This window comes from Crinia signifera, chromosome 12 (assembly GCF_055691185.1).
Source record: "Crinia signifera chromosome 12, ASM5569118v1, whole genome shotgun sequence".
NCBI lineage: Eukaryota > Metazoa > Chordata > Amphibia > Anura > Myobatrachidae > Crinia > Crinia signifera.
The window spans coordinates 29,525,620-29,632,011 of NC_139228.1; the positions used below are offsets into that span (position 1 = coordinate 29,525,620).

The 106,392-nt window shown below is 45.5% G+C and overlaps 2 protein-coding genes across 2 annotated transcripts; one reads left to right on the plus strand and one right to left on the minus strand.

The window, feature by feature from the left end:
* The first annotated feature begins 836 nt into the window (after positions 1–836).
* FNTB (farnesyltransferase, CAAX box, subunit beta) lies at positions 837–23,880 on the plus strand. Its single transcript, XM_083166684.1, has 12 exons — positions 837–1,004; positions 8,742–8,806; positions 9,126–9,198; positions 9,552–9,643; positions 9,915–10,061; positions 12,213–12,296; positions 13,386–13,472; positions 14,866–14,995; positions 19,171–19,303; positions 19,984–20,095; positions 20,178–20,292; positions 22,505–23,880. The coding sequence occupies exons 1-12, from the start codon at positions 870–872 to the stop codon at positions 22,598–22,600; spliced, it is 1,269 nt and encodes a 422-aa protein (XP_083022810.1). The 5' UTR covers positions 837–869; the 3' UTR covers positions 22,601–23,880.
* A 203-nt stretch (positions 23,881–24,083) lies between these two features.
* Positions 24,084–101,912, minus strand: EIF2AK4 (eukaryotic translation initiation factor 2 alpha kinase 4). The gene is made up of 39 exons (XM_083166683.1): positions 101,653–101,912; positions 90,949–91,052; positions 90,414–90,516; positions 88,435–88,608; positions 87,448–87,528; positions 87,186–87,337; positions 84,587–84,699; positions 83,387–83,544; positions 79,753–80,288; positions 77,474–77,583; positions 76,971–77,128; positions 75,268–75,686; positions 73,821–73,884; positions 72,373–72,456; positions 71,066–71,188; positions 70,084–70,188; positions 69,930–69,990; positions 66,944–67,023; positions 66,103–66,204; positions 62,439–62,489; positions 60,756–60,992; positions 60,332–60,407; positions 58,935–59,056; positions 58,078–58,127; positions 55,444–55,612; positions 47,980–48,096; positions 46,027–46,092; positions 44,976–45,152; positions 40,665–40,799; positions 39,147–39,257; positions 36,591–36,713; positions 36,394–36,480; positions 33,862–33,974; positions 32,340–32,398; positions 29,442–29,539; positions 27,777–27,845; positions 26,887–26,931; positions 25,617–25,732; positions 24,084–24,495 (listed from the first exon to the last, which is right to left on the minus strand). The coding sequence occupies exons 1-39, from the start codon at positions 101,836–101,838 to the stop codon at positions 24,438–24,440; spliced, it is 4,992 nt and encodes a 1,663-aa protein (XP_083022809.1). The 5' UTR covers positions 101,839–101,912; the 3' UTR covers positions 24,084–24,437.
* Positions 101,913–106,392: the final 4,480 nt, after the last annotated feature.

Below are 106,392 nucleotides of genomic sequence, written 5' to 3' on the forward strand. Positions count from 1 at the left end.
CTGGTTCTATTATGTTTGTGTATTTATTTATAATGATATGTTTAACCTTTTCCTGACCACTTATCTTATTTAAATGTTTGAAACAGCCTATACTATGGACCATCTGTACTGTTAAATATTAATACTGTATTCCATACAGTATCCAGTGTATAAAAAAGACAAAAAAACGTGCGTCCCCGGCCTCCCTGCTGAGCGCTGGTGCGTGCAGGGGTGTCCGTGCCGCCGGGGGAACCTGCGGCGCTGTTATTATGTGTAAGCTGGCCGCGGCCGGCGGGGTCCCTACAGTGAATAGAAAATAACTAGCGCTTCCCGCACGTTTTTTCACAGGTACCGTTCGCTTAATGCTGGGGGTGAGGGCGAACTGCCGCCCTCCAGGTGCCGTCGCCCTAGGCAAATGCCTAGAGCTGCCTAGTGGTGGCGCCGGCCCTGCGTAAGTAGGCTTTTAAATATATGTGACACCGCAAAGCCTCCTCGATTACTGTCTGTTGCCATAGGAACTAAGGGGGAGATTTATCAAGCCTTGGAGGGTTATAAAATGGAGAGATAAGTAGCAACCAATCAACGTCTGTCTTTTTTTTTTATTATTCAGTCTGCAACAGGGCAGTGAGGAACTGACTGGTTGCTACTTTATCTCTCTCCATGTTTGATACATCTCCCCCTATGTGCAACATAAACATGAGCACCATACGAGGCAGGATAACTATGTATTACACGTATTCTGTGACAGAGAAGATAACATTAAGTGACAGGCAGCGAGGGATTGAAGAATATATGTAATTATAGGCTCCCTACGCCCGGGCCTCTCCCTGCCGGGTGGGCGTGTCCCCGTTCGCGGAGTATGGCATAGTGAGCCCGCCGGGCCGCCGTAGATGGCAGCTCTGTCAGTGGGCGTGCTGCAGCCAGACATGGCGGAGGCTGGGGAAGTGCTGCGGTGTTCGCGAGAGGACCATGCCCGGGAGCGGCTACAGGATGACTCCATTCGCACGGAGACCTCAACAGAGCAGGTACCAGTCGCCAGCCTGACACGTCTCGGGCGGCAGCCGCGTTGTTGAGGGGGTTCTTTGTAACTTCCCCCTGACCCCACAACTTCTCAATGGAGGCGGTGGTGGGTTCCTGGCCATTCATTCCCTAGCTCAGTAGCCGGAGGCCGGCCCCGTGTACTTATGTACGTACAGAAAGTGTAATTCTTCCACTAAAAGTAACCACTACCTGCTGATCATGACTTCTGCTTTATAGTTTCTCATACCCGGTTCTCTGGACCCCAAAAAGCTAATGTTCCCAGGTATGCACAGAACCTGTGCACCTGCCAGGGGGTGAACTGACTAGTGTGTCAGTGAGCAACGACTACACTTGTGCTCCTGTCGGGGGTGAACTGACTAATGTGTCAGTGAGTAATGACTACACTTGTGCTCCTGTCAGGGGGGGGGGGACCTGACTAATGTGTCAGTGAGTAATGACTACACTTGTGCTCCTGTCAGGGGGGGGGGGGGCTGACTAATGTGTCAGTGAGCAATGACTACACTTGTGCTCCTGTCGGGGGGGACCTGACTAATGTGTCAGTGAGCAATGACTACACTTGTGCTCCTGTCAGGGGGGGGGGGGGGGGCTGACTAATGTGTCAGTGAGCAATGACTACACTTGTGCTCCTGTCGGGGGGTGAACTGACTAATGTGTCAGTGAGCAATGACTACACTTGTGCTCCTGTCGGGGGGGGGGGGGGAGACTGACTAATGTGTCAGTGAGCAATGACTACACTTGTGCTCCTGTCGGGGGGGGGGGGGGGGGAGACTGACTAATGTGTCAGTGAGCAATGACTACACTTGTGCTCCTGTCGGGGGGGGGGGGGGGACACTGACTAATGTGTCAGTGAGCAATGACTACACTTGTGCTCCTGTCGGGGGGACCTGACTAATGTGTCAGTGAGCAATGACTACACTTGTGCTCCTGTCAGGGGGGGGGGGGGGGGCTGACTAATGTGTCAGTGAGCAATGACTACACTTGTGCTCCTGTCGGGGGGGAACTGACTAATGTGTCAGTGAGCAATGACTACACTTGTGCTCCTGTCGGGGGGGAACTGACTAATGTGTCAGTGAGCAATGACTACACTTCTGCTCCTGTCGGGGGAGAACTGACTAATGTGTCAGTGAGCAATGACTACACTTGTGCTCCTGTCGGGGGGGAACTGACTAATGTGTCAGTGAGCAATGACTACACTTGTGCTCCTGTCGGGGGGGAACTGACTAATGTGTCAGTGAGCAATGACTACACTTGTGCTCCTGTCGGGGGGGAACTGACTAATGTGTCAGTGAGCAATGACTACACTTGTGCTCCTGTCGGGGGGGAACTGACTAATGTGTCAGTGAGCAATGACTACACTTGTGCTCCTGTCGGGGGGACGGGACACTGACTAATGTGTCAGTGAGCAATGACTACACTTGTGCTCCTGTCGGGGGGGGGGGGGGTGCTGACTAATGTGTCAGTGAGTAATGACTACACTTGTGCTCCTGTCAGGGGGGGGGGGTGCTGACTAATGTGTCAGTGAGCAATGACTACACTTGTGCTCCTGTCGGGGGGACGGGACACTGACTAATGTGTCCATGAATAATGACTACACTTGTGCTCCTGTTCGGGGGGGGTGGACCTGACCAATGTGTCCATGAGTAATAATTACACCTGTGTACCTGCTGGTGCACTTGGGCATGTGAAAACCATTGATACAAATTATACTGCTTTCACATTTTAAAATGCAGGGTCGCACCCATTCAGTCCCGGCAGGACCCTGCATTTTGGGATGTTAACATCCCCTCAGCGAACCAATCGTATTGCTGGTTCGCTGACTTCACCTGGGGGTGTGGCGGGGAGTCGGCGCATCATCGGGGGTGGGGGTGGAGGAGGAGGCAGCGCCTCCATAGTGTAAACAGGAAATGACCTGTATAACCTGTTCACACTGTGCAGCGACACGGCAACAAACTGGTAAGAACGCTGCTTTTTAAACCGGTTCTACAGTAATTGCCGTGTTGCTTTCCGTTTGCGGGGCATGGTAACCCCATTCACATCGCACTAATTACCGGGTCGAGCCGGCCAGAAACCAGCTTGTACCTGGTAATTAGTTGCGATGTGAAAGGGGTATTAGTTACTTGTGACACTTTTTGCCAGTCACAAGGTGGGGTTGTGCAAACTCTTCCCGCTAAACTTGCTCTGGGGTACTCTTCCATTAGGGTGGGTGGGCTAGGTATGGCCATTGATTTGAAATATTGATGGCATATGAGCAATAACAATTTTTTATTTTCATTGAGGGGGAGAACCAGATGGTTTCCTACCATAAATGATACAGCGCTACCAAATGTTTTTTACTTCGCCCCCTGGCAAGGGTGACAATCGATGGGTGAAACTATCAATGGTTCCCTTGCAGATGTTTCACACCATTGGGGTTAGCCATCAATGGTACCATCGATAGTGATGATCGATGGCTAACCCACCAATGGGTGGACTCCTGCTGCATATGATAGAGATAAGACAGGTCGTCATTGGTATAGGTCATAAAAGCAGCAGTTCCACATACAGGCCCTTATTCTGGTTGGTGCGGTAATATCCGCGTGCGTTCGTGCCGCCGATGTTTTGTGTCTGCGCATGTGCGAGCGGGGCGTACGGCCAAATCCCGCATGATATGTGAATACTCCAAACAGGGGGTGGAGAGGGGCGTGAAGGGCTGTTTGGGCTCATTACCATATGCATACGCCCCGCGTTTCATGGGCGTTCCCATGCAAACGCTGGGCGTATGTATGGTAATGCGGCCGTGACGCACGTGTAGGGGGTGGACATATGACATCGCCGGATGTCAGCTGCCCGCCCAGATCCTGCTTTTGCACGGAAAAATGTCCGTGTGGTCTGAGGTTGCGGGAGCTGGTGGACAACTCGGTCCTGCATTCGATGGTCTGCGACCATCGAATGATGGGGGAGGTTCCCTGAGATGGAGGAGGTGTATTCCACGAAAAATACACGTGCGGTCCGTTCGGCCAGCTTCTTACCGTGTACGGACGGAGTTGGCGATCCGTATGGAAGGCGGGGTTTCGCACGTACGGTCCTGGCCGCATATTCGGATCCGGCCGCACTGATCAGAATAAGGCCCACAATGTCAATAGCACATCCTGTATACTTTTTTTTATAGTATGCAACTGATAGTCATTGAAGTAGTCAGTTTGTAGCTTTGGGGGATGTGAAACCTGTTCTAATATTAGTTCATTTTTATTGTGGATGCATTTTAACATGATCTGAAAGCATCTTGTTTCATGTCAATAATAACCTAGTTAAAACTCTAAAACAAATCGGTTTTCGGCATGATGATGTCCGCATTCTTCCATTCACGTATAGTTGTCCCCAAAATTGAAATACTCTGTTTAAAATATACTGCTCATGTCTGCAAGTGTAAATCCCAAGCAAAGGCAGAAGGGGAGCGTGTCACAGGGAAAACACAGGTCTGATGTGCTTTTGAAAACCTCTGCTCGCTTAATAATGCCACTGTGGTTGCCATGGTAGTTGTATGATGCTGAAAAATCTTCAGAATTATGAATCAAATTAAGGAGAGAACAAACAAAAGCTTATTTTCCATGGTATTGCTGCTGTAAATTGTTTGTTTTTCTTGCAAGTTGATATAACTGCGGTTTCCCTGTTTTTAATTGAATTGAGCCCAATATGGATACGGTCCTTTGGTCTACAGTATGCTGGTTGACAAGCATTGGGTTGACGCCATTAGGTCGACATGGGTTCTAGGTGATTAGGTCGACAGTCAAAAGGTCGACTTGGGGTTTTTCACTGTTTTTTGAGCCGACAGGCAGTATTTCATGCCCGACCATCCACTAGGGGGTGGTGGGAGAATAAAACAGGGTGCCGATGCAGCGAGGCACCGTGCGCAAAGCATAGTGAGCGACGCGGTGCACTTCAAACTGTGTCCATGTCGACTGTGTCGACATTCGGGTACAAAAACAGTGAAAAACCCCATGTTCACCTAGACCCATGTCGGCCTAATGCTTGTCGACCAACATACTGTAGACCAGGCATGTCCAACGTTGGCCCTCCAGATGTTGTGAAACTACACATCCCAGCATGCTTTGCTGCAGTTTTGCTATTAGAGAATGCTAAAACTATTGCAAAGCATGCTGGGATGTGTAGTTTCACAACATCTGGAGGGCCAACGTTGGACATGCCTGCTGTAGACCAAACGATCCCAACCCGCCCAATATGGGATATGGCTGCATTCCAAAAAAATTCTTGTTTTTAACCCTTTGAGTGAATTTGTCAAAATTGGTGTGAAGATTGTTAAGCAAACATTTTTTTATTCATCATAATGACCTGTAATGTTTACCTTTTTATATATAGGAAATGTCATCTTTTTTTTTTTTTTTGTACACGTTTTTTTATTTGAATTTATATAACAAATGTGAGCAACGCTGCCATTTTTAACAGATATTTTGCACATCCCAGAGGTTTGCACTTAAAGGGTTAAATAGCTATATACGGGAGCAACATAATAAGAATGTGAAAGGGGCATAAGGGGATCATGTAGGGATGCCAATCCCAAAGCATTTTTTTCAGTCCTGGAATTCGGGTTTGAAAAATGCCCATTACCATGATCCCGGGATTGGCTTCCCTAATAAAAATAAAAAAGCCGCCCCGGCTGTCCCACATATGTACTTACATGTGCGGGTTGGCGATGGAGGCGGGCGATGTAGCCAGGGTGAGTGGGCGGGCTGTTGGAGAGGGGACGGCAGCACGCCCGGGATGTGGCGGGCTGTGCTGCTGTGTGGCCTGCGCTGTCATCACGCTGCACAGAGCCGCACTGCCCGAGAGGGGAGAAGCCGGGCAGCATCTGAGCACCCGCTCAGACGCTGCCCGTCATAATCCCGGGGTTGGTAACCCAGTTGGCCACCCTAGGCACATGGTGCTGTTCTGTAAAAACAATTAAATTCCTCACAACACAATTTATTTCCCCACATGCATGTTAGCTGCAGGACAGATTGCAAAAATAACTGAATCGCTGCAGGCATTGATCCCAACGCTTTAGAAGAGTGGTAAACATCGCTGGTGATTGAGACATCTCGCCCAGAATCTGCTAGCAAGGCGAAGATGTTGCTGAACACCAGAGGCATCTTACAGGGTATGGCCAATTAGATGCAAAGGGTCCGAGTTGCTGTCACCTTAGCTTCTTATTGTCAGCAAAAGTGATGTATCTTGCCCCCCACCCCCTTCACAGCCCGAATTCACTCCAAAGTACTCACTGCCACGAGTTATGTAACTCACACCCAATTGTAATGCCCCTTTTAGAGTAGGGAAAGTGTAGGGTATGGGTCTTTAATCAACAAGAGGAAGGTCGACATGCACCAATGTTGACACCTCTGAAGTTCGACATTGGGTTAGGTCGACATGGCCACTTTTTTTGTCCCGAATGTCGACATGTACACCGTAGCATTGCACCGTGTTCCCTCGCATAGCTCATAGCACTTTGGGCACGGTGCCTTAGCTACGCTTGGCACACTATTTTATTCTCCTGTCACCCCTTATGGATGGTAGGGCATGAAATATCGCCTGTCGGCACAAAACAAGCGAGTGCATGTGTCAACCTAATGACCCTGTCAACCTGCAGAGGTGTCAACCTTGGTGCATGTTGACCTTCGCTTGTCAACCTCCTATCAAAGTTATCAGCTTCTCATTCCCACAATCATCTGGTTATCATTCATTATCACCATACCACCGCACCACCCCATACCACCGCACCACCCCATACCACCGCACCACCCCATACCACCGCACCACCCCATACCACCGCACCACCCCATACCACCGCACCACCCCATACCACCACACCACACCATACTACCGTACCACACCATACTACCACACCATACTACCACACCACCCCATACTACCACACTATACTACCACACCACACCATACTACCACACCACCCCATACTACCACACCATACCACCAAACCACACCAGAAAGGAGCTTACACATTATTTTACTTGAGATACTATTCTCTTAATACAGGTTTATAGGTCACAGACAATGTCTAGGTAGACGGCCGATGGCAGACATGCACTAGGCCGACTATGACAAAGGCTCGGAATTAACAAAAGGGTGACATGCTCTAGGTCGATGCAAGCAATATGTCGACGTAAAAAAGATCTACATATGAAAAGGTTGATATAAGATTTTCAGGTTGTTTTTTTTTTTTGCCGTCCGTGTGGACACCAGAGCACGGGGGCCCCCAATTAGTGATGCACGTACCCTTCGTGGCTCGCCACTCGCCATGTTTCAGGCCAGGTTACTCCTTCTGCTGCTTTCAGCGCACTTCAGTATTCCCAGTCCATGCGTGATGGTAGAGCATGAACACTCATGTCGGCCATTGCTTGTGAGGACCTTTTGTCAATGGCGACCTGCTGCTTATCGTCCTATTGTCTGTCTAGACATATTCTGTGAGCTGTCCGAATACCAGCCCATGGCTCCCCGCAAGGTGGATGGATGCTCTGTTCACATGAGCCAACAACAAATGCTTCCTTAGCATCTGTATTACAGAAGCCCTGGCTGAAAGCCACACACCTGGCAAGCATTAAAGGGACACCAGCCATGTGTAAAGCCCCATACACATTGGGCAACCCTGGCCGCAGCTGATATAGGTTTATTATGATATTGGCCGCGGGTGGCCGATATTGAGTGCACACACTGAACGATAACAATGACGTTCAGTGACACCAAGGGGACCTGAACATACTATAGCCAAATTGACTTGCATGTTCAGTAGATGGGAGGGGCCCCCAACAATGCGTGGGATTGCACATCGTTAACGATATTCACGCTAGACAATAGTTTAAGCTCTCGATCAGACATTTCTGCTACTGTACAGACCTAGCTAGTGTCTGTTGCCTGCAGTACTGAGGGGATAATGCGCTGACCGTGCTTATATTGTATATGGTGACTTACCTGCTTCCAGCTTTATCAAGTGTCAACTTTGATGTCGGCATTATGAATATTGACATTGTCATTTTTGACTACATCCCCTCTTTCTTTGGGCCGTATATAATTGTCTTATCGCACACCACGCTTCGGGCTCGCTGCAGTCGCCACACTATCTAAAGTCAACTCCACGCCGGCATGGATAGTGGGGGTATTAAAAGGTCGGAGGACGCGTACCGCCGCCCCTCGCGGGCTCGCTGCGCTCACCACGCTTCGGGTTGGCGTTGGTACTGGGGGTGGCGTGGGTGTAATTTTAACATTGTAAGCACCCATTACAGGGCTTATATAATTAATAAGCACCCATTAGGGTGCTTATACAATTTAAAATCGTATACCATTGTATATGGCATACAATGCAATGTTATACAATTTAAAATCATATACCATCTGGTGCCATCGCGCAACATCGCATTGCATAATATTGTATGGCTTATGGTATGCGATGGGCGCCGTGCTAGGAAACAAGTACCGCAATTTGTTTCCGCGCTGGTCGAGCCCAGTAACGACTGGTTTAGCCGCACACAGCACAGGGTGTATATTGTATCGGTGCTCTCATCTTGCCTGTGTTCAGAAGGGAATTTTTTTATATTTGAATGTAGTATTTGTGTGCATTGTCCCAGTGTGTTCCATATCAGTGTCTTATTTGCCTCTGTGCGCACTACTTTATATGCATATTTGGCTGACTGCCGTCCTGTAATGATGATTTTTTTTTACTCCTCTGTTGACAGAAAAAAGTGGAGAGTTCTGTGGGCGCCATCTTCACTGCAGTCAGGAACAGCCGAGAAGTCATTGAGTGAGTGATGCTAAAGTGGGAGTAATTGTAGTCGTACCAAGGGGGGGGAACATCTGTATCTTGTATTGCTGTGCACGCATGTAGTGAGTAGGGAAACGCCTGTTCATTCATCAACCCCACATTGGGTTGAAATCTACTCTCCGATAGTTCTAAAAGTCACAGGGAAGTTATTTAAAAAAGAAAGCAATGACATTTTGTTTTACAATCTGAGTGAAGCCACATTTGTTGATGGTAGTGTGCCCACAGACCTGAACTGATAATGTTATTTAACTCTCTCTCGCTCTCAATATATATACACCATTATTTTTGTGGTTTCCAGACTCCGCCTGGAGAGGGAGCTCCACTCTCACTACCTACGGAAAGGACTACAGCAATTGTCTGATTCCTATGAGGTAATACATGCAATTTAATGGGAACAAAAAAGTAAGCGATGCAATTCTGTGGTTCACAATATTTAATGTTCTGTGTGGGCTGATGCAGTAACTGAATTGGATTCCAAAAACACTGGCGGAAAGTCAGGCTCAAGTCATCCGTTTTACCAGAAAGATAAGTATCTTATTAAAAATCATTCAGGTGATTTTTTGATCAGGGCACATTCAATATGTCGACCCTATTTAAATCGACCACTGAAGGTCGACACAAGCACCAGGAAGACAATGGGAAGGTCTGCATGAGGTTCTATTACAGTGGGAATATTGCGGCTTAAACGCACCAACTACATCCAACATGTTTTTGTTTTTTTAAGTGCCTAGATGCCAGCCGTCCCTGGCTATGCTATTGGATTGTACATAGTCTGACTTTACTAGATGAACCCATTCCTGAATCTGTGGCATCAAAGTGAGTATATTTTTTGTCACATTGTACAAGAGCCGATGTTAACTTGGACTTATTAAAGTGAATAGTGATAGCATATCGTTTACATATTGAATAGAAATCTAGTATTTCAATATAACAACTCCCCCATGTGCTGCTCTCAAGGTAGACACAGATCAACATGAATATCTGGAGTTTGTTTATGAAGTAACCACACAAGTTGTTTTTTTTTTTTTGTTGTTATATCTTGATTGGTTGGTTTTAAAGCCCAATCTCGTCTGTCTGTCCGCTATAGCATTTGCCAGTTTCTTGAACATTGCCAGACTTCTAGTGGGGGTTTTGCTGGTGGCCCCAGCCAGCAGGCTCATCTTGCACCCACGTATGCTGCTGTTAATGCTCTATGCACCATCGGGACAGAAGAAGCCTACAGCGTCATAAATAGGTATGTGTGTTGTATGGAAATGCGAGCGCCGGTTTTCGCACTGCTTCGATATTACTACGCGTAGTTATGGTTTGTGATAGCAAACTCCATCGCTTACAGTGTGTTATTATTGAAGGCAAATGCGACTGGAAGGTTTTTCGAGAAATCTGCAAATTGCACAGAAAGCTTCTTAGTAACTGCTTCCCATGGAATTGACATAAGGTTGTGTGGCTTGTTGAGCATAGTATTATTCTTTACATAGTGGGGTTAACTGTAGGCAGGGCTATTTTTGTGCAGGCTCTAGCAGGAACTGTGGCCCTTATTCTAGTTCACTCTTTCTGACAAAATATTTCTTAGATGGACAAAACCATGAGCACTGCAAGGGAGGCAGGTGTAAAACCCCACCCAAATCTAATTATCTCTGCACAAGTAACACCTGCCTCACCTGCAGTGCACATGGTTTTGTCCATCTAAGAAATATTTTGTCAGAGTAAACTAGAATAAGGGCCACAGTTCCTGCTAGAGCCTGCACAAAAATAGCCCTGACTGTAGGCGTGCCCAGCAGGCTAGGTGGTGACATTACAGGTGGTACCATTTGTTCATCAAAGTTAAAAATGCCATTTTCCTTATAGTAAATTAGTGATGCTGTCAGCAGTATATATTAGACAGGACCAGTTTTTTTTTTTTTTTTATTTAGAATGTAACTAGAAAACCTACACATTTGTTTATCAGTAATATATACAGGGCTGCATAGATGGGTAATGGGATGGCATTAAAATGCAGTTAATGCATCAGGTATTTACCTTGTTCTGTGACTTATAGAGGGCAATTTACTAAGCTGTGTATTCTACTTCACATGTGATGTTGCTATGGCCAACCAATCAGAATCTACTTATTTATTTAGCACCCTCTAGGGGATAGTAAACATGGTCTGATTGGTTTCCCATAGCAACATCACATGTGACGTAGAATACAAATCTTGGTAAATTTCCCCCATAGTCTGATTTCATCCTCTCACCTGCCTTAAGCTGATTACACACTGACAGATTTGTCCGTCCAATCTGTCTGGTGGGATCAAAATTCGGGAATGTATGACAATCAACCATTTGCTCCCAAATGCTGGAAAATGCACAAAAACGATTGTTTGGATAAATTTGTTAAATCAAATGGATTTAACGTATTAAGCTAGGTACACATATATACAATCGTCGGGCCGTTCTTCCAATCTGGGGGCAAACGGCCGTTCAATTGTATAGGTGTGTACGCTGTCCCAATTGCTGCTGTGCGATCGATAAACGGCCAAAAACGCTCTTGGTCGGTCGGTCGAAGGTTCTTTGCTGCTTAATATTTCATCCGACAGGACGGCTCCATATCGGAACAAAAGTGAAGTGTGTACGCATGTTCGATCGATATGCTTGACAGTTTGACAAAGCACGGTGGTATGCTGCATTATGAGAGACCCTGTAACCCTTTGCCTGCTGTTTTAACTAATGTGTGTTTAATGCCTCACTGCCCAACACTTTAGAGGCATCACTTTAAGACATTAATCAATGTTGAAGTTTTAATAGAGTGTGCTGGAAGCTCTTTGCAGGGCACCATAACACACTATTAAAACTTCAACATTGATTAATGTCTTAAAGTGATGCCTCTAAAGTGTTGGGCAGTGAGGCATTAAACACACATTAGTTAAAACAGCAGGCAAAGGGTTACAGGGTCTCTCATATACTTCTTCTTGCGATTGTTTGGACGGGAGTACATCGGACGTCGCAAGTAAAATTGTACATATGTGTACGCGCAGAACGGTCGTATGTTTTGGACGGCCGAACGTGTATTCGGTCGATCGAACGGTCGCAAGAAAAATGAAATTGTACATATGTGTACCCAGCTTTAGCCTGAATGGCCATTGTCTGCTTTCCACACATCACTAGATTTAGATTTTTGTTCCCACCAGACAGACTGAGCAGATAAATCTATAGGTGTGTACCCAGCTTAAGAGATCTTGACTACAATGATTTTCTGTGTCTCTGTGCAGCTCACTATATGGAATGTGGGGAGGGCATCACCTGATCCTTGAGCCATATGAGTGTGACCCCTAATGTCGCCCCCACCCCCTCCCCTTTCCGTCTTACAGTAATTTTTGCTCCTACAGAAACGTTGCTTTTGTTTTAACAGAGAAAAACTGCAGGAATTTCTCTACTCATTAAAAAAACCTGACGGCTCTTTCAACATGCACTTTGGTGGAGAAGTGGATGTCAGGTCAGATGTGATGCACTTTAAATTGCTTTATAAAAATAATTTTCTCTTGAACTAGAATGTTTGTGCGGAACGGACAGCCTTTGGGGGGGGGATTGAGCATGTTCTGCAGACTGACAGCTACCACCTCAGATGCTGCCGATTTTAAACACCTGTTGCTTCCTGTAAATGGTGACTTTCTGGATCCTCATTGTGGCTTTTCATTCAAGTAAAGGTCCATACACACTGGGCAATTATGCTCAGTGTGTATGGACAGTGATGACCGCCGCCATCGCTGAGGGGAAAGCCGCTCAGTGCATACACACTTTCCCCCTGCCCAACCTGGTCAGCGGGGGGGCTTTGCTAGTATTACCAGCAGATGAACGGCTTTCCCGGTGATGATGCGGGAGCGCGCAGCAGCGCTCATCGCTGGGGCATACACACTGGGCGGCTTTGAGCTGAAAGCCACTCACACCTGCTTTTTTGAGCGGCTTTCAGCTCAAAATCGCCCAGTGTGTATGGGCCTTAACAGTGTTCAATAATTTAACATTTTACATTATAAATGGCTAAATTGTATATAGACCACCTATCTTGATCTACGCTTTGAAAAATCTATATCCTTATAAAGGCACTATAATAAAACATATATATTTGATTACTTTTTTCTATTAAGTTAATAAATAGAAATCCATTCCAGTTCACCTTGGTGACCATTCTTAGCCATGTGGTTCTGCACAACCTGTCTCCTCTGTAACACTCGCCCCCTGCACATTCCTGGCCTGTGCACTGAGTAGCTCCTACACACGGCTTTAATCCCATAAAGGTTCTTTTCACTCGTCTGCAAGACCAAACCCTGCAGCGATCTTCTGCCAAGAAATCCGCTCAAAGCAGATTCCGTCTGTTTCTTCCACAATTGAATGGTTCCCAGCAATGTTAGACAGAGCTGATACTAGGCACCCAAGATGTTACTACACAGTGTTCCTGATGTAGTGTCTGGGCTCCTCTTGTATCTGTCCTGCTTCCAGCCAGTGTTGTGTGTGTCTGTTATTGATCACTTGATGTTTAATTTGATTGCTATTTGTTCTAATAGCCTGGTTTATATTTTTACTCTAGGAGTGCTTATTGTGCTGCCTCTGTGGCATCATTGACCAATATTATGACCCCCAGGCTGTTTGATGGCACTGCCGAATGGATTGCCAGGTATGGACATAGATTGTGTTTCCTTAAGATGCAGATAGATATATATATATATATATATATATATATCTATGTGATACTGGTTACAGTGTATGCATGTAATCAGGAGTCCTGTTATTATGCAGTTTATAATCCCCATATATACCAATGTACAGATCTAGTGCATTGAGGGTTAATTGATTAAACATGCAAAGACATCATTTAGAACGCACACACACTATATATTATTTTTGGTATGTCATAAACAGGGTAGTCTGTACTAATCTGTTGTGAAGGGAGACTGCATGCCCTGTCCAATAGGGTGATGTCACTTTTTATGTGATCCGTAACAATTTGTCAGAAATGTCGCATTGCGTGTCCTTTTCCTGTAATTGCGATGTGAGTCGCGTTCCAATGCGCATCGCAATCGCAGATATAACCGGCTGCATCAACAGGCTGTTCTATTGGTTCCTGCAGCCGTGACTCTCTCATGATACATCTAATAAATAAAGGCTGCATGCAATGTACCGGATGAGTTGGCAGGGTATCGTACGAGAGGTAATGCTTGGGATACCTTGCAGTAGTGCAGGGGTGGCCAAACTGGTCCTCGAGATCTACCAACGGTCCACGTTTTCCAAATCGCCTATCTGGTGCAGAGCTGTAGTCATTACTAACTGTCACATTTCCCAGATCCCCTAGCTGGTGCACAGCTGTAGTCATTACTAACTGTCACATTTTCAAACCAGCTGCATTCTTTCCTACTATAGATCCACAGGTTGCCTGGAAAACATGCACCGTTGGTAGATCTTGAGGACAGGTTTGACCACCCCTGCAGTAGTGGATGAGGTGCCTTAAGGGGGTATTGAATCTGTGCTGATGTTTCCGACAGTTGGGAACATCAGCACTTTTTGACAATTTTCGGTATATTTACATTAAAACTATTCAATTAAAGTGTTGACTTTTCAATTGTCAGAAAAATTGGCGTGGTTGGAAAGAAACGTGGATTGACTATTTACTCCGCGATCCACGGTTTTAGTTGAAAATGCGGCTGTTTGCAACTATTTACAGCAGATTTCATTGAAGTCAAATTTGTATCAGCAGAAAAGCCATCAGAAAATGGCCACATTGAATAGGCTTGTCCAGACTTTATAACTAGCTGGACAGGACTGACTACCTCCCTACTAATAATAATTCCTTCTCTGGGAGACTGCTGTCTTATGGGAAAGACTGTTAATTCCCACGTATCCTGGCAAACACTTCACAGGTGCTTCACATGGGTGTGATCGATGAGGTACTGGGAGGAGGTTTTGTGTTTGGGCCAGTGCTTACAATTACGTGTTTACACACACACTCACTTATATTTTAGTAACACATGCCCCTGCATCTCCACTAGATGTAACACAGATTGTTATTGCAGGTGCCAGCTTTGGGAAGGTGGCATTGGTGGCGTCCCAGGCATGGAAGCACACGGTGGCTATACGTTTTGTGGATTGGCAGCATTAGTCATTTTGAAGCGGATGCATCTATTAGATTTAAAGAGCTTGCTGGTGAGTGTTGGCTTTAGATCCAGCTATTTCCCTGATGCCCTGCATTAAAGGGTCTGAGTTCACCCATCTGTGCAGCATACATTATAAGCTTGGTCTATATTCTTGGGGGCTGGCAAACCTTTGGCACTCTAGCTGTTGTGAAACTACACATCCCAGCATGCATTGCCATAGTTTTGCGATTAGGGAATGCTACAACTATCAGGGCATGCTGGGATGTGTAGTTTTACAACAGCTGGACAGCAACAGGTTGCATTTGCCATGGTTCTTGGTATAAAGGTACGTCCATGTTTTTTTTACCGAATGTGGACTTGGACACCGTCTAAGTTTACCGCTGCGCTCGCAATGCTTCGGTCACGGTGCTTCGCTGTGCTCAGCACACTATTCTGTTCTCCCTCCATGCCCTAGTGCAGTGATTTTTAACCTCTTTACCTTGTGACACACTAAATAAGAATTTAAAATTGGCAAGGCACACCATTGGCCACTACAGGAAAAAAAAACTTATTGGCCCCCATATAAAAATGAGATTTATGTCTTACCTGTTAAATCTCTTTCTTCAAGGACGTCAGGGGCCACAGGGATTACAGTGGGTAGAGAGTGAGGTCACGACCTTTCCAGCACCAGAAATGATAAAACTTTGGTACTTGTTTCCTAGCATGGCCACCCCAATTTGCATCGGGGTGGTCGTGTCGGAAAAATTGCGTCGGTCGCATCGCATGCGATGCGACCGACCCGATTTTTACATTGAATCAAATGTGAATAGGGTCCCTGGGACCCTATTTTACATTGGATTCAATGTAAAATATTCCCCAGACCCCCAATTTTACCCCCTCAACGCCGCCACCCCACGATTGACGCCAACCCGAAGTGTGGCGAGCGCAGCCTGCCCGTCCTCCGACCTTTTCATACCCCTACTATCCACGTCGGCGTGGAGTTGAGAATATAAAGCGTGGCGAGCGCAGCGAGGGGGCGCGTATAACTTCACAGTATACGCGTACGCTCGCCACGCTTCGGGCTCTTTATATTCTCAACTCCACGCCGACGTGGATAGTAGGGGTATAAAAAGGTCAGAGGAAGCGCACCGCCGCCCCTCGCGGGCTCGCTGCGCTCGCCACGATTCGGGTTGGCGTCAATCGTGGGGTGACGACGGGGCCATATACAATGTGAAATGGGTCATATTGGCCCATTTCACATTGTTTCCTATGTGAGATGGACTTAATCAAGTCCATCTCATCTTGTGCCATTATAATGGCACAAGACCGACGCGATGCTCCCGATTTCAATGTTAAAAAATATTTTAACATTGAAGCCTATGGCAAAATCGCGGCCATCGCGTCGGGGGCCATGTTAATGGCCGCGACCGTCGCGATGCCCCCGATTTTGCCTTTTGACGGTAAAATGGACCTGATTTCAAAGGAAATCTGGTCAATCGCGGGCATCGTGTACTTTAACTTTAAGGTACACGATGCCCGCGATTGTGACTGTTCTAGGAAACAAATACCAAAACTTCTGACTGCCTAGAGACAATCACACTGGTCCCCACAGGTTAAAAAAAAAAAAACAAAAAAAAACAGGCATCCATTCATCTCCTCCCAGTCCCCGCTGCTGTCTGCAGTACTATGCAGGCTGTACGCGGGACGATGCGGTCCGGAGGCATGGGCTCCACTATTGGTGGAAAAGAGTCCCGGGGTCAGACAACCCAGGTTTCACATTTACAAGGCCCCTGACGTAGGGGATGCCCCATGTCCGACCCTGAGCATTTGCGTTTTTTTTTTGCCCCATTTACACCAAGCCCCGGCATGGTGTGGAGCAGTAATAACCCGTGTCGAGGCTCTGGTGTAAAAGGGGTAAGAAAGAGTTCTCTCTTTGCATTTCCCACCTTTTGAGTACATACTATTAAACTTTGGGGAACACCTGCAGCATTATTTACACTGTGTATCCTGATAACTGGATAATGGACTTCCATTACATTTACCTTTCCTATTTCTAACTGTATCAGCAGTGCTGCGGGAGTACTATATACACACTGACTGGTATCGTTCACCATGTCTGTCTGTCAGTTACATCATCCGCTCCATACATTATATTGTCTGATTGAGCTATATGTACAGATGACGGTAGCATTAACAAACCGCACGCATAGTTAATGATACTGTGCATACACACTGGCCGATGTTCTGCGATGCATTAGCAATATTAGTATTGTGTATTTTACTTATGTATTACCCAGTGTGTACAGCGTTAGTTATTTCTAGTACCACAAATGATTTCCAGAGTAATGGGCCTAGCGCCGCTGACCGCTGGTAAGATAATTCAAAAGAAAGGGGAAAGTCTGTATGGGGGACACAAATAACAGTAACTTTCAATGGGTTAGTTAATACAATGTTCTACTTACAGATGGAGCGCCTCTCGCTCAGTGCCAGGGCTCGACAAAGTTGGGGGGGAGATATGTCAATCGCACAGATAGGTATCTAAATTAATTTTCATAAGAGGACCCTCCTGATTACCAATAATTTTTACAGTAATTCATCCAGTAAATGAGGGTGTGCTACCTTAGGCATTAGGAATTACAAGAGTTAGAGGAAAGAAAAGAATGCCTCTTGCTGGTGCACCTAAGAATTTAACTCATAATATATACCGTTTATTGGGTATATGTTAAAAATTTATAGCGAAATAAAACCAAGACATACAAAAATCACAAACATTTAATAAAGAGGGGAAGTATTCCCCTGACTCAGTGTGACCCCCAAGTTCCCAGTATCCCCTGTGTATAGGTGTTTCTAAACAGTATGCAGCCGCGAAGAGAGTAAAGTGCTCTCAGGTGGAGAGAACTGATGATACAGACTTTCTCCTATTGTTTACTGTAACGGTGAGAGTGACAGTTTTCGTACTAAGAGGACTAGCGGTACAGTCGCTCTCGTGTAATAGACGGGACGAATACCCGTCCAGGGCCGTCCTCTAATGCTCGTACCGAGAGGATTAGCGGTATAGTCGCTCTCGCGTAGTGGATGAGGCGAACACCCGTCCAGGGCCGTCCTCTGGTGTTGCTGCCGTGCGGCTGCAGGCAGTCACTCTCACTTCTCAGGTTTGAGCGCTGGTGAACTACGTTAGAGGTGTGCAGACTAGCACTTGCCTCGTTCATCCAGACAGCTCAAGGAACGTCAAGTCTGGCGCCAGACTAACGTGTAGTCACGGTGTGGACCGGTGACTATAATCGCGCTGCGGTACAAATCAGAATATAAACATTGTATGTGGGGAGGGGAAGAGGGGGATTTAGAACACACTGAGTGTGTTAGTCGGTCAGCGTACGCTTCGCTGTAAAACGCTTCCACTACGCGAGAGCGACTATACCGCTAATCCTCTCGGTACGAGCATTAGAGGACGGCCCTGGACGGGTATTCGTCCCGTCTATTACACGAGAGCGACTGTACCGCTAGTCCTCTTAGTACGAAAACTGTCACTCTCACCGTTACAGTAAACAATAGGAGAAAGTCTGTATCATCAGTTCTCTCCACCTGAGAGCACTTTACTCTCTTCGCGGCTGCATACTGTTTAGAAACACCTATACACAGGGGATACTGGGAACTTGGGGGTCACACTGAGTCAGGGGAATACTTCCCCTCTTTATTAAATGTTTGTGATTTTTGTATGTCTTGGTTTTATTTCGCTATAAATTTTTAACATATACCCAATAAACGTTATATATTATGAGTTAAATTCTTAGGTGCACCAGCAAGAGGCATTCTTTTCTTTCCTCTAACTCCAGTGCCAGGGCTCACCAGACCGCTCCCTCTGGTGAGCCGGCGCTCCATCTGGCTGGGACGCGCATCCCAGTTAACGTGCAGGCTGAGGCGCGAACCATGCCAGTCTCCTCTGCTTCAGGGAGGAGGAGAGCTCTGGTTGAAGGAGATGCATGTGCGTCTCGTGCGCGCGGAACCCCTTCCGGCGGGGGCTGGCGAATGCGCCAGCCCCTGCCTGAATGGCAGAGGCTGCATCTGTACATGATGGAAATTGTTGCTATATTGCACTTACAATACAATATTTATACATAGATCTATTTATTTTTTGTTTGGCACAGGGAGTTGTGCTTGTAATGGATGTATATCTATACTATCAGTTTAGTATAGGATTTCTGTAGTGCTATCTTGGTTGCTGACATATTTTTATTTTTCTTTAAGCGATGGGTTGCATTTAGACAGATGAGATTTGAAGGTGGATTTCAAGGCCGCTGCAATAAGCTGGTGGATGGCTGCTATTCCTTTTGGCAAGCTGGTTTAATGCCTCTCCTTCATAGAACCTTGTATGCAGAAGGTAAGGACATGAGTTATCTCCGATAGCATTTACCACGATGCCTAACCACGGTAGTGAATAGGATAAGCTGTGTGAATGTGTAGAAGCCCTGAGCTATCTGCGGTTACTAAGGAACGGGTGGCCTATCCCCTCTGGCCGCGTAGGGTAACTGCTAGCCAATCAGGGGCAGCATTGAAAGACCTCCCACTCATGGTTACAGCAGCAGCTTGGCAGTTACACACAGGTTATGGGCCCTAAATGTAGGCCAATATTCTGGCATTTTCTGAGTGATTTTACTAAATCGCTCAGAAAATGCCTGTAAATCGCTGTGTGTGTGTGTAGATTACACATCGATTTAAATGCGTGGCCCCCCTGGTCTGAATCTGGTGGTGATAAATAACCTGCACCCAGGTTTTTATATGGTTGGGGCCAGTGTTCAATGGAGAACCCTGACACTTCGCTCAGCACACGGCGCTCTGCAGCATTGTGTGCTGAGAGAGACCGAGCGATCTGAACGAAGTAGCTGCGCTCAGAACGCTTGTAGGCCCATTACAATAGTGTTCACAATCAAAGGGGATCAGTAAAGAGCCCTGGGGTGGGAAATATTCCTAAATTGTAAAATAAAACTAATCTATGACCCTTGAAGGCGTAAGCGAATACATGCGGCTAATGTTTAGACTTTGACTCAATGACTTTTGCAGGGGATCCGGCTCTTAGCCATACAAACTGGATGTTTAACCAGGAAGCTCTGCAAGAATACATTCTCCTGTGCTGCCAGTGTCCTAGCGGTGGGTTATTAGATAAACCTGGAAAGTAAGTCATGCCAAGTTAACTAGATCTTATTCAGATGGACTTATTTCGCTATATTTATGTACTTTTTTTATGTTTATAAAAGGTCAAGAGACTTCTACCATACTTGTTACTGCCTGAGTGGGCTGTCTATAGCACAGCATTTCGGCAGTGGTGAAATCCTCCATGAAACCGTTATTGGAGTACCAGAGAATTTATTGGTGAGTTGTTATATCTATTAGGTTCTAGTCCATAGTAGTGTGGCTGCAAGTTCACATAGGTCAGGAAGACCGCTGCTTCTCTTTCCTTATACAGCCTGTGTATAGCCCATGGCATGGTCTTGCTTGGTATGATGTGATGTCAGCATGGCAGGTGACATGTTGGTACCAACCTAGCGCTATAGAAAAGTAATAGATTTGCTGCAACATGTTGTACTATAATGCTACTTGTATGTACAAAGACAGTATGTACAGCGGCATACTATGTGTTCTACTTCTTGTAAATGACCCCCCCTGCCCTGCCCCAGCCATATCGGGAGAACATTCCACAGTTCATTGGGTACTTGTGGACTTTCACGGCTCCCATCGTATGGCACATGTAGTGGCATGCGATTTTTGCCGTTTTTATGCATTTTTTTTTTTTTTTAAATAGCATGCAATCGCATGCGATTTTTAACAGAAATGCATTGAAATTAGTATCAAACATGTTCAATGGCCCCCAAATGTCATTTTTCAGGCTGTACCACACCCACTATCAATGCGAACCCGAAGCGTGGCGAGCGGCGGTGGCGGTACGCATCCTACGACCTTTTCATACCCCCACTATCCACGTCGGCATGGAGTTGAGAATAGAAAGTGTGGCGAGCGCAGCAAGCCACCGAGCCCGAAGCGTGGCGAGCCGCGCGGACACCTGTGAAGCCCGCGAGGACACGTATACCTGTGAAGGTATCAGTGTCCCCTCGCGGGGCTCGCCACGCTTCGGACTCAGTGGCTAGCTGCGCTCGCCACACTTTCTATTCTCAACTCCACGCCGACGTGGATAGTGGGGGAATGAAAAGGTTGTAGGACGTGTACTGCCGCCCCTTGCGGCCACGCTTCGGGTTTGCGTTGATAGTGGGGTTGGTACAGCCTGAAAAATGACAGTTGGGGGCCATTGAACATGTTTGATACTAATTTCAATGCATTTGGATGCATTTCTGTTAAAAATCGCATGCAATGCGATGGACATCGTGGGAGCCGTGATTGTCCACAAGTACCGTTCATTGAATTAGTCACCGAAGCACAGGAGAGGCAGCCATTTTGTTGATAGATAATATTTATGATTGGTTGGCTAAAAATTACTGATGTCACTAGTCATTTAGGAGTAAATATTGTATCATGACTTCAACCCGCAAAATGGCTGCTTTCAGTGTGTGAAAGTACACGGATATGTTTACATGCATTTTGTGTACTAGGTCTGTGTTTCCAAATGGCATTTCTTGGAGCACTTGCACTGGATGCCTGGGTTGGTGTGGTCAGAGATGAATTCAATTTATTGATGGTCAATGTAATAGGCAAAATCAGTCCTTGTGGCTTCCAGTCATAAAACATTTAGACGCTAAGGAGGCTAAACAATAAACTTAATACTTTTTTTTCTCCATAAAAAAAAAAATTGGCCTACAGATGCAGTGCAAAAAACTGATACTCTAGTGTGTTGTGATTTAAAAGATTTAGGGCACTTCTTGCACCAACATTTTGTATGTCTAGGCCTCATTGTAATGTCCTGCTTATACTGAAATATTACTGACGGTAGTGTCTGGTTACACTTCAGTTTTGTCAATTTTCCCATCATGCACTGGGTCCACGTATACCTGGACGGGGGGATATAAATCTGTGACTAGCGAAGCGAGCGTACAATGCAGCTAAAATAAAATTACCTACACCTACGTGAATTACAGATAAAATAAAAAACGTTGAGGACATCTAACAACTACCGCCCTCACCGTACATCACATCCCGTAAACAAAACCAAAGGTGATCTAGTCTCTACCCATTACAAATATTAGTTGATCTGCAGATATTTCTCCCAGCATGTACCCAGTCTAATAGGGCCTACACAAGGTGCTATGGCAGCTTTGTGCTGAGTGATCCAGTGATGTGTGCTTTGAAATATCCAGCCTGGTGATAGCGACATGCAGGGCATCGTAATCCCTAATGGTCCCACACACACACACACAGCAATTTTGTACTGAGCAATTTAGTCTAATTGCTTAGAAAATAGCCAAAAATCACATGTGTGTGTGTGTGTAGGACCCGTTACACTTCAAATAAGTAAGCCAGCTGCTGCTCATTAGCACAGGCCTGGGCTACAGGAGGGGGTGTAGTACAGTATATATTCACCCACATCTATTGGAAGAATTCTGAATTATCTAAACTTTTTTTTTCCCTCTGACAGAAACCTACACATCCAGTATATAACATTGGACCTGATAAAGTAGCCAGTGCCATCATGTATTTCATGCAGAAAGAGATTCCAGACATGACCAACTGAACGCTAGGAGACTGGCTGTAAGACTGATGACCCTGCACTTAGTGTATATGCCACCAGCCACTTCCTCCCGCTTGTGAAAGGGCTGTACAGTGACCTGGTATATTACTGCTTTTTCTGTCTGCAGAGAACCATCACAGCCAGTGTGATGGGGTTATTTATAACGGCAAGTTCATAGTCTCCCTAATCTAATCCACCCTTTTCTATTAATATGCATTAAACTGACAGTCTGACCCAGAACTTCTGTCGCACTATATGAGGGGATTGCGGATCAGAATACTCTTACTACAGCTATGGATGTAGTGCTCTGAACACCAAATATTCTAGCGTGGAACAGGATTGGTAATGTATAGGAGTGCTGTCTGATCGATATATGACTAAAGTATTTCCCTCTGATGTCATAGATGACCATTGTAATGGGGTGCCAGTCATTGTTATCCTAGTCTAACCATCTCCAGCACAGTGATCAGTAAACCTAAAGGGGCGCTTATTGTTTTTCTAACCGTTTCTGCTCCTTTTAAATATACTGGTGGGTGAACAGTTACCAATCTAAAACTAGAACGTACTGTTTAATGCACTCATGTATGTTCATGATATTGTTTGATGTCTAATTCTCTCTAAAGGTATTTATTATCCATCCTGGTAAAAGTTCAGCAGTGGTTACTATGCAAACTCATATGGTCCAACGTTCTGGCCAGGCACATGTGTTGTGTCATAAGTGTGATATAACTAGTCTGCCCAGGATGTTCCCCAAGCTTCATACATTTACCCCAGTGCTCAGAAGTGGGATCTACAGTATCCCCATAAAGAACATTCTATGCAAGGTGATTATGCTCCAGCAAATCAGCCACAGTCAATTTACATATTGGAGCTGATTGGCTGGAGCATTCTCACCTTGCATATAACGTTCTTTATGGGGATAGATCCATTTACCCCTCTGGGGCAGATTTATTAAGCACGGTGAAGTGATAAAGTGGCTGTTTTTTTTTATCACCGGCCAATCAGCTAGCTGTGGAGTTACAGGCTTGGTTTGAAAAACGACAGGTAGGAGCTGATTGGCTGGTGATAAAAACCACTTGTCACTTCACCGAGCTTAATAAATCTACCCCTGAGTTCTGTAACTCTCCTTAAGGAATATTTCATGTTTGAAACTTGGTTTTGCATTTTGCTTTCCTCCTTTAATAATTTAAATGTGTTCTATTTATTTTTCTAATGCTACTTCATCTGACTGCACTGCTCCTACAGGTCAGATTACAATATTCAAATAAACTAAATGAAAACTTTATTGCATCTGTTTCCTACTATATACAACCACACCTGCTACATTTTTGTTGTACTGCAGTTCTAGTGTATGACTGTGGTTTCCAGGCAACATCCAGTCTGGGCACGTGCATAAGAGTGCTGTAACATAGTGTAGATAGATAGCTAGCTCCCTGGGTTACACAGGTTATATACAAATTTCTAACAAAGCAGAAGAAGAGAACAATACTTTTTAAACAATTGTTTTATTCATTGCATATCCTAGAACCAACATTTAAATATGTCCTGGTCAAAGTCGATTATAATTGGTCCATATGTTTTGTGGCCGACATGATCCTGTTTGAGGTCATGGGAATGTATATAAAAAAATAGGTTTGTAAATAAAATAAAAATCATTTACACCCTGGTTTGGGAGGAAATGTTCACAGTTATAGGACTTGGAATCTGTCCTGTCCATTTGCTTGAGTCAACGAATACTGATGGCACCTCAGTTTTGCAATACAAACATTTGTTTCCTCACCCCCATAACGGCAGCATTTCTGTAGTTGAAGATAAGGTCTTCCTCAGCGGTAGGTATTTGCTAAAAAAGAATCCTGTAATAATCCTCCCGATAGCTGTACAGCACAAGCACTGGTATCCTAAAAACACAATAGTATAAAGACATTAATACCCATTTTAGACTTGCGGGGTGCAGCAAATTACCAGGTTAAAAATGTCAACCCGGTAATTTTGCTGAATTACAATGGATATTTCTTCAGTTTAAAAGTGTCGGCCCTTGTAAAACGCAGAGTTGACCTGTGATTAAAGACCCGGGTTGACCCCTTTACACTGAACAAATTACCGGGTAGAACCGCTTCACCCAGTAATTTTACTGTTCAGTGTAATACCTTATTTACACCAAAACAATAAGCCAAGTCAACCTGGGTCAATGCTTGGTGTAAATAAGGTTTAAAAAAAAACACACCAAGGTCATGTTACCCAGCAACTCAACCCAGGAAGTTTTCCGGATTGAACGCAGATGAGACCCAGGTTGAGGGGCAGTGTAAATGGGTAACCCAGTTCTTCCGACCAGGGACCCATTTCCACCACTGGGGGAGTCTGGGTCACAGCATCCTGCAGTCAGTCTAGAGGTTCGGCAAGGGGGCGCGTACAGCCGCTGCTGCTTTACTATTCGGACAGCACTGGAGGAGGAACATGGATGCCTGTATGTAGCATGGACTGAGATTGCCTAAAAGTTTCTAGCGTGTTAGTTGCATGGCATTGGTCCCGGCTGGAGGTTTTCCCAGTGTTTGGAGATTAACATCTCCAAGCACCAGCTCAGGACCTGCCCACATAAAAAGGGGTCAACCGCTGGGCATGGACCAAAGCAGTTATAGCAATCAAAAATATAAATACTACACAGCTATTTTGATAGCGAAATCAATCTTTGCAATTGGTTTAGTAAATAATAGAATCTCAAACTCTGTCCTCATGACCCCAAAGTGTATTTTTTTTCCAGGTCACTTATTTTAGACTCACAAGTGAAGTAATTAGCATCACCTGTGTCATTGAGTGATTACTACACCTGTGCACCTGCCAGGTGACCTGGGAAACATGAGCTGTCTAGGGTCATAGGAACCATTGGGGGTAGAGAATGTAAAATGTCTAAATATATTGTTCATAGTGCAATGTAAACAAGATTAAAATCTACATTAACGCTAGGTAACCACTGACTGACCACATCTCACACTAAATGCAGCATAGGACAGATAGAACTCACCGCTTTTCTATTTTGATTGTGAATATCTCACCCAGTATTATCTCTAGATACCTCTGTTTGGGCAGCCTTGTCATCAGCTGCTTCTCCGATGCATTGAATGTCTGTTTATCAGTACACTACAAAAGAAATAGGTTCAATTACCTGAGACCTTAATCACATGGAGGTTTGTATGACAGCAGAAACTGTTGCGTGGCTGTAGTAGGTTGCAGTAGTTTACCTCCCTGTAGTGTTCATATCATTTAATTTTGCCAATACACTCATACGTTACCCTCCTGCCACTGCTGCTCTGCCACATATATACGTGGCATCTTGTTCAGGAACAGCTTATAATGATATTCTAACAGAATGGTAACCGTTCATTGTAAAAACATCATAATTGACCATAGAGTATTTTCTACAGTGCATTGCTGTTATTACTATTGTCCACTGCAGTATAATTCAAATGGGTATGAATCATTATGTCGACATGGGTTAGACGGTCAAAAGGTCGGTTTTTCACATTTTTTTTGCCCCAAACGTCAACATGGACACTGAAATGTAGGACTGCTGCGCTCACCATGCTTCGGGCACACTATTTTATTCTACCACCATGCCCTAGTGGATGGTAGGGCATGCAATACCACCTGTCACCACAAAAAAAAAAAAGTGAAAAACCCCATGTCGACCAACATGCTAGTGACCCAACGACCGTATTCCATTCAAATGCAGACTGGATCCTGAATCCCAGGGGAGAGGATAAGTCCTACAATAGCCATTGTCTGCTAAAAGATATCAGATAATGCTCTTTTGCAACCCACAGCCGTACATAGGAACGTTGGTCCTGAGAAATACAGTAGCCCTATATCACTTGGCACTGAATACCACCTTACACAGCATTGTATTGAGAAATCCATAATCTATTGAGGGTCAGCTTTTATTTTCAAACCGTATTATTCTTTTGATAGGTAAATGCATATACTAGGAACTCTATCTGCTATTAGAGTACACTGTTCTAAAAGTGTTCCAACAATCCTAACTTTAACCATATCATGCTTAAGCACAGGTAACCTTCAGCACCTCCGTCACTTTGATTTAACCATGTAAGGACAAGCAGGGATATTATTAATACCTGGACTGCTAAGGAAACTTAAAATACAAAAAAAATAAACTTGCCAAGGAGATCATTTCCAAAGAGGCTCGTTATTCACCAGCACAATCCTTCCCTACCATTACTGATCGGGCGAGATTTGCTATCCCTTCCATGTAATTCCTTTTAAAAACAATGACTTACCTCTAATGTTAGTAAACTGTGTACGGTATCCTTTGGCAGATCTACCTAAAACAATAGAAGAAAAAAAAATTTACAAAATGCACATACCCTGTTCTGGAGCGGAACCAGCCCATAAATATGGCCATAACCAATAATAAGCATCTCTGCTCTAGATACAACCATCCCCTCCAAAGTCTCACACGTGTGGTGCATGGGGGTGCGACAGAAGAGCTGGCAGTGGTAGAACAGACGCTGACATCTTTCTATTCAGCTGGGAGGGGACTCTTTATTTCCCTCATCCTAGACACCTGCCTTCTCCTTTCCTATTCTGCAGGCTGGTTGTAAGATGAGGCTCTGAGCTGTGCAAGGAATTCTCATCGACCACTTTCTCTGCACTTTGAGCTACTGTGCACTGGGGCTATTTTTCACATCTATGATTTAAAATGGATCTACTCCTTTTCTGCAATTCCAACAGGGGACCCTGAAACTAGCATCGGGTATAGAGTGCAGGGCTCAAAGTACCCTTCAGCAAAAACTGGTGTCCACTTGTCACACAATTTAGAACTGGAGTCACCGGAGGACAGGTGTTTGCACATATACCAGGCTTATGTATTCGGGATGGGGGAACCGGCTTGGTTTAGCGTGAGTTTGCTTCATCAAAGAGCTGGTTAGCTTGTCAGAGAATAATAAAAATAAAAAAAATGGTCTACAGCCCCGAAGAACCATGTGGGTGTGTCTACTGATAACCGTAAACTCCACACCACGTCTCTAGTCCCAACTCATAGTGACAATAGCAGAGTAGCAAATGCGCTTCAAATAATGTGGTTCTATATATGAAGTATTACAGCAAAAAAAACTTAGTAAGTGATATAAAAACTTTAAAACTAAATAGTATAACAAAAATTACTTACTGCCAAAATTTCTATTTCTCTATTTTTTTGTTGGAAGTTTGTGATGAAGGTTTGAAGTTTAGAAAGTACCTGCAAATAAGAGAATCACTTTAATTAGCCAACTAAAATGAGGCACAAGGAGATTTTAGATTAGAAATCATTTCCCAAGCACAGCAAGGATTGTAATCGTCCCAGACCTTGGAACCGTTCTAACAATAGTTCCGGATTCTGGCTGCAATTTCCAAGGCTCGCTTACCATTGCAGACGTGTAGATATTAAATGAAGAAATCTACTGGTATAATAATGGTTTTCAGAATTTTGGTCTAGTGTGCTCTGATTTAAGAAAGTTTGGGAACCATTGGTATAGGCCAGTGATGGCTAACCTTGACACTCCAGCTGTTGTTGAACTACACATCCCAGCATGCTCTGCTACAGTTTTACTATTTGGCCATGCTAAAACTGATGCAGGGCATGCTGGGATGTGTAGTTCAACAACAGTTGGAGTGTCAAGGTTAGTCATCACTGGTATAGGCAAAAATATGGTTCCTCAGTGTGCTTTAACAGGAAAAAGCAGCCCTGGTCTTGCTGTTTAGAGTAATGCCATTTCAACATGGTAATCCGCTGCTACAGCTCCCATATAAAGTGGCAGGGAGCTATTCAATTGTGAATGCTGCAGATGCCCCTTATTTCAGCTTGCACCCTCCGAAGTTGGGGACCAGAAATCTGCCCATAGACATGCAGCTCGCCAGTAGTTTGCGTGTGTTTAGCCACTGAATGCAGCTAATCCTTTTGCATTTAGGCATGGCAAGAAATGAAAACCTGCTGCACTCTACACACCTAGCGGCACAAACAATTGAATATTTAAAACTTAAAAGCAGGACCTGCAGGTGCACAGAATCAATAGAATTTCCAAGAAGAAGTAGTATGGTCTGGGGCTCTTTTGCTGTTGGCAACTTGCACAGACTGCTGCGGCGATGCAAATACCAGTTGCAGCCTAGCTACGGTGATCCAGAGATCAGCTGCGGCAATGCAGATACCAGCTGAGGCCTAGCTACGGCCCTAGCTGCGGCAATGCAGACACCAGCTGCGGCCTAGCTACGGCAATGCAGATACCAGCTGCGGCGATGCAGATACCAGCTGAGGCCTAGCTGCGGCAATGCAGACACCAGCTGCGGCCTAGCTACGGCCCTAGCTGCGGCAATGCAGATACCAGCTGCGGCAATGCAGAGACCAGCTGCGGCCTAGCTACGGCGACGCAGAGACCATCTGCGGCCTAGCTACGGAGAGGCAGAGATCAGCTGCGGCCATGCTGTTGAGGAGGTCTGTAACCACCAGCACTTCACTTGCACTTGTTGGATGAGAACATGGCACATGTTCAGCATAAGTGCTGCAGCACAACTAGATAGCAGCACGCTCACTGCAACTATAAAGGAATCCTGTATCTCGTACGTTAGGGGACTGAAACCTACAGGTACTGTAGGAGGATGCATCTGATAGACATATACCTAACATAACATAAAGCGAAGCTATGCTACAAATGCACAACTATTTTATTCCCACCAAAAGTGGAAAACATATTGTCAGCTAACCCCACAGCCATGAACTAGTGATAACTGAGGAGTCCCCTCCGAGCAAAGGAGTAAATGAATTCAGGAAGACATTGTCCCCAGACAGAGCAAAGCTTACCTGGGCTTCATAGCGGCGTCTTAGGTTGGCAGATAACCTTTCTGGAGGAATGACGCTGACACTTGGGACTATGGTACTGCTGTGCTGCTCAAACTGACCTGTCACATAAAACACAATGTAAGCAGAGACTACACACAGCTAAAGGCAGCCCTGTCCTCGTCCAGTCACAGGCCTATTGATGGACAGCGCTCACACTCATCGTGTTCTGCATATACAGCTCTGTGATTACCAAATATATCCAAGATAAATCAAAGTTAAGGCTTGGTTTCCAATGTACACAAAAAAAGTGACGTTAGTGTATAGGGCAGTTAGGATCTGGAATACGCTGCCGGAATAGGTTGTGGTAGCAGACTGGTGGCCATACATCAGAACGACCCGCATATGACATGATCGTATTTAAATCGTAAGAGCACATACGATCTGCTCACAACCGCAAGGAAAGCCGATGGATCATGCGTGCAGCACGTATGATCTGTGGATCAACCTCGCGATCCGCCTGAGCAGGCATCATACCGATATTCCTCACGATGTGCACACAATCGCGCGACCGGTCTAAAGCTGGCCATACATCAGAAAGATCGATCTTAAGATCGATTGCGCTCATGATTGTGTACAATTTCCCTTGAAATCCCCGGCAGTCTTTGGTGGTTTTTGGACACACAATCTACACACAATCGATCATACAATCAATCATACAATCCATCTACTGCATGATTGTGTACACAAGATGTGCACACAATCTGCATACAATCCATCTTACAATCAGTCATACAATCCATCTGCTGATTGATTGTATGATTATGTACATAAGATGTGCACACAATCTGCATACAATCCATCTTACAATCAGTTGAGATTGTATGATTGGGTACAATATCTTTCTGATGTATGGCCACCTTTACTCGTGTGTCCGGACCCCAGATAGTTCTGATGTATGACCAACTTTAGTCGATATATGTAAGAAAGGGTTAGACACATTTTTTTCAGAACAAAAAATCCAGAGATAAAACTTTTAATTATATTATATCATTGTGGACCCGTATGGAACATAAGCCATTGAGAATTCTAGCTTCAAATCCTTGCTAAATACTGATCGCAAGAAACTCCAGCAGGGCCTCTCTAAACCTCATTAACTATGTTACTTCACTGCAGATTGACCACATTGAACATATGGGTGCAGGGTGAGAGGTAATGTTGGAGAGCAGTGTGCGGGAAGCCGGTGCAGGGTGAGGTGTATTGTAGGGGTGCAGATTGTGCGGGAAGGGGGTGCTGGGTGAGAGGTAGTGTAGGAAAGCAGTGTGTGGGAAGGGGATGAGGGGGAGTGCAGTGTGTGGGAAGGGGGTGAGGGGGAGTGCGGTGTGTGGGAAGGGGGTAGTGCAGGAACGCAATGTGTGGGAAGGGGTGCAGGATGTGGGGCAGTGTATGTGGATGGAGTACAGGGTGAAGGGTAGTGTAGGAGAGCAGTGTGTGGAGGGGTGAAGGGTAGAGCAGTGTGTGGAGCGGTGAAGGGTAGAGCAGTGTGTGGAAAGGGGGTGCAGGTGGAGGGGTAGTGCAGGAGTGCAGGGTGAGGGATAGTACCCCTGCCCACAGGCATGCAATATATGAAAGAGGTGGTGTGTGGGAACCCTGCTACCTGCAACACTGTTGGAAGTAGAAGAGAACTTCAGCAGGATGTTGGTGCAAGCGGAGGAGGAAGGCAGCGTTGCCAGAATAATAATTATTGGATGAATAGGGGGTGGTTCAAGGGGTTCCATGTCCTGACCATTTTTATTTCATGAAATCACAGCAACACATTTTCTCTCCTTCGACTGAATAGTAAAACCAATGTACAAATGAGCCCAGAAAACAAATGGTCATCTGTCCCAGGGGAAAAATAAATATAAATGCAGCGCTACAGTTTTATATTCATAGTATATGTGACTAATCATTCAGGACACAACAATGGACAATTGAAAGTAGCAACAGTATGAATAGTCCTCATTGTCTGGAACAGGGAACGATTGATTGCAGTAGGAGACGGCTGTCACCAGGAAGACTAATGTAATCACTAGAGACAGGATTATATGCATTTGCATATTTGCATATGCATTTGCATATTTTGCCCATTCTCACTGGTTATTGCATATTTTACCTATAATCTAGTGATGGTGCATATTTTATGCCCCGCCCCCTTTCCACCTGCGAGTCACAGCACTGCTTTCCCTGCTGCTGCTGGCCAAGTAGTGGTAGAGTGTGCAGACTGGGGCAATAAGTACGCAGTGTGGGGAACCTTGGATGTACGCTATGTCTGACACTGCTCTAGGCTGCCAATCCATGTGGATAAAAGTCAGTTCGGGCGGATGCCATTACGAAGCTCCTGAACCTTTGCCTGCCCCTGGCCTGGGACTTTACACCAAGAGACAGACTTCTGCAGCAGAGGAGGCAGGCAGAAGGGTTGTGACATCACGCGGCGCGGAGAAAATGCCGTGTCACAGTGAGTATGCGGCGCAGGGAGGAAGCCTTCCACTGCGCTGCCCTCACACGCTATGCTGACATTTGATCCATCAGCGCTGGAGATGAGGGTCCGTGTAGTTGATGCAAGAAGAGCCTAGGATGCTGCAGTCTGCTGTAGCAGCCAGGGAAAAAAATCCTGTGTACAGCACTAGACATCTGCAGATGCTGTGGGCCTATTTTTGAGGTTTATTTGCAAGTTAAAAAGTACTTTTTTATTATTTAATTTAGCATATTTTAACACTTTTCATGCATATTTTAAGTATTTTTTATGCATATTTGCATGCATATTTCAAGCTTTTTATGTTGCATATAATCCTGTCTCTAGTAATCACAGACCTGCCCACCGCACACGCTGCAGAAGAGCCGGCGGGATGTACACAAGCAGCGCAACACCTCTGTACTTACTCTGTGAGCTGGAGAACGATCTGTTCGTATTCTGCCCAGACAGTGTGTCCATCATCTCTCTAAACAAAACAGACCTCAGTTATGACACCACTGACATGACTACACAATTGATCTGATATCATCCTTCCAATACTGAATATTGGTGACACTTCAGCAGCCCATGTTCCTCTCCTCTGGTTGCAGATGGCACTTATGCTGGCTATACATCAGGACCTGTATGCAGGTCATGGAGCAGTCGAATGAGCGATCGTATGTGCCTTAAAAAGCAGATACGATCTGCTTACAACCACAATGAAAGCCGACGAATCAGACGTGCAGCATGTCTCATTTGAGGGCCGACCCGAGGGACCGCGCATCGTAACAACAGTACGCACGATGTGCAAATTACCCGCTACGTTCAAGCCCAATGCCATTCAGGGCCTTTGCAATCAGATACATCCCTCCTTTTGACCACATCCCTTTTACCTGTTTATCTAGGACAGTCATACCGCTTTCAGACCGCACTCTAGACCCGGGTTATTGCCGTGTTCTTGCGGCCCCAACACGGGTCAAGGTGCGGTCTGAAAAGGTCACCACGGGTCGAGCAACATGGGTGTTCAACCCTGGTTTTGACCAGGGTTGAACACGGCTATGACCCGTGTCAAGTGCAGTGTGAACGGGTGCCTGGGTCGAGCGACCCGTGTCCCGTTCACAGTATGGAGGAGGCAGCACTGTCAGCTCCAAGTACTGCCTCCTCCCGAGCCCCCGATGACGCGCCGCCGCCCAGCTCCGCCCCATGTGACGTCACCGACTCGGCAATATGCCGTGTTGGTGTCGGAACTTTCAGACCGCAATGCCGTGTTGCTCTGGGGATGGGACCCGTGTCCTAATCCCGTGTGCAACACGGCATTTGCGGTCTGAAAGTAGTATCAGAGAATCTGTGGGGGTTGGGGGGTATTCAATCCTGGATTCAGACTATTGGGATGTCCCAACAGTCGTAATCTGAGCCGATTTTGTTCCTTCCCACATGAACTCGACAGTCGGTATTCAATATACTGACTGTTGAGTGTCGCAAAGTCCGAAATCGGCGAATATGTGTCAATTTGACAATCTGCGTCTGTTTCCGTCAAAATAGATCCAACTTGTTTTAAAGTAGGATCTGTTTGATCGGAAACTGCCTTCAATGCTGCAGCAAGGGCCGCTATTTCCACTGCCGGTAAGATACCCCCCATGTATCTTACAATTCCCTAATTCCCCTTACACCATGTGACCTCAGAAAAATCAAAACTGGAACTCCAAATCTTGTCTAAATTTAAAAACAGACCCAGATGTAATGCTAAGAGTAACGTTTTACGATCTATAAAAAATAGATCTTCTCTCCCCCTCCTTCAGAATGTAAGCTCTCAGAAGCAGGGCCCTCTGCCCTTGTGTGCTTCCTCCACACCATCTTCTGCTCCATACAAGTGCGCCTAAGCCCCTGTTTCTGCCACACTGATGCTCATTTCAGTGTCACATGTATATATATATATATATTTCCTCCCACCTGTTATTTCTTTCATCCAGCCCTTTGATTCGCAGCTTTTGCAGAAGGTGATCTACAAGATCGGACTCCAATATCCGTTTCTCGCTCTGCCTTTCCTTCTCAAATGCTTTCAGCTGTTTAAACCGGAAAAAAGACAGTGTGTCAATAATAATCCCATGTGCTGTATTTAGGGCAGCTTGCAGGACAACAGAACTGCTGTATCGCTCGTGTAAAGCAAAAGCATTTTCACAGTAACTTGAATATACCCATAACAATACAACCACCTGCCTAATACTGTATACGCCCCCCTCATGCCACCATAAACAGCTCTGACCTCTCCAGACAGGTATGGATCATTAGGTCTACAACATGATGGCCGACACCATAAGGTCTACAACATGATGGCCGACAAGCATTAGGCCAACAAGCATTAGGTTGACATTCTGAAAGGTTGACATGGGTGTAGGTAGACAGGTCAAAAGGTCGACACAAAAATTAGGTTGACGTGGGCAAGGTCAACAGTGAAAAGGTTGACATGATGTTTTCACTGTTTTCTTCATCCAAATGTCGACACAGTCGACATGGACACTGAAACGTAGCACCGCATCACCTCACTACGCTGGCCATGCTTCACGCATGGCGCATCGATACGCTCGGCACACTATTTTATTCTCGCTCCACACCCTAGAGGATGGTAGGGCATGAAATTCCACCTGTCGGCACTTGTCGTGTCGACATGGACAGTCAAACGTAGCACCGCGTCCCCTCGCCATGCTTCGGGCACAATATTTTATTCTCCCTCCACGCGCTAGTGAATGGTAGGGCATGAAATACCGCCTGTCGGCTTCAAAAACAGTAAAAAACCCTATGTCTACCTTTTGACTGTCAACTTTGCCCGTGTTGACCTAATTACCTGTCAACCTAGACCCATGTCAACCTAGACCCATGTCAACCTAGACCCATGTCAACCTAGACCCATGTCAACCTAGACCCATGTCAACCTAGACCCATGTCAACCTAGACCCATGTCAACCTAGACCCATGTCAACCTAGACCCATGTCAACCATCATTAAGTCAACCAAACGACCGTATTCCCTCCAGACAGACTCCACAAGACCACTGGAGATTTTGGCAGCAGATCCTTTAAATCATGTAAAGTTGTTGGGGTCTCCATGGCTCGGACTTCTTTTTTCAACACGTCCCACAGATGCTCAATTGAATATATGCAAGGAGTACAGTATGTCATTTTAATGGTACTTGTTTCCTAGCACGGCCACAATCGTATTGATCTTGTGCCCTTAATAGTGGTATGCGATGGCCCCCGACGCGATGGACCCGATTTCCCATTGAAATGCATTGAAAAGTTAAAAAATCGCGTCGGTCGCGTCGCATGCGGCTAAATAAGCATTAAATGGTCCCGACACGATGCCCCCGATTTCCCATAGGGAACAATGTTAAATGGCTCAATTGACCCAAATCAACAGGGAACAATGTTAAATGGTCCAGAAACCCCCCAAAACACCACTGAACAGTGAAATGGCCCCACAAAATTAGTTAACGCCACCCCACGATCAACGTGAACCCGAAGCGTGGCGAGCGCAGCGGTACGCGTCCTCTGACCTTTTCATACCCCCACTATCCACGTCGGCGTGGAGTTGAGAATAGAATAGTGTGGCGCGCGCAGCGAGCCACCGAGCCCGAAGCGTGGCGAGCCCCGAGAGGGGACGCGGATCCCTTCACAGGTAAACGCGTCCCCTCGCGGGCTTCACAGGTGTCCGCGTCGCCACGGACACCTGTGAAGCCCGCGAGGGGACGCGTATAACTGTAAAGGTATCCGCGTGCGCTCGCCACGCTTCGGGCTCGGTGGCTCGCTGCGCTCGCCACACTATTCTATTCTCAACTCCACGCCGACGTGGATAGTGGGGGTATGAAAAGGTCAGAGGACGCGTACCGCTGCCCCTCGCGGGCTCGCTGCGCTCGCCACGCTTCGGGTTCACGTTGATCGCGGGGTGGCGTTAACTAATTTTGGGGGGCCATTTCACTGTTCTGGGGTGTTTTTGGGGGTTTCTGGACCATTTAACATTCTTCCCTGTTCATTTGGGTAAATTGAGGCATTTAACATTGTTCCCTATGGAAAATCGGGGGCATCGCGTCGGGACCATCGCATGCGATTTTTTAGCACGCATGCGATGCGACCGATCAGATTTTTTTACCTGCGATGCCCCCGATTAGAATTGGTGTGGCCGTGCTAGGAAACAAGTACCATTTTAATAAGCAGAAGCTGCTTGTGCATCCTATCTGCTCCATTTTACAAATAACATGCTATTTAAAACAGGAAAAGATGCAAATAAAGATGCTTAGCGCTACAGGGTGAGATGTATCTTATTCATTTGATTTTGTGCAAAATAAAACAAAAAACCTGCCTGTCATGTGTGTGAAGTCAATTGCCTTGTGCATCCCATAAAAAACATGTGGGACTTTAGAATTATTAAGACGGAGATGCTTATCATTACCGGGCCCTAAGGGGACTATTCGTCATCGCTCCGATTTACCTTGACGTGATTTCCTTCTTTATCAGAGACAATAGCAGCTAGTGTGATACCAGACACTCTGCAATATTCCTGCAGATCATCTTGTGACTAAAAAAATAACAGTGGTATGATTACAAACTTTTACACACACAAGTTCATGCTCTCACAGGTTTGCAAACATTACCTAATATTGCTGTAACAAAATGGCCGACCCTTACCTCTGACCAATCATACATGATCTCGGCTGTTATGCCCGCAGCCCACAACTTCTGAATAATACCAATGGCCCTGCTCACAGACATTTGGCCGGCACTTACAACAAGGAGGTCGCAGCTGCTGACCTGGAATTAAGAAAATATTAACTATAGGTTTTAGGTTTGTGACAGAGAAGTAATGTACCGTCTCACAGAAAAGTTCCTCAACACATTTTTTAAGAACCAGTCATTTTAGGTATTAATGTGTTTTGAACACATAATTATTGGAGCAAAACATAAAGATTTTCGGACTTGTACATTATGGGGATAGGATTTGGTGAAGTTTTGTCTTTAAGGGCAGAATTCAATGCCGGGGGCGAGCTATGACAGCAAGCAGGGTCAGTATTCAACAGACACCCCTGCATGCGCCGTTTCCCCCTCGCTCCGTTTTTGGAGCGAGGGGGAAACTACTTATTCGGCCGCTAAAACAGCGAGACTCGTGGCTAAATGCAGCGGGCTCCCTTCATTAGCCGTGAGCCTCGCTGTTTGGGGGAATCCTTCCCCCAGAACGTTGAATAGGGTGACCAGCCAGCGCGTCCGCATTGAATACATCCCTAAAACTGGATTGGGATTATGCGAGTATCCAGAAAATAATCTCCACCTTTTCCTAGAATCACCTCGGTTCCTGCTGTCAGACATGAAACTCATCGCACTGTCTGCCCTTCACACTGCTATCGTTCCAGACAACTGTGTATCTGCACAGATCTTGAAATATATAGAAGCTGTATTGGTGCCACAGTAAATGTGGGGTTTCCAAACCCTAACAAAAGTTTACGACAATTATTCCCAAACTCATTCCCAAGGCAGCTCAACAATCCAGGTTTTAAGGCTATAGAAGATTTAATTTGTATCTCAATAAATGTGATTATACCATCTGTGCACAACGTGGACTGTCAGGGTGCCTTGAGGACAGAGGGCCTTGATCCTGGTTTGATTGGACAAGGCCGAATTTCCAAGTTTCCGATGGTCCTGGGTCTGCGTATGCGGGTATGTGCAGACCCCCTGTGCGAACGCCGTCAGCGAGGGAGGGAAGGGGGCGGGCAGATGACATCACATGATGCCAGCGTCTGCCCTGAGTTGGGAGCATGTGATGGGATGTGTAAGCGTACACATCCTATTCATGCGGTGGGGGGAGGAGTTTATCTGTTCGCTAGGTTGTGAACATACACAGCCTAGCAAACCGGTCTGAATTAGACCCAGGGTTTCGGAAACACTGGTTTACGATATTCACATAATATAAATTTCAGGTAGAACAAAAAAAGTGTGTGGTATAGAGTCCTAATGGTGGATTAACTATGACAGGTGAGATTTGCTGGTGCCGCAGAGTATCAACACCGGCATCCGCACCCATTAGATTCGCGGGCAGTACAAATAATATGTGCAGCACATACTTTTTGTACTATGCGATGTCCGCTGGAGCACACATCGCGTCGCATTGCATGCTGTTTATCGCAGCGTTTATGGGCACCTTTACACTACTTGTTTTTGTACTTATTTCAGTTGTATTGCTTTTTGCATTGTTTTATTCTAGATCATTGTTCTTACTTGTCTACTCTATTGGTACAATACTGCGTTTTAAAAAATGAGACTTTCACTTTAATACTGGCTGGTACTTACTGAAGGCATAAGCACTGAATTAGCAATCTAGGACTAACTCCTCCCACCATTCCGTCACTTCGTTCTGCACCTTGAATTAATACTGTTCGTATATTTTAGCCCTTACTTCTTGTAGCCAGACATCTGAGAAAGGTGTACAGGGCTTGCAGGCGAGTTCACATTACTTTGCCGATAATTGGATCCTCCCCTTAGTTGTACACAGATGCGATTTTTGAGAGGGCATGCAAATATATGCTAATGTACCGGGCACCAGGATTGCCCGACGGAAAATTCACAGGTGCCTGCAACTATGTAAACCAGTGGCATAAAACTCATGGCCCTCCAGCTGTTGTGGAACTACATGTCCCAGCATGCCCTGCCACAGATTTTATATAATGGATTGATAAAACTGTGGCAGGGCATGCTGCGACGTGTAGTTCCACAACAGCTGGAGGGCCATGAGTTAGACACCACTGATGTAAACATTTACAGATCAGGCAAACATCGAACTCCAGAGTGAGTCTCTGGCCGCTCACAACGTCCACTGTAACAAGATCTAAAGTAAACCGATCGGCCCCCCGGAAAACAATCCACATTTTTGCATCCAGTGTTACCGCCCACAAAAACGGCTTCTTCTTTTGTTAATAAATCCGCACTGCAGGAACATCAGAATAGCGTACAACTGTGAATCAGGCACATTGTGTCCAACACCTTAAATATTAGCTTAGTTTTCCATCCAAAAAGGTATCAAAAGTGAATTTGCAAATCTTATAAATATCTGAAAATTTGGGGTAAAATACATAAAATTAAAGTGTAGATGAATGCAATGTGAGTATATCATATCATGTTTTACAGCATTTGTGGTCAATCTACATCTATTATAAAAGATGAAATATTCCGTTCTACTATATTTACAAGACTTACATTGTCCTCAGCACTGGAGAGCGCAGCAGAGATCTTATCTATAGCGATACTAGCTCCAACGGCACAGGGCAGGATACCGGATCCCGTCTGAGGGCCTCTAAACACTGAAATCTAAGCACAAAACAAGGCACGCTCATACGATGGTACATGTCTCGACTGTTCAATTGCCAGACAGTCGGGATCCCGTCCAACAGGGGCTATTCTCCTGCGTGGCAAGCGCAGCGAGCCCACAAGGGGCTTTTTTGCGCACCCCTACTGTTGGAGTACCGGCAGACGTGATTCCAATGTCGGTATAGTGACCATCAAGATCCCGACCGTCGGCTAGTTATACCACACCTATTTCTAAGTGCAGTATACTCGGATACAATGATAAACATACTGTACTACCCTGAGTTCACCATGAGCACTGTAGTCAGGAAACACCCATAGAAGACCATGACTAAAGCCTGCTCAGCAGGACATTTGCGGCCTCAATAACCACCCAACATGTGATCCGTCTGCTCAGAGCAACTGGTTTAATGCATTCAATGCTACCCAACAAGCAGGTGCTGGGAACGGAATCCTACAGCCAGTATTGCTGCGGCAATGCCACCTGGAACGCCCTGGGGCAGTAGAGGCCGGCAGTGAGGGATTAGGGGGATTTGGGGGGGACACTAGTAATACCCCTTTCACACCAGAAATGCAGAGACAAACCCAGGAATTAAATTCCAGGGACAAGCAGGGACATTCCCGGGTTGGGACCCATTCACACATGCTTTTGAAGCAGGGACAACCTGGGTCGGCACCTTTCACACTGAACCAGGGATGACCCTGCATTTCTGCATTTTTTAGGCTCACATTAGATTATTGATTATTAATAATTAAGACACAAAACATTTGTAGTGTTTTAGCCTTTGTTTACTTGTATAAAACAAATTAAAAGGCATATGAAAGCATCTTCCCCTCTAATGATTAATTAGCTCTCTCACCACCTTTCAGGGGTTAAAATGCACTTCTGGAGTCTGTGGTGCCACAGAACATGCACATTGTCTCCCTGCACGCTGTATGCTGCCTCTGGGCGTGTCTGTGAGTGTCCACCACAACAGGAAGTTGCCCTGCTAGCAAATCAGCACTAGCAGAGGCAACATGGGAAGCAGGGACATGTCCCTGCACCTTTCACACCAGCCAGTAACCCTGGAATTTGTCCCTGGAACCTTTCACACCAGAGCGAGCTAGTCCCTGGTTGTTCCCGGACCCAACCCGGGAATTTAGGCTGGTGTGAAAGGTGTATAAATTGAAAACAGAATTTCTGCAAACATTGTCCTGTTACACGATAACAATCTGTTGACATTTTGTCCTGTTTCCTACAGCACCTGTTTACTCGAGTTAGTAATTAATTGAGGGGGTAAAGAACGGATGATAATAACCGCATGTTCTCATGTCTTCTGCGCCGCTCCGTATAAGACAAGTGACTATTTGCTCAGCAGCTGTACTCATTGTCCGAGCCTGCTGTAATCACTCTATTACACCATGACTTACCAGATGGTCATATCGTCCGCCAGCTGCCAGGATGTCAGGGACGGTTCTCTGCCGCCGTTTGATGAAGGCAACAAACTGAAAAACAATCCCATTGTGCTGCTGCATCTTGTACACAAGGCCGAAGTTCACAACCACCTAATTAACGAAACACATGCTATTATGAGACCAGAAAACATGCATTCAAATATTCATCACTGGAGGAGATACACTTTATAGAGACCAGAATTATGAACAAGTGGAATGTTAAGAGAAACATTTAGTTAAATACATCATTTGAAGGCATATTTAATGAACTACAGGTTGAGTATCCCGTATCCGGGCATCCCTTATCCGAATTATTCCAAAAACCGTGGTTTTTGGAATCATTAAAAAAAATTTTTTTTAACCCCCTAACCCTCTTTTCATACTTACCAAGTCCCAGGGCGTCCACAGCAGGCCTCCGGCATCTTCTCCAGGGTCTCCAGCGGTCCCAGGAATGCATTGCGCGAGTGTGCGCGCGCGCCGGTGACGTCACCAGTGCGCGTGCACATTCGCGCAATGCATTCCTGTGACCGCTGGAGACCCAGAGAAGATGCCGGAGGCCTGCTGTGGACGCAGAGGGACCACCGGACAGGTAAGTATGGCTAAATAAAATTATTCCAAAAAACGAAAAATTCCCCTATCCGGAATGCTCGTGGTCCCGAGCATTTCGTATAGGGGATACTCAACCTGTACTATTATAAGCTCTGTACATTTTTGTTGGTGCTTTGCATCTTTTGTTGGTGTGTAAAAGGACTTCAATAAAAAAAAAGTAAAAATGGGAAAAAAAAATACTTTACAGTTGCAAAAGCTAATGTGTGCGTGTCAATGCAAATCTAATGCGTCGGTCCAAAAAATGTTCCTAACTGGCGACCGTCACTGCTCCATCCAAGTCATTTGCCACAGACACTTACGCATACAGTTAAACTTTTCCCTCCGATTCCAGTATGGAGGATTGTAAAGCAGGACACCGCTGCATAAGCGTAATGGTGTGCTCCTGCAACAGACCCGTGTTCCCAAAGGTGCCCATACACAGTACAATGGTGCTGTGTGATGCGATGCACGCTCCCAGGGGCATTCCATTGCACAGCACATAAAGTCTGTGCAGCCCGTGCTTTTAGTACTAGATCACATCGTATCTAGTACAAAATGCATCACACCGTGTATGGGCACCTTTAGGTATAAAACTGATAGAGGGGCACCGATTACTGATCAAATCATTTGCTAATGAAATGGGTTGCCGGAAGGAGCTACCGGGTTTGAAAAAGGATCATCGTATGGTGCTCAACCGGCGGTAATGAGTGTGAGAAGCATTGCGGATGTTAGGAAGGTCCCTATACCCACTGTGTCTCTTGTCATTAATGCACGGAAGTAGAACGGTCAATGCAGGAAGGCACCTCAGCCTGGAAGACCCCTGAAACTGCAACCCAGGGACTGGAGAGTGAGAACCACGGAGCTGCTAAAGAACATGGGTCGTTCCATGTTTAGCATAGGAGATGAAAATGGCACTAATGTGACTGTGTCGACCATGATACTTCCAAAAAGAAGGGAAAAGGAAAGGGGAAAGGCTGAGGGCACTGGGCTATAATGACGGAGGGTGAGAAGGCTACTCCAATCAATGTGGTGAACTTTAAGTTATATAATAAACTTGCGGAGGTGCTCCCAGGGAGTAGGGTAATTGTAGTCAAAGGTTTAGATATCCAAGGAAGGATATCAGAAAAAGACTCCCGGGTGGGGCACTGCCTTCTAATACAATTGAATTTACTGTTAATACAAACTTTATTAGTTAAAAATGGCCCTAATTTAGGGTCAAGTGAAAATAAGAAATAAAAAGAGGAAAAACAGAGAGCACTAACGGACAAAGTACATGAAAAATGGGTGAAATATTATTCAAATTATATCTGTCTAGGGATTCGATGGAAAAAATGTTCCAATCAGTAGCAGTATGTATATATACATGTGTGGAATCCTAAAAGACAATAAGGAGCCTCAAGTACCAATAAATATTGAGAATAAGTATCAAAAATAGATAATTGATGGTTAAGTAGCCATATTTCCTGTGTATGACAGAATCATCTTAGCTTGTAGATAAAATTGGAAGCAGTTTTGTGAAAAATGGGGTCAACAGCAGCACAGTTGAGAATGTGAAAGTCTGTAATAGTATAGACAGCCCTTGAATTTAGGTAGAACTGTGGGAGATGGTTGCCACAAGTTCTCTCAATATAATGTCCAGCGATCTTTTGCTAATTATGCCAATTCCTCACGCTGTATATTAGTATTAGTTGCACTGTACAGTATTGGCATACAATCAGCATAAGGTATAGATAGCTGTAGGTGGTGTTAATTGCACTGTACATCGTACACCACCTACAGCTATCTATACCTTATGCTGATTGTATGCCAATACTGTACAGTGCAACTAATACTAATATACAGCGTGAGGAATTGGCATAATTAGCAAAAGATCGCTGGACATTATATTGAGAGAACTTGTGGCAACCATCTCCCACAGTTCTACCTAAATTCAAGGGCTGTCTATACTATTACAGACTTTCACATTCTCAACTGTGCTGCTGTTGACCCCATTTTTCACAAAACTGCTTCCAATTTTATCTACAAGCTAAGATGATTCTGTCATACACAGGAAATATGGCTACTTAACCATCAATTATCTATTTTTGATACTTATTCTCAATATTTATTGGTACTTGAGGCTCCTTATTGTCTTTTAGGATTCCACACATGTATATATACATACTGCTACTGATTGGAACATTTTTTCCATCGAATCCCTAGACAGATATAATTTGAATAATATTTCACCCATTTTTCATGTACTTTGTCCGTTAGTGCTCTCTGTTTTTCCTCTTTTTATTTCTTATTTTCACTTGACCCTAAATTAGGGCCATTTTTAACTAATAAAGTTTGTATTAACAGTAAATTCAATTGTATTAGAAGGCAGTGCCCCACCCGGGAGTCTTTTTCTGATATCCTTCCTTGGATATCTAAACCTTTGACCATGATACTTCGTAAGGAGGCCTATGTACTTTGATATTATGGGCGAGCAAATGCTCCTAAGCATCCAATCACAAAAAAGAATGCTACCCATAGCTTACGATAGCCTAATGAGCGCAAAAACAGAACAGAGGAAAAATGGCGGCAAGTGTCATGGAGTGATGAATCATGATTGATACTTTGCAGACCAGGCGGACGTGTTTGAGTTTGGCCATTGCCAGGAGATTGTCTGATGCAAGAGCACCTACATTACAGCATGGAGGTGATAGAAACTTTCAAATATATCAATGGCTTTACCAAGGTACAGGTGGGAGACATTCTTCACAGGAAGAGGAGCAACAGAACACGAGGACACGGACTGAAACTAGGGAGGAAGATTCAGGGGAAATGTGAGGAAGAATTACTTCACAGAAAGGGTAGTGGATAAGTGGAATAGCCTCCCATCAGAGGTGGTAGACGCAAATACAGTAGTACAATTTGAACATGCTTGGGATAGGCATATTGATATCCTTACAAAAAAATAAGGATCAAATATGGTTTGAGGTAACATGTTTATAAAAGGGGCAGACTAGATGAGCCAAGTGGTTCTGATCTGCCATCAAATTCTAGGTTTCTATGGCTGTTGCAGCTGGTTTGGCATGGGTCCATCAGTTGTAATGCATGGTCACATTAACTCAGAGAAGAATAGAGATGTCCTGGATAACTCTGTGCTCCTTATATTGTGGTGATTCTACAGAAACCACAAATGTTTTTTATCAGGATGACAATGCCACCTGTCACTTTTCCAGGCTGAATAACCTGGATGGACTGGCCAGCCCAGACTCCAGATGTTAACCCCATTAAGAACCTCTAGGAGAATTGGTGCCTTAGGTGCGTTCTAGGCCAACTAATTTCTACAGGGTCACAGTTGGTCGCTGTACTTAAGACGAAACGGCAAAACACAGCGCCTGCTGTTGTCCAGTAACCTGTGGACAGTTCGCCAAGAAAGGCGTCTGCAGGAATAACTGTAGACCTACAACGTACTGATGTCAATAAAATCTCATTTATCTATTTGCTGTCAGTGTCCAATCACTTTTATCTATATATGGTTTCCATCTAAGCATACAGATAAGGGACTGAAGCACAGCAAGATGCAATCACCACAGGTGTGTAAGTGTTATGTCCCCTGCTTACATTAAGTAATCAGTTGTGTACAATGGCCATGGAACCCTGCATCAGATGCTAGGTCTCATAGAAATAAAAGGATTTTTAAAGGGTCATTAAACACTAAATTCTAACCTGAAGTTTTACGCTCATTCTCTTGACTAGTCCAATCACTTCCTCCAAGTCTTTCAGGCCTTGCTTGGCCAACACGCCAACTCCTGACTTCTGCTTGGTCAGTAAGACCATCATTGGTTCCAGTTCCTGGAGGTCTCCTTTCTGCTCAATAAACTTATAAAGGCGGTTCAACTGAAACTGAAAGCAGAACAGTAAAAGACAGTAAAAGATAACAAATCCGTCAATGAGGAACCATAATGACCCTAAAGCAGTGGTCCTTAACTGTAGTCCTCAAGACACACCACCAAGTTTCATGGCTATCCATGCTTAGGAACAGGTGACTTCACTTGCATCTCAGTCAGCTTCATTATACCATCTGTGAATAATTATGGAAAGCCATAAAACCTGGACTGCTGGTGTGTCTTAGACCGCTGTTGAGTACCACTGCCCTAAAGCTAAACGAGTCAGGAAAACTGATGCAAGCACACAGGAAAAGTACAAACTCCACACAGTTAGAGCCGTGGCAGGAATTAAACTCATGACCTGAATGCTATGAGGCAGTAATGCTAACCATTGTGCTACCCAATATTAATAATTAAAGGCTGATGCTACTTCTCACCTCTATTGGGGGGGATTGAAGGGTTTTGCGTGCCCTTGGCTATTAGATGGCGCAAGGTGGAGCAATTGTAGTATTGCTCTGTTCAGGCGCTCACATGCGCTAACACTGTGGTGCCGTTCCATCATGTTGACGGGATGTAACTAGTACACTATAATATTACAATTACAACACACAGAATTATAGATGTTAGTGTCTAATGCATTATTACCAGCTTACAGCCAGGACAACTTGCAGTTAGTGTTGCAACAGGGCTAACAGGTAATGAATGTAAATGTGCGTGTATCATGAGACCAAACTGAAAAGGGTGAGTAAATCTTTTTGGGTAGAGAAATCCTTGGCATCAGGCATGTCATGCCGACATGGAGGGCTGAAAACAATGTCTGGTGCTTGGAAATGGTTAAAATCTGTAACATTGGCGAGGATGTTTGCCCCTTAATATTCAGATGTACTTACATTGTTCTCCGAAAGGGAGAGGTTGCAAAATTTGGCTTCCACTTCTCTTTTAGTAAGTTTTTCAATCTAACAGTAAAAAAAACAAAAACACGCGCCACGTTAAGTGTAGGGTTGTCCACCTTCACGCGACTTTTACCATGCACTCACAATGTGGGTTTTTACACTTCTCTTTTCAACGTCATTTTTTTGCTTTTCACTTTTGCATTTAGATCATCAGAAGGTTTATTTTTGTGTTGCCATAGGATACGGCAGAGCTGTGCAGTAGACACAATTGTACTCTGTGACATATCTCAGGGCTACGATACAGAACACAGCTGTCTGATGGTATAAAAGCATGGACCAGGGGCCTAATTCAGAGATGTTAGCGAGGCTGCAATTTTTGCATATGGGTAAAACAATGCTGCACTGCAGGTGGGGCAGATGTAACATGTGCAGAGAGAGAGAGAGTTAGATTTGGAGGAGTTATTTGGTTTCTGTGCAGGGTAAATGTTGGCTGCAACTTAGATTTTGGGGAGGTGTGTTCCAACTGAAATCTAACTCTCTACACATATTACATCTGCCCCACCTGCAGTGCAGCATGCTTTTATCCATTTGCTAATAGGCCCCAGGTGTAGAGCGGGAAGCCAGAAAGTAAAAGCAATGGTTTTATAAAGTGTTACAAAATGGCAACTACAAATCCAATTAGTATTACTATGTATAGACAGACAGGGGTCTATTTACTAAGATTGCAGTTCTATTGAAGATGTGATGTTGCCCATAGCAACCAATCAGAATCATATTCGGATTTATTTAGCACCTTCTAGAATAGATAGAATATGATTGGTTGCCAATAGCAATATCCAAACTTCAACAGAACTCCCATCTCAGTAAATAAACCCCAAAGTGTTTAGTTAGAAAATGTTGACAGTGTTTATGGTTCATAAAGTAAAAAAAAAAAAAAAAAAAAGTTTGCAGTGCAGATGGACAAAACCATGCTGCACTGCAGGTGGGGCAGATGTAACATGTGCAGAGAGTTAGATTTGGGTGAGGTGTGTTCAAACTGAAATCTAAATTGCAGGGGAAGAATAAAGCAGCCAATATTGACCCTGCACAGAAACAAAATAACTCCCCAAATCTAACTCTCTCTGCACATTTTACATCTGCCCCAACTGCAGTGCAGCATGGTTTTGTCAATCTGCAAAAATTGCAGACTTGCTATGGTCTGAATCAGGCCCTATAGTCTATACAGGCACAAATTAGTCGCTACCAAGTAAAAAATGACAAAGTACAAAAACACAAACCAGCAATGGTGAACAAATACAGCGATTGAGGGGGAGGTTTCTGAAAGGTTGCAGAGAGATAAAGAGGGTTATTCAGAATTGATTGCTGATGTTCGAATTTGCACAGCGGCCGGTTATTGTTAGACCCTATGATCGTACTGCACATGCGCAGAGTTTAACAGCAACAAAATCAATCATCTTTTTTTCAATCGCTAGCAATAAGCCAGTATATTAACCGGAGGCCGGTATTTGTGGGTGTCACCCGCCTGTTTTCTGGGAGTGTCAGCAAAAATCCAGTATTTTCAGGGAGGCTGTGTGACGTCAGCTCTGGCTCCGATCGCACTGGAAGATTCGGTTCTGGGTTACGCACAGACTGGCAAAATGATTCAATGGTGAGCGAGTTGCGAATGGATTTGTGACTATCTGCCAATCGGCCATCTTTTCACCAGCCATTTGCAGACTTGCACGGGCCAGGTTTTCACTCTGTCTGGGTGGTGGCTATGTGATCGCAGGGCTCTGCAACAGCAGTGATCAGGTCTGAATAACCCCCAAAGCACTAACCAATCAGCTCCTTATGTTACGGATTGGTTAGTACTTTACCTTTCTGCAAGCTTCGGTAAAGCTACCTCTTAGAATAACTAACAGCAGTGATTCATAGGTAACCCTGTAATGCCAATCAATGGAAAACCCTTACCATAGCATCATAAAGGATATTGTACACTTGGATGAGTTTATCCTCTGGAACACCGCAGTGCAGCAAAATGGCTTTCAATAAAGATGTGTGGTTTAAATAAATACTGTAATTCCTTTCCTATTAAACAGAAACCTCATGGTTAGAATCAGCAGACAGAGCAACAAGAAATGCAGTTACATAGTAGTCGTGCAATGGTCACGTAAACAATGCAGATGCAACAATATTCAGGACGATTCAGCCAATCAACTCACTGGGGTCTAGTGACGCCTGTGTGTCTTAAGCTGGGTACACACCTGGCCGACCAAATGATTGGTCAGTGCATATGCACTTACCAATAGTCCTCCTGATGTGCCATGTCTGTCGTCACAAGTAGGTGGGCATTTAAATGTTGAACGCTTATTGGGGGGGGAGACCAAAAAAAAAGATTTTTTGCGTTGTTTTTTTTAAACTTATAATTTTATTAGTTTATTGAGGGGAAAAAGAAAAGAAGGCACTGTCCTGTGTGCTCTTTTTACATATAGGATTACACAGGATGACCTCTTTCTGCTGCTTGTGAAATTTTTTTTAAAGAACCACGACATTCATAAACATACACATATAGGCCCTTATTCTGATCTGATTGCAGTACAAATTTGTTTGGAACTTTCCTTAAGCTTGACGTCAATAATGATAGATCCTATAGTGCTCTGCCTAGGATCTGCAATCAGATTATATACCGTGCTCTATTGTTATATTGTTGTATGTTGTGTATTTATTTTTACACTGGTCTCACATGGGTTATAGTACCCTCGGTACTTATGTATTATCTGGGCTCCCATGTTAAATGCACCCCATTTTTTCATACCCCTACTATCCAACTACGCATGGAGTTGATTTTATATAGTGTGGCGAGCGCAGCGAGCCACCGTGCCCGAAGCGTGGCGAGCCCCGCGTGGGGACGCGGTCTCATAAGAAAAACGGGAGCCCAGATATTACATAAGTACCGTACCCTCTTTTCTGACAATATTCAGAGAGTATTATCTGAATGAGAGAGTGGAGTCAGAATTTCTCCCTTGATTCGGATCTCATTTTAGATCACAATAAATTATGTCAGAAATGATGTTTATCTTAATCTGAGTGTTTTTTAATTTGTCAACAATGTGATTTCCTTTGTTGTGCCTTAATTGGCAGCAACCAGGTTATTCCTGAAGCAACAGGGTATATTACTTTAGGTAGTTTCACCGCGGCAGTTACGTCGTCAGCGTAGCATCCCTGTCAGAATCAGCGTAGTGTTCCCGCGGCCAGCGTAGTCAGTCAGAAGTATCGTTGTCAGACTTATCTGACAGTGAGTACCAGCAATAAAAAAACATTACTGTTACTCCCTCTGACACGGGAACAAGCAATCAAAAAAGTGTTTGTTTGTTTGTTTAATTCATTGGTTGTGCTGCACAGTTATATAGGGGGGTATTCAATTTGGGATTCCGACTGACAGAACTTCTGCCAGTCAGAATCCGCGCCATTTTCAGTTGGTCTGACAGTAACTCGACAGCCGGAATTCAAAGTTCCGGCTGTCGAGTGGTTTAAAGTCCGCAGATTGGCGTAAATAGCCATGGAACGTCGAAAAACGGCCATGAATTCGACAATCTGCGGTCGTTTCCGACATAACAGATCCGACAAAAATAAAAGATGCTCCTGTGACATGACGTCATATGAATAAATTCCTGTAGAGTGATCAGTTTAGATCACTGTGCCTGGACTTTGCAAGTACCGGTCTGTCCATTACTCCTCACACAGCCTCTATCATTGCATTCTCCACAACTAGATGCAGTCATAAAACCAAAGTACATATAGAACGCATTGCAAAGCAGTCGCTGTCTACTGGGACTGTTCCGTTGACGTCAATGAGAGACCGCCAGGAACTGAACTAATCCCGGAGAGTATTTCTGCTTTATGGATTGCAATCAATTTGCATAGAACATCCAGCCTAGAAAGTGGATATATTATTATATGGGAGCCGTGAAGATAATCACTAAGAGTTTTTAAAAGCAAAAAATATATACTGATTTTTTGGTACTTGTGTATTATCACGGCGCCACGATATTGAGTCGCACGACTTTTCATCGCATGCCATACACCCGATGCACACTGATGCAATTTTAAATTGTATAAGCACCCTAATGGGTGCTGGCTATGTTAAATGCACCCCCATGCCACCCCCAGTATGAACGCCAACCCGAAGCGTGGCGAGCGCAGCGGTACATGTCCTCCGACCTTTTCATACCTCCACTATCCACATCGGCGTGGAGTTGATTATATATAGTGTGGCGAGCGCAGTGAGCCACCGAGCCCGAAGCGTGGCGAGCGCAGCGAGCCCCGCGAGGGGCCGCATATTACTTTACATGTATTCCGCGTCCCCTGGCAGGGCTCGCTGCGCTTGCCACGCTTCGGGCTCCATGGCCCGCTGCGCTCGCCACACTATATAAAATCAACTCCACGCCGACGTGGATAGTGGGGGTATGAAAAGGTCGGAGGACGCGTTCCGCCGCCCCTCGCCACGCTTCGGGTTCACGTTCATAGTGGGGGTGGCGTGGGGGTCCATTTAACATTGTAAGCCCCCATTAGGGTGCTTATAGAATTTATAATCGCATCGCATTGTATGCCATATACAATGCCATTCAATTTTAACATTGTATGACATCGAGGGACATCGCATCGCATGCCTTATGGTCTGCGATGCGATGGGCGCCGTGATAGTACACAAGTACCGATTTTTTATTAGGACATGTACCAATTTTTCATTGGGAATAAGTATAAATAAAAAAAAAAAAAAAAAGGATGTAAAATACAATCCTTATAGTGACCATAGAGATTCCCGGAGGATGTCAGGATAATGTTACCGGCCTAACTGCAATATGCCAACTGAAGTTTTTGGAGAAGGGATCATGGTATTGGGGCTGTTTTTCAGGGTTTGGTCTAGACCCCTATCTCCAGTGAAGGGCAATGTTAATGCTTCAGCATACAAAGACATATGTGTATATATACACACTGAAAACCATACATTCCATAAAGTGAAAAAATATATATTTTCTTGCTAAAATCACTACTGACAAGATGTGCAACTGGCACTACTGGGGACAAGATGTGCAACTGGCACTACTGGGGACAAGATGTGCAACTGGCACTACTGGGGACAAGATGTGCAACTGGCACTACTGGGGACAAGATGTGCAACTGGCACTACTGGGGACAAGATGTGCAACTGGCACTACTGGGGACAAGATGTGCAACTGGCACTACTGGGGACAAGATGTGCAACTGGCACTACTGGGGACAAGATGTGCAACTGGCACTACTGGGGACAAGATGTGCAACTGGCACTACTGGGGACAAGATGTGCAACTGGCACTACTGGGGACAAGATGTGCAACTGGCACTACTGGGGACAAGATGTGCAACTGGCACTACTGGGGACAAGATGTGCAACTGGCACTACTGGGGACAAGATGTGCAACTGGCACTACTGGGGACAAGATATGCAACTGGCACTACTGGGGACAAGATATGCAACTGGCACTACTGGGGACAAGATATGCAACTGGCACTACTGGGGACAAGATATGCAACTGGCACCACTGGGGACAAGATATGCAACTGACACCACTGGGGACAAGATATGCAACTGGCACCACTGGGGACAAGATATGCAACTGGCACCACTGGGGACAAGATATGCAACTGGCACCACTGGGGACAAGATATGTAACTGGCACTACTGGGGACAAGATATGTAACTGGCACTACTGGGGACAAGATATGTAACTGGCACTACTGGGGACAAGATATGTAACTGGCACTACTGGGGACAAGATATGTAACTGGCACTACTGGGGACAAGATATGTAACTGGCACTACTGGGGACATGATATGCAACTGGCACTACTAGGGACATGATATGCAACTGGCACTACTGGGGACATGATATGCAACTGGCACTACTGGGGACATGATATGTAACTGGCACTACTGGGGACATGATATGCAACTGGCACTACTGGGGACAAGATATGTAACTGGCACTACTGGGGACAGGATATGTAACTGGCACTACTGGGGACATCAGAACTGTAGTGGGAATATTTGATAATGTGATACAATAGAATAAAAATGTATGAGGCACACCAAGCACAATGAGTAGAGGACACGCTGTAAATGAATGTAAAAAACTCTTTATATATATAGACAAAAATTAAATATAAGAATAAGGTGGGTAATAAACTAAAATTGGAATATAATTAACATTTATACACATACATATAGGACCACAGCTTGAAAAAGTCTCCAGTGTTTGGGAGACGAAACGCGTTGCCCCACTTCCGCCAGTTTACTCAGCAGACTTGTGACGGACTTCCGCCCTCATCCTCAGTCCCAGGATCCCTTCCCGTGATCACACCCGGCTGGAGGCTTCTGCCGCTTCTTCAAACACACAGCCCGGCGTACAGCTTTACACAGAAACCGGCTTCTGGCGCGCACCTACTCGACAGGCCATCTACAAACAGCCCGCTGAGGCACTACCTCCCTCAAGACGCAGTGAGTGTTTCCATACCCGCAATTCAGAGCGCAACTCACAACTCCTGCTGTTTGGGCTTATTACTAACTGTGCCTGCTACGCTATACTAACATATAGACGCCTGCTTATTTGTCCTGCCTACCAGCACCTGCATGAACTCTTGTGCGTGTTAGCTTACATGCTAATTCAGGTCAACTTGGCTCTATAACCCTTTGCTGCTATAAGCTTTCCACTGTGTATATTCCAAAAACGGCAATCCTCTGAGGGGACATTCCTATTTTTATTATTCAATACCACTCTACCATTCCTGCTAGGACGCCAGCTTACTGTGGTTTATGAAATTGACCAAGTCTGCTATTTTTATCCTCATCATACTGGTCCAGATATTAGTAATTTTTACTGTGTATTAACATATGTAATTGTGTCCATTATACTCCAATTTTAGTTGATTACCCACCTCCAATCTTAGCAGATTATTTGTGGTCCTATATGTATGTGTATAAATGTTAATTATATTCCAATTTTAGTTTATTACCCACCTCCAATCTTAGCAAATTATTTGTGGTCCTATATGTAAGTGTATAAATGTTAATTATATTCCAATTTTAGTTTATTACCCACCTCCAATCTTAGCAAATTATTTGTGGTCCTATATGTAAGTGTATAAATGTTAATTATATTCCAATTTTAGTTTATTACCCACCTTATTCTTATATTTAATTTTTGTCTATATATATAAAGAATTTTTTACATTCATTTACAGCGTGTCCTCTACTCATTGTGCCTCATACATTTTCATTCTATTGTATCACATTATCAAATATTCCCACTACAGTTCTGATTGACAGCGCAGTGTGTATCCTTTTACATACAATTGTTGTGTGAAGGAAAACTAGCTTTTTTCTTCCATCTTTTGAAGTCTGGCAGACTTCTCACTTCTGCAGCAGCCAATCAGAACACCTTTTTTCTAAATTTACTTATTAAGAGTTTTTTATTAATTGCAGACCCTTTACCAATTAGCGCCGGGGCTCTTAGGAGATTGGGTTGTCCCCTTTCTCTTAGGAATACAAACCTCCACTACTGGGGACATGATATGCAACTGGCACTACCGGGGACATGATATGCAACTGGCACTACTGGGGACAGGATATGTAACTGGCACTAAACATGTGCAAGAAAATAATAGATTAGCAATAAATTCTGTGTCTCAGATAGAACACAAACTTCATGTTTTGAAACCTTGTTTTATGCACAAATAAAATATATATTGTGTATTGTATGGGCTTGATGTGTTTATACAACATAAATGCAAGAACCCTCAAGCTACATCATTGAAATATAAAAATATTCTGACATATGGAATAATCCATTATCCAAAATTCTCCTGGTACCGAGCACATTGGATAAGGAACACTCAACCTGTATAAGGAATCTCAGTGCCCTTTATCCAAATGCATTATTTCAAAAAGAGCGCCAGAGTGAGTCGCATTATACTAACTGAGGGCTGAGGTGACGCAATGAGAGAGTGGCCCAGTACAGAATAGGGGTAGGATGGCGCAGAGTGGCGGGCAGGAGTAGTGAGGGAATGTGACTCTGGGTGAGCCAGCACATGTCAGGTTCCTTTACTAGTAGTTATAGTGAGAGACAGCGCGTGCCACATTTCCCACAATCCTCTCTGTTTAGCGTAAGCGTGCAATGATCGAACTAGTGAGGAAGAACGCAGCTGTACTCCCCACAGGCAGTGATGTGCAGTCTATATGGATGAGATAATCCTCGTTACGAGATCATCATGTAAGGAAATCTTTCGGGTATATTCAATTAGTGTTGAAACTGCCGTCTTGCCGAAAAGACGGCAGTTTTTCGACATGAAAACATCGGAAGGGGTTCCGATGTATTCAATTTTAGCTTTTTTCCCCCCGGCATTTCGGAATGTTTCGACATGCTGAAAAGCAGGTGGATTGACGGAAGAGCCGCCAAAACTGCTGTGTTTCCATCATTCTCAATCCGGCATAACAAGATGTCGGATTGAGGCAGGGAGGATGGCGCCGGGTGAGCAGCAGCTTACACAGCACCGTCCTCCTGTCCGCTGCTGCCCGCACCCTCTCGCCACCGCCCGCACCCTCCCGTACATACCCGGCGCCGAGCAGCTCACCCGGTCCATCTAGGCTCCCCTGTCGTCCTCCGCCGTCTCCCGCACTCACCCGTTTCGAGCGCCAGCCGGGTGAGTGTCAATCATCGGCCAAATCCGACATTAGGATTTGGCCGATGAATTGAATAATGGATGCCGGATCCATTCCGGCAAAATGGATCCGGCATCAATTGAATATATCTATTCATCTGTTACCTTACTATAACATGCGCTTAGAGCTTTGCGCCCAACTGTCAGAGTACCAGTGGGCGGGACTCCGATGTCTGTATACGGACTGTCAGAATTCCGACTGTCGGGACGGCATACCACACCAGTCGCTTGTGATGCCCCAAACACTACAGGACTGACATACAGCTGGGATTTTAGAGGAGGTGATGGGGAGCATTGCACATGAGGAGGTAAAGCGCAAGAAACTGCAAATAATAAATAAATGTCTGCCCTGTTTTCTGGATGTGTAAAAGCCAGTGACGCTTCATTGTGATTTACCCAGACATCCTAAATAACCAGGGGGGGGGTGAACGTGTCTCTGAGTGATCCGATGATGCGTCTTTGGAAGCAGCAGCAGATCGGAGAGACCAGCAGTGGCCATTATCTTCGCAAGATGACTCCTGTACTTTTTTGCATATTTGCACACTCACCGCAGCGCGCAATCAGCACCCACCTCTAAATGGGCCACCATATTCTCAGAGAACACACTCACTTTAGAGTCCTCCACATGTCAATATCGGGCCAAGTATTCAATCGCTTTTTATAGAAACCAGTTAGTACCTGTAGAACCGGAAATTCCTGGATCATCTCATAAATAGTGTAGATGGTCTCTGCAGTGGGCAAGTAGCTGCTCCCGGATGAGGTAATGACATCAAACGCACATTCCGTAAGTTCCTTCGGGTGACACCGATTCAGCTTCCGAGGCCTAAATACTCGCTCAATACAGTATCTGTTATAGAATAAAAAACGATTTTCAGAATCAAATGTTCTAGGCTAGATGTACAAATGTGTCCTTTGTTGACGCGACAACAGCCCCTCTCAGTATGCCAGGTCCTGTCAGACTCTGGTAGTGTTGGGAGTCTTTTTCCCCCCAAAATCTTCATCATCTAGGACAGTTCATGTTTTCCAGGTCACCCGGCAGGTGGACAGATTATTTACGGACACATTTTAAAAGATCCACAGGTGGGGCTAATTACTTCACTTGTGATTCTGTGTGGAGACCTGGAAAATGTGAACTGTTGGGGGGGTCCTGAGGACCGAGGTTGAGAACCACTGATCTAGGACACACGAGGAGACTGCGCTGGTAATTTGATATGCGACACTTGTATATCTGTGTGCGACTCCTCTCGCACATTGCCCGCGACATTCTCAGTTGTCAGCACCAGCAGTACAATGGAGGACTTCGCAAGTGAGGGTCAGAATGCAGTCTGGCTCCCACTCTGTCGCTGCTGGCATCGGCGAGTGTATATGCTGGCTCCCCCTGCCAGGTCCCATCCGCTGCGATGTCAGTGGACAAACATTGCGTAGTGTGCACCCAACATTAAAGATACCGTTTCAATTCTAGCTAAATATCTGTTAAAGGGCCAGATTATCTAAAGGCCCCCATACACTATGCGATTTTCGGCCGATTTCATCCGATTTCGGCCCTTTGGGCCGATAAATCGGGTGAAATCGGACCAAAATCGCATGTGTTTGACATCTGATCTGATGCGCGGTCCCGCGCGCATCGGATCGGATCACGGCGTCGGACCTGCAGAACATAAGATATATCGGAATCTGAGCCATCATGGGTGCTTTTTAGCACCCACGATGTTCAGATCCAATATATCTTTATAGCAGCGCCCCCCGTCCCCCGCATTGACGGCTCCCGGCAGAGGTAGTGCAGGCGGGGACCGCAGGCGTCGCAGAGCAGAGACCGTCGGCGCGGCGGGAGAATAGAAAGAAATCCTATTCAAAAGACCGGACGGCTGCTGATTGGCTGAGCTCAGCGGCCGCCCGGTCTTTTGAATAAGATTTCTTTCTATTCTCCCGCCGCGCCGACAGGCTCTGCGATGCCTGCGGTCCCCGTCTGCACTACCTCCGCAGAGAGCCGTCAATGCGGGGGGGGGGGTGGGGGGGGGGGTGGGGGGCGCTGCTAGTAAGACAGGGGGGTGCTGCGGGGGACACAGAGTTAGCAGTACAAGAGCCGGGCAGGAAAAGCTGTCAGCGCTGGAAAAAAAAAAGCCCCTACAATGAATGGGCAGCCTGTGATTGGCTGAGCGCTCTCTCAGCCAGTCAGCAATTGGCTGAGAGAGCGCTCAGCCAATCACAGGCTGCCCATTCATTGTATGGGCTTTTTTTTCCAGCACTGACAGCTCCCGCCTCCCCCTGCCCGGCTCTGTCACTGTCCCCCGCAGCATCCCCTGCACGCTGCCTTAGCAGCGCCCCCCACCAGCAGCCCTGTTCTGCAGCCCCCCCCCTGCTCCCCGGGTTTACATGTGATAAATCGAGACGATTTATCACATGTAAAAAATGGCACATCAAGTGCCAATCTTATCAAGCTCCCCCGGGGAGCTGCCGAGGAAGCTCAGGGGCGACTTGTCCTCAGGACAAGTCGCCCTAGTGTATGGGGGCCTTAAGCTTCAAAAGTGATAAAATGGAGAGCTATAAACAGCCAGCCAATCAGCTCCTGCCTGACATTTTTCAAACACAGTCTGTGACATAGCAGGTAGGAGCTGATTGGCCGGCTGCTTATCACTCTCCATTGTATCACTTTTGAAGCTTAGAGAATCTGGCCCACAATCTTTATGAAAGTATTATTTTTCAAAAAATACAACAACTGCACACATACAAATATTTATTCCAAAAGAACGTGGATGACCCAAAATAACAGTATAGAGATTCTGTTCAGCAATGTGCCACCTGCATCACATACATTTGGCAAATAATTCTAAAGGCCTACTCTAGTCCGATTTGGCCACTTTTCACCTGATTCCGACGTATCGGGCAGGGAAATCAGTGAAAAAGTGTCCAAATCAGATGTTTGCTGCACATCCGGCCTCCGAATGGGTCACATGCGTTATATCACATACAATATATCGCATGAGATCCTGCTGCCCGGGAGGCTCAATGGCTCTTGGCTGCAACTTCTCCTGGGGAGAAGTCGCAGTAATGTATAGGGGAACTTAACATTTTAGAATTGAGCCTGCCTAGGTTTGATATGGTAACACAGTATTAATAAAACCTATTGTACTAGTAAAACACAAAAGATGTGGGAAGTACTGTATATCACTAAAATATGCATTTGTTTTCATTCTATTTTACCCATTTTTGTTCTACATGTGTGAGAACCGGACCATAATCCTCTGCTACAGTAGTTACCTCATTTTTATCCGAATCAGTTAAAAAAAAAACAACAAAAAAAACGTTGATTACCTTTTTAAATTGGTTACATTATTTCTTGCAACAAATCGTGCAAAAGGGATCTACAAAAGATAGCAAAAGATGATCGTTAGCTTACAGTTCTACAAATCTATTCTAGGTGTGATTGTTCAGCAACAAATCTCTGAATAAGGGAATGGGGCAGATGTATTAAGCCTTAACAAGAGATAAATGCAAGGGTGATAAAGAGAGATAAACGTTCAGCCAATCACATCCCAACTGCCATGTTCCAGGCTGTGTTTGAAAAAAAGTCAGTAAGGAGCTGATTGGCTGGACGTTTATCTCTCTTTACCACCCTTGCATTTATCTCTTGTTAAGGCTTAATACATCTGCCCCATAGTGTAGTAGACATTGTCTCCTGTAGCTTACACAGCCTACCCTCATGTCTAACTTGTTCAGACTCCCTCTAAAATACTGAAGTGGAGGATTTCATATAAACAGTGATGTGTCTCAGGGGAGTCCAACACTGACACGCACTGTAATCAGGGGTTCTCAAACTCGGCCTTTAGGACCCCACACAGTTCACGTTCACAGTTCAGTTCACAGTTCACGTGCATTTATTACTCATTAACACATTTTAAAAGAGTCACAGGTGGAGCTAATTATTTCACTTGTGATTCTGTGAGGAGACCTGGAAAACATGCACCATGTGGGGTCCTGAGGACCGAGTTTGAGAGCCTGTGCTATAAAGGGATGTATCTGTTGCTGCAGATAACTGTAGACTAGGTTCCGGTTGGGTGAGAAGGGTTGGGCTGGGATTTATAAACTACAGGCATTATAGGATTTCACAATGGGACTGTCAAGTCTGGATCCTACCTAGAGCAATGCTGCACTGCCGACACACAACCTACCCTGAGATTGTAAGGTAGGGTCACTAGCATGCCACTATGGTCCATAAAACATGCAGAGTCGCCACTCTCAGACGCCATCTTACTCCGAGGCATTAACAGCGGTGTATGTAACTTCACAGCTCCTAAACCACAGCAACAGAGGGAAAACAGACATAGGCTGTAACACAGGACTGGTATCTAGAATAGTCACATGTAACACTATCTGTAATCTGCACACAATCTACTTCCCAATGTGACCGAGAGGCCATGGAATATACTGATGCTCATTACCAGCAGCATAATTCCATCAGTAATGCAGGGAACATGCCATTGGTATTTCACATTACTTACCTCTCCGGGGAGGTCCAGCGATGCCCCTCTCCTCTGCCAGCAGGGGGCTGTTGTGTCATGATTTGCAGATAGAGTAATGGACATGATGTAGACCAGGGGTTCTCAAACTCGGTCCTCAGGACCCCACACGGTTCACATTTTTCCAGGTCACACGGCAGGTGCACAGGTGCACTCATTACTCACCGACACATTTTAAAAGAGCCACAGGTGGAGCTAATTATTTCACTTGTGATTCTGCGAGGAGACCTGCAAACCATGCACTGTGTGGGGTCCTGAGGAACGAGTTTGAGAACCTGTGATGTAGACAATAACTCGGCGGGGACTTCAATGAAGCCAGAAACGCCATTGTGTGTGACATAATGAGGGGAGGACGGAACCAGTTTTAGAAGTGACAAAAGGTACTAGTGGGGGAAGTTGGGGGACGTTTACTAAGATGGGAGTTCTATTTCACATGGGATGTGCAACCAATCAGATACTATCTATTATCGCCTAGAAGGGGCTAAATAAATAAATAAGAAGTAGGTTCTGATTGGTATAGAACTCCCCATCTTAGTAAATTTCCCAACGTAGATCTAATCACGGGCAGTACGGACGGTGTAATGGTTATCATTACTGCCTCACAGCGCTGAGGTCATGGGTTTGATTCCCACCATGGCTCTAACTGTGTGGAGTTTGTATATTCTCCCCGTACTTGTTTGGGTTTCCTCCGGGTACTCCGGTTTACTCCCACAATCGAAAAATATACTGGTAGGTTAATTGGCTCCCAACAAAATTAACCCCATAATGTCTGTGTGTGCGTGTACATGTGGTAGGGAATATAGATTGTAAGCTCCACTGGGGCAGTGATGTGAATGTTCAACTATACTCCGTAAAGCGCTGCGGAATATGTGTGCGCTATATAAGAAACTGTTAATTAATAAATAAATAATCAATCACTGGATATTACAACCGCAAGGAGCGTGCCAGCGTTGGATATTGAATTTTACATGTAAAGTTCTTGTACCTGTGCGGTTACTTATTAAACATCTCACGAGACCCCTGAGAACATCAGATTGTCCTGAACTTACCGTGTCTTTTAAACACCCGACAGACCGTCTCGCACACGTGGTGATGAATTCTAGATGACCGAGCAGAGAAACTTCCCTGTAAAATAATAAAAACAGTTGTGAATCTTCAAATCTCTGTTTGCCCTGTATCAGGAACTTGACATTGGGGACAAACAAAATGTGAAACTCAACATAGTCGTCATGGACACGGTCAAAGTGTACCGCTGCACACTATTCTATTCTCCCTCCATGCCCTAGTGTATGCTAGAGCATGAAATACCGCCTGTCAACACATGTCGACTCATGACCACCTTTTGACTGTCGACCTTGCCATTGTTGACGACTTTCAAACCCTGTCAACCGAAGCCATGTCAACCTTCAGCGGTCAACTTTATGCATGTCGACGTAATATGGGTCGATGGAATGATAAGAGAACAAACTGTACCTTAAATATATCACTATCGTAGGTGTAGTCCATGGCCGGTGATATGCGCTGTGAGAAGATCTGGTTGATCATGGTGCGATAAGCCTTCCCATCTATATTGGCTAGGGTATGGTGTAGGACTTCATGGAGTTCAGACTCTTCCATCTGTGGTGGGGGCAGGAGGTCACATTTCAGCAGCTCCATGGCGGTGGGCCGGGACGTGGGGTCATGATTCAGGAGCCAAGTGATAACTTTTCTCTGCAAAATAATATTTAGCTAAATGTCACTGTACATTGTATAACAGGAGAAGGGCAGATTGGGAGAGACATCTGTACAGGGACTAATAGGGCCTACACACGGGGTGATTTCATGACATTTTCTAAGAGATCTCACCGGATCACTTAGAAAATGCCCCTACACCGCTCTGAGTAGGCGCCATAGTGGTGCGCGGCCCCGCACGGTCAGGGCCAGTGTTCTCACCGGAGAACGCTGGCCCTGACAGATCGCTCAGCGCACAGCGCTGACACATTGCTGTGTTCTGAGCAATCTAGCATCGCTCAGCAAATATCCCGGTATGTAGGCCCCTTAACAAATGGAATACACACATTTTTGTATCAATAGTATGGGGCAGCACGGACAGTGTAGTGGTTAGCATAGCGGCTGCACACAGGGCCAGATTAAAAATGGGGCGGATGGAGCTGCAGTTTCCACATAGAAATAGGCCCATCTTCACGAGAGCATGATGGTAACCAGCTGGCCACACGGATGGTCATAAATCCTAAGTATTACAATGTATTTCTTTTATTCACCCCAAAACCGTGCAATATTTTTACTTTTATTAGAGGATAGTGTACGGGGTCTACATGTGTACATGGCACTGGCCACGCCCACAAAGCACCGGTCATTATGATTCTCAAAATACGCCCTTGGACATTTTTAGCCCCCAGGCCGGTGAGGACCTTAATTCAGCCCTGGTCTTACAGCACTGAGGTCATGAGTTTGATTCTCACCATGGCCATAATTTTGTGGAGTTTGTATATTCTCCCCATACTTGCGTGGGTTTCCTCTGGGTACTCCGGTTTCCTCCCACAACCAAAAAAATCTACTGGTGGGTTCCTAACAAAATTAACACTGTGGACCAAATGTAATAGCCTCGGAGTTTTGTCTTGTAAATAATCGCCCCTTTAAAGTAAAAGAAAAAGTTCGTCCGGTATCCCGCACGTACCCGGCGGAGTTGACCCTAACCCCTGCGATTGCAATTAGATCTTTAACATGCTGGGTGGCCCTCAGCATGCGATTGATAGCTGTAGAAGACTCTGCTATTTATTTACCTGACTAAGGCCCTATAAAAAAAAGGAGATTGCATTGAATAACCGTCCATCTCACACAGAGATATGGAGCAGACAGCGGCTGAAGATTGAGCAGGATCAGAAGGGTGAGAGTCTGAGGTGTATAATTACGGACAAGGTACTGGTGTGGCATTAAGAACGGGGGATGGAAACTCATTGGCCTTGTGTCAATGTTTACCTTTTGGGGTTGACCTACTGACGGCCTACCTAGACATGGTCTTTGCGCCATTTGGATACCCTCACTGAGACGGTATTTTGCAAAGTACTCTGTATTTAAAGAGGGAAGTCGTGGAGCTGAAACCTCAGACCACCTTCAACAAAATTTCAGTTCTACAACGACGCTTAAATATTTTACCTGTTTTTCGGTTTCTGGTTTCTCAAAGTCGTTTGGAAAAACTATGGAAGGCTATAGGAGAAAAGAAAATGCATGACAAAAATATTTAGCACTTTATTATACATGTATCAGTGTATATACACATTCCAAGGGAAATGGGTACTTGTGTATTATAACGGCGCCCGTGAAATCGGCCGCAAATCGGCCACAAAAATCGGATGTGATTTAGCGGATGATTTGTGCACACCTCCACTATCCAAGTCAGCCCGTAGCGTGGCGAGCGGACGCGGTACGCCTCCTCCCGACCTGTTTATACCCCCACTATCCACATCGCCGTGGAGTTGACTTTATAAAGCACGGCGAGCCCGAAGCGTGGCGAGCGGACGCGGAAAATGATCACGAAGCGTGGCAAGCACAGTGAGCCCCGCGAGGGGACACTGATTACTTAACGTGTATTCCGCGTCCCCTTGCGGGGCTCGTCACGCTTCGGGATCGGTGGCTCGTTGCGCTCGCCACGCTTTATAAAATCAACTCCATGCCGACGTGGATAGTGGGGGTATGAACAGGTCAGGAGGACGCATTCCGCCACCGCTCGCCACGCTTCGGGCAGACTTGGATAGGCAGGAAATCGCGGTAAATCGGCAGAAAATCGGCCGCTAAATCGCATCGTGGATCGAATCGGCCGCAATTCATTCTATTACACATGGGATTTTGCTATGGGCAACCAATCAGAATCTTCTTCTTATTTATTTAGCACCTTCTAGAAGATAATAGATAGTATCTGATTGGTTGCCTATATAGCAACATCCCATGTGAAACAGAACTCCCATCTTAGTAAGTTTCCGCCTCTGGCTTATGGGATGTCACAAGTAAAGAGCTTATTCATATTGTCTACACAAGTACTCATAAGGAAATGTTTAAAAAGCTTGCTTCCATACAGGTGTTTGTATAAGTGTGTGGTGTTTTACCATCTGGGCACTATTAACAACTAAACTTGCTATTTACTTACATGGGAGTGTTGAAAAAAAGGAGAAAGGAAGAGTCTGTTTATGGCGCAATGAACAGACTCTTCGTTTCTCCTTTTTGTCAATATTTCCAGTTCACCAATAAGAGGTTGCACCCCCTGAAAAATAATAGGGGACACTCGTGAACGATATAGTAAACCAGTCCTTGTGCGGTTGTCTTTTTTGCATCTCTACTTACTAGAAAAGATCAGGGCCCAAATGTAATCCGGTGCCAGACTTGGAAATTGCAGAGACTTCAGCACACTCAGATTTAGGGGGACATTTACTAAGAATACGAATGCAAAAAGTTGCATTCATATTCTTAATACGAATGAATACGACTGCATACCTCATATGCTTTGTCGTGTTCCGGAGGGGGATTTAAAAAGCAGTCAAATACGACTGCTTTGTAACCCTCCGATGTCATATTAATTCGCATTAACGGCCGTATATACGGCCGCTAATAAGAATTAGTGGAGGCAGCCTGCACGGATCTGACTGATCCGTGCAGACTGCCTCCACTAATTCTGCACGGATCAGTCAGATCCGTGCAGGCTGCAAGGTGTAAAAAAAACAACAGCAACAGATCTTTCATCTTCTGCGCCTCTCATCAGAATGATTCTATTGGCTGCTCAGCGGCCAATCAGAAGCGCCGCTGAGCGGCCAATAGAATCATTCTGATGAGAGGCGCGGAAGATGAAAGATCTCTGCGCCTCTCAGCCTGCTGCGGGGAGCTGCCGGAATCGCCGTCAGCTTGAAGAACCTGTAAGAAGCCCTGGACTACGGCGGATCAAGACTGAAGAACTTCCATGGAGGACCTGGGCGAGTAGGATTTCCTTCCACAGATCCACCATGGATTTCTTCGGACCGGACACCGACCCCCGACCCCGGAGCCAGGGACCTACAGACGGGATCAAGATAGGTAAGTATCAGTATGTGTGTGTTATGTATGTATTAAAGTTTTATTTTTCTGGTGTGTCAGTGTGTGTTTATTTAACTATTTTTTTAACAGTGGAACTACAAGACCCAGCGGGCCCTTTAATGCCCTGCAGGCTGGAACTTGTGGTTCTCCAAGTCCCAGCTTGCATGGTAGGCTTGCTGGGACTCATAGTTCCACAGTTAAAAACAATAGTTTGTTCTATTTTTTTTACACACAATCAGCTCGATGCCCACCGCCCAGGGGCATCGAGGACAGCACCAGGCTTCAGCCTGGTCAGGTAAGTCCTGGAGGGGAGGGGGACCCCTTTATTGGGGGGTCCCCACTCCCCCAGGGCACCTGGCCAGGCTGACTGGTCAGAGGGTTAATGCTTTGGCGTCTCCCCCCGGCTGTGGCATTACCCTGCTGGCTGGTTGAGCCTGGGGCTGGTTCTTAAAATACGGGGGTCCCCTAGTCATTTTGTCCCCCGTTGGGAACCAGCCTTGGACCTGGAGCCTGGGGCTGGTTGTTAAAAATCAGGGAACCCCTATTTGTCGGGTTCCCTGATTTTTAATTACCGGCCCCGGCTCTTTCAGCCTGGTGCTGGTTACAGCTGTGGGGGGGACCCCACGCTGGATAGTGGGGGTATGAAAAGGTCGTAGGACGCGTACCGCCGCCCCTCGTGGGCTCGCTGCGCTCGCCACGCTTTGGGTTGACGTTGATCGTGGGGTGGCGTTAACAATTGTGGGGGCCATTTCACACTTCAAGGTGCCTATTTGGCCTCTGTGGGCCATTTAACATTGTTTCCTATGGAAAAATCGGGTCAATTGAGGCATTGAACAGGAAAATCGGGTCAATTGAGACATTTAACATTGTTCCCTATGGGAAATCGCAGGCATCGAGTCGGTAGCGTCGCACCGGATTTTTTAGTGCATTCAATGCCCGCGATGGGCGCCGTGCTAAGTAAAGAGTACCGTGACAATTCTTAACAATGCAAAACAAAGTTGTTTTGCATAGTAAAATATTGCCGTTTTAAATGTTGCTGCAATATCACAGAAATTGTGACACTGAAAACGTCGTGGACTGAAATGGGCTGAGGACTATTGGGTTTATTCTAGTTGATTCGATCAGGCACGAATTTGCATGCTTGCGCGTCAACCAGAACCCGCCCTGTGAATGGTGGTATGCCGGCCCACCATTCGCATGGTCGGGTACGTTCATATGGCATGCAAATGGAAGATTTACATATACACCCATTCGCATGACAGTGGGATCCTCCCACATCTTTCGATGGTCACCGACCACCATTTCACCATATCTTTTAGGATGCACATCAAGCAAAATTCTCCTGCACACTATTTTGCATTTATTCCAATCCACCCGATGTGTTTGAAAGGTCAATTAAACATCAGAAGTGATGACTCTTGACTCCTAGATATTTCTGTAGTTACTAAACTAATTAACACAGAAGTCATCTATAATAATAATAATAATAATAATAATAATAATAATAATGGTTGTCCCTTATTCAATTAAACCAATCATGGGTGTAATATCACACGTATCGACTAAAATACAATGGAAGGGTGATATAGAGAGATAAATGTCCAGCCAATCAGCACCTTACTGACTTTTTTCAAACACAGCCTGTAACATGGCAGTTAGCAGGTGATTGGCTGGATGTTTATCTCTCTTTATCACCCTTGCATTTATCTCTTGTTAAGGCTTAATACATCTGCCCCAATGTGAGCCTTATGAAGCGTACCTGTCTAAGCATGCTGAGCACGGTTATCCTTTCAGAACTTGTATCCATAGGTCTGTAGGACATCTCGAACAACATGATCCCCAGGCTGAAGAGGTCCACTTTCTACACAGAGGGCAGGAACGTGCATCCATAGATTAAAATGACATTCACAAATACTTCAGCTCACTGAATGGCATTAGTGAACACGGTACTTGTGTATTATCTGGGCGCCCGATTTTTTCATTGCATGCCACTACTAAAGGCATGCGATGCGATTTTTCATTGTAAAGACCCGATTTTTTTTATTGTATAGTCAACCATGGGTGATTTCATACCCCCACTATCCAACTACGCATGGAGTTGATTTTATATAGTGTGGCGAGCGCAGCGAGCCACCGAACCAGAAGCGTGGCGAGCGCATCGAGCCCCGCGAGGGGACGCGGATTACTTTACATGTATTCTGCGTCCCCTCGCTGCGCTCGCCACACTATATAAAATCAACTCCATGCGTAGTTGGATAGTGGGGGTATGAAATCACCCATGGGTGACTATACAATAAAAAAAAATCGGGTCTTTACAATGAAAAATCGCATTGCATGAATTGTATGCCACTATATTGCATGCGATGCAAAAAAAAATCGGGCGCCCAGATATTACATAAGTACCGTGAACACTACATGATAATAGAATTCAGAGATACTGGTTACATATATTTGTGCAAATGTATGATTTAAGCCCCCAAGCCGCCGTCAAGGCTTCTTTGTATATTGGGGGTCCCAAGCGCTATATCTAGTCCTTGTCCTGAATTTTATTATCACGAAAGTTATGTGGATATAAACAAACAGTTTCACATACTCATTACCTGGTTATAGGAGGCTTTAGTGTTCCCCTGGACCTCTGGACTAACGTATAAGGCTGTGCCCACCATGCCAGTGAGTTTTCCTGGGGATGAAAGTTCATTCAATGCAACTGTGGCAAAGGGCTATGGGCCAGATTCTCTAAGCTTCAAAAGTGATAAAATGGAGAGTGATAAACAGCCAGCCAATCAGCTCCTACCTGCCATGTCACAGACTGTGTTTGAAAAATGTCAGACAGGAGCTGATTGGCTGGCTGTTTATCACTTTCCATTTTATCACTTTTGAAGCTTAGAGAATCTGGCCCTATGTCCTTTAAGAGCTATGGCTAGAACAGTATAAGGGACAGAGCTGCTGCACATGCCCAATGGTGGCAAATGGCCTGCTGTATGTGTGGATCTGAGCACTTAGCCACATGACAAGATAGCAGCTGTCAGCAAAAGGAGACAGGAATCTTATAATGAGGTGGCAGAATGTGTGTGCAGAAAGACCAGGCCTGTCTTCCGGTTTATACTATAATGTATATTATGGGATATTTATCCTTTCCCTGACCTAGTATGGTTAATGATACAAGATAGATTTAATGTGTTTTAGATTCCCCCTACAGTCTATACTATAGAGCAGTGGTACTTGAACCTCAAATTTTCCCAACAGGTCATGTATTGAGGACATCAGTCTGTGGATGCAGGGGAGTAATTACTGACCCAGCAAAACTGATTAACTTACCTGTGCATGAATAAGGACATCCACAAAGCATGACCTGTTGGGGCTAGACATGAATGGCTGTCATTAGTGTCTAGGGGTGGCGGGGCACATCACTGCCATTAGTGTCTAGGGGTGGCGGGGCACATCGCTGTCATTAGTGTCTAGGGGTGGCGGGGCACATCGCTGTCATTAGTGTCTAGGGGTGGCGGGGCACATCGCTGCCATCAGTGTCTAGGGGTGGCGGGGCACATCGCTGTCATCAGTGTCTAGGGGTGGCGGGGCACATCGCTGTCATTAGTGTCTAGGGGTGGCGGGGCACATCGCTGTCATTAGTGTCTAGGGGTGGCGGGGCACATCGCTGTCATTAGTGTCTAGGGGTGGCGGGGCACATCGCTGCCATCAGTGTCTAGGGGTGGCGGGGCACATCGCTGTCATCAGTGTCTAGGGGTGGAGGGGCACATCGCTGTCATCAGTGTCTAGGGGTGGCGGGGCACATCGCTGTCATTAGTGTCTAGGGGTGGCGGGGCACATCGCTGTCATTAGTGTCTAGGGGTGGCGGGGCACATCGCTGCCATCAGTGTCTAGGGGTGGCGGGGCACATCGCTGCCATCAGTGTCTAGGGGTGGCGGGGCACATCGCTGTCATCAGTGTCTAGGGGTGGCGGGGCACATCGCTGCCATCAGTGTCTAGGGGTGGCGGGGCACATCGCTGCCATCAGTGTCTAGGGGTGGCGGGGCACATCGCTGCCATCAGTGTCTAGGGGTGGCGGGGCACATCGCTGCCATCAGTGTCTAGGGGTGGCGGGGCACATCGCTGCCATCAGTGTCTAGGGGTGGCGGGGCACATCGCTGTCATCAGTGTCTAGGGGTGGCGGGGCACATCGCTGTCATTAGTGTCTAGGGGTGGCGGGGCACATCGCTGTCATCAGTGTCTAGGGGTGGAGGGGCACATCGCTGTCATCAGTGTCTAGGGGTGGCGGGGCACATCACTGCCATTAGTGTCTAGGGGTGGCGGTGCACATCACTGTCATTAGTGTCTAGGGGTGGCGGGGCACATCGCTGTCATTAGTGTCTAGGGGTGGCGGGGCACATCACTGCCATTAGTGTCTAGGGGTGGCGGGGCACATCACTGCCATTAGTGTCTAGGGGTGCCGGGGCACATCACTCATTAGTGTCTAGGGGTGGCGGGGCACATCACTCATTAGTGTCTAGGGTGGCGGGGCACATCACTGTCATTAGTGTATAGGGTGGCAGGGCACATCACTGTCATTAGTGTCTAGGCACATCACTGTCATTAGTGTCTAGGGGTGGCGGGGCACATCACTGTCAGTGTCTAGGGGTGCCGGGGCACATCACTCATTAGTGTCTAGGGGTGGCGGGGCACATCACTCATTAGTGTCTAGGGTGGCGGGGCACATCACTGTCATTAGTGTATAGGGTGGCAGGGCACATCACTGTCATTAGTGTCTAGGCACATCACTGTCATTAGTGTCTAGGGGTGGCGGGGCACATCACTGTCAGTGTCTAGGGGTGCCGGGGCACATCACTCATTAGTGTCTAGGGGTGGCGGGGCACATCACTCATTAGTGTCTAGGGTGGCGGGGCACATCACTGTCATTAGTGTATAGGGTGGCAGGGCACATCACTGTCATTAGTGTCTAGGGGTGGCGAGGCACATCACTGTCATTAGTGTCTAGGGGTGGCGGGGCACATCACTCATTAGTGTCTAGGGTGGCGGGGCACATCACTGTCATTAGTGTATAGGGTGGCAGGGCACATCACTGTCATTAGTGTATAGGGTGGCAGGGCACATCACTGTCATTAGTGTCTAGGGTCGTGGGGCACATCACTCCTAATTGTGTCTTTAGTATGGTAGGTCAGACCATTTCCCATTTGTTCCTAACGTTACAAGGAGCTAGAACATTGCAGAGTCGCTGGCACCCCTGTGAATGACCTGATCAAATAAAAAGAGAATGGCAGCTTATTATAAGGTTCCCCTGGTTGGTGAAATAACAGCCACAATATTATTCTATGTCTGAGTACAATATAGAATAAGGGCATACTGAAGATGTGGTACAGGGGAGAATGGAGGAGATGTACCGAACCAAAACTGGTCTTGGGTACGTGAGTGAAACCAAATGTAATTCCACATCGCCAAGACACAATGAAGTATAGGGAAGTGCATGGTGTCATTCATTCTAAATCACGCAGAGAAGATACACTGGAACTAGGGAAAGATACAGTCACATGTTTATTAGGGACCAATACAAAAGCAAATACAACACATTACCTTCAGGATCAACTTTGATTAAGTCAGTGCGACCTTGGTCCTCTTCTTCTGTGGATTCTGTCTGCAAAACAAGATCAAAGGGAAACCATTACATACATATACTATATATAACTATACATACATACACATTTAATTTTTTACATGATGCACTCACTACATAGGCTGGGTGATCCGTCGCCAGACCAAAATCTCCTATTTTCACATGATCATCTGAATCTAAGAAGATATTGACAGGCTTTAAATCTCTGTGAATCATCCCCTGTAAGGCAGAAGGAAAAAATATTCACTCTTCAACCAATAGAACCATTAAAAAAATAACAGATCATAGAATGAAAATATGGATAATACTAGGCTTCAAAACAGCCTTAAACCATGTGACATTGTGGAGTCATTGATCGGATTATTGTATAACAGCTGTTCTTCTGCAGTGTGTAGCATATGATGAAAATACCTGTGTCCAATCCATAGGAGCCAACGCAAAATGCCGGAAACAGTGTTTTTATGAGGGTGGCACAGGGCAAAGCAAATGACCCAAAGCCGTTTACGGTCATTTTAAAATAACCACAAAATTAGTATTATTGTTTCATTGACTCAACTTCAACAAAAGCTGATGACAAATACATTTAAAGGCGCGATAAACCAGAATTCATCAGAACATTAACCCTTTGAGTGCAAACATTGGTGTGCGCGATCCTCAAAATATCCGCTAAAAATGCCAGCATTGCTCACAGCGACTGTTCTTCTAGTATAAATACATACAAATACGGCCGAGTCAATTCATTGAAGTTTAGTTAAATATTGCACCCAAAAATAAACAGTCGCTGTCATTCAAATCATCTGGATGCATCACAACCTGAGCGCATTGTTAAGCACTGCACATATATAAGGCATATGGCAGATGCACCTGACCGTTTACGAAGAGATTATGTAACCATAATACCAGTTTGCTTCAATTGTATGGATAAAATAGTCCACCAGAGGACTGATGGAGGAAGATTGTGCCCTGGAATGCAAGTGAGATTATTTGGGTCTAGTTATTGCTTGGTGCGGAAGTCCCAGCAGAACCTAAGAGACACAATAAAACTGGTACGTTATAAAGCACGGATATAACGGGGGACCTCAATCACTGCACTTGCCTGCTCATGAATGTAGGCCAGTCCATCCAGAATCTCCCGGAACAGCCTCCAAAGGCGACTGTTGTCCAGATATAATCCTTGATCTATAGTATCCCGTAAGGTGCTTTTCTCACAATACTCCATCTTAAAAATAAAGATAAAACTATTTTATATGATCGATAAATGATTTAATGAAGACCAGATATAAACCCTGGCCCTTATTCAGATCTGATCACAGTACAAATTTGTTGTTAAATGGGAAAAACCATGTGCACTGCAGGTGGGGCAGATGTAACATGTGCAGAGAGAGTTAAATTTGGGTGGGATGTGTTGAAACTGAAATCTAAATTGCAGTGTAAAAATAATGCAGCCTGTATTTACCCTGCACAGAAACACAATAACTCACACAAATCTAACTCTCTCTGCACATGTTACATCTGCCCCACCTGCAGTGCACATGGTTTTGCCCATTTTGAGAATAAATGAGATCTGAATAAGGGCCCCTGTCTGCAACCTTTAAGGGCCCCACCAACTAGTGCAATTTGGTGCCTTTTCATCCGAATCAGAGTAATTGGGCCGAGAAACCAAATCGCATGTGTTTAACCTCCAATTCCTATCGCACATCGGAACATAGCTGGGGATCGACATTGCTGCACCAAGGATTAAATCGGATACCATGGTGGGGAATGGGACCGCATGCAAAATACCCTGCCACTCGGGACCGTCCTGGACAGCTCCAAGGGTTTTGGTGGTGACTTCTCCCCTCTGAGAAGTTCCTACGCAACGCATCCAATCCCGAAGTCCCCATCTAATCCATGTCTAGCCTCTGTGGCTTCTGTATGCATGAATGTTTATCCAGTATCATCCAGCACAGGCTCGGCACCATGATCTGGGTAAGTGCCCATTCAGCTCTGAGGTCACAACATTTCCCAGCTCTATGGGAGAAGATAACACCTCTATAGAGTAATACTCTGCAGCGTTTTACAGTTGGAGCAGTATTAGAGTATTATAGAGTTGGATATCTTGTCTGCTAGGCAGAAAGTGTATAATTCTGTGATGGACAGGACACAATTGTTATGAAACAATGAGATGGAGTATTATTATTGATAAATACCCAAGTTCCCCATCTATTATAGTATGAAGTCAGAGACACTATTGATCAGCTCGGAGGGGGTAGAAGAATGCAATTTAATGAAACAAACCATTGTTACAGAAAGAGTGAAGGGTGAAGTTCCCATTCTGGCCACAGAGGGCGCGGTAGAGCTGTATTTACATAATAATGAACTATCACTTTACCAATAATTCCCATTAGAACAGCGCTACCCTACCTGAATGTACAGGAAATGCACAGCCTGAACGGACACTTCGGAGAGGGATTGTTTGGCTACTCCTGCTTTGTTCTCATCGTCCTCCTGCAAAGCGATAAACAGTCAGTACGTGTAGGGCAGGCCCAAATGCTTGGTCTGGTGTAGGTGTATATACACTTCATATATGAATATATGAAGTAGACAGCATCTAGACAGACAGTCAATAAGTCGATAACAAATGGTTAAAATGCAAAAAGTTGACATGGCAATAGTCGACAAATAATACCCCTTTCACACTTGCAAAAATATCCTGGGCTTTTGCACATGAACGCGCATCAACCCGGGATTTAGCTCAGTGTGAAAGGGTCTTGTCACTGCATCCTGTGTTCAGCATTCCGGGATTTCTACCCGGGTCCTGACCCGGGTAGATTACGGAATAGACACGGGATGCGGTGAGCGTGAACGGGTATTCCGGGTCAGCGTGACCCAGATCCCGTTCACTGCAGTGAAAATGCACCGCTGGGAGGTGCTGACATCTCCCAGCGCCGCCCCGGCCAAGCCTCCAGATGACGCCACCCGCCCGACTTCATTCCGGGTCGGGTGGCCAGTGTGAAAGCACTTGCAAGCCGGGTCGCACCTGGAACTTAGAACCCAGCTTGCAAGTGTGAAAGGGGTATAAAAAGGTCAAAATAAATTTTTTGGGGGGGATTTTTTATACTTTATAATCCACATGACTCCGATTGGGAAGGGTAAAGTGTCCAGAATGCAGCGGGACACTAAAGGCCCCCATACACTAGTATGATTTGGCTGCTATTCCCTGATTCCCACATATTGGGCCGAGAAACCAGGTGAAAAGTTTCCAAATCGGATCGGTTTGACATCCAATCCAATGCACGGTCCTGTGCGCATCTGAGTCGGAGATAGGACCTGCTGCATTTTTCAACCTCTGACTCGAACAAAATCCCGGTGGCGGGGAACGGGGTTGCATGAGATACATCACATGTCAAATGACTACATGCAGTCCCGGGCGGCTCAAGGGGGATTGTCTGGCCCTACACCGCTGCGAGAGGTCCCAGTAGTGTATTACCACCCTAATTTGTGTAGTCGGGACCATAAATATAGAACAAGATAAACCTTACATGTCACTGTACCTAAAGATCACATCTGATATATCACTGAAAACACTGATGCCCTCTACTACACCCCAGATGGCAGCAAGCAGACTGTGCAGGATATACTGTCACAGTCCTGGGGCGGTTGCTTAGAAGGAAGTGATGCTAATAGGATAGTTAAATGGAGAGGTGATGTCTGCAGTTTGTCACTGTGAAATGTCTGTAACTGCAGCACATCCACATGTAAATCACATTTGTGGTGTTAGATGTGGAGGGTGGTTTAAGAGAACAAAGTACCAAAGGCAAACAAATAAAAATAACACTTTGTAATACGTATGTATGTATATATGTAGTCACCTGATCAGGACTGTTCCCATCTTCGTTTTCAAAAATAATCTCGCTATCAGAGTCTGTTCCTGGCCTGCGTGAATAAGAGAAATGAATGAAATTGGAATTTCAGGGAACAAGAGAAGATGAACACACACAGAGCTCAGCAGTGGTCATGTTCTGATTGATTATTTATATATAACAAAAAAAATGTTTATTTGCAATCATAATTGTACACAAGCAATGAAAGCAATTTAAGGGAGAACATTTTTTAATTGGTCTTAAATAAAATAAAAAAAAAAGATACAAAAAAGATGGTGGGGAGGGTCTGGACTAGAACAGGAAGGAAAGTAGTGGGAGGAGTCAGAATAAAATGGGTATATAAGCAATAGCGGGTGTCAGTTTGGTTGTTGGTAAGAGGGTGGAGAAGTGGTGCAATGGCTCTGCCCTAGATCGCTCCAGTTCTACAACCAAGCCTGATAATAAGCGGATTCTTTGTACTCTAGTCTGGTACCGATCCTAACTACAAAGTAAAATACCCTCTATGTCCAGGTCTATAGTCTGAGTTTCTATAGACCCCATACACTTATGCAACTTCTCTGTGGGGAGAAATCACATACAATATCCTTTGTATTCCTCGGAGGGCAGAATTGCATATGATACACCAGGCAAAGTCCTTTTGTATACAATGTATCGTATGCAATCCCAGCCAAGGCTGCTATATCCGATAAATCTATAAGGCAACCCTAAGCACTCAGTGTCCTCGCCAGTTCCAGGTAGGACTAATGAGTTAAACACCAATATAAAATATCTAATTTAAAGATTTAGGGCCAGATGTATCAAGCTTCAAAAAGTGATAAAATGTAGAGTGATAAGCAAGTAGCCAATCAGCTCCTACCTGTCGTTTTTCAAACCCAGCCTGTGACATGGCAGTTACAAGCTAACTGACTGGTTGTTTATTACTCTCCACTTTATCACTTTTGAAGCTTGATACATCTGGCCCTTAGATGTTCACAGAATGAAAAACACACAGTCATATATATATATATTTCCACTAAAATTCCATCCAGAAAGATATTTTGTTCACAAACATAAGAGAAAATGAGCGGTTATGGGAGACTAGCGTACTCTATAGGGAACCCGGGAAAGCATAACACCCGCCCAAAGATAAAGTGCCTGTTGGTCTGATAGCAACCAATCAGATTCCACCTATTATCTTCTAGAAGGTGCTTGTTAAATAAATAAGTAGAATCTGATTGCTTGTTATGGGTAACATCCCATGTTTAAAAGAACTCCCTTCTTAATTTATCCTCGCCCGTGTAATCACGCAGCTCCGTAGATCAACACGTTTCGCTCAATAAGCTAGTATTGTCATTTAAACGTCAAGAGATGAAACGACTGCTACGCCAGAAAGGAAAGATAACACCACCACATACATAAATCATGGTCACCGCTATGATTTTCTTAATCAACTTACAAAAATGAAGGTGAAAACACCCCCTCTTCATCCTCCTCGTCATCATCATCATCACTTGAGTCAGAACTTTTACAGTGTGCACTTGAGGACCTTTCACAAGACGTGCTCCACTCAACGGAACTGGCCACGATTGGGGCTGGAGCGTTGGCCTCCACCTCATCCAGCAACCCCAGCTCGTTCTTCACAACCTGCTCGGGCTTCACTGCCACCTTCTTCTCTCCAGGGGTCCCAGGTTTGGGGGTGGAAGGAGATGGAAGTTCATGTTTTTCGATCCAGGCGTTGTAATAGCGCACAATGTTTTCATGGTTTAGTCGAGACAGCAACGTGACTTCACCTTTAATTCTCCTGAACTGCTTGCTGGCGGGATTAATGTGCACTCGCTTTACTGCATAATAGCAGCCGTCCAACTTGTTCTGGACCTAAAACAAAAAAACACAAAGCCTGTGAATTGCGTATGATTTTGAAAACTAAAAACAGTCCAAATAAGACAAGTTATGTGCTATAAAAACTATATTTTGGCAACACAATTCTTCGAAGACTTTCACAACGCCACCAATTTTTTAGTGTGGTACTTCCTATATAAAATGCAATGGTTTTATATACAATGTTATTGCCATTTTAAACTCACCCCCAAAAATATGTAGAAGCGCACTCGGTTTAAAAAATTACGGTTTACAGCCTTATTCTGGCATTTGTTGGCCCGCGTGCGTTTGCACGGGGCCGATGTTTGTGCATTTCTGCGCATGTGCGCACCCACGGTGAACAAACTTCACTGGGTGAATGTGCCCATCCTTGCAGGCGGAGGGCGGCGGACTTGCCCATTAGAATATGAGAACGCCCAGTGTTTCATGGGCGTTCTCATGCCAATGCCGCCGTGATGGACATGCTGGGGGCGGGCAGCTGACATCACCGGAGCTGCCTGCCCACTTCTCCCTGAGCGTACACGCATATGTAAGTTGCTTAGAGCAACCTTACTTATGCGTGCACCTTCCGATGGTCGGCGACCATCGAAATATGTGGGAGGGTCCCAGTGGCATGCGAATGGATGTTAATGTAAAACATCCAATCGCACCCATTGCGAACGTATGCACCTTGCGAATGGTGGGCCGGCGTACCACCAGTCGCAAGGTGGTATCTGGTTCACTCGCAAGGCTGCAAATTTGCATCTGAGCGAATGAACCAGAATAACCAGCCCCCTTTCTATCTCCTCCTACCTCCAATCTCCTCAGCTCCCTCTCCATATGGCATATGGTCTAATGATTTAGATAAGTCTGCCCAAGTGTGCATAACTCTGACCCTTCCACAACTCTGTGACAGACGGTCAGATCTAGGCCGGAGCTGGCCTTCCTCCCTGAAACCGCCTGGGCACACCTGCATTTTTCTGACACTCCCAGAAAACTACCAGTTACCGCCCCCCAAACACTGGCTTCCGCTCGGTCAGGTTGCAAGGAGATTGTGATCAGATTTGTCACTGATTTTTCCACTGTTTGGCCTCGCGCACGCCCACTACGACCCACACACAGTCATTCGATAATCGATAAACTTGCAAATTTGCTAAACAGCAATCAACTCTGAATAACCGCCAGAATACCAATGCACTATCATAAACCAAAAGAGGTGCAAGCTGGGTAATGCAAGTTCACCAAACTGAAGGTATCTGTGAACAAAAAGGCGCACAATTTATATGGATTTTTAAGGATTACCTTAATAACGGCTCCAAATGCACCTCTGCCGAGCATCTGTAACTCCTCAAACTCATGGAAGTAGCGGGAAAACTGCCTTTGTGATTCTATATGGAATGTGGCGTTGGATAAGGAAGTGCGGGGTATGACCGTCTCCGTGCAGTCCACGCCTGTGTAATCTGGAAATAGCAAAATACCATTTACTCCATGAAAACTGCCTGTAAGAGAATTCAGCATTCTCACCTATTTACTATTGTACCATTTACATTGATAGGGTATTTTGTGCTTTAATGGACTATACTGTTTGTGTTTCTCTTATTTACATATGCTGAAATAGAATTGCTGATGAGAATACATGGGATTAGGAAGCACAGAGGGAGATAGATGCTGTCCATTCGCTACACAAAGACAGGATCTGACCAATCAGCTCCAGACACAGACACTGCAGTCCTAACATTAGGTGTCAATCATAACTTTAATAATACAGATTGCAGGGTTGACCCCATAATGCTTCCAGTCCTTACCATCTGGACTTTCCTCACTCTCTGGACATTTCTGCGGCGGAGGATTGATGAAGCTGTGAGTCAGCAACTGCTGGGCACTCCATCGTTCCTGGTCTTCCAAGCAGACACACCTGACCCAGGACACAAGCTAACATCAGATCATACATAAAGGTATAACACAAACTAATCTATTGGCCAACGCCCTTTTACTATAATAACCGCAAGGCCAATCTGGATAGGGAGGAGGAGTTTATTTAAACCAGCATATTACATAGCCATGATGTACTCTCCATATTGAAGAATCAAGCCGGTGCACATGGAACGAAATCGTAACCCCCATCAACCAGATCATGGAATAGTTAAAGCAAATTTCCTATACAGTGAGTGCGGCCTTGGTTGTATTGAGGGGAGATTCCCCTGAGGAGGGCACTTATCAGTGATACAGGGGTGCCAGGAAGGACTATGGGGGGTATTCAATATGTGAAAAAATTTCCTGACGGGGGAAATATCAGTCTTCACCTATTCAATGCTGTTATTAATGACGGCATTGAAGAGTGTCCAATCTGACTTTTTTAAAGTCAGATCTGTTTTGTTGGAAACGGCCGCGGGCTGTCGAATTCACGGCCGTTTTTGCCGATCCATGGACTTTGACACCCGACAGCCGAAACAGTGAATTCCTACTGTCGGATCAGATGAAACACTGGTCGGGATGTTCTGACAGCACAGTCGAAATCCCATATTGAATGCCCCCCATTGTGTGTGTGTGTGTGAGGAGAATATATATATATATATATATATATATATATATATATATATATATATATATATATATATATATATATATATATATATATATATAGAGGGAGAATCAGCCTGGCACTCCCGATGCTTGTCATGCAACTGCCGCGGGTGCTCGGAGGAAACCAAATTTTAGCAAACGATTCAAACAGGCTCTGTCACTCCAGCGGTCTTTCAGTGAAAAAAAGTTTTAATGTGATCCGACGTTTCGGGGCTACAACAACGCCCCTTCTTCAAGGTGTACAAAACCTTTGTACACCTTGAAGAAGGGGCGTTGTTGTAGCCCCGAAACGTCGGATCACATTAAAACTTTTTTTCACTGAAAGACCGCTGGAGTGACAGAGCCTGTTTGAATCGATATATATATATATATATATATATATATATATATATATATATATATATATATATATATATATATATATATATATATATATATATATATATATATATATATATATATATATATATATATATATATATATATATGTTCAAAAAAGAATAAAGGAGGAGCGCTCCATAGTGTAAAACAGTACGATTTATTGAGCAATAATAGCAAGATACCGAGGCATATGACAAGACTCGTACCAAGGATAAAACGGCAGTGGACTGGTTACCACGTGATATATATCAAATAGCCTGGCAAACTCCTACCGCCGTCCGGGGCTCTGAGGTGGACACACGATCTCCCGCTGCAGACGCAGCGTGTCGGACCCACAAGCAGGAACAGACGCAGGATGGAGAGGCACAGGTGAGCAGCGGCAACAGCGTCACCAAAGCACGCCCTAACGCGTTTCGTCAGGAGACTTCGTCAGAGGGCGGCCCTCTGACGAAGTCTCCTGACGAAACGCGTGCTCACCTGTGCTCACCTGTGCCTCTCCATCCTGCGTCTGTTCCTGCTTGTGGGTCCGACACGCTGCGTCTGCAGCGGGAGATCGTGTGTCCACCTCAGAGCCCCGGACGGCGGTAGGAGTTTGCCAGGCTATTTGATATATATCACGTGGTAACCAGTCCACTGCCGTTTTATCCTTGGTACGAGTCTTGTCATATGCCTCGGTATCTTGCTATTATTGCTCAATAAATCGTACTGTTTTACACTATGGAGCGCTCCTCCTTTATTCTTTTTTGAACAGATCTCCCCTATCCCCCATGAGTCCGGGGTTTCATTAAAGAAGGAGCTGCAGTCCCGAGAATTGGACTTTGGTGTACTTGTCCCTATGAGCGCTGCCTCACTGGACCTTTCACTGGTGTTTTATAAGTATCCATTTCAGCGCTGATTTGATTCACAGACTTTTTGTTTCTATATATATATATATATATATATATATATATATATATATATATATATATATATATATATATATGTATGTATGTATGTATGTATGTATGTATGTATGTATGTATGTATGTATGTATGTATGTATGTAATATATATATATATATATATATATATATATATATATATCCTCTTACTTACAAAACTGCTAAATGTACACACTCACTTGTTCAAGAAATCCTGGAAATCTGCTGGCAGCCCGCTGGGTACTTTGACAGGATACTCCTTTGTTACCCTCCCCTGGCTAAGTGACAGCAGCAAGAGACCAAGGTTCCATATATCGCCCTTCTTGCCTGTCTTGCTTGGGAGAGCATCCTCACTGAACCGGACCTTGGTCTGCTCAAAGATGTCCTCCCGACAGATGTCTGCAAGCCGCTTGGACAAGCTATAGTCTGATAGTTTGACTTTCCCGTCGCTAGTTACCAATACAACAGAAGCACATAACACTTTATGCACCACTGAATTACTGTGCAAATAATCCAGGGCAGACAGGAGTTGAGACGCATATTGTCGAAGCTGGTCCACGGCGACAGGAAGCTCCTGCTCGAGGAACTTGGAAAGCTTAGAACCGTTCACATGTTCTACTACGATTCCGACAGAAGTGGAATCTTTGTTCTCTTTTACTCGCATGGCGAGATAGCGCACAATATTCGGGTGGCTTAGTTTGATGAGGGAATTAAATTCAGTTTCCGTACCTTGGATCTGTTGGGGAAAAAAAAAAAAAAAGGGATTAAGGAACCGAAAATGACTTCAGGAATTAACTTCTAATCCTCTGCCCTCAAAGATTCCAGTGGGGCCCTGAAAGCAGGTACCATAGTGGAGATCAGAACACAAAGCGGAAGGTCCATGAAACGTAGCAATATTTCATGTGTATAAATAAAAAAAAGGATTTGGTACTCACTGTAAAATCCCTTCCTCATAATCCATCTGGGGGACACTGGCAATGATGTTGGGATTGAAGGCTGGAAGAGTTCAGGCACTAAAACGTGTTAGGATCATCCCCATATAACCCCTCCCACCGCCACCGCACCTAACAAAGCCACATGGAGGTATTAGCACTATGAACCAACAAGAACTACGCAACAAAAATAACAAGTAGAATAATCAGGGAGAGCAGCGCCCACAGATAAATTACGAAGAAGGGACTGTATGGTTATTACTTGTGTATTCCTGCTCGAGAGCACTGCCAATGATGTTGGGAATTTGCACTGCAAGCCTGAGGAGGAGGGACACCATGCGGCAGAGCTGCATGTAATACCGATCAACCAAAGCTAGCATCAAGGGAACTGACGACCTGGAACTGGTACAGCTTTGTAAACACATAGATGTTGACACGCTCATCATGTTGAACACCACCTAGTTACAGCCACAAGGAGTGCGTCTATATCTGTATGCACAAAGGACCTCTGCACAGATTTTAACAGTCAAAGGGCCTTATTTTGGTTCACTCTTTCTGACAAAATACTTCTTAGATGGACAAAACCATGTGCACTGCAGGGGGGCAGATGTAACATGTGCAGAGAGAATTAGATTTGGGTGAGTAATTTTGTTTCTGTGCAGGGAAAATACTGGCTGCTTTATTTTTACACTTCAATATAGATCTCACTTTGAAGTAAAACCCCACCCAAATCTAACTCTCTTTGCACATTTTGCATATGCTCCCCTGCAGTGCACATGGTTTTGTCCATCTAAGAAGAATTTTGTCAGAAAGAGTGAACCAAAATAAGGCCCAAAGAGACCTCGACTACATGAGTAGAATAAGCCGGAAGAGAAGGCGTTCCATAAAACTGGAGGGTGGGAGCAGTAATGCACCTGGCAATGGAACCCTTGGAGGCTAGGCAACCCCTCTAAATACTGCAATGCCGGATCCGGGATCTTGACCCCAGGTCCGGCACTTTCACATTTAGCCCGGTAACCCGTTATATCCATGTCAATTTGCCGGGTTGGTCCACTTTGGTTATTAGGTTTGGTGTTTACACTGCACCTCGAGCCGGGTTGACAAGGCAGCAACCCAGGTTTTCAGTGCGATCTGAAAGGGGTATTAGAGGTATCAATCAAGACAAAGAGGGAATCCATACAGTAGGGGAAATCTGTACAGCCCTAATCACATAAGAGCCCTAAGAATACAGCGCTAGAAAAGCCAATCATTTATCCCGTCACATTACTGGATATTCTTGTTGTAATCCCCAGAGAATAACCACCATACACTGCCCTCTAAAACTGCCTGTTACCTGTGTCTAGGAGCCAAAAAAATAACATTTAGAGAAATATCAGGAAAATGTTTCTTTCCAATATTTCTTTGTAGTTAATTGGATACCCCCATAATGCTCGGTGGTTGTCAAACTCGGTCCTCAGAACCCCACACAGTTCACGTTTTCCAGGTTACCCGACAGTTCACTCATTACGGACTGACACTTTTTAAAAGTTTTATTTCACTTGTGATTCTGTGAGGAGACCTGCACAACGTGCACTGTGTGGGGTCCTAAGGAGCAACTTTGAGAACCTGTGCTTGAGATGGTTACCACTACAGCTGCTCCAAGTGGCTGTCACAGCCCTTCTGCATTCAGATGCATCTGTACACCAGAGGAAGGGCTGGTGCTGGCATTACAATAAAACCATAGTGCAACTACAATAAGAGACTTTAACGCGGTTCTAGCAATGTTCCACAGCACAGGATCAAATGTCTCAGGCTCCTATATTCGGATACATACTCCACTGTCACAAGTAGTAAGGGATATGTATTACACAAGGCAAATCATACTTTCATTGCCTCCAAGATAATACAGAACAATTGCTATAAAATCCAGGAATACATCGATGAACTTGCTTTTTGGACACTGAAGAACCAGCACTTATCAGGAGTGGTCATTTTTTACCCGGATACAAACTATCTAAGGACAAGTGATTATCCATCCTTTGGAGGATAGACTGAGGGTTTATCCTCTATAGCAGTGGTTCCCAACCCTGGTCCTCAAGTACCCCCAACAGTGCATGTTTTCCATGTCACCCGGCAGGTGCACTTATTATTCAGGCACATTTGAAAAGATCCACAGGTGGAGCTAATTATAGCACTTGTGATTCTGTGTGGAGACCTGCAAAACATGCACTGTTGGGGGTACTTGAGGACCAGGGTTGGGAACCACTGCTCTATAGTGCTTAATCTCTTTGGATTCCCTTATTTGCGGAGCAACATTGGCAAAGTAGTGATATCATAGCCCAAGTGGGAAGGGTACTTACCATGTACCAGCTTAAAGATGAATGAGAAATTACTAAAAGTAATTTCGAAAAAATAGATTGTGACTATAAGGTCTTCTATTACAGGGTTCCACCCAATTGTTTGAATACTCATTGTTAAGTGGATTATCTGTTGAACCTTGACGGATATTAGAGCAAATTAAGAAGGTCGATCCAGTAGAATCCTTATAAACACTGTTAAAGATTTATATAACAAAAAAATCACACCCCTGATGAAGTCTCGAAATGAGACGAAACGCGTCGGTGACAGGTTTTCATCCATAATCTGAGAAAACCACTCCTATGACAAGGAATTGCCATGAAATGCTTGTTTTAATGTTTGTATTTTAATAAATATTTTACATATAAGAAAAAAATAATTGTTTATGGAGATATGAAGTAAGGAAAGACAGGAATTACCAGTAACCATTTGAATTCGGGCGCTGTAGAACACTATTGTGGTGGTATTTGGATTGTGGAGGCCAAGTGTTACTAGCGACCACCTTTCAATTAAGAACTTGCGCAATTCAAAGGAATTTTGTGTATTGTACATCGATGAACTGTACCTGTTTTTTACACTTGTCAACCTTTTCTTTTTCCTGAGTAGTAAGGAACTGGCCCATCTTCTTCTGCCACTGAAGACCCCATTCGTAAATGATCACAAATTGTCCAGAAGCAATTTCTAAGCCATTGTAAATGGATTTACCCAGCTGCTCAACCTTTTCTGAAAATAATGGATAAAGAATATAACGTCAAACTCGTGACTGAAGCATTGACCTTAAATGAGTTATAGGAGGTATTCTTTCATAGTCTATCGTGGCTGCTTGCAGATCAACGTCAACTTCCATCAGTAACCACAGAAAATCGTATTTTGCTAAACAATCCATTGGTTTCTCTATAACCATAGACCGTAAAGCACAATACTTTCCAGTAGGGCAGACATGTCCAAACTGTGGCCCCCCAGCTGTTGTGAAACTACAAATCCCAGCATGCCTTGCCATTGCTTTAGCATTCCCTAATAGGAAAACTGTGGCAAGGCATGATGGGACTTGTAGTTTCACAACAGCTGGAGGGCCATAGTTTGGACATGCCAGCAGTAGGGCCTAAAGTTACAGACTGATTACCTTTTAATTAATTAAGCAAACTAAGGTTTTAAAAATAAACATGAATTATCTCTTTGCTCATTGGGGCTAATTCAGATGTGGTTGGACTAGCTATCGCTGCCGTTTCCTGTATGTAAATTCAGCTATCGGATCACTGCAATACCATTGGACGATCCCCAATACCCAAGATGCCCATCGCAGATCCTTGAATCCAAGAAATCTACGTCAAATGACCAAGATACTGGCCTCTTCCCTTCAATGGCGGTGGCACACAATGCGTAGATGTTTTTGCTAATGTGCATATGCGGGGATGTGATGTCGCGAGCCGTGCCCCAACTCTGCAGCATGATTGATGTTACATTGGTTTCAGGACATCGTGAGTTACTGCATCCGCAGGTGCATTGCAACAGCCCCAGCGGTGCGATTCAGGTATCCTAGGTAACCAGTGAGCAGCGCGGATGTTCCGACAGGCACCCAGTTGATCTGATTGCTGTGTCTCTGGACGCAGCAGCAGATTAAAGAAGCCTGCCTCCCGCACCTTTAGTATAATTTCATACAGCTGCTCCATGCAGAGATGCAGCAGCTGTGCTATCGCGCCCACCTTCGAATCAGCCCCAGTATGCACAGAAAACGTCCAACCTGCTGTGATTTATCCTCACTCACCCAGACACTTTCCTCTGTGCACAACCAACTGGCCGTTGCAACCAATGTCAAACGTCAACACTTCAAAAGCCGACGCACTGTCGTCACTGCACGAGGAATACTGCCGGTCTCGCCTAAAAACATAAATTGGGTTAATGGTCATTATAAAACACAGTGCAAATGACACTAATGGTGTGTACACACGGTCAACATGCCGTGCGATGCGAGTCCCGATGCGATCTGATCGCATCGGGACTCGCATTGCACGGCATGAAGGAGAGAAGAGAGGACAGTACCGATACCTGTCACCATCCTGCAGGTGCAGGGCAGGGGCACAGATGGCAGCGTGGGGCCGCGGCACAGCAACAGCTTCCCCCTGCCGCCCCCCCCATGCATACATCAGAGGCCACACCCCCCACCCTCCTCTATACGGCGGACTTCCGGGTCACTGCGCATCAGCCCTGCAGCCCCAGGAGAAGCCCCTCTGGCCGCCGGAGCTATGTGAGTATGTGGCACAAAGACTATATAGTGCAGATCTGCACTATATAGTCTTGCCTGCCCTCACTATGTCACTGCCGATTTGCGCTCACACGGGAGCGCGCATCGGCAGCGCATCGGGCTCGCAAGCCCTAAAAAGTACACAATCAGCATGCGATATGGCTTCCGATGTGCACTATATCCGCAACATCGGAAGCCATATCGCACCATGTTTACACACCATAACTTAGATGAAGAATTGCAGCAGATGTAGAACTCTAGATGTAAACTTTGGCATGAAGAAGTGGTAAACACGCACGCTGTAGGAAATATCGACCAACGTCTTGGAAGGTAGATACTGATAATACAAGTAAGCTAACACAGATTGCACCAGCTTGCAAAGTAATAGAGCCTACACACAGGGAGATTCGCTAATGCTAGATCGCTCAGCAAGATCCCACAGAGACAGCGATGTGTCAGCGCTGTGTGCCGAGAAATATTTCAGGGCACAGTGTTCGCCTGTGAGAACACAGGCCCTGACACGCAGAGAAGCGCAGCACATCGCTATCACTATGGCGCCTACACACGTAGCGATGTAGGGGCATTTTCTAAGCAATAAAAATGCCCCTAAATCGTTACGTGTGTAGGACCCATAACTTAACAGATTTAATAAACTTAAGTAGAAATTTATAGATTGGTCAAGGAAAGTTGTAACAACACATTAAAAAGAGTAGACAAATTACCTTGTCTACAAAAGGGATACAAAATCCATCAAATCTTAGACAAATTGTAGCCACTATAAAAACAAGAACAGCAACACGATAAAGGATGGATGTTTGTGGAAGATATTAAAAAAAATTAAATATATATTCATGTGCTGCAAGCAAATGAATAAAAATAGCATACCCCTTCACGGAATAAAAAATCAGATTTTTTGACACCCTAAAAAAAAAAATGGTACTTATGAGTTATCTGGGCGCCCGATTTTTTGATTGTATGCCTTAAGTTAAGGCATACAATCAGATGCGATGCGATGCGATATCGCATCGCATCGCATCGCATGCGACCATCGGATGCGATGACCCGATTTTTCCATAGGAATCAATGTTAAAATGGACAGAGTCCATTTTAACATGGAATTCAATGGGAAAAAGGGGTCCTTTTCATACCCCTACTATCCAAGTGGGCATGGAGTTGGATAAAAACCTGTGGCGAGCGTAGCGAGCCACCGAGCCCGAAGCGTGGCGAGCGAAGCGAGCCCCGCGAGGGGACGGTATTCTATGTCCGCTCGCCACCCTTCGGGCTCGGTGGCTCGCTACGCTCGCCACAGGTTTATATCCAACTCCATGCCCACTTGGATAGTAGGGGTATGAAAAGGACCCCTTTTTCCCATTGAATTCCATGTTAAAATGGACTCTGTCCATTTTAACATTGATTCCTATGGAAAAATCGGGTCATCGCATCGCATCGCATGCGATGCGATGCGATGTGCCCGATCCGACCCGATTTAGAAATCGGGCGCCCGGATAACTCATAAGTACCAAAAAAATATATATTTTAAAAAGATCACATTCCAGTTCACCTAAAAAAGATGACGAATGCAAAACGGTGAAACATGGCGAAAATCCCTGGAGAAAGCAGTTCTCCATTTGAGCATTGAATATACTCTCTGCGAGTTCCACTAAAAATCCCATTGAAAACCACTGGCGAATCACATACGGCGAATCGCCAGACATTCGCTGGTCATTGGCAGCGAATTGTCTCCATTGAATAGGGCGAATTGTTTTTATTGAGAGAAAATTCGTCGTTACACCGGCGAATTGCCAGATTCGCTGTAAAAGATGGCGAATCAGAGGCATTGAATACTGGCCTTAGTCTACCATCAAGAGAAGATATCCCAGATAGCAAATGCAAAGCGATCAACAGAAAATGCTAAGGATTTACAGTATAAACCTCAAAAATAGAAAGGTTCATATTAGACTTTTTTTAAAATAAGTTTGAAAAAATAGCCAGTAGATTTCTAGACCAGCATTCTTTTGATAGATGACACTAATCATATTCTTGTGCAAAGAAAAAAAAAAAAGTTTGGAAGGGCTCATGATCCAAAGCTGCCATGAAAATGCTTTTTCCTGTGTGTTCTTACTTTGATCTGCCAGCAGAAGTTGTGCGAGGTCTGTTGGAATTTCCTCCATGATCAGTAAAACCTTCATTCGTGGCCGACACCTTAGAACTTGTGCTACTACTTAATTTGATGGAATTTTCCTGACAGGTTAGATTGGCACTTTCAAGACGTTCCTTAAACACAAAAGAATCAAACAATAGAGAAATCCACTCAAATCCATAGTATAGATTAAGGTGTTGATCCGCTCACTGATTTTTAAAAGAGTTTAAATATAAAAAGTTACCAGTTTTTCCATTTCTTTCCTCTTTTTCTCCTCTTTTTTCTCTTCCTCCCTCCGTTCGATTTCAGCTAGGATTTCCCGCCTCTGACAAACGAGACACAAGATACAAAATTGTAATAGCTGCATTTCCGATGAAATGACAATGGCGCATGGATATACTATAGAACACTCCCAAAGCATTTCCAGAAAACACTGGGCCTACCCATGCACCATCCCCCTGACCGCTGTGGTGTAACTATACCTCCGCAGACCCCGTGGTGGCTTGGAGACGCAGAGCAAGATTGGGCGCCGCGGAGTCTGCAGAAGGTATTGTTACGGCCGCTGCGTCTGGTGGTGCCGTTCAGGGACCAGCAGATCCTCCTGTCTGCTGCAGTCCCGGCACTTCTCCTGATAGAAAGTCACTTGCAAATGGCCGCCCCCCCTCAAAGCAGACAGTTACAAAGGATGCAAGAGTAGGCAGCATCCTCCTCTTGCATCCTAAATAATGCATACCTCCCAACAGTCCCTATTTTAGCGGGACAGTCCCGATTATTAGGGCCTGTCCCGCTGTCCCACCCGCGGGCGGCAGTGTCCAGCGGTGAGGGGGGGCTGTTGGGAGTCCCCCCTGTCGGCTGCTAAGCAGCGGGGAATAAACGCTGTGCGCAACCAGGGGGCTGGGGGCATGGCTAGAGGCTCACAGAGCCTCTGGGTCATGCCCCCATAGCGGCAAAATAGGGGCGTGGCCTCACGGGAGAGCTGCGAGTATAGGCCACCCCCCCCCCCCCCCCGGCCGTGGATTGTCGAATTCACAGCCGTTTTCCAACAATCCACGGCCATTTTTGCTGACACGCCCACTTTACGACACTCGGAACATTGAATTCGACAGTTGAAATCTCGGATTGAATACCCCTCTTATTGTCTTAGCCCTGCCCAGTATAGTCCTTTGCAGATGGATTCTGATTACAATAGGTGGCAGGAGAAGAGTTGCACCACCTCTGTGAGCTGGCTTACCATCTGCTCTTCTCTCATCTTCAGCTCTAGAATCCTCTTCTCCTCTTCCAGAGCCATTTTTTCCTGCTGTTTCTGCAGATTCTTCAACATCTCTTCATGAAATGACTTGGGAGGTGGGTGATTATGCTCTGTTAGGAAACACTGTACATGGTCTGCGAGCTGATATATCATCACCTGTCCAGGACAGAGGAGGAGGAGTCACTGATGACATGCAGAACACAAACGCTGCATAGGAGACCTTGCACACAGAATATAGAGCACCAACTGCAGAGACAGGAATGTCTCAGATCCACAAATACTACTGGGCATAATTACATGGGCTGGTCAAAATTCCGCCAATCCCCTTCTAAGCTTGATCAGACTCTTCCACGTGCTGCATTTTTTTTAAAACACCAAGTTCCCTCAAAAAAAAAAAAAAAAAATAAACTGTCCCATCCTCTACTGTAAGCTATATGTGCTGCTCTTGTATCACATATGCTATTTTTCAATTAGAATGTAAGCTCCCGTGACCAGGGCCTACCCTATGTTTCATTATTTACATGTATTTATTCTACCTTTGATGGGGTGTGGTATATTTGCCCGACAGTCGGGATTACGACAGTAATTAGTCAGACGTCAGAATCCCGACTGCACAGCGGGGGGAGCGCAATGAAGCCCCTTGCGCAGCTCGCCACCTATTTTATTCTCCCTCTATGGGGGTCGTGGACCCCCATGAGGGAGCAGTCGGGATTCCGACATCGGAGTAATGACTGTCGGAATCCCGACTGCTTTGATGTCCCTGTTTTACAAAGCCATGTCCTATCGTCAACAGTAAGGCCTTCCCCTAGATTTTAGTCACGTCTGGAACAACTTGATGACAGACGCTTCCATGATGATTGTGAAGACCAGATGCAAGGTACTGTAGTGCCAGTGCTTAGAGTAGCGTTTTTCCACCACTGTGTGTGCCCCCAAGTGTGCCACCAGATCTAGAGATGTCCACATCAGTTTACAGCCGACAGCCCCACCACCAGTTAAACTGTTAATTACCGGACTCTTGTTTTCATGTGAGGGCCAATGTATTTGATTTGATTTACCTGTGGGGACCAAAATGATAGTATGATTCATATGGGGGCTAATAGTTTTATTTTTTATTTATATTTTATTTTTCCCTGTGGGGATCTGATGGTTTGCCTTGGCAATTTTTAAATCTTGTTTGGTGTGCCGCGTGTTGAAAAAGGAATAAATCAACAAAACTCTATATGGCAATTGTGACAAAATATTGATTATTGAAGTCAATGAATGTCTCCGATTCTAGGAGGTGGGGGATCGAGATCGGGACTTTGGCTCAGAAACACCGAATTTTCCGAGATTGGTGCCTCCAATTCTGAGATTTCTGGGATTACGGTGCTCATACTTGCGTGGTCTACATGCTATTTGGCTACTATTGAGGCTGGGCTTACAGTACGGATGGCGTCTAGCATTTCGCCTTCTCCTCCAGGACCTGCGCCACACGCTCACTCAAGTTGCAGAGGGAGAGTATTAGTTTTGCCCTGGCCACTTAGACCTGAATTAATCTTGTAGCTGGGCCTCCGGCTTGCAGCAAAGAGGCATCCTCATTCATCCTGCATGGGTCCTCTGGCATGCCGAGTGGTGCCTATAGGCAGTACAGTACATGTGCCAGCACGCGCGCACAGCTAGAGGGAACACTGCCGCCAAGTCTTCCTAAGCATTCCCAAGAAGACTGCGCAGAAGAGAATACAGAGGCTACTACAGTCCCTAATAGCCCTAACTTAATTCACTAAATAAATGACTTGGCCCAGGTAGGTCGCTGGAGAGAAGTGTCCAAAACACCCAGGATTTCTCCTGAATTTTAGAAATACCAAGTCTGTTGTTTGTCGCAGCTGGGGATCATTATGGAACAATTGCATACCCTTACTGCTGATGAAAGAATGCAACTGCATTTTTGTGAGAAGGGGAAGATCACGCGGTAATAGCATTACCTCTCCGCAGAGCTGTTTGGCGAGTTCCTCCAAACTACACGTCAGAGCATTCACATTTTCATTGGACAAACCCTTCACATTCTTCAGCTTTATTTCAGGTGGACTGTTAAAACACAAACACGTACAGATTGAGACGGACAATCTAAATACTGTAGACTGGATAGCTGCAAGAAAAGAATTTCAGCAATAAAACGCATTATCCTCTATATACAGTATATGTCTAGTGTCTGTGTGTCCGAGAAACACCGCCATCTGTTGGCAGGGAGTGAAACTACATGTCTTTCTCTCTCACACATTCACAAACACAGAGGCAGCCACAAGGCAGCACACTACAGAAGGAGCGTCCCTCTTCCTTGCAGGGGCTGGCGGTAGATTCACCAGCCCACGGCAGCCGCTGGAAGGGGACACGCGCACGAGATGCACGTGCACCCCCTTACAATGGAGTATGGAGAGAGGGAGCTGTGGAGATAGACATTGGCAGTAGGAGCAGTAGTACATAAATAAGTGCCAGTAGACAAATGTGGCAGATACTCACACATCGGGGTATGTTTGTGGACATTTTACCCAAAGGTCCAACTTGACATGAACCTCATTACCCTGAGGGGATAAAGCGAGGGTGACTTCTGGGGGCTGCTGGACCTGAATGATAGAAGACAGAAGTTATAAACTTGCATTGTGCATTACCATATAGCTGCAGATACATTCTGCCATGAGAATCAATAGACCTGTTACTGTGCATGGACGCTTCAGTTTGTGTTCTAAGCATGTTCTATGTGACCAGGATGACATCTGGATGCGGTCACACAGGTTGTGCGCTCACGGAGTGGTGACCATGACCCCTGCTTCAAATGAAAAGGTATTGCGTGATAGCACCGAATTATCCATTTGGACCTTTAAATATATATTTTAAATACTTTACACTTTGTGGGGATATTTGGAATGTTAAGCCATGTGCACGATTCTGTTATATTACAGGTTGAGTATCCCGTATCCGAATATTCATTATCCCGAAAACCATACATTCCAGAAAGTGAACAAAAACATTTTTTTTTTTGCTAAAAACTTACTGGGGACATCTGTAACAGCACTACTGAGGGAATGATATGTAACTGGCACTACTGGGGACATCTGTAACAGCACTACTGAGGGAATGATATGTAACTGGCACTACTGGGGACATCTGCAACAGCACTACTGAGGGAATGATATGTAACTGCCACTACTGGGGACATCTGTAACAGCACTACTGAGGGAATGATATGTAACTGGCACTACTGGGGACATCTGTAACAGCACTACTGGGGGAATGATATGTAACTGGCACTACTGGGGACATCTGTAACAGCACTACTGAGGGAATGATATGTAACTGGCACTACTGGGGACATCTGCAACAGCACTACTGAGGGAATGATATGTAACTGCCACTACTAGGGACATCTGCAACAGCACTACTGAGGGAATGATATGTAACTGCCACTACTAGGGACATCTGCAACAGCACTACTGAGGACATGATATGTAACTGGCACTACTGGGGACATCTGCAACAGCACTACTGAGGACATGATATGTAACTGGCACTACTGGGGACATCTGTAACAGCACTACTGAGGACATGATATGTAACTGGCACTACTGGTGACATCTGAAACAGCACTACTGAGGGAATGATATGTAACTGGCACTACTGGGGACATCTGTAACAGCACTACTGAGGGTATGATATGTAACTGGCACTACTGGGGAGATCTGTAACAGCACTACTGAGGACATGATATGTAACTGGCACTACTGGGGACATCTGTAACAGCACTACTGAGGACATGATATGTAACTAGCACTACTGGGGACATCTGTAACAGCACTACTGAGGGAATGATATGTAACTGGCACTACTGGTGACATCTGCAACAGCACTACTGAGGGAATGATATGTAACTGCCACTACTAGGGTTATCTGCAACAGCACTACTGAGGACATGATATGTAACTGGCACTACTGGGGACATCTGCAACAGCACTACTGAGGACATGATATGTAACTGGCACTACTGGGGACATCTGTAACAGCACTACTGAGGACATGATATGTAACTGGCACTACTGGTGACATCTGTAACAGCACTACTGAGGGAATGATATGTAACTGGTACTACTGGGGACATCTGTAACAGCACTACTGAGGGAATGATATGTAACTGGTACTACTGGGGACATCTGTAACAGCACTACTGAGGGAATGATATGTAACTGGCACTACTGGGGACATCTGTAACAGCACTACTGAGGGAATGATATGTAACTGGCACTACTGGGGACATCTGTAACAGCACTACTGAGGGAATGATATGTAACTGGCACTACTGGGGACATCTGTAACAGCACTACTGAGGGAATGATATGTAACTGGCACTACTGAGGACATCTGTAACAGCACTACTGAGGGAATGATATGTAACTGGCACTACTGGGGACATCTGTAACAGCACTACTGAGGGAATGATATGTAACTGGCACTACTGGGGACATCTGTAACAGCACTACTGAGGGAATGATATGTAACTGGCACTACTGGGGAGATCTGTAACAGCACTACTGAGGACATGATATGTAACTGGCACTACTGGGGACATCTGTAACAGCACTACTGAGGGAATGATATGTAACTGGCACTACTGGGGACATCTGTAACAGCACTACTGAGGACATGATATGTAACTAGCACTACTGGGGACATCTGTAACAGCACTACTGAGGGAATGATATGTAACTGGCACACTGGTGACATCTGCAACAGCACTACTGAGGGAATGATATGTAACTGCCACTACTAGGGACATCTGCAACAGCACTACTGAGGACATGATATGTAACTGGCACTACTGGGGACATCTGCAACAGCACTACTGAGGACATGATATGTAACTGGCACTACTGGGGACATCTGTAACAGCACTACTGAGGACATGATATGTAACTGGCACTACTGGTAACATCTGTAACAGCACTACTGAGGGAATGATATGTAACTGGCACTACTGGGGACATCTGTAACAGCACTACTGAGGGAATGATATGTAACTGGTACTACTGGGGACATCTGTAACAGCACTACTGAGGGAATGATATGTAACTGGCACTACTGGGGACATCTGTAACAGCACTACTGAGGGAATGATATGTAACTGCCACTACTAGGGACATCTGCAACAGCACTACTGAGGGAATGATATGTAACTGCCACTACTAGGGACATCTGCAACAGCACTACTGAGGGAATGATATGTAACTGCCACTACTGGGGACATCTGCAACAGCACTACTGAGGGAATGATATGTAACTGGCACTACTGAGGACATCTGTAACAGCACTACTGAGGGAATGATATGTAACTGGCACTACTGGGGACATCTGTAACAGCACTACTGAGGACATCTGTAACAGCACTACTGAGGACATGATATGTAACTGGCACTACTGGGGACATCTGTAACAGCACTACTGAGAACATGATGTGTAACTGGCACTACTGGGGACATCTGTAACAGCACTACTGTGGACATGATATGTAACTGCCACTACTGGGGACACCTGTAACAGCACTACTGAGGGAATGATATGTAACTGGCACTACTGGTGACATCTGTAACAGCACTACTGAGGACATGATATGTAACTGGCACTACTGGGGACATCTGTAACAGCACTACTGGGGACATCTGTAACAGCACTACTGAGGACATGATGTGTAACTGGCACTACTGGGGACATCTGTAACAGCACTACTGGGGACATCTGTAACAGCACTACTGAGGACATGATGTGTAACTGGCACTACTGGTGACATGATATGTAACTGGCACTACTGGTGACATGATATGTAACTGGCACTACTGAGGACATGATATGTAACTGGCACTACTGGTGACATCTGTAACAGCACTACTGAGGGAATGATATGTAACTGGCACTACTGGGGACATCTGTAACAGCACTACTGAGGACGTGATATGTAACTGGCACTATATATGTGCAAGACATTGATTGCTTTGCTTGGCATTCACATTCAGTGCCTGAGATTGTACACAAACTTTGTTTCAGGTTTTGAAACCTTGTTTTATGCACAGATAAAATATATTTGTGTTTATTTCATGTGTTTGATGTATATGTACAACATAAATGCAAGATACATCATTGAAATATTAAAATATTCCGAAATACGGAATAATCCGTTATCCAAAATTCTCCTGGTTCCGAGCATTTTGGATAAGGGATACTCAACCTGCAGGGGCGGATCCAGGATAAAATGACAGGGGGGGCCCCATGATAAAAAAGGGTTTGGGTAGGGGAGGGGCGGTGTTAGTGGTGCCAGTGTACATGCTAAGAGAGCGGCAGGAGAGGGTGGGAATGGAATTAAAAATAGGCCCTGGCATTTAAAGTATGCAGGCTCACCATGGCGACAAAAGGCGCGCTCCGGAAAAGGGTGTGTGGCCACTCAACAGGGGGCGTGTCAACACCATATACAACTTCTACACATTATGCAACAAAATACTAGACCCCATTATACTTGCCCCTTACACATGATGCCAAATGGAATGAGCCAAAATCGACATAATGCCACATGGATTGAGACAAAATTCAAATAATGCCACATGGATTGTGTCAAAATTCACATAATGCCACATGGATTGAGCCAAAATTTACATAATAACACACACGGATTAAGCCAAAATTCACATAATGCCAAATGGATTGTGCCAAAATTCCCATAATGCCACATGGATTGAGCCAAAATTCACATAATGCCGCACGGATTGAGCCAAATGCATAAAATGCCATATGGATTGAGCCAAAATTCACATAATGCCACATGGATTGAGCCAAAATTCAAATAATGCCACATGGATTGGGAAAAAATTCGGTACTTATGTATTATCTGGGCTCCCATGTTAAATGCACTCAATTTTTTCATACCCCTACTATCCAACTACGCATGGAGTTGATCTTATATAGTGTGGCGAGCCACCGTGCCCGAAGCGTGGCGAGGGGACGCGGGCTCATAAGAAAAACGGGAGCCCAGATATTACATAAGTACCAAAAATTCACATAATGCCACACGGACTGAGCCAAAATTCCCATAATGCCACATGGATTGAGCCAAAATTTAAATAATGCCACACAGATTAAGCCAAAATTCACAATACACTTCATAAACAGGGACATTGTCCACCAAAGCCTCGCATAAAACATTTACACCATAATGTCCATTACACGTTAAGTTACAAGCCATTATGTCCATTATGTGTTATGCCAAACACCATAATGCCTATTAAAAATTATGCTACATAAGTGCTGCTTCTCTACATGCTCATTGCCAAGGGTTCCATGCTCATTGCCAGAGGTTCCATGCTCATTGCCATGTGGGATTACATGCTCATTGCCAAGGGGGAATACATGCTCGTGGTAAATGGGGGACAGCCGCCGCCAGGCAGAAGTGATAGCCACTGACAGTGGCAGAGCCTGGCTGTTTTCAGAGCACTGCAGGTCCCGGCTATTTGAAATAATACCCCTTTCACACCAGAAAATGCATTCCCAGGTTGGCCCCTTTTACACCAGCCTAGTCCCTGCATTTTCTGGTGTGAGGGGGAGAGAAACCACCCCTCCCCCCCTTTAACAAGATATCTCATTTAACCGGCTATATCTTCGGAACCAACTGACCCATTTACATGAGACAAGTATCATATTGAAGAACTTTTGAGTGGGCTTTGAATGATTTTGGTCCAGTGAAACTGGAACGTTTGGTTCCAGAGTAATCTGTCCTCAAAGAACATGAACAGCCATGAAATTACATTTCAAAAATTAAAAAATAGGTTTACACGCAATATCTCTGGAACCGATTGACCGATTTGGACCATACTGGTATCATATTGAAGGCCCAGCGATTTGGAATTGAATAAAATCAACCACAAGCTTCTGTGATGCCAGGGCGGGAACTGGCAGCTGTCGGAATCGGGTGGGGGTCGGAATTGACGGGTCCCATATTATCCTATGGGGAAAAAACGTTACAGGTTTGCCAGGCGATATCTCCGGTTCCCGAGGGGCTAGAGACACGGGGCTGGGCTCGTTGGAAAGCCCTGGTCCTCAGCTACAAAAGAAATGACAGGGGGGGCACGTGCCCGGGTGCCCCCCCCCTGAATCCGCCACTGTCAACCTGTACAATCCACCCTTTTCAGGAAATGTGACCTTTATATGTCATCTGCTTCCAATGGATCATATACACCCCACAGTGATGCCATCCATGACGTGCAAAATCTTTAGGGGGTATCCAATGTTGCCAATATTTCCGACAGTTGGAAATATCATCGCTTTTCAACAAGAGTAGGTCAAATTACAAACGACTATTCAATATTTCCGACTGAAATTTTCTGGCGGTCAGAAAAGCCGTGATTCGGCGAAAAGCCGCAGATTCAACAATTTAGCCGACAATACCGATTTTAGTGTTCATTCTAGCACCCGCTATCTTTGAAAACCATGGCAGTTCCTCATCCCTGCCTGAGGTGTCGCTGTTTGCTGTAGTGCTTCTAGCACAGTGTGGTCTGTATATCAGCACTGATATGCAAACAAGACCTGTGCTAAAAACACCACAGCAGACAGCGACACCCCAGGTAGGGAAGAGGAACTGCATGGGCTTTCATAGATAGCGGGTAGATAAAATGAACACTAAGATTTTACTTTTTTTTTTTTATGTTGAATCTGCATGGGCATCAATGCAGCTGAAAATGGACGCATTGAATTGGCGTGTGCTGATATTTCTGGCGGTCGGAAACATTGGCACACATTGAACACCCCCCAAAAGGCTAGTCCAATTTGGGCAGATTTTGCCCAATTCTAAAGGCCTCCATACACCATGTGATTTGGGCCCGCTTTCACACGATTCTGAGGAATCGGGCCGTGAAATTGGCCCAAATCGCATGTGCAGATGTCCGATCCGACCCGATGCGTGGTCCTGTGCACATCGAGTCGGGAAGTCGGACGGGCTGCACATAAGATTTGTTAAATCTTATGTGCAGCCCAAGGCAGGCAGGTACCTGCGGTGGAGGGAGCTGAGCGGGGTGGTGGGCTGCAAGCAGGGAGCCGGGCTGGAGAGGCAGTGGGCACACTGTCCTGGGTGGTGAATGCCGTGAGGGGGATCAGAGACCGGGTTGTAGGGGAAGACGGGCACATAGAAATGAATGGACAGTCAGTGATTGGCTGAAAGCTCTCAGACGGAGAGAGCTCTCAGCCAATCACTGACTGCTCATTCATTTTTATGTCCGCCTGCTGCTGCCCGGCTTCTCCTAAGCTACCCGGTCTCTGGTCCCTCGCGGCGTTCACCACCCAGGACAGTGCGCCCACTGCCTCTCCAGCCCGGCTCCCTCCGCCTGCAGCTCCCTGGGGACTGCATGTGATAAATCGCATGTGATTTATCACATGCAAAACCTGGCACATCAAGTGCCAAATCGTGTGAATCCTATATTGAATGCCCCCTAAGGGCGAGATGTACTAAGCCTTAACAAGTGATAAAATGGAGAGTGATAAACCATTAGCCCCTGCCTGACATTTTTCAAACAATGGGGCAGATGTATTAAGCCTTAACAAGAGATAAATGCAAGGGTGATAAAGAGAGATAAACATCCAGCCAATCACCTGCTAACTGCCATGTTACAGGCTGTGTTTGAAAAAAGTCATTAAGGAGCTGATTGGCTGGATGTTTATCTCTCTATATCACCCTTGCATTTATCTCTTGTTAAGGCTTAATACATCTGCCCCATAATCTGTAGCATGGCAGGTAGGAGCTGATGGTGTTTTACTTTCCATTTTATAACTTTTCAAGCCAAGTACATCTGGACATTAGACTTCACAAAGACTAAATTATTACTGGTCCATTGAGAAAACCATGCTGAACGACCAGAGATTCCAAGCAAAAATTGGCTCCGCACCTTGAGTACAGAATGAGGACTACACACCCATCATGGGGGTCTTCACTGTTTTACTGCCATAATAATAATTCATGTCCCTGAATGCCAAATAGAGCTCCACATTTCAACAAAGAAACATATTGTATGCCCTGCTGACACCAGGACGGTGTCACTGATACTTCTCACAAACAATGCCAGGCTAATGGGCAAATATAGAAATCAAATGTTCTGGCTGAGAGATCTGTAAAATGATCTTCGCCTCAGTCAATATAAAGCAGTTATAGGACTTCATAGCATTTGTTTAACAGCTTCTGTCCCTTTTACGTTTACAAAAGTTAAGTAAATAGACAAATAAGATGTGTGATAATAAATAATCATTGTTACTTAGTATAGAATAAGAATCAATATTATCTTATTAAAATGTACAAATATTACAGATAGAATTCTGGCCTAGACTGGTGTGGTAATACATCTATTATGTTTGTACTGCAGGTGCACTGTCCATTGTGGTCATATCTTATCCCCAACAAATGTCCACAAAGAAATCTGAAGGGAACTTAGGTACACGGCCCAAAAAGTCATCACGGACAAAACACCATTGTACTGTAGCTGATGCCCTAAGTAAGGTATAAGGAGGGGTGTCATTGCGTCGACCACTGAAGGTCGACATCTGAAATCAGTCGATACAGCTAAGGGCAACACAAGCATTAGGTCGACAATGGCAAAGTTGACAGTCAAAGGGTTGACATGAGTTTTTCACGGTTTTTGTCCCGAATGTCGACATGAACACTGTCAAAGTGTACCACATGCGCTCGCCATGCTTCGAACACTGTGCCTCGCTGTGCTTGGCACACTACTGTTCTCCCTCCATGACCTAGTGGATGGTAGGGCATGAGATACCGCCTGTCGGCTCAAATAAAAACATGGCAACGTTTTGACTGTCGACCCTGCCATTGTCCACCTAATGCTTGTGTCGACCTATTTCAGTTGTCAACCTAAGGCCTGTCAACCTTAATAGGGTCGTCCTAATAACAGTATCCCATAACGAGGAAGCATCTGGTGACATCACTGAGACCAACTAAAACAAAGCAAGGGACTGGTCACTGGAAATCCCATTACAGAATTTCTAAAGGGCAGGTGCTCGTACGCATGCACAGTCTAATCCCAAAATCCTGGGAAACTCCAATCCCAGGATTGAAGTGCCAGCAATTTTGGGGCCAATTGACCACCTTATTCCAGCATGTGTCCAAGAGAGATCTCTCTCCTCCATAAATGCTTAAGCATAAGGCGGCGATCACCACCTGACAATGACAGTTGCCTTTGAGACCAATCTCCGGGAGCAATTTACTTGGTACACAGTAGGGATGCCAATCCCGGGGCATTTTTTCAATCCCGGGATTCGGGATTGAAAGATGCTCAATCCCGGGATTCCCGGGATCCCGGGATTGGCTTCCCTAATAATAAAAAACACCCTGGCCGCCCGAGCGCTGGGTGGGTGGGCGGGTGTCAGGGACCGCTGGGTGGGTGGTTGTCAGGGACCGCTGGGTGGGTGGGGGGGGGGGTTGTCAGGGACCGCTGGGTGGGTGGGGTGGGTGGTTGTCAGGGACCGCTGGGTGGGTGGTTGGTAGGGAGCGCTGGGTGCCCGTGAGCGCTGGGTGGGCGGGCGGGTGGCCGGCCGTGAGTGCTGGGTGGGAGGGCGGGTGGCCGGCCGTCAGCGCTGGGTGGGTGGCCGGGCGGGTGGCCGTCAGCGCTGGGTGGGCGGGCGGGTGACTGGGAGCGCTGGGCGGGCGGGCAGCCGTGGATGTGCGGCTGTGCCGTGTGCCCTGCGCAGCGTGACCTCGCAGCGTGACCTCGTCACGCTGCGCACTGCGGGGTATGGGGAAGCCGGGCAGCGTCTGAGTGCTCAGACGCTGCCCGGCATTAAACTGCGCATGCGCAGTTTAATCCCGAAATCCCGGGATTGGAAATTCCAATCCCGGGATCGAAATCCCGGCGTTTTGGGGGCCAAATCCCGGGATCCCGCCGATCCCGATCCCGGGATTGGCCACCCTAGTACACAGGGATCATACTGGAGACCCACCTGAGAATAATGGTCTGGTGCACTAATTACCCCGTGTAGCACTAATGCTGTGTACACACAGGGGCGATAGGGGCTGAAATCTCTGGGAATATGGTCGCTGAGTGACCATATTGCCAGTGATTGGAGTGTGCACCAGCGATAAATTGCCGGGTGCGCGCTCCCGTTTTCAGCCCCTGAATGGTCGCTGGTCGGAGGAACATGCTCCTCCGACCAGCGACATCCCCTGCCTCTTCACCCAGCAGTGTTTAAATTTTCATCTGCGACCATCTCTGGTCGCAGATGAAAACGGGACACGGGGCAATATGATTGCTGAGCAATATATTGCTAGCAATATATTGCCAGCGATCATATTGCCCTGTGTGTACGCACCTTTAGAATAGCAGTAATACATACACTGCTGCAGGCTGTGCATATTTATCAATATGGAAGACAAGACTGATACACATAGCCCATGGTGGTGTTCTGTATACATAGAAACAAAGTTACTTCTTTGTCAATATTTACAAACTTTAGCATGTAATAAACTGTATAGCCTTAATGATATACAAGATAATGCTATTGTTATTGATATATCCTCCAGTGTGTATGCTCAGTATCATTAACTATGCGCAATCCTGCGGATTATGAACAATATCTACTGGCATCTGCACAATGTTGACAAGATCATCATCGTCTGCATGTTCTGCGGGGGACTGGTGACATCACTGGATGATATCGGTAATGATATTGGTCAGTGTGTATACGCTATATCATTCACAAAGGTGTTTCGCCGATATCATCTTTGCAGGCAAGCTTATCAAATTCCAGAACCCGTCACAGAACCTTGCATTCTGGTGGAATCGAAGCAATAAAGAATACAGTATCTATCTATCCTTATGTATCAATGCCTATTTCCCTATAGATTGTAAGCTTGCGAGCAGGGCCCTCCTACCATTTGACTGTAAATACCCTGTTTGTTGTATCACTGTCTCCTTTGTAAAGCGCAACGGAATATACAGCGCTATAAAAGAAACTGTTAATATATAATAAAATATCGTTGACAATATCGTCTGGTGTGTTTAGGGCTGTCACTCTGTAGCATGATAGATAGATAGATAGATAGATAGATAGATAGATAGATAGATAGATAGATAGATAGATAGATAGATAGATAGATAGATAGATAGCCAGCATGAGCACAATCACACTTCCATGTACCTTCCAGGCAGAACTTTTCCGTAGATCAGTAAAGTCCTCCCCATAGATGGACTCCAGCACCTGCAGCTCGTTCTCCTGCCGGTGGCAGTGTGTCTCTAGGGGATCGGGCTGCAGGGGGCGCCACTGATCCCCATTACCGGGTGGGCTACCCGTGGCAAGTGTGGCATTGCCCCGTCTGCCGGCCATGGTGCACCGGACACATCACTATCTTCTCCGTGTCGCCTGCACAGCGCGGCCAACCCGCTCAGGGCACAGCCCACATTTGCAGAACTACTTTCCGCCATTTTCGTTGTGGTCGCACACGTTGGATCACAGTATTACACACTTGTTTCTGCCATGTTTGTTGAGGGAAGTCAAGGGAAGCTGCGGCCGCCATGTTTAGTATGGTAACGGCTGGTTTACACTGAATTGTCCTGGCACAAGTTTGCTGTCGTGGTCAATTAAAAGCAGTAGTACACATCACCTTTCTTAGGATATCGCTTGAAAAACAGGGTTCTTTGTTAAAATGCATTATTTTTCATCAGCAAGTCAGCTTTATTATGTTTTATTGTGTACCTGCAGAGCCTCCAACATGACCCCTTCCATCAGGTGCCAAATGGTCTGCACCTGGACTAAAATGGCCATTTGTTTGGTTGACATTGATGGTTGACATCAATGACAATGATGCAAGCTGCACCATAACTATGCCACGGTTGATCATCAATGGTCATTCCTTTACATTGCCAAAGTGACCCATTAACCAATCGGAACCTGGAGTGTGGGGCTTTACAGGTGTTGAGGGCAGAGCTATACTCCATGTCCTGGGACCTTGGGGAGGGGGGGCATTTATGCTTTGCCATCAATGTAGGGAAACAATTCTGGTTCTCCCCAATTGATGGCAAAAGTATTCTACATGGACCATAAACCATTGATGATCTCTAACCTGGACTTCCCATTTAATTTAGGATTGCCGTTAAGTGAGGAGAAAGATGTTCAGCGTAGGTGATGGCAATCCTAAATTAAATAAGAAGTCCATGTGCACCTGATGGAAGGGGTGAAGTTGGAGGCTCCTGCACATGTCAACGCATACCTCCCAACATGACCCTCTCCAGGAGGGACACAATGCTCTGCTCCTGGACTTCTCTCTTAATTTAGGATTGCCATCACTTTTGCTGAAACACGTTTCTTATCAATTAACCTGTTCAACACAGGTGACGGAAATCATACATTAACCCCTTCAGTGGCAATCCCGAGAATTTTCCGGGCTGTGCCTCAGTGCCCAGTCTGGCAAGCCCGGAAAATTCTCCGGATTGCTACTGTTTACAGCACGGCAGCACTGCTGAGTTCAATCACTGAACTCAGGCAGCTTCAGCGCTGCCCGGCTCCCTCCCCTCTGCGGCGCCTCCGGCTCCCTCCTCCTCCCCCCTCCCCTCCGGGTTTTGTATGAAGTCCCCGGCGCCGGCTTATGACAAGCCGGCTGCCGGGGCAAGGGACACGGTGCGGGGGAAGCGCAGGTCCGGGCAGCCGCTAAGTGACAGTTCAGCGGCGCTGCCCGGACCCAGGTAGGCGGTGGTGTTTTTTGTTTTTTTTTTAAGATATTTTTATTGAAACACTATAAATCACAATTTACAATCGGATGACAGGAAAAATGGTAATGAAATCGGCAAGGACAATATGAAATTAACGTCCTTATTCAATATTATTATGTCAGATGTACAATTCGACAGTGAATAAATATGTTGGAAAAACATAAGTCGTGTCTGTGTCGGTGGTGGGTTTTTTAAAGGGAGTGCTCCCCATAAAAAACTCGCTCAGTGGGGAGCGCTCCCCAAAAAAAAAAACCACCACTGAAGGGGTTAAGAGGTTAGCCCAGGAACAGAGCATTGTGTCCCTCCTGGAGAGGGTCATGGTTGTAGGGGTGGTCAATGCATGTTTGCTATACCTCTAACTACCAACATTTCCCAAATAAAATAATAGGTATTCCTCCTCACAGTCACTAGGACACTGAGCCTCACTAAGAGGTGGATCAAGGAAAGAAATTACGGGGGGGGGGGGGGGTACTACGATTAGGGGAAGCATGGTTGCAGTTGGGGGTAGCGGTGTCCACCTAAAGTTGTTAGGGTTTAGTCTAAGGGAGGGTAGATTAGATTTATGTGAAGGTTAGGGTTAGGCTGAGGGAGGTTATGTTTTGGAGAGAGGTTAGGCTTAGGCAATGGCCGCCGTTGCTATCACGATCAATGATTGCCATCCATGGTGATGGTACAAAATGTTAGCATATTATGTGATGAATTACCATCGATGTTTTACCTATAGGTGCTCATCAAATTTCTTTGTCCAGGGGGGAAGAGAGAGGAGGAGGGGGTGTTTTAGAGTACCGCAGTTGACCTGGAGGGCGGCACACGCAGTGAAGAGAAGCCGGTCATGTCAGGCAGATTTCTCCTTAGCTGCTGCTGCTGCTGCACTGCTGTTGGTGTGTGTTCTGCTGCTGCACTGCTGTTGGTGTGTTTTCCGCTGTTGCCCTGCTGTTGGTGTGTGTTCCGCTGCTACACTGCTGTTGGTGTGTGTTCCGCTGCCGCACTGCTGTTGGTGTGTGTTCCGCTGTTGCCCTGCTGTTGGTGTGTGTTCCGCTGCTGCACTGCTGTTGGTGTGTGTTCCGCTGTTGCCCTGCTGTTGGTGTGTGTTCCGCTGTTGCCCTGCTGTTGGTGTGTGTTCCGCTGCTGCACTGCTGTTGGTGTGTGTTCCGCTGCTGCACTGCTGTTGGTGTGTGTTCCGCCTCCAATTTGAACTGACGGAACGTGTGTGTTTATTTTTACTCCTTACTCCATGCAACGGCACCTAACCCTAGGTCTCTGCCACCGCAAATGAATACTTCAGTGCCCTGTCCACTGATACAATTATCCTTATTTACCATGTACTTGTCCTATATTGAATTGTACTGTAAGTCGTTATTTGTCTTGTGTTTGCACATTTATGTATTGTTGGGCTGAGTGGGCTCTGCGGAACCTTTGTGGGGTCATATAATAATAATAATAATAATAATAATAATACAGTAACACAGGTGTACTATACACAGTAGCAGCCCCCACAGTACGTTGTTACAGACGTTAGAAGCCGCCTGACAGTGAGCCGGCCAGGGAGAGCACTGCAGCAGCCCAGGAGCTCAGCATGCCAGAATCTGCTCTCAGTAATGGAAGAAGATGTCTTGCAGTCACCTACAGAGCTGCAGCTGGAACATCCTGGGGAGGGAGAACGCCTCCTGGCCCCTCACACTCTCTGCTTCAGCCGGGAAGCCAGCACCGCAAACCATAAGTCCCCCTACGGACGCCGAAGGGCCCAGGGCAGAATCCCCCTCCCAGCAGCGGCAATCATCATAAAACACACTTAGGTAGATTTACTGCCCTAGTGGTGCCATCCATTTCAGTTCTGTCATGGCAGCTGGTGCACATGCAGGGCAGCCATCAGGGGGTATTGAGGGGACTCCAGTCCCAGGCCAAACCTCTGTAGAGATACCCCTAAACATGGGCCCCTAACATTGTATTTCTCTAGTGGGTCTGTCACGCCCCAGTCTGACACTGGCAGTGGATGTCAAACTGAATGTGTTCTCAGTGTAGAGATGCAGAGGTTTCAACCCAATTGTATCTCAGTGCAGGAATGCAATCTGGTGATTTGGGAGAGATGTCCATGTAGAACAAGTTACAGTTCCAAGCAAGGATGAAAAGTAGCCTTAACCATGTGAGACCCCCTAAGAAAGGCTTGTGGGGGTTTAGATGAATACACACTGGGCTTTTTGCCCAGTGTGTATGCCGAGCGATGATGTGAAAATCACTGTCCGATAAATCGCTCAGTGCATACATAGTGAGCGATTTTCACCCAGCCCATTAAAGGATTATGTAATTGCGCTGGTCATATCAGGGATGGCCATCGTCTATCGATGTTGAGAAAACATCAATGGTTTATGGACGATGTTGAATAGTGGAGCATAAGCTCTGCCCAGGACACTCGTGAAGCCCCACCCTCGCATTCTGATTGGCCCACAGGCCAATCAGTCAAAGACAATGGATGACTATCGATATTTATTTATTTATTTATTTGCAGTTTCTTATATAGCGCAACAGATTCCGTTGCGCTTTACAATAGTAAACAGTGATAAAACAAACTGGGTAACAACAGACAGACATGGAGGTAGGAGGGCCCTGCTGCAAGCTTACAATCGATATGTAAAAAAACATTGATGGTCATCCATAGCAAAGTTATGCACCATCGATGACCTGGTGCACTTTTGCCATCGATGGCAAACATCGATGGAAAAGGCAACAATGGCCATCCCTAGGGCATATAGACATCAATCTTTTATAGGAACCATTTAGCTGGCTGAAGTGGAGAAAGTTGAAAAAGTTGCACAATCCTAAAGGTCCTTAGTAATAGTCAGATGCTCATTAGAGGTCATCTGGGTGCACAACACAGCAACCAGCTGGTATATTAGAATAGAGTTAAGGGGCCTACACACTGGGAGATGAGCATTCTGAGCTCACTCAGATCGCACAGCACGCAGCGCTGAACAGCAATGTGCTGCTGAGTGATCTGTCAGGGCCAGTGTCCCCCGTGAGACCAGTGGCCCTGACCCTGGCGATTATACATTTTCTCAGCATGTCAGGTAATAATCAGCAGGCATCGCTATGGCCCCTACACACGGAGCGTTGTAGGGGCATTTTCTAAGCAATGTAGTGAGATTGCTTCGAAAATGCCCCTTCATCGCAATGT

Bases quoted from the DNA above. Each gene is read 5' to 3' on its own strand.
- FNTB (XM_083166684.1), top strand. From the start codon at position 870: ATGGCAGCTCTGTCAGTGGGCGTGCTGCAGCCAGACATGGCGGAGGCT. The intron at 1,005-8,741 runs GTACCAGTCGCC...CTCTGTTGACAG, and splicing joins CGGAGACCTCAACAGAGCAG to AAAAAAGTGGAGAGTTCTGT. The intron at 8,807-9,125 runs GTGAGTGATGCT...TGTGGTTTCCAG, and splicing joins AACAGCCGAGAAGTCATTGA to ACTCCGCCTGGAGAGGGAGC.
- EIF2AK4 (XM_083166683.1), bottom strand. From the start codon at position 101,838: ATGGCCGGCAGACGGGGCAATGCCACACTTGCCACGGGTAGCCCACCC. The intron at 73,885-75,267 runs GTAAGTTGATTA...TTATTCACGCAG, and splicing joins GTGTTTTCACCTTCATTTTT to GCCAGGAACAGACTCTGATA. The intron at 27,846-29,441 runs GTAAGCTTTGCT...TCTTATTTGCAG, and splicing joins GACGCCGCTATGAAGCCCAG to GTACTTTCTAAACTTCAAAC.